The 144,179-nt window shown below is 40.4% G+C and overlaps 3 protein-coding genes and 2 long non-coding RNA genes across 7 annotated transcripts in view; 1 reads left to right on the forward strand and 4 right to left on the reverse strand.

Annotated features, from left to right (window-relative positions):
• Positions 1 to 3,238: 3,238 nt before the first annotated feature.
• LOC117248765 (uncharacterized) lies at positions 3,239 to 4,028 on the reverse strand. Its single transcript, XR_004500934.2, has 3 exons — positions 3,854 to 4,028; positions 3,552 to 3,672; positions 3,239 to 3,300 (listed from the first exon to the last, which is right to left on the reverse strand). It is a non-coding gene; the product is annotated as an uncharacterized LOC117248765 (long non-coding RNA).
• A 38,260-nt stretch (positions 4,029 to 42,288) lies between these two features.
• LOC117248027 (uncharacterized) lies at positions 42,289 to 104,873 on the reverse strand. 2 transcript variants are annotated; one of them, XM_078160826.1, is made up of 2 exons: positions 104,006 to 104,873; positions 42,289 to 42,829 (listed from the first exon to the last, which is right to left on the reverse strand). In XM_078160826.1, the coding sequence occupies exons 1-2, from the start codon at positions 104,583 to 104,585 to the stop codon at positions 42,735 to 42,737; spliced, it is 675 nt and encodes a 224-aa protein (XP_078016952.1). In that variant the 5' UTR covers positions 104,586 to 104,873; the 3' UTR covers positions 42,289 to 42,734. The 2 variants fall into 2 exon arrangements, with proteins under 2 accessions (XP_078016952.1, XP_078016953.1); XM_078160827.1 differs by lacking the exon at positions 42,289 to 42,829 and adding an exon at positions 98,270 to 98,833 and having other exon boundaries at positions 104,006 to 104,871.
• An 8,080-nt stretch (positions 104,874 to 112,953) lies between these two features.
• Positions 112,954 to 115,326, reverse strand: LOC144458388 (uncharacterized). Its single transcript, XR_013487880.1, has 2 exons — positions 114,963 to 115,326; positions 112,954 to 114,078 (listed from the first exon to the last, which is right to left on the reverse strand). It is a non-coding gene; the product is annotated as an uncharacterized LOC144458388 (long non-coding RNA).
• A 623-nt stretch (positions 115,327 to 115,949) lies between these two features.
• The window catches only part of zswim8 (zinc finger, SWIM-type containing 8), a 133,665-nt gene continuing 105,435 nt past the window's right edge, over positions 115,950 to 144,179 (forward strand). The window contains exon 1 of one of the 2 annotated variants that reach the window (XM_078160824.1): positions 115,950 to 117,889. In XM_078160824.1, the coding sequence (XP_078016950.1) occupies positions 117,712 to 117,889 (178 nt within the window). In that variant the 5' untranslated portion in view covers positions 115,950 to 117,711. The remainder of the gene's footprint in view (positions 117,890 to 144,179) is intronic. The other variant, XM_078160825.1, reaches the window with a different exon arrangement.
• The window catches only part of LOC144458351 (E3 SUMO-protein ligase ZBED1), an 11,056-nt gene continuing 9,745 nt past the window's right edge, over positions 142,869 to 144,179 (reverse strand). The window contains exon 2 of the mRNA XM_078160634.1: positions 142,869 to 144,179. This exon is cut by the window's right edge and continues 307 nt beyond it. Coding sequence (XP_078016760.1) covers positions 143,986 to 144,179 — 194 coding nt within the window. The 3' untranslated portion in view covers positions 142,869 to 143,985.

Genomic DNA, 144,179 nt, shown 5'->3' on the forward strand with positions numbered 1-144,179 from the left:
AATTGATCCAGCTGTATAAACCTTTAGGCATGGACATACCACTACTCTTCCAGTGGCATAAGCCTTTACTTCCAGCGGCAAAAGCCTTCACTTCCAGCGGCATAAGCCTTTACTTCCAGCGGCATAAGCCAGCGGCATAAGCCTTTACTTCCAGCGGCATAAGCCTTTACTTCCAGCGGCATAAGCCTTTAGGCATGGACATACCACTGATGAGCCACAGGAATATGTCGTTTATATGACGCCAGTGGCTACCAACTGGGATGCAAATGTTAATTTGAAGATGCGGTTATAAAATGAATGTGTCACAAGTCACCATTAAATTTGTTTACTCATTTTGATCATTTCTTTCGGCTGAGATGTGATATTGATAAGTGACTGTGTGCAGCCGGCAACACATTTCCCAGAGATCACGGTAGTGTAACCGAGCGGGTGTAATTGCGCCTATAGGCTACTAGGGATAATAAAATAAAGATACGGGAAACTCTATTCACTGAACGGGTCGCACTTCAGTCTTCAGCGCTTTTGCCTTGAACAACCAAAAAACACTGAGACCACACACATTTCCGTTATGTCCCTTCAAAATAAAAGTACTCGACCGGAAATGGTTTACAGTATTATGTTCATACATTAATGTAAAACAACAAATTACGCTTTACAGCTGGAAAGCGCATGCGCAGACACTGTAAACATGGACACTTATTGCCAGAGACCGTACTACTATTTAGAAAATAAAAAATTATTTCACCCTATAATGTTTGTTATGTATATCACCCCTGTCAAATACCACTTAGCCTAAAATACTCATAGACACACATTTCATATACGAGTAAAGGAAATACTGCCTATGTCTATGTAACTATAGCTTCACTCTCAAGCAAAAATTGGAATTTATAGTAAAACTATATGTGGTGTAATCAATAAACATTTATTTTTATATAGCGCTTTTCAGGTACACAAAGACAATTTACAAGTTAAAAACAGAAATATAAAAACACACTGAAAATATAAAGAAAGAGATAAATTATACATTAAAATTTTTGTTTTAAAAAGGTGAGTTTTGGTGAGTGTTTTATATGTGGATTGTCATTTCAGACTATCCAAAGATGGACCATAAAAAAAATACCCCAATATATTAATATAACAGTTGTTTGACACAATAATTCGGACTGGAAATTTTATATGAAGTAATGTATTATTGTGTTCTCCTAATAATGAAAACCTGTCACTAAGTATCGTTTTGTTGGTTGACTCAAAGTTTCTGCTATCGATTAGTCAGACTGGCTACGGTGGCTGGGCTAACATTAGCCATGTTAGCTAAGGCTAGCGCTTTCATTAGCTTTAAGTAGTTTATAGGCAGACATTTAGACATATTACTTTACTATCATATCGTAAGAGTCCCACGTGTAATTACTGTCTATATGCGTACATCCCAACAACATAACATACATATATTCCTTTACTTGCGGTAAAGTGTTAAGTTAGCATTGTCAATAAAGACAAAAAAAAATGTATACATTTACGGTAGTACTTGTCATCAAACCAGCCCAATGGCATTAAATTTGCATATTCATCAGGGGGCGGTACCCATCCAACTGTCTCTCAGTGCCATAACAATCTCAAGCGGCACATACCGTCGTGTGTCTGTGGAATAACAGCGGCATAAAAGCAGCATACCACTCCGAGAATCTGTATGCCAGTCTGGGGATCGGTATATACCAGTCTAGGGATCTTTATGCCAGTCTGGGGATTGGTATATACCAGTCTAGGGATCTTTATGCCAGTCTGGGGATCGGTATATGCCGCTGAGCAGCAATCGACATACCTTCAGCCACTTTTCGATCTCGGCCGTCACTCCTGATATGAGTGCTGACGTGATGATAATGAATATGACACTGATTTAGTTTCAAGGCAGCAAGATGAATTTTGGTTGTGGTTGTGGACTGGATGTACTTTGTTGTTTGCTATAGTTTCATCTGTGCGTTTATGTGTAAATAGGCTTGGCCTGTTGTGTGTGAATGTTAGAGTGGGATCAGAGGGGTTAATCTGAGCAAGCATGTGTTCGTGTTCAAGCGTGTACTGTAGATGTGACTGTGTGGCGTCGGAATAAAAAAAGTGCTTCGCAACGTTATTTAATACAATAGTAATATTGTCTGTTTCAATGTATGTGCCCCCCCACCCCCTCCGCGTGACTTGAAATTATGCCCCCCCCTTGATGCGTTCTGCGGTCCATGCTACAAACTGATACGCTTGTAACGAATGTACCACGCGTCTTTTATTTTGTTGCTTTTATCTTTTATTAAATTTTACACTGATCACTTCCATAAAATAAAACGAGAAATTGGAAAAGAGGAAAAGAGTTTAAAAAATTGTTAAAATTAAATTAGGGAACTGATCACAGATGTATTGTCTCTGTGTGTTTTTACATCTACTGTATTGTTGCTTTAATTTGCAGCTATGCTTTTAATGAAGCTGACATGGCATGACAGTGAAGCACCAACTTAACTACAACATCTACCGTCCATGGCCAACTACCACTGTCCTTTACAGCAGACAAGATGAGGGCGGAGCTCATGAGACTGTACAGGAAAGGCTGCAGGCCTTGGAGGGGGTCCACTGTGGACCCCCTCCAGTTTGCCTATCAGGAGCACATTGGAGTGGAAGATGTGGGTCTCTACATGCTGTATCAGGCCTACACCCACTTGGAGGAGCCAGGATGTTGTTTGAGGATCATTTTGCTTGACTTTTCAAGTGCTTTTAATACTATCCTGTCCCCCATACTGAGAGACCAGTTGGAAGGGGATGGGAGTAGATCACTTCCTGACCTCCTGCATAACAGCAGGCTAACAACCAGGCTTAGTTTAGCCTGGTGCCTTATCTGTCCAGCCAGCTGTCAATGCGATCGGAAATCAATGGGTTTTACCGTCATTTCATGTTCTTATGTACGTATTTGCCTCATTTTTGAACAAAATACATTAAGCCTACAATAATAAAAAAAAAGTTTAACATTTAAAACATTTTTGTCATGGCCCAAACATACTTTGACATGCACATATCCTAACCAATAAAAGGATTAATTGTTGGAATAAACATACAAGTAGGTGTATTTGGCATTAACACAATTAGTGGTTATTAGGTTTCATAACTGTATGACCTTCCCAAATTATATTCCCAGTTAACTGGACCAATAACTCCAGTGTACTTTACATCAGTGAATGAAAACATGAAGATGAAACCACAATATTCTTTGACCTCATTTTATTTAAATGAAAAATACTGTAATCAGTTACTGTCTGCTTTGAGCTGTGGAGAGAAAGAGAGAAATAACATTGATTAATACATTGTGTCATGCTTACAATGTGCATTAAAATCACTTACGTCTTTTTCTAGTTTCTTAATTTCTAAGTCCAATTTAGTCCAGTTTTTCTTTTAATTTGTCAATTTGTATTACACTGCAAGACAATCCAAAGTCAGACAGTCTACATAACACCAGTGGTTGATTAACGAATGAATAAAATGATTGATTCCATGTACAGTATACTGGAATAATGTACCTTGTATGAAGAGGGCGGTTTCCCCCCCTCCGTCCTCCATCATCGGCCTGCCTCGGTTCTGATCCAGGGCGAGCTCTTCTGCTGGTGTGAAATCAGCAGTTGCTGAACTTCCACTGCTCACCTTTAGGGTGAAGTGTACAACTGTTAATTTGTGGAAGGAACCCTAATTATGACAGATTCATTTGCGCCGCAAGTGTATATTTTTAGATTACGCATTCAGTCGGTCCGCAATTGTTTGCCACGCGCTCTCTCTCTGCTTTAATATTGCTTCAGTGTTTCCTTTCTTCGTGACTATGTTTTACCTCTTCATAAGTGTCCATGGTAAGACGCTGTTCACTGGGTGAGAAGTATGCGGCACGTGCCCTCTCCATTGCTGCATCGGTGAATCTGTGATCGATCTCGGGGTCTGTTTAAGAAAGCCGTGGACGCGCACTCACCTGAATAAGTTACACCTGGCTTGACAAAGCCGCGCCCCCTCAGCCTGGCTTGGTGTTCGAGCAACCAATTAAGCCAGGATGGATTTAGGGGAATTTGTCCAGCCTCACTTTTCCACTTATCCTGGATTGTTTAATTCTACTTTCGAACAACAGGCCCCTGGTTAAAAAAGCTGGCTCCATGCTCAGCAGGAGACTGGACCCACTAAGAACTGGTGGAGAGGAGCACACTGAACAAACTGAAAGCTATAATGGACAATAGCAGACACCCTCTCCACAGCCTCCTGGAGCAATAGAGGAACAACTGCAGCAGTTGGCTCATCTCACTGCGTTGGCAGCATTGCAGAACTGAGCGTTTCAGGAGATCCTTCATCCCCACGGCAATAAGACTGCTAAACACCTCCTGAATCCGGTCACACACACTTACACAGATGACATTATCCACAACTGGACTGGACTGTGGAATGGGCAATTTTAGTTTAATTAAATTCTTATTTATGCATTTATTTTGACTTATTTTATTTTATGTATATTTTAATACCACTGTATTGTTGATGAGGGGAAGTGTGGTTGTTGTTTTTTGTCTTTTATGAGCTGCTGGATAATTTTCCCTTCAGGAATGAATAAAATTATTTCTATTCTATTCTAATCTATTCTATTCTATTTGAAAGCAATAAGATACTTTGCAGTGTTAAAGTGTGTAAAGTAATGCGTTTACTGATTACACTACTTTTTTGTCACTTTAGATACTTAAGCAACATTCAATTTAAAACATTTATTTCAAGTGTCCCTCTCAGGCATTAGAATATGATGTAACCCTTATACAGCTTTAGGGTGAATACACATGAGAGATGGGGGACTTTTCCAAAAGCACTTAAGAGATGTTATCTTTTGCACTTCCGCTCCATCCTTCCCACAGAAAGACAGAGGGATGTGGGTGCAGAAGACAGACTGGTCAGTTTACAGAGGCCACCACTTAGCCAGTAAAAAAATGGTCAGTGTGGAATGGAGAGTGTGAGAGACAAGACAGGAGGAGGACTGAAATGAGGGGGCAGTGAAGTAGGGGCAGGAGTAGGAGGAAGGCAGCAAGCGGTGTCACATTACATTGTTAGTTTGTTGAGTTTCAAGAGTGAGTGATTCACTTCCTCATGTGTGACTATGGGTGTAATCACACCAGTCTGTGTATAGAGACTGATGGCTTGTCACAGCTTGTTTTGGGGTTGATTAAAGTTCATACGACACATTTCACACCAAGTGGAAACCCACTGAGCATCTTGTAACTGTCATGTCCCCATGTGTTTATCAGGATATGATTAAACCATGAGCTATCTGGAATCAGATTATTACACAGGGGCAGCGTATTATTGGTGAGACAGGTAAACAGGAATAATTGGGCCTAGCCCTTCCGTTTACTTGAGCAATTTTTTTTCTTGCGCAATGCAGTACACTTAAAATGTGAAAGTAGCTTTATCCACTATAAGAATACTTAAGCAAAAAATATCTGTACTGTTCCTGCAGTGTTCAGTTGAGTGGGGATGAAATGTTGGTTGGTCTGTCAGTCAAACTCTTTGGTTCAGACTAAATTATCTCAGCAACTGAAATTTTGAACAGTTATTATCTATACAACCTAGCTAAAAGATGATGTACATCAATAAACCACAATAATTGATTTAAGTATTGAAATGTGTCGTCAAAAAAAAAAGGATCAAACATTTCATTTAAAGGAGAAAGTATTTAAAGAGAACATTTCTTACACTCCAACGTTGTACATTGTTCATTTTTTGAGATATGCTTATTTTAATGACCAGAGTGAAAAGCCATTCACTGTTGCATGTTACACACAATCTGGTGCAATGACATCATAGGAGTGCACAACATGATGACACAGAAGACAGAAGCCTTAGCTCACTGATGGCAAAAAGTATGAATTCTCTAGCTATTATCATTTTTATTTTAGATTGATATATCCAGGATCATGCAAACAACGGTCTCCCTCGGCCGTAATGGGGAAATTCCAGTGTATTTCCAGTGAAATACTACATTTGCACGGCACATAAAGAAAGGTAACATAAGATAATGATGTGATGATGAGGAAGACAGACACCTTAGCTTTCTGCTGCTAAAATAATGAGTGTTTAAGCTGTTGTGGTTTTTATTCTAGATCGATCTATACATACAGGATTATGTAAACAGCAAGTATCTTTCCCTGTCATCCGTGGGAGGTCCATTTTTAAAAGGCTAATTTGCTGATTCTAACATTAGCAAATGTTTAAATGCTAACATTTGCTAATTAATGCTACAACTGTAAATATAGTTAAAATATTAGACCTGCTACATATCAGCATATTGGCATGTCATAAGCCCCTTTTCCGCCAACATTTCAGGAACTTTTATTTCCAGGAATTTATTTACCTGGGTAAAAGAATTCCTGGTAATCTGTGTGGTTTGCGTTTCCAGCGCACCTCAAAGTTCTGGAAAATTTATTCAAATCAGGCTGATGACGTAGATGATTCAGCATGTGCCCTGTATTTGGCTCCACCAGCTTGGCTGGTTACATGCTGGTGTAGAGAGTTGGGGCTGTTTGTCTCAGCCAGCAGCTAAGTTTAAAAGTATTTTAAGATAGTGTCAAACTACGTTAGTCTACATACAGACAGCCGTCATTTGAGCTTATTAGTAACAATTCGCTATCAGCCGAACTAGCATGCTGTCCTTGTGTAAAACATAACGTTAGTGACGGTGGATGAGAGCAGAGCATATTGAATATCGCTGTCTGCATATTTACATGTTCATGCCTGCTGAACACATGTATTGATAAAGTATTGGCTTCTTATTCGCCAAGGTTTAATTTCACTTACAGTAACATAGTAATTTAGTAATTTTCGAGTTATCTTCACCACGTTTCCACCGAGGCCACTCAGCTGTTCACTGGTTACTGTGTCTTGTACACGTTTGTGTGTAGATGTTTGTGTATGTGGAGGAGTTCAGTGCTGGCACAAAAGAACCGATACTGTTAGCGCTTATCAATGCTACGGTCTTTGATAATTTAGCCCCGGGGCTAATTTAGTACTGGGTTTCGGTACCAAACGAAGTGAAGCTTGTAGAAATTAACTGAGAATTGCACTGAACTGAATTGCACTGAACTGTCTGCACGAGTTGCACTTTTAATCTCTTTTATTGCTATGAATGTATGTATGATGTTTGCTGCTGCAATACTGGAGTTGCCAAACTGTTTTTCATTGTTTTTTTTGGAGCAATGACAATAAATTTCTATTCTATTCTAAATAAAGTTTGCAGCGGCTGCCCGTGCCAGGAAGTGCGGAACATTGCAAGTGTGTTCCACCAATCAGCATTCTTCAGCACACAGCCCCGCCCCCCAAGAATTCCTGGTAATCTGAAAAGTCCTACCCTTCTTATAGGTACTTTTTTCAGGGAAAGTTTGGGGTTGAGGGAAAGTTTTTTCCCTGAGTAATTTTGGTGGAAACGCGCCGAGGTTTTTCAAAATCCTGGGTTAATGATAAATGGTCCTACGGTGGAAAAGGGACTTTAGTCACCAGCAACTGTAGTATACAGAAACATGTGCATGTCTGCCTTCAAGTTTGCAGCTGTATACACCCACATCTGTACCGAAGTGTGATCAAGACTTATGTCTTTTTATAGGGTGCATAAGAAATGGGGTGGGGGTGGACAAAATTATATAAAATTGGAGGTGGGAAGCTTTTATTTAGGATTCCACGGCATGCTGAGTCTGAAAAATTGCTCAGTGAAAATGTTGATTTTCTCCTTGTCCTCCAGGCACGTGGATAGAAACATTACTTAGTTTGTACTGGCGGGAGTATTTTCCTCTGCACCCATGATTCTCAGTAAGAACGACAAATTATGTGGTTATTTTCAGATTAATAAATGTTGGTTAGTTACGCTGGAGGGGAAAACAGATGGAAAAACAACACTGACAAATCAGCAAGAATTTTTTTCTATGTACTGTATATATTTCATAAGTACCAGCCACGTCAGTTGGTAAGTAACAAAGTGATCTTACTGTCCTCTAACAAAAGAAGACCACCCCTTATCAAGCACAACAGTTCCAGAGCCAACACTCTGCCCCCTCCCCCACAGAGAAGTGATGTTTCACATTCCAGGTGCCTTTTTATACTGCCAAGGTCCCAGTAATCTCTCAAGACAGATTCTGCAATTTACATTGTAGAATCTGTCGGCACCGTTTGTTCAGTCATTACCTTATTTTTATATAGTCTATGGTTATTACAGACACCGCTAATGGCTAACGTTAACAGCTAACGGTTAGCCCAGCTAATCTATGATAACCATGTTATTAATTAGCCTACAAAACGTGCACACAGAAATAGTAATGTTTGTTCAATCATTGTGTTTATAGACTTAACAAACATCAGATTAGTCTAAACGGTGATATAGTGATGTGAAAAATGTGATATATAGCTAAACTCTGCTGGTTTTCTACCCGAAGTATTTGTAAACAACACGGCGATTCCCTGGGGGCACCGCCGGAAGTGAAGGGTGTGAGCAAGCGCCGAGGCCCCTGCACTTCCGTTAGTCGAAAAACTCTGGGCTGTGCCTCCATAAGTAAAGGAAGGAACAAAAAAAAGTTTTTTTTTAACCGATGGATTTCCAGATTGAGGTCCCAGTGACTAAGTCAGCTCCAACTCTGCTCCTTGCCCTTGCAGGTGCAGAGCATTAAATGAAATGGCTCCTTGTTGATATTTCAGATTTCCCAGCCACCAGGCAGTCCTTGTGAGCAGCATCTGAAGGCAAGCTTGCTGAAGCAGCATTCTAGCGGAAGGAGGTTTTGACTCTCCAGCTACAAGTAGTTTACCTTTGATTCCAAATAGGCTGCTAGTAACTGAGAATTCTACTTACCCTTTTAAAGGCATACTATGCAGGATTTTTTTTGCATACTGTTTATGAAAGTACAGCACCTCAAAATGGTGAAAAAAACACTAAAATGGCACAGCTGGCTGACTTTCTGTTGGGTACCGTCACGACCTGGCTCAAAGGTATGACAAAATATGGAGACCACACATGACTTTAAATATCATGGATATTCAGTTTTATTCAACAAACAATTATCTAATCCATTTTTCACAAATAACCAACGAGATTAGCACATCTCTACCTTAACCCTTTAACCACAAAAATTTCCCCATCCCCTCCCAATACCACCTCCCTCCCAATTCTCATGACCCAGCAACCTTGGATCCGGAGGAAGCACTTTTAAGAGTACATAAAAAATTGGGACCGAAGAAATACAAAAGAGGAATAGACAAATTTTACCCAAAGGTAAATCTTAAGTCCAAGGCGCACATGACAATGCATCCGCAACTACATTTTCCTTGTCTTTAATATGACGTATATCCAAATGATAGGGTTGCAAAAACAAGGCCCACCACATCAATCTTTGGTTCGGGTTTTGAAGCGAACGCAAAAAAGTTAATGGGTTATGGTCAGTATATACCACCAGAGTAGAACCTGACCCAACATAAACATCAAAATGTTGGAGGGCCCAAACAAGAGCAAGTGCTTCTTTTTCTATGACAGAGTAATGCCTTTGGTACCCTTTGAACTTCTTAGAGAAGTAACGAACGGGCCTTTCCTCCCCCTTTTCATCTGTCTGTAACAAAACTGCACCCGCCCCAACATCACTTGCATCTACTTGCAATTGGAAAGGCAAGTCCAGCTGGGGAGCTGTGAGCACAGGAGCGGAAGACAACAGACACTTCACTTGGTCAAATGCCTGCCGACAAAGGGGAGACCAAACATATTTAACGTCAGCCTTCAACAACTCAGTCAATGGGGCCACTACAGAGGCTAAAATTGGCACAAAACCCCTGATAATAACCGGCCATCCCCAAGAAACGCAACAACTCCCGCTTAGTGGACGGAACAGGAAATGCTTGTATTGCCAAAACTTTTGCATGAATGGGACAAACCTCCTACCTACAACCTGGCTTAAAGGTATGACAAAATATGGAGACCACACATGACTTTAAAGTAGAAAAAACTAATTTATTTAAATAAACTAAACTTGAATGTGTATGTCAGTTATCAGTAATGTCTGAAGTGTGTGAGTGTGTGAATGTGTTTAGATGTAAGATAACATAAAATGAAATAACCCAAGATCAAACAAACCCAGCAACTAAAAGAGGAGAGAGAGACTGAATTCTCAGGCCCCAATATAAATAGGTGAGCATTCTCACCAAATGAGGTATTAGCCATCTCTCCTAATGAGCCATTCCCCAGATCCCAGGCAACCAAACAAAGTAGTCAGAGGCCAAGGTGCCGTCACAGTACCAAGAATCTTTTTTAGAGTCTAGAGGTGAGACGTGTGTACCAAAATTTGTCCAACTAGGTAACTAAGTAGATGTGGGCCATTCAGTGTAGCCATTTTGCCACATCAATGTGCAACCATAAAACATAAACTTTCACCACTTCTGACTTCACCTCTGTGTGAAGTTTCAGAAATTTTTACACTTTACACCTAGTGTTGTTTTTGGCGGCCTGTTTTAATTTTAGTTTTAGTCTAGTCTTTGTGTCAAACTGTCATTTTAGTTTTTATTAGTTTTAGTCACGTTCATACTCTTTTTTGTCTAGTCAAGTTTCAGTCAACTAAAAGTCTGAGCATTTTAGTCTTATTTTAGTCAGAATAATCCATGACTATTTTCGTCTCGTTTTAGTCGACGAAAACTGATGACATTTTAGTCTAGTTTTAGTCAATGAAAATTGTATTTTAGTCTCTCTCTTTAGTAGGCTAATGCAATTCTATTATACCCAGTCAATATAGTATAAGTACCTAGTATAGTATAACCAAACCAAAATTTTCTTTTCTAAATTAGCTCCTAGTTAGAGCTAAATATATATTTATTTATACAACAGTTAGTTCCGACAGAGTAATTTGATTGGACGAGAGGCATTCCGTGAGTGCGTGAGTGAGTATAACATCACTGGGACTTGGAACAGTAAAATCGCTCCGCTCACAGGTGTTATAAGTAAGGGATAATGTATAATGAGCCGGTGAATACTGGGAAAATAACTCCCGACAGGGGAATAGAACCCTGACGCGCACCCTGCCCTGCCGGCAACGGTTGAATCTCCTTGTCAGGGAAGCGTCCCTAGCAATGCTGGGCTACATAGCAATGGTCATTACACAGTATTATCAGACCTCTGAATGCCGCGACTGACCAATCAGAATACAGCATTTAATAGAGCCGTGTAATAAAGCCTGACACAGTGTCTTAATTTATACTTGTTAATGTTGCACATTGATTAAACACTGATCTTGTTGTATTCTTCTCACAATGCCTCATAGGATGGAGCTTTTCTGCCACCAATTTAGGGTTGGCATGCAAAGGTTTCTGACCTTTTACATTCTACTGTGATATTCATGATAATATCTTGTCTTCAAAAGCCATCTAGCCTTCCTCGCCAATTTGTACCTACTAATTATTTGTACCAAATAATTGAAGCTAAACAAACCAAGTAATGATCTTAGCTTCTGTGCAGACCCTATCAAACTCCCTGGTCTGTTTGTATTGTATATGCAGCTGTAACATCCTCTTGAATTGGAGTGCAGCTTTAACATTTCACTAAGCAAAATCTAAAGAAACATAGCAGTCTACCAACTATTTGTCGTACTCAAGCTGAAAAAAAATAACCCACTGAACTTGACTGTCTTTCTGTGTGTCAACTAAGAGACAAAGTTTATTCTGACCAGATCACTTTCCTCCCTTTCTCTTTCTTTATCTCTGTCTCTTTCTCTCTCTCTAACACACACACACACACACACACACACACACACACACACACAAAACCTCTGTGTCCTTTCACTATCATACTGTAATGTATAACAAGCTCCCAAACTCCAATTGAACTTGAATCTTGTTATTTAGTAGAGAAAGCAGGTGGTTGGGAGTGAAAGAGATGGTGCCAGACAAGTAGCAAGTAAGCAAATGTTATTCATGTGGCCTATAAAGCTGTTTAAAACACAGTTGACATAGTGACCATACCTTACAAGGGGAGGAACACAAATACCAAAACACCAAACACTTTCAGTATAGTACCCTTACAACTCTACACCATAACCATAAACCATAGATGTGTTTTGCATTTCCGCCACACACAGTACTCTTCCTGTGTGGGGGGGTTCTTAGCAGATGGTAATAGCTGCGTCACTGCTTCATCCAGCTCTTGCTGTATTTCCTCTTCACCAACGCTGCAGAAAGACATCAGCACCTCACTGATGGTCCATAGTTCTGTGTCATGCAAGAGAGACAGTGAGAACAAATGGAGTGGTCAGAGTTATCATATTGACATTTAAGGTGTGTTGATTTTGTTGAAAGCTTTAACCCAAAAAGCAGAAAAAAATATTAATCTGTATTATTTTTATATCAGTTTTTGGAAGTGCACATTTTTGTCCTTAATGACTTAAGAGGGTCGTAAATATTAAATCTTTGACATATCCAAGACTGATTGACAGGAGCGCTGGAATTTGTTATTTACGTGACAACACGTGAATGCAACACAATAGGGGGTTGTCGCCCAGGGCGCCATTTAGGCTAGAACCGCCACTGTCCATGTCTTTGAAAACATGGATGCTTCACATCCACTGTCCCCCGGACAGCACAGGAGATCTATACAATCAGCACAATTTCAAGATGGACCCCCAAGATTAGTGTCACCAATTCAATATCTCCCCCTCTGTTTCTAAAATATGATGTACATGTGGACATAAAATGCCATCACTTCATTATTTTATCCTATTAAATATTTGTGTGAAATTATGTCATCATTAGCGTATGAATTCTTGAGATATGGCCAAAAATATATTTTGTGAGGTCACACTGACCTTGACCACAAAATTCTGTATATTCTTGTACTGTATATTGTTTTGTATTGTTGGGAATCTGATTTCATTCAGCCACACGACGTTTACTACATTTCCAAACCAAGTGGGTGGATGTGGTGGAGACAACCACACTATCTATGTGGTATCTAAAACATTTTGTGTCACTGGTACAGCTTGTAATGCGTTATTTTCTGTTACAGAGTATCTTTGATTATACCTGCTAATGATAAGCATGGTAACAATGTCCCTGATGACCCATTGCTATGCTAGCTTTAGCAGTCATCTGAAAGCATTGTTGAGAATAGGCAGGTGCCAGCCTCACAGAGCTGCTAATGTGACTGTAGACTCTTGTCTTGTTGTACAACAACCAGTCATGATCAATGAATCACTGCACCGACGTCAGATTAGGAAAGACAAGGGGATTGTTAGCTTTTGGTTCACTTTTGATCTTCAACAACAAAACACATGACAAAAAAGAGGAAAAAAATCCAAGCTTAACATTCTGTTAACTAGGTTTTTCCAGGGCCGTCAAGCATTTGCTCGGTTGCTATGGATGTTTTGATCGATGTGCCTGTTTATTATTGTTGCTGTTTTTGTCAAACGAGGCAACTATTTCACACTTAACAAAAAACAGACCACACAAAATGTAAACCTCTGCTTTAATTCAGAATAGTGTATGTTGTGATCTTATTTACTGAATAAAATACACAACTTATAATGATTTAACATAAAACATTCATTAATTCAACTGGGATCATTTGTCAGGAATACACACTCTGCTCCTTTGACTGTTTTTTTTTTTTTTTTTTTTTTACTACCCACAAGATTGTCTTCCTTTGTCCAGGCCATTAGTGGTGGCTGCTATCATGTCAATCATTAACCTGTCTGGTCAATGTTTAGGAGAATCCAGTATCTGGTGACAGCAATCGGAAAAGCAGTGGTAGATTTAACAACAGCACTGAGAACGTTTAATACTACAAACCTTCACTAAGTCTAAGTCATAAATAAACAGTAGTTTATGTAATCAGAATATGGGATTTCTTTCTTTGACAACGTACACGCTGTGGACATTATGTAATAGTCCTAGCTTTCTGTCTCTTTAGACAAGAGTTAGATACAGCAAGACAAACCACAGCATACTGTATACCTCTGCCAAGGCAGCACAAGTAATGTTCTCATTTTAATAATAGCAAATGTTTAAATGGTTTATAGGATGTATGATGAAATGATGAGTTGTGCAAAATGTCCAGTCAATCAGACTATTGACTACTCCTACATACACGGCCTGATATTGCAAGAAAACATCTGGTTACCCACTTTCTTAGCTACATCTCACTGAAACTAATGTGTCTGTATATCTAGGCCAACCATAACTGGACTGATACCATGAACAGGTAGCCCAAGCTGCCACTTGATGCCTTGATAACCTCCTGCTCAACATGTCTAAGATGCAAGAACTCATTACAGATTTCAGGCACAGCCCCCTCTCGAAAACCCCCATACCCACCTCAGGAGAACCCACAACCATCACTCACATGACTGATTTGTATGTGTTTTTGTAATTTCCAGTGCATTGAGCTCTCAGGACCACCATAGTTAAGAACGAAGACATAATGATATTTATGGGGTGCTTTCTAAATAGCTTGGAGGAGCTATCTGCACTACAACCACAACCTTTCTGCCCTGGCCCATGACCCTTCTTAATTAATTATAACAGTTAACTTTTGAGATATGTTGGTTACCATTGGTGGAGTTTATCTTTATCTTTACACAATAGTGCAGCCTTGGTGATGGTTTGTTCTCTCTGAGTGTCTCTCAGTCTTCTCTCATCATTTTTCGAGAAATATTTTCATGCTGTGTGTTGTACTAACATTTCTTTTCTGATTTCCAAGGTTTTTGAACAGTGGTTTCTTTGTTTGCCAAGTCATGTCAAAGTTATTTATATGGCACCAAATCATAACAAAGGTTATCTCAGGACACTGGGGTTAGGGTTAGGGTTTTGTCTTTTCTTTTTAATGACAAGTAACAATATTAACAGTAATATTATGAAACTGTCACAGTTCTGCATTACTTGATCACCTGTTCATTTCTGCCTGCCCAGTCACCCAGCTCCCAGTCAGCAAGTTCCCATTCACCCTGGTTTTCATGTGCCTCAGTTTCAGTCACGGCCACCTCATCAAGGCAGCACAGTTCACCCGTTCCTCATTACTCACAGGCAGTATATATACCCCAGACTTACAGACTCTTTGCCAGATTGTCCACCTCTGATCTACCTGTCTCGTCTGATTCCTGGTAAATGCACCGGCCTTCTGTCCCCGACCTTGGGATCTGCTTCTGGTCCTTGGTTCTTGGTTGCCTGTGTCTGCCTGGGATTTCCACCCAACAACGACACTACAGTGTGAATGTTCCTGTCTGCTTACCTATGGTTTCCTGTGGTCCAGACACTTTCACCATGTCACCACACTCGCCATTGTGTGTGTGTGTCCTGTGAGTACCTGTGAGTATTAGTTTGTCTACTTGGACTATGTACTTCCATGGTTCCAGATTTTCTGCCTCCACAACTACATTTCCTACCTGCCTGTACATGTCACCGTTGCCTGCTACTGAACTGAACTGTATCTGTGTTTGGCAAACGTCACCGCTCATTCGCCTGCTTTCCAGCCCAGTTCAGTTCGGATCAGCCAGGCTGTCAGAGACTTTGTAGAGAGACTATGCTGGAGTGTTACACAATATTGTGTGCTGTTTACCTGCTCTGTCCTGTACGTGCTGAGCCGTTAGATTAAATGTCATTACCAACTCTTCTTGGCTTCCTGTGTGCTGTAATTGGGTCCTATAATACAACCTGTCACAGTAACAAATGTCATTATATTACAGTCAAAGGTCCAGTTACAGTGTGTAAGCAATCGAGAAATCGGATGTATTACATCAAAAGATGTGGCCTAATATGAGGTAACAAATAAGTAAAATGAGAAAATGATTACTGACACAGTGAAATGATAAAAATAAGTTTTAAAAGAGGCAGTTTGCAAGTTTGTTATAATTTTCTTGGAAATTTCCTGGAAAGAAATATGATGTTTTTTTTTAGAACGATTTCAGGAAAAATATACATTCCCTGGAAAGCTTCATTTAAATCATCGTAAATATTAATTCATAAATCATTTTTCATTGAAAAATGAATTCTACATATATATATATATATGTGGAACCAAATATGCATACCTACAGACATATTTTACATTTTTTGCATGTACAGCTGACCCGTTACATGCCAGTGTAAATGAGTATATGACTCAACGACTGACTTACACCGGCTATAAATGCAAAATGATCAACTGGAAGGGTACTGTACCGACAAAACACTTTCACCATTTACCCTTTAATTAGTACACAATGATATATTTCTTGCACCACATGTTTTGGGAAACTATTATAAAATTCTGAACTTTCAAAATAAAGTTTTACCAAAATGGCATGTGAAGTGCCAGCGACATGCTCAGCTTTCAGTTCCTGATCAGTGATAATACACAGTGGGATTAAAAGCTCTTTGTGAAGCTTTGTCTCTGCTGGTGGGGCTGTAGAGGAGTCCACTGTTTATCTATATGCCTGGAGCTGACGACAGCACAAAAGCACTCCCATCATCCAGTAACACTACACTTCCTGGTAAAAGCCCATCATCAGGCCACTCATAAGCTTTTAGTTCCCATCAAGTCTTTATGACAATGAAGCTGTTCACTTTCTGATTAGAGCTTCACATGTACACATAGGCATGCACACACAGACACAGACAACTTCAGCTTTTAAGTAAAAAATCTACAAAGTCCAGGCATCTGAAACCATAAAAGACAAGAATTTACATCATATCAGTTCATAGTGTGTGTGTGTGTGTGTGTGTGTGTGTGTGTGTGTGTGTGTGCGTGTGTGCGTGCGTGTGTATGTGTGTCATGCCCGAGGCCATGTGAGTCATACTGTGATGAGTCTGTCGGTCATGCTGTGATAAGAGGAACTCAGACTGAAACTCTGTTGAAAGACTGCTCCCTCCTCCGCTCATGGTGGACGGGGATTTTTCTCATTTCGTCCTTAAAGACGTTTGCCATTGTAACAGTTGAAACCCCATATACCTTCGTTACCACCCTTAACCTCAAAATAGAATTTAAGTCTTGTTGTTGTGATTACCTGAGGATTAATATTCACAGATAAATTGGTTACCCAAACTATGTTTGAGGTATCTGGATGTACAATTTAACGGAGTCTCAGCCAGAAGCATTTTACATGGTATAATGGGTGAGAAACAAAATAGCCATCGAGTCTGAATACAACGCTAGCTCAATCAATCAATCAATTTTATTTATAAAGCCCAATATCACAAATCACAGTTTGCCTCACAGGGCTTTACAGCATATGACATCCCTCTGTCCTTAGGGCCCTCACAGCGGATAAGGAAAAAACTCCCCCCAAAAAAACCCTTTAACGGGGGAAAAAAACGGTAGAAACCTCAGGAAGAGCAACTGAGGAGGGATCCCTCTTCCAGGACGGACAGACGTGCAATAGATGTCGTACAGAACAGATCAACATGATAAATTAACAGTAATCTGTGTGACACAATGAGACAGAAAGAGAGACAAAGAGAGAAAGACAGAGAGAGATGCAGGACAGATGGTAATGACAGTAGCTTAAAACAACATTAATGAAAGCAATAATATTATAATTATAATTTTGGCTGTTGTGGTATAATATGTTGAAAGTATATATTAATATCTGATAGTGTACATATGTGACAATAATCATATGTGTATAATAACAGTAGAAGTATGACTAATGATAACAGCAGCAGCAGGAGGCATCTGGCAGGACCACGGCAGCAGCACAACGGCACACGTCACACCATCCCGGCACCGCTGCAATATAAGCTAACCTGAGAGACAGTGGAGCACAAAGGCTCCGGAGAAGAAGCCGAGTTAGTGACATGCAGTATGGCCGAGTTAGCAAGATGCAGTAACAGGACACGAGAGAGAGAGAAAAGGAGAAAAGGTGCCCGGTGTATTATAGGGGGTCCCCCGGCAGACTAGGCCTAAGTCAGCCTAACTAGGGGCTGGTACAAGCCAAGCCTGAACCAGCCCTAACTATAAGCCTTATCAAAGAGGAAAGTCTTAAGTCTAGTCTTAAATGTGGAGACGGTGTCTGCCTCCCGGACCGCAACAGGAAGATGATTCCACAGGAGAGGAGCCTGATAGCTGAAGGCTCTGGCTCCTGATCTACTTTTGGAGACTTTAGGGACCACGAGTAACCCTGCATGCTCAGAGCACAGTGTTCTGGTGGGATAATATGGCACTATGAGCTCTCTAAGATATGACGGAGCTTGACCATTTAGAGCTTTATAAGTTAACAGTAGGATTTTAAATTCAGTTCTGGATTTTACAGGGAGCCAGTGCAGAGAAGCAAAAACAGGAGAATTATGATCTTGTTTCTTAGTTCCTGTTAGTACACGTGCCGCGGCATTCTGAATTAGCTGGAGAATTTTTAAAGAGTTACTAGAGCTACCTGATAATAGAGAGTTACGGTAATCCAGCCAGGTGACAAAAGCGTGGACCAATTCTTCTGCATCTTTTTGGGTCAGGATAGGCCTAATTTTCGCAATATTACGCAGATGAAAAAATGCAGTCCATGAGATTTGTTTTAAATGAGGATTAAAAGACAGATCTTGATCAAATATTACTCCAAGGTTTCTTACGGTAGTGCTAGAGGCCAGAGCAATGCCATCTAGAGAAACTATGTCATCAGGTAAAGAGTCTCTGAGTTGTTTGGGGCCAAGAACAATAACTTCAGTTTTGTCTGAATTTAACATCAGGAAATTGGTGCTCATCCAGGTTTTTATGTCTTTAAGGCAATTATGAAGTTTAGTTAATTGATTACTTTCTTCTGGCTTCATCGATAAATACAGCTGTGTATCATCCGCATAACAACGGAAATTTACAGAGTGATTTCTGATGATGTTACCTAAAGGAAGCATGTATAGAGTAAATAGGATTGCTCCGAGCACAGAACCTTGCGGAACTCCAAAACAAACTTAAGTACGTAAGGATGATTCATTATGAACATGAACAAACTGAAAACAATCAGATAAATAAGATTTAAACCAGCTTAGTGCAGAACCTTTTAGGCCAATTAAATGTTCTAGTCTCTGTAGCAGAATTTGATGGTCAATAGTGTCAAACGCCGCACTAAGATCTAATAAAACAAGTACATAGACCAGTCCTTTGTCTGAAGGAATTAGAAGATCATTTGTAATTTTAACTAGTGCTGTCTCAGTGCTATGTTGCACTCTTAATCCTGACTGAAATTCCTCAAATAAATTATTATCATGGAGAAAATCACACAGCTGGTCTGCGACTACTTTCTCAAGGATCTTTGAAAGGAAGGGAAGATTAGATATTGGTCTATAGTTGGCTAACACCTCTGGATCCAGGGTGGGCTTTTTTAGGAGAGGTTTAATTACAGCTACCTTAAAAGACTGTGGTACATAGCCTGTTAATAAGGATATATTGATCATATCTAATATATGAGTGTTAACTTAAGGTAAGACTTCCTTAAGTAGCCTAGTTGGGATGGGGTCTAAGAGACACGATGATTTAGATGAAGAAATCACTGCAGTCAATTCTTGAAGAGAAATCGGGGAGAAGCAATCTAAATATATATTAGGTCTTACAGCTGTGTTTGAGGGCAGATAGGTACTATCTGATGACAGGAGGTCATGAATTTTGCCTCTAATAGTTAGAATTTTGTCATTAAAAAAGCTCATAAAATCATTACTGCTAAGGGCTAAAGGAATACAAGGCTCAATAGAGCTGTGACTCTCAGTCAGCCTGGCAAGAGTGCTGAAAAGAAACCTGGGGTTATTCTTGTTTTCTTCTATTAATACTGAATAATAGTTTGCTCTGGCATTGCGGAGGCCCCTCTTATACGTTTTGAGACTGTTTGCCCAGATTAAATGAGATTCTTCCAGTTTGGTTATCGCCAATTCCTTTCAAATTTTCGCGATATTTGTTTTAACTTATGGGTTTGAGAGTTACACCAAGGAGCGAACTTTCTTTGCTTTGTTAACTTCTTTTTAAGAGGAGCTACAGAGTTGAGTGTTGTTCGCAGCGAGCCTACAGCACTATCGACAAGATGATCAATTCGGGAGAGGTTTAAGTCGGTACGGGAAACCTCTGTTACTGAAGGACATGGTATTAAATTTAACGACAGAGGAATCATTTCCTTAAATTCTGCGACAGCACTATCTGATAAACATCTAGTATAGTAACTGTTGCTGGGTGGCGTGTAATCAAGTAAAAAGAAATCAGAAGTAATCAAATAATGATCCGATAGCGAGGGATTCTGTGCAAAGACTGTTAAGTTATCAATTTCAATTCCATACGTCAGAACTAGATCGAAGGTATGGTTAAAGCAGTGAGCGGGTTCATGTACACCCTGACTGAAGCCAATGGAATCTAATAATGAGATAAAGGATTTATTTATTTATTTATTTATTTTCTCTGTGTGTTTTGTTTTGTTTTGTCTTTTTTGTTCTCTTTATTTATTTGTAGTGACCTGGTTCTTCTGTGTGGTGTTATACTCATGCATATTTGTATGTATGTATATGTATATGCATTTAATTCTCCTGTTTTGTCTTTCTGTCACAGAAGAGGTTTTAATTTTTATGAGGTTGTTATGCACAACTCCTCTTTGTTTAAGTTTAGATTTAGATAATTTAGGTGGTCGGGGGACAGACACCGTTTGTATAAAACTATGGGTGGGTAACTGCACTAGAAGCTCAGAGAAGCGTATAGGACTGCGTCTCTGAGTCCTGATCTCAACTCTGGGTTGTCACGGTTTTGAATTACGAATAAAATTTGCCAGGTTCCTAGATGTGAGAGCAGCTCCATCCAAAGTGGGATGAATGCCATCTCTCCCAATAAGACCAGGTTTTCCCCAGAAAGTTTGCCAATGATTAACGAAACCCACATCGTTTGCTGGACACCACGTGGACAGCCAGCGATTAAATGATGACATGCGGCTTAATATGTCATCAGTGGTCAGATTTGGGAGGGGTCCAGAGAAAACTACGGAGTCCGACATTGTTTTTGCATATTCACACACCGAGGCAATATTAATTTTAGTGACCTCCGATTGGCGTAACCAGGTGTCATTGCTGCTGACGTGAATAACGATCTTACTAAATCTACGTTTAGCTTTAGCCAGCAGTTTTAAATTTGATTCAATGTCGCCCGCTCTGGCCCCAGGGATACATTTGACTATGGCTGGTATGACTGGTGTTGCTAACTTCACGTTCCTCAGAATAGGGCTGCCAATTACCAGAGTTTTGTCCTCAGCGGGTGTGTCACTGAGTGGGGAAAAGTGGTTGGAAACGTGAACAGGCTGGTGGTGAACCGTGGGCTTCGGCTTGGAGCTACGCTTCTCACGGACAGTTACCCAGCCTCCCAGCTGCACGGGGGTTACCGGAGGACAGCTAGCAGAAGCTATGCTATGTGGCTCCGCAGGGGGCTGGCTAACTACCGCAGCTACCGAGTGATTTTCCATGGTGCGGAGCCACGCTTCCAATTCACTGAGCCACGCCTCCAACGCAGCAAATAAGCTACACTTGTTACAATTACCACTGTCGCTAAAGGAGGCAGAGGCATAACTGAATATCTGGCACACCGAGCAAGAAAGAGCAGAGGAAGAAGCCATTGCTAACTATTAAGCTAATGTAGCTAATAGGGTTAGTAACGTGCAAACAACAGCTAAGAGATTACCAAGGAAGTCGTAAAAGGAGGAGAGCTATAAGTGCTTAAACATAACTAGTGTGGGTGAAGACTTGAATTAGATGTTAAGAAACTGAGGTGAGAAAAGCAGAAAGCAGGCTAGTAGAATTCACTAGAGCAGCACAGAGACGCTGTCACAGAAAACACCAGAAATGACACAACACGCTTACCACAATACATCAGCACGTCCAGCCAGCTGCATGTTTGTGTTTTCTTTGTTTCAATTTCCAGTTACAATGGTTTGGCAGACAATGGTATGGAGCCAAAAGTCAGATGACTCACAAGTTGATGCACTGGAAATGATTCAGCTGATGAAGATGGACTTGTCCGTTGTAGATGAGTGAAGGAGTGGCCAGATATGAGAATCTTTTTTTTTGCCTATTCCCAAACAAGCCATAAACCCCAAGAAATGCAGAGTTATTTCCTGTCAAATTGTTGAGACATTTTTAAAAATAAAACTATATGTTTGTGAGCTTGTTTTCAAAGATTTAAATCTTCATTGAGAGCCAATGGGCTGGGAAAGTCAGAAAGTATTGGAGATACTGTATTATCTATTGTCTTATCTTGTCATATGATTTTTTTTTAAATATGAGAAATATCAAATAAAGCCAGTCCCATTCTATTAAATCATATTACAGTTTTTCTCAGTTGCTTTAGTGCATTTCTCTGATCAGAATTAAAATTCTCATAACTGTTAGTTCAACCTCCACAACATTTAGTCATTTGTGCACATCATAATAGCAGTTTCTCATACCTTCCAACAAATTGCAAATGTTTTTGGACATGCATCAATTGCTTTCATACAATTCTCTGCTGTTTTATAACATTATCATTTACTTATGTCATGTCAGTCAAAATGAACTAGACTTTGAATGCTGAATAGTTATTCCCTATAAAACTAACAGTCCTCATTTCATTGCTTGAGTCATTACATACAAAAATGTTGAACTAATTGTCAAAATCTGTCAAGCAAATTTTATACATTTCTTTAGCATTTTTTCCTGAAAATGTCTCCTAAATTGAACAATTTCTCTCAGGTGAACCTCAGCTTTCACTGATGAGGAGGAGTGTGTGAAGCATTAGTCGTTTATTGTTTATTGGATCCCCATTAGCTTTTGCAGCATGCAGCATGCAAAAGCTAATCTTCCTGGGATCCGTCAAAAATAAAATATAAAAACAAACATACATTTAGTATCACACACATTCAGTGTACAATCATTTTTACCTTAGAGTACTAACATCCATATATACACATGTACCCATATACATATACATACATACAAATATGCATGAGTCTAACACCACACAGAAGAACCAGATTACAAAACAAAAAAGAACAAAAAAGACAAAACAAAACAAAACACACAGAGAAAATAAAAAAAAAAAAAAAAAAAAAATAATCCTAGTTTACCACACACACCATCATGATCACCTCACATACCAAACAGACATGTTGGACGGTGATCCCCGACTGAAGCCCTTTGGTCATTGCAGATATGTTTTCATTAAGTGTTTTTTTTTTTTGGGGGGGGGGGGGGGGCATTTTAGCCTTTACAGTTTTTCTCAGTCGCTTTGGTACATTTCTCGAATCATCCTCAACATTTGCAAAACAGTAAGTGCATTTCTCAAAACAATTCGTACAAATAGCAAAACACCATGGATTACCTGCAAAAGCCAGTCTCTCCCTCAAAATCCTTAGTACATCTCTCAAAAGTAAATATCTGTGTCAATGAACATGTCAGTGCCATCAGAATGACAAGTCCTTGTGTGATTGTGTACGGATAAGACAGTCAAATTGCTTAGTCATGTTGTCAATATAACAGTGTACTGGAGGGATGTTCTGATGTAAACTATAGCTAAAGTTTTGATGACAATTACTGTAAACTGTAAGTTACACCTTAGTGTATGTGGGAGATTGATTGCAAGAGACTGGACAAGATTCAAATTTACGCTTTTACTGTTTGTACTGTAATTTGTTGACAAACCATGTCATTGCGATACAGAAAGGAAAAGACAGCACTGCATAGCACAAAGAAAAAAACTCCTCTGCCACGCAGCCTCTCTCCTCTTCCTCTTCTTCTTCTCTCTGGCTGTTGACCCCGTCCAATTCCTTGTCCTTCCATTGTCAGACATTGTAACATTGTGTTGTGCTCTGGCTATATATATATACTTGCCAGTTGATGGTTCACGAGATGCACCTTTGAGCTATTTCAGAAAACTGGTTAATCATTGGTTGATCTAATGCTTCACAAATTTCTCTTCGTTAGAGAAAGTCAAGATTCACCTGGGAGCAATTTACCAATTCAGGACAGATTTAGAAAAAAAGTCTCATGGAAATGTATAGAAATATGCTTGACATATTATGACAACCTGTTCAACCATTTTGCATGTAAAGACTTACCCGATGAACTAATGCCTAAATGTTGTGGGGGGTGAGACTATTCAACAGAGACCCATTATAATACATTTTGATCAACATGACATAAGCAGCTGATAATGTAGGAAAGAGCAGAGAATTGTACATAATCATTTGCATGGATGTACCAAAGCATTTGCAACTTGTTCAAAGAAATGAGAAACTGCTTTTTTGATGTGCACAGTAGTTTTGAGAATTTCAATTCTGATCTGAGAAATGTACCAATGCAGGACAAGTGCTTGGATTACTTCTTTCAGGATGTTTGGTGTTATATATTTGGAGCATTTCCTGGTTACAGCGATGCGCCTTCCCATTTTACTTGCTAAATTATCAATATGTTTTGACCATTTTAGTTTAGAATCCAGAGTAATGCCTAGTAGTTTAGCCTCTTTTACTTGTTCAACTCTTTTCCCGGCCAGTGATAAGCTCAGTCGAGGATCAACGTCCAACATGTGTCTAAACCCCAACACCATGGATTTTGTTTTATCAATATTCAACACCAATTTATTCCTGTCTACCCAGTCTGCAACTACCTCAAGCTCAGTGATCAGTATATCATTTAATGTGCAATATGTAGGAGCTGTACTGTACATTGTAGAATCATCCGCATACATTACCAGTCTGGATTTATTTAGTACTAGTGGTAAGTCATTTGTAAATATAAAAAATAAGAGAGGACCCAAAGAGCTCCCTTGAGGCACCCCGCACTGCAGTACTTTACTATCAGACAAACTTCCATTAAAAAATACTCTCTGCCTTCTCTCTGACAGGTAGCTCTTCATCCAGGACAGAGCAGTAGAACTAAAACCATAGCATTTGAGTTTATCAAGCAATAACAAGTGATCAATGACATCAAAAGCAGCGCCAACATCATCACCCTACCAGCCTCTTGTCGTCCATGCTTTTTAACCACTCGTCCGTCATTTGTGCAAGTGCTGTGTTTGTGGAGTGTCCCTCTCTATATGCATGTTGGTAACTAGTAATCAGATCATTGCTTGAGAGATAGTCTTGGATTTGAACATATACAATTTTTTCTAGCAGTTTACTCAGGACTGGGAGAAGAGTTATTGGACGACTGTTTGGACCAGCAAAGGTGGATCTTTTGTCCTTAGGCAGCGGAATGACCTTAGCTTCTTTCCAGACATCTGGGCAAATACCATACTCTAGACATTTATTGAATATGTGACATAATGGCTTGGAGATATGTTTGGCTGTTATTCTGAGCTTTTTACCGTCAAGGTTGTCTATTCCAGGAGGTTTGTTGTAGATAGATGAAGCAGCAATTTTTCAACATTTCCTACATGAACCCTGTGGAATTCAAACATGCACTGCTTTCCCCCCATAATACAGTCATTAATAATGTTATTTGACACTGTGTTAGTTGTACACATGACATCCCTCAGTTTATCCACCTTTGTTGTAAAGTAATTGTTAAAATAATTTGCAATATCATATGGTTTAGTAATGAATAAACCTTCTGTCTCTATGAAGGAGGCATGCATGCTTGAATTCCTTCCCATTATATTATTCAGTGTTCTCCACAGCTTCTTTCCATCATTTTTGAAATCAATGATTTTGGACTTATAATATTCCCTTTTTCTATTTTTATTCAGTTTTGTCAGTATTTCTTAATTTGCAGTAATGTTGTCTGTCAGAGAGTAATCCTGATTTGTCTGCAGTTCTTTTTGCGTCATTACGCTGGGCAATTAAGCTTTTCATTTCCTCATCTAGCCAGGGTGCACTATTAAACCGAGCAGTCCATTTCCTCATTGGTGCATGTTTATCAGCAATCTCTATAAACAGTTTCATAAATATACTCAGAGCTTTTTCTGGATTTTCTTCACTGCATACATTCTCCCATTTCTCACTCTTGACTTCTTCCTCAAATATTGCCTGATTAAACCTTTTATAAGATCTTCTATAGTTTATTTTAGAGCCAGCTTTTGGTAATTTGGTTTTTCACACTATTGCAATCAAGTTGTGATCACTGCAACCCACTGTGAATGATATAGCTTTGGAACAATGCTCTGGTCTGTTAGTGTAGATGTGATCAATACAGGTTCTTATAGTAGTGCCAAACTTGTTAATAGATGGTTGGTGATGTCACTGTCTGACTCAGATTACATATTTTGGCCACAGATGATATTCTGTTCCACATGGGGCAGTTCTCACTAAATGCATCAATATTAAAATCTCCCAGAAAGTATATTTCATGGTCCCGATCAGCTGTCTTATCCAACATTTCACAGATGTCATCCAGATATTTTACATTGGCACTGGGTGGCCTATAGCAGCAGCCAACTAATATAGGTTTCAAGTGTGGTAGATGTATCTGTAACCAATGATAAGCCACTTCTCCACAGTCACTCAAAGCTGAATCCCATGAACCTTCACTTGGCAAACATATGAACCGAGCAGGACATAGTGTGTACCATTTCTACAATACTGTGACACAGAAATGGAAGGTCAGCATCATGGAAGAGGGGTGAGGAAGGGGAAGGAGACAAAACTGTGGACCATGTTGTCAATCACGGTTGAAGGGTGCAGCCAAATGTTGGGAGAACCACTGTAAATTCAATTATTCAAACATTTCATCGGGAGAACAGGTGTGTATATTGGACAGTAATTCAGCACTAAACAATCTGCACTACTGTCATTGTGTCATACGTAAGTAATAAGTGTGTATTTTTCTTTTGCACAATGCTGTGAACAAATTAGAATTGCAGTAAAAATGTGAAACATACGTATTCAGTGTCTTGTACTCTTTTACCTCACTAAATACAGTAATGTGTAACTTTACTGTAGTTTTCAAATGGCTGTGCAAATAGTGTATAGTGCTGTCTTGAGTATTTTCAGGTAGTGTCACCAAGATCTGACTTTTTCGCACTGGAAAACACTTACAGAGTAAACTGTCATAATGAAAACATGGAAAATCAAGGAAGATTAAATACAAGAATAATAAAAGTGTAGGCATACAAAATAGACCTCCTGACCTCCTGTCTATTTTTGTAAGCTGGAAACCATTTCCCTTAGTGGAAAAAAAGCTTTTATTTACTTTTATTTCACAGATAAGAAACAATAAATTGTGAAGACAATAAAGCCTCCACAAAATAGCATTTTAAGTCTTGTGTGTGATTTATCCTGGCCTCATATGAGTAGAGCAGATGTCCACTAGGCTAATTATACAATGTGAAATGCCATAGGCTTTACATTAGCATGTTTGTGGGGACAAAGTGTCCAGCAAAAGACAAATCTGTCTGCAAACTACTAAATTTACAGCACTTCATCCCACCACCGACTACTGTTTTGGAGGTGTAACTGCAGATTGACACAGACACACCACTGTACAAATATAAATGCTCACAAAGCACCACTTGCTAAGGCGTAGACTCTGCATAAAGCTGACACACAAGTATAAATCCGCCTTGAGGCTTCCTGTTAAAATAATTAGGGACGTGACAGCATACTGCTTTTTATTGTAACTGGATAAGTTTATCTGTGGTATATTTGCTAGCAACTAAAGGGGCTGAGAAAATATGCCTAGAGTGAAACATTCATAAAGGAATGCGGGACTTGTCAATGTTATATGTAGACTGTGATATTATGCTTCACTTAGGGCACCAGAGGTAAACAAATAGACCTGGATGTGATAAAACACTGGAATCCTGTACTGACAGGCGTGACATGCATGTGCCCCGAAGTCGTCATTAAAGGAGCTATATGTAAGAAATGTAAAGCAAATAGTCGTAAAATCCTCCTAATATTTCACAGAGACTAAGGAATAATGTTCATATAACATACTGATCTCACCGACAACAATAGTACAGCCAGAATATTTTCATCTAAAAATTTTTTTTGCAGTCTGCAAATCATGTTTATGATTTGAATTTGTGTTTTGGCCTGTTGCGCCACCCACCGCCGTCTACCAGTCACACAGTCAGTAGAGTCTCAGCATCAGTTACAGTTACGACTGAGCTACAGCAGCACGGCAAGCAGCATTAGCAGTGTCCCCAGTACATTTGGCCACATTCTTACATACAGCACCTTTAAGTGTTAGATTTGATTAACTAGAATGGTATTTGTGGGGTGTTGGTGGCTTAGTGGATAGAGCAGGTGCCTCATGTACAAGGCAGTTGCCGCAGCGGCCCAGGTTCGACTCCAGCCTGTGGCACCTTGCTGCATGTCATTCCCTCTCACTCTCTCCCCCCTTCGCACTTAGCTGTCCTATGAATTAAAGGCAAAAACATCCCAAAAAATATCTTTTGAAGAAAAAAAAAACTAGAATGGTATTTGTTGCATGAGACTGACAGTTGCCGTGAGCCAAAAACACCTCTGTAAGTACTCTCTGCATGGATTGCCAAAGGAAGCTGAGAACAGTCATGCCTACATTTCCAGATAATGAGATAACGAACCCATTTTCACGAGAAAACAAAAGTTTGTTTCCCCTGATTGGGCTAATTACAATGTTTATTAACAGAGATCAGGAATGTCATATCAACATGCATAGATCACGTCTTGACAACTGTAGCAACTGATTTTAAAGTCCAGTGTATAGGATTTAGAGGCATCTAGTGGTGAGGTAGAATAACTGAAAATTCTCCCGTGTGCCAAAGGTGTGGGAGAACTATGGTGGCCGACATGAAAACGCAAATGACCCTGTTTAAAACCAAGGTTTCATTTGTCCTTTCACTACTGTAGAAGTACATGACAGACTCCATGGAAGAAGATCTGCTCTGTATGTAGATATAAACAGCTCATTCTAAGGTAAGGAAAACACAACGATGTCCTATGTTCAGGTGATTATAAGCTAATGAAAACGTAGTCATGAACAATATATACCAATTCTGCCAATAGATGCCCGTGAATCCTACAGAGCGGACCTTAAAGCTTAAGATTTATAGTAAAGTAGAGTACCCACTGCAGATAGAACACATACCTGCTCCCTTCAGATGGCTGTAACAAGTTTCCAGTGTAAGGAAAGGCTTTCAGTATAGTACTATGATACAGCAGAGAACACAAGTGTTCATAATTACATGCTGAAAAGAGTCCTTTGCCGGACCTAATGGTCGGTTTGGTAAATGTACATGTGGTTAACTTCCTCAGTTCTGATAAAGAGCAGAGTACAGTCACTTCCCTAAGCTTTGTCTCCACACAGTGGATGAGACAGTCACAAATGGGGTCAGGGTTCCACTAGCTTTTAACAGTATATCACTTACCTGTGCTCTCATGTTTTCTTGAGCTATGAATGTCTAAAAAATATATCAGTCATATCCTCATCAGATTTCACATATTAATTTCCTCAAAAGACTCTTTCAATACTTGCTTCTGGATACAGACAACACATGTTGCATATGGTTATGAGGATAATATGAAAATCCATCAGTACAATCAGTCCTTTGGATAAAAAAAATGCCAAGCTGTAATTGAGTGGTATCACACCAGAAGAATTTTGGCATTCTTAACTCTCACACTGAAAAGTGACTGCTGCCCCAGGACAAGGCCTGCCTGCTGTTGTTCTGTGAGAAAGCTCCCGGCCACACCCTGAACCTTAACCTCTCTTTATCATTGTTGTGTGTGCTTAACTACCAGTCTATTGTCATAGCTGTGTGAGTGTAGGTGTGGTTCCTCTTTTGAATTACAGTCATTGACATTAGTAAACACAGGGAGCAAATCACCTTCAAAACAGAGAGAGCGGGGCAATCGTTACACTTTGCTCTCAATCTAATAACCCACAGTGATTCTGAATTAGATAATAAAAATAGTGCCCACTATTTTCATAAGGCTTAATAAGGTGTGAACATGTATGGCTAACACTTTCTGTTTTTCCCAAAGTTTCTGTCAGGCCCAGACACATCTCTGCCTGTCAGTAGAGCTCACTGTTAAGCTGGGTGGGGCATCCTTTATTCTAATGCAAATACAAATAAACACACACACACTCACATGCACACACGCAAACACACACGCATGCATGCACGCACGCACACACACACACACACACACACACAAACACACACACACACACACACACACACACAGTTGCAGGAAGATGTCTCATCATGTCCAGCATCGTGACTCAGGCTGCAGCAAACAGTCAGGCAGCCTGCAGGAGAAAGCATCATTAAAGTTTAAATGTTGTTCTATCCAAGACTGAGGTGGATCTGATCAACCTTCAAGAGGAGTAGCCTGCACCATAATCATGTTCTGGGTTATTAAATAATGAATTCACAGTCACAATATTAATAAATACAGATGCAAATAATGAAAAGGCCTAAATCATATAAACACACTCTGTGACTGAGCAGGATACAGTACATATTATAAATAGGTTGTTGTTCATGTGCAGGTGATTGTTAGACAGAGAGAAAACACTGCTGCTCTGCTACTGAGAACTGTATCTGTATATTTATCTTATTTATGTATATGAATATAACATTATGTGTGTGCAGACACAAACGCCATTAAAAATTTCTAAAGCTGTTAATAAAGCCTCCTGATGGCTGTTCCAGCCATAGACATATATACATAGACGCCGCATTGACTGCCGCTGCCTATCAGAGCCGATGTCCTCGCCGGCCGCCATCTTGGATGGGTCTCGCTTCGCCTCCACAGTGCATTCACTTCTATTGAGGAAGGAGCTGTATGCACAAGTAAAATAGAATAACTCACTGAATTTTCAACTGATTTTCACGCGGTTTGGTTTGTTACAAACGGCACACATGTAGTTATGATACAGGATGCTTTCGTACATTAAAAATGCGGGATTTCATGCTTTAATACTTTCTGCAGATAGCAACAGCATGTTATTTAGGTCATAACACAGTTCTTTTATTCACCTCAACCCCAGAGTGGGATATATATATATATATACACACAGTATTTATATACTGTATAAACATACTGTATAAACACAATATACACAATACAAAACACAGTATAGCATATTATGTATAGCACACCTTTGTGCACATATTCACTTTTCCACCAGCTGTGCTGCAAATATCCCCTGCTGCTCATCCTTCTGTATCTTTTTCAAATTATCTTGACCACAGTTCCATTTTCATAGTTATAATACCAATACCAAAATTAATTTCAGTGTTTATGTAAATACTGAAAATGTTTTTTACTACTTTTGAGGGATCACAGCAGTCAGCGTAATAAGAATAAGAAGAACTTTATTAGTCCCCGAAAAGAAAATTTCAAAGAAGTCTGTAAGATCATCTATTTAACAAAGAATTATTAAGTCTGATGGCTGTGGGTATAAAAGAGAGTGTGTGTGAGAAATAAACTCAATCAACAATCAAGCTTTTTCTTCATTAAAATATATTAATACATTTATTAATATGCTATACTATGTTTTGTATTGTGTATATTGTGTTTATACAGTACAGTATAGCCTATATATATGTGTGTGTGTGTATCAATCAATTCAATCAATTTTATTTATAAAGCCCAATATCACAAATCACAATTTGCCTCACAGGGCTCTGTCCCTTGGACCCTCACAGCGGATAAGGAAAAACTCCCCAAAAAACCCCTTTAACGGGGGAAAAAAAACGGTAGAAACCTCAGGAAGAGCAACTGAGGAGGGATCCCTCTTCCAGGACGGACAGACGTGCAATAGATGTCGTACAGAACAGATCAGCATAATAAATTAACAGTAATCCATATGACACAATGAGACAGAAAGAGAGACAGAGAGAGAGAGAGAGAGAGATGCAGGACAGATGGCAATGACAGTAACTTACAACAACATTAATGAAAGTAATAATATTATAGTTATAGTTCTGGCTACTGTGGTACAATATGTTGAAAGTATATATTAATATCTGGCAGTATACATGTGTGACAATAATCATATGTGTATAATAACAGTAGAAGTATGACTAATGACTAATGATGGCAGCAGCAGCAGGAGGCATCTGGCAGGACCACAGCAGCAGCCAGTGTCAGAAATTAGCAAGGGCCATGGGCCATTTGGCCCACAGTTTATCCAAGAATGCCCCCAAAAGCCATGTTCCAGGGGCCAAAATTGCCCTCAAGTTTTCAAAACAACTATATGTATTTATATTTTTAACAGTATTACAATCTGACATTAGAGTATAATTTTATTTTCATTAAATTAATTTACCGTCACATCTACAACTCATTTTCCAGACATAATCAACGAGATTGCACTGATTACGTGAGAGTAATGTAGCATAAGTATAAATTAACCATTCCTTGGGTGATCTGTGTCTACACAATGACAAATTAATGAAAATTAAGGTAGAATGAATGTTAAATTGCATCTAAGGAATTTATAGTAATTTGGCCTTTTTAACAGTAAAAGTAACTGTAATGTGGTGAAACATTAGTACTGCAATCAGTAGATTAATGGTTAAATCATCACATTTAAACTGGTTGAATTATAGGAAATCTGAGTGATATTTTGCAACCATAACTTTATGTAACCCATTATTTATTTCATTTATAGTGGTTTCTACTGAAGAGTGAAGACACTATCTTAGTTGGTTTTGCTTTTCATGTGCTTATTGTTAGAACATAATTACAATTTTTTGACGGCCCCCAAACATTTTGAAAATGCCCCCCTTTTTTAGACCGTGGGGGCCAAAATTGCCCCCAAAATATTTTGTTAATTTCGTACCCTGGCAGCAGCACAGTATATGTGTGTGTATATCTATATCTATATATCTATCTATCTATCTATCTATATATATATATATATATATATATATATATACATATATATATATGTGTGTGTGTATATATATATATATATATATATATATATATATATATATATATATACATATATAAATATATATATATATATACACATATATATATATCCCACTCTGGGGTTGAGGTGAATAAAATAACTGTGTTGTGACCTAAATAACATGCTGTTGCTATCTGCAGAAAGTATTAAAGCATGAAATCCTGCATTTTTAATGTACGAACGCATCCTGTATCATAACTACATGTGTGCCGTTTGTAACAAACCAAACCTCGTGAAAATCAGTTGAAAATTCAGTGAGTTATTCTATTTTACTTGTGCATACAGCTCCTTCCTCAATAGAAGTGAATGCACTGTGGAGGCGAAGCGAGACCCATCCAAGATGGCGGCCGACGAGGACGCGCTCAGGCAGTCGATGCGGCGTCTATGTATATATGTCTATGATACAAATAGTCAACAGCCAATCAGATGCCGAGTTCAGTCTATTGTGGGAAGTGACCTTGCGCACACTAGTTTTCTCTTTCCATTCTCAAGACTCAAGACTCAAGACAACTTTATTAATCCCCTAAAGGGCAATTTCATTTGACAGCTTGCACAACAACACACACACAACACATAGAACATAGAAAGAAAATAAAAAGCTGTGTGCAAATTTTGTTAGTCGCCATGATGAATTACATTAAAATGTGAAGAAAATACCAATAAATATGTTCATTAAAAAAGTAATCAACACCGGCAATACCTCGGACGTCGCAGCAAGAAGCCACGCACGCAGCGAGCAGAAGCTCCCAGCTATTGAAGATATTTCTCCTCATTAAACTAACTTAGTTGGAGGTATACAGCCTTGTGCCGTGTTTAATCCGACGCAGGAGGAGTCCGACGCTGATTTGAGGCTGCATAAAACGTTAATCACGTCGGTAAGATGAAAGCTTCCTTCACTGTTTAGTGGCTTGCTAATCGCACACTGCTAGCTCTGTGCTACGTGTTGCTAAAGGCTAGTGCTAATGTTTACACAGGCATACGCTCTCTCATCTGCAGAGAGCCTGAACCTTGACGTCACTCGGTAGTGGAGCACACGATAATTTGACTCCAAATATTACCTGTAGGTACATGAGACGGCCATGGGGAAGAAGTTCGCCCCAGCCTACGCTAATTTATACATGGCGGACTGGGAGCGGACCGTCTTCCCCAAGTGCCCCAAGTTACCAATGTTTTATTGCAGGTATCTGGATGATATTTTTGGAATATGGACTCCTACAGAGGCCGATTTTAAACAATTTATCAGCACCCTGAATGGTCACCATGATTCAATTCATGTCAAGTATAATTTACAAACTGAAAAAATTTAATTTTTGGACACACAGGTCTTCATCATTAAGGAAACTGCAGAAAAGTGGACACTGGGAACCAGGGTATATTTTAAACCAACAGATACAAACGCCTTGTTACATAAAAAAAGTTTCCATCCTAAACATACCTTCAAGGGGATCATTAAATCCCAATTGATAAGGTTTCGCAGGATATGTACAAGGTTGGACAATGTTGAAGTGGCAACTAAAATGCTCTTTAAAGCTCTCAGGTCCAGAGGCTATAGCAGGACTTTTCTGCGTTCTATTAAAGTGGAAGTACAACATAGTTTCTGTGAAGGACAGGTAATAAACAGAAAGGAACAAAATAAAAACCTGGTCCCTCTGGTATCGACCTTTTCTACTTCCTCACTGAAACTTAATTCGGTAGCAAAAACCCACTTTAAAGACCTACAGGGTGCTCTTCGACCTCTGTCGGAATTCAAACTTATTTCTGCTTTTAAACGCAACAGTAATTTAAAAGATCTTCTGGTACATGCCTCATTGGAAAATAAAAAATAACCACCTGAACATGCTCACTTTAAATCAACCAAATATGTCAAGAATAAGTACACAGACTTGAGTGCTCCAGTCTGGCAACAATTCCAACTGGTATCATCAAATCTCGTTTACTTGATTGAATGCAGAATGTGTGAAAAGCTGTATATTGGACAGACGAAAAACACATTGCTTCAACGCTTAAAACAACACATGTACCATATTGGTTGAGAAATAAAAAATACTGAACTTTATGTTCATTTTCGTGCACATGGCGTGGAAAATTTATTAATTGCAGGCCTCGAGTCGAGGATCGGCTGGTCAACAGCACAGAGACTGGCAGTGGAGAGACGTTGGATAGCAAAATTAAAAACTCTTGCACCCAACGGTCTCAATGAAGTTGATTAAAACATCTTTTATCTGCCTTCTCTGAACTGGAGACATATATGTTGTTGAAGGTCCCTTTTTTTTGGCCCAGTCTACCATCGATGGTATTCTGGGCCATAGTTTTTCGTAACTCTTGGCTGGTGGACTGTGTTGAAAATAGAAATGAAAATAAAAAGGACGGGGTGTTGAGGCCCTGTGTGTGCCTGTGCTTTCTGTACGTCCGATAGGACAGCAAGACATCATCAATCCCCTAACCCAACCCTGTCATCTTCATCAGGAGTGGAAAGGAAGATGAAAAAGAAGGACAAAATGAAGCAATGCAAGAAAAACTAAGAAATAAAGAATTAAATGCTATCAGTTTACTTATTTTGAAATAAGAAATATGTTAAGTAAAGGCTCTAAATTAAGGATGTAATATTTTATTTTTTATATGATATACAATGTACAATTTACATTTAATATTACAGCCCGCTATTAGCGCTTTAGAATACAGCCCGCATACCCTGTACTTACCCTGTAACTACATGTAACTATGGGGTAACGAGTAGCGCTTTAGAATACAGCCCGCATACCCTGTACTTACTCTGTAACTACATGTAACTATGGGGTAACGAGTAGCACTTTAGAATACAGCCCGCATACCCTGTACTTACCCTGTAACTGCATGTAATAAGAGGAAAACTACCACTGCATATATCACTTGTTCTGTAAATACAGAGAACAATGTGTGATGTTTGTTTTCAGATTCAGATTCAGAAAACTTTATTGTCTGTCAAAACAGAAAATCTTCTTCGACGTGGCTCCACATACAAAACAAGACAATACACTGATTGGAAACACAGATTTTGAAAGCACGCACAGTGTGTATAGATCTTAAAAACAAGTATAAAATTAAAACTGTAAAAATAGACAAGATAAAAGGTGTGGATATGTGTAAAGTGACATAGTGCATCAGGGTTATTTTTGTCCATTGTTCATTGTTTATTTAAGATGTTTATGGTATGAATGAGTTTTTGTGGATGTTTTTCCTAGATAGGGGGACTTTAATTTGATTTTACTTGCCTCAAAACATGAAAGAACAAACTAAATTAACTGCACAGTAAGCTGTCAGTAAAGCATATCAAGCATATGCGTTGTGTTTTATCTTGCTATATTTGTATGTATTTCCTGGGATGAAAGGAGAGTGAGCACAGAGCTGGAAAAAGGTAAGCTTGCATGCTGAGGAGCCGTAATGCCGGACGAACACAATTGCCAGGGAGAAGACCTTCAACATTTTAATGACTTCAAAATTGTCAACGTGTTTACCCCAAAACACAAGTGAGTCACATCTAGGGTGGGTGAACGCTGTCTGCCGACGGCAAGCAGAGTCATGAAGTCATAAACGAGCGTCCAGTAATGTAAAGCTGGTGAGGTGAGCGACAGCTGAGACGGCCTTCAGACGCCAACAGTATCCATGACAACATACTGTCACCTGGACCTTTGTTCAGGAACAATGTAGATTGACTATTTGTAATTAGGTCATTTTGAAATAAAATCACATCTGATTTATTACTTGCTGCAGAAGTCTTCCCTCCATCTTCCCTCCGATTTTTCATTTTTATTGTCATACTGTACCCTGTTATGATAGAATGGGTACCCAGTAGTTAAAAATACCTGTATAAGAAAAAAAGAAAAATCTTAGAATTCCAGGAATTCTAAGATTTTTCTTAGAATGACGTCACTAAGAGCTACTTTTAGTCTTAGGATTCTTTGTGAATACGGGCCCAGGTCTTTGGAGAACAGTTTATTCATTCGCAATAGTAAAGACAGTCAGAGGCTTCAGCAGAAAAAACAGGAATTATGCTCATTTCTACATGAGAGGGCTAAAGGGGCTTTGGTCAGACCACGTTTCGTCATTATCTGAGACATGGGGCTCTAGTTTCCCAGCGCAGCGCAGGTGGCGCAGGGTGGCAAACCCTGCGCAGAGCTAGTTTCGAGCAGTGCAACCCGAGGTGCGCTCAGTTTGGTAGTTTGGCAGACCGAGGTGCGCTGAGATGGGTGTGGTGGCGCAGCAGGGGGAGGTGTCGACAGATCCAGCTTGGCGCAGTGACAGTTTCGTGCCAAAAGGCTTCGCCGAAGGTGCGCTAAAAGCTCGCCATCTGAAACAAGGTCTACTGTCAGCACAGGGGGAGCGCAGCCGGTGTAAGCCCAAGTTTGGCTGACTGGTGGACAGTGCGCACACGTCACCAAAACCTCACAGGCAGGTTTCCAGAATATCAGGCACATTAACGATGCAATAAATAGCCACAAAACCACTATTCAATGCAACTATCTGCAATCAGCACATAAATGTAACTCTATATCGACTGTCCCGTCACATCTGATGTCAGATCAAAGGGGATTGGCACCGTTTGGCACGCGTAATGGGAACCGAACCTGATATGATTAACACAGCTGCAAACTAATGCGTTCACATCCCTCTCAGCCAACCACAAACAGCCACAGCATCAGATAGGGAGTATATATTCAGCATCTGTCATCTTAGAAAAGTCAACAGAAAAGAAACAGAGTGAGACTGCGAGAGAGAAAGAGCGCGTATAGTTCCGTATATTCTGACACTGCGAGCAGACCTCCCGGACCAAAACATAAGTTTCCTCCTGGGAGGAGTTTGGCTGTCTGACGCTGCTGCTCTCTTCTGCAATGGCGAATTGAGTAAACTCTCATTACGCCTTCACGCGGCGCATTTAAGGGCGAGGAGAGGGGCTCATTTGATTGGTGTTATGTGTGTAAAACCCACTCCACGCCTTCTCTCCTCCCTCTTTCCGACTTGCGCCAGTAGGAGGGACGGAGGTGGGACAGACGAGTAGCTGAGCCAGGCGCACGGTGTGCCAAACTTACAAAATCCGCCTGGCCACACCCAGTTGGCGAAGCGCAGGTGCGCTGTGCCCCCGCTGCGCCCGGTCTGCGAAACTAGAGCTGATGGACACATCCACATCCTTCTTCTTTAACGTGGAGAGGTCCGTCTCTCAGGCCAAACAGGTGGTCTGTCTCTGCCTTCCTGATGGTACTTTGACCACAGACCTGGTCCAGATCAGAGCGATAGATAAGAACAGAGTGGCGACAGCCTTTGATGTTGCCACCACTGCGGTCACATGGTTCATGTTAGCCTCAATAGTTCCAAACACAGCCTCCACTGTCATATTCTTCTATGGGACAGACAGCAGTGAGCTCACTTTTGAACGGTAAATCAATCAATCAATTTTATTTATAAAACCCAATATCACAAATCACAATTTGCCTCACAGGGCTTTACAGCATACGACATCCCTCTGTCCTTTGGACCCTCACAGCGGATAAGGAAGAACTCCCCAAAAAAAAACCTTTAACGGGGAAAAAAACAGTAGAAACCTCAGGAAGAGCAACTGAGGAGGGATCCCTCTTCCAGGACAGACAGACGTGCAATAGATGTCGTACAGAACAGATCAACATAATAAATTAACAGTAAACCGTATGACACAATGAGACAGAGAGAGAGAGACAGAGACAGAGACAGAGAGATGCAGGATAGACGGTAATGGCAGTAGCTTACAACAACATTAATGAAAGTAATAATATTATAATTAATAATAATATATTAATATCTGATAGTATACATGTGTGACAATAATCATATGTGTATGATAACAGTAGAAGTATGACTAATGATAACAGCAGCAGCAGGAGGCATCTGGCAGGACCACGGCAGCAGCACAACCACACACGTCACACTATCCAGGCACCGCTGCAATACGAGTTAACCTGAGAGACAGTGGAGCACAAAGGCTCCAGAGAAGAAGCCGAGTTAGTGACATCCAGAATGGTCGAGTTAGCAAGATGCAGTAATAGGACACGAGAGAGAGAGAGAAGGAGAGAAGGTGCCTGGTGTATTATAGGGGGTCCTCCGGCAGACTAGGCCTAAGTCAGCCTAACTAGGGGCTGGTACAAGGCAAGCCTGAGCCAGCCCTAACTATAAAGTTTATCAAAGAGGAAAGTCTTAAGTCTAGTCTTAAATGTGGAGACGGTGTCTGCCTCCCACACCGCAACAGGAAGATGATTCCACAGGAGAGGAGCCTGATAGCTGAAGGCTCTGGCTCCTGATCTACTTTTGGAGACTTTAGGGACCACGAGTAACCCTGCATTCTCATAGCGTAGAGTTCCGGTGGGATAATATGGCACTATGAGCTCTCTAAGATATGACGGAGCTTGACCATTTAGAGCTTTATAAGTTAACAGTAGGATTTTAAATTCAATTCTGGATTTTACAGGGAGCCAGCGCAGAGAAGCTAAAACAGGAGAAATATGATCTCGTTTCTTAGTTCCTGTTAGTACACGTGCTGCTGCATTCTGAATTAGCTGGAGAGTTTTTAAGGACTTACTAGAGCTACCAGATAATAGAGAGTTACAGTAATCCAGCCTTGAGGTAACAAAAGGGTGGACCAATTCTTCTGCATCTTTTCGGGTCAGGATAGGCCTAATTTTCGCAATATTACGCAGATGAAAAAAACGCAGTCCGTGAGGTTTCTTTTAAATGAGAATTAAAAGACAAATCTTGATCAAATGTTACTCCGAGGTTTCTTACGGTAGTGCTAGAGGCCAGAGCAATGCCATCTAGAGAAACTATGTCATCAGATAAAGAGTCTCTGAGTTGTTTGGGGCCAAGAACAATAACTTCAGTTTTGTCTGAATTTAACATCAGGAAATTGGTGCTCATCCAGGTTTTTATGTCTTTAAGGCATTTATGAAGTTTAGTTAATTGATTACTTTATTCTGGCTTCATAGATAAATACAACTTTGTATCATCCGCATAACAATGGAAATTTACAGAGTGATTTCTAATGATGTTACCTAAAGGAAGCATATATAGAGTACATAGGATTGGTCCGAGCACAGAACCTTGTGGAACTCCAAAACAAACTTAAGTACGTAAGGATGACTCATTATGAACGTGAACAAACTGAAAACGATCAGATAAATAAGATTTAAACCAGCTTAGTGCAGAACCTTTTAGGCCAATTAAGTGTTCCAGTCTCTGTAGCAGAATTTGATGGTCAATTGTGTCAAATGCCGCACTAAGATCTAATAAAACAAGTACATAGACCAGTCCTTTGTCTGAAGCAATCAGAAGGTCATTTGTAATTTTAACTAGTGCTGTCTCAGTGCTATGATGCACTCTTAATCCTGACTGAAATTCCTCAAATAAATTATTATCATGGAGAAAATCACACAGCTGGTCTGCGACTACTTTCTCAAGGATCTTTGAAAGAAAGGGAAGATTAGATATTGGTCTATAGTTGGCTAACACCTCTGGATCCAGGGTGGGCTTTTTTAGGAGAGGTTTAATTACAGCTACCTTAAAAGACTGTGGTACATAGCCTGTTAATAAGGATATATTGATCATATCTAATATATGAGTGTTAACTGAAGGTAAGACTTCCTTAAGTAGCCTAGTTGGGATGGGGTCTAAGAGACACGTTGATGATTTAGATGAAGAAATCACTGTGGTCAGTTCTTGAAGAGAAATCGGGAGAAGCAATCTAAATATATATTAGGTCTTACAGCTGTGTTTGAGGGCAGATAGGTACTATCTGAGGACAGGAGGTCATGAATTTTGCCTCTAATAGTTAGAATTTTGTCATTAAAAAAGCTCATAAAATCATTACTGCTAAGGGCTAAAGGAATACAAGGCTCAATAGAGCTTTGACTCTCAGTCAGCCTGGCTACAGTGCTGAAAAGAAACCTGGGGTTATTTTTGTTTTCTTCTATTAATACTGAGTAATAGTTTGCTCTGGAATTGTGGAGGCCCCTCTTATAAGTTTTGAGACTGTCTGCCCAGATTAAATGAGATTCTTCCAGTTTGGTTATCGCCAATTCCTTTCAAATTTTCGCGATATTTGTTTTAACTTATGGGTTTGAGAGTTACACCAAGGAGCGAACTTTCTTTGCTTTGTTAACTTCTTTTTAAGAGGAGCTACAGAGTCGAGTGTTGTTTGCAGCGAGCCTATGGCGCTATCGACAAGATGATCAATACGGGAGAGGTTAAAGTCGGCACGGGAAACCTCTGTTACTGAAGGACTTGGTATTGAATTTAACGACAGAGTAATCATTTCCTTAAATTTTGCGACAGCACTATCTGATAAACATCTAGTATAGTAACTGTTGCTGAGTGGCGAGTAATCGAGTAAAAAGAAATCAGAAGTAATCAAATAATGATCCGATAGCGAGGGATTCTGTGGAAAGACTGTTAGGTTATCAATTTCAAATCCATACGTCAGAACTAGATCGAGGGTATGGTTAAAACAGTGAGTGGGTTCATGTACACCCTGACTGAAGCCAATGGAATCTAATAATGAGATAAACACGGAAGCCAGGGAGTCATTATCAACGTCGACATGAATGTTAAAATCGCCTACAATAATAACTTTATCTGATTTAAGAACTAAACTGGATAAAAACAAATTCAGAATACGGGCCAGGAGCATGGTACACTATAACAAATAAAAGTGGCTGCAAGGTTTTCCAGGTCGGATGTAAAGGACTAAGAACAAGGCTTTCAAATGAATTATAATCTAGTTTAGGTTTAGGGCTGATTAACAGACTAGAGTTAAAAATGGCTGCAACTCCCCCTCCTCGGCCGCTGCCTCGAGGAATGTGGGTATTATTATGACTGGGAGGAGTGGATTCATTTAGACTAACACATTCATTTGGACATAGCCAGGTTTCGGTGAGACTGAGTAAATCAGTATGATTATCTGAAATTAATTTGTTTACTAACACTGCTTTAGACTATAGAGACCTGATATTTAACAGTCCGCATTTAATTCTCCTGTTTTGTCTTTCTGTCACAGAAGAGGTTTTAATTTTTATGAGGTTGTTATGCACAACTCCTCTTTGTTTAATTTTGGATTTAAATAATTTAGGTAGTCGGGGGACAGACACCGTTTGTATAAAACTATGAAAACTATGGCTGGGTAACTGAACTAGAAGCTCAGAGAAGCGTATAGGACTGCGACTCTGAGTACTGATCTCAACTCTGGGTTGTCAGGGATTTGAATTACGAATAAAATTTGCCAGGTTCCTAGAAATGAGAGCAGCTCCATCCAAAGTGGGATGAATGCCGTCTCTCCTAATAAGACCAGGTTTTCCCCAGAAAGTTTGCCAATGATTAACGAAACCCACATCGTTTGCTGGACACCACCTGGACAGCCAGCGATTAAATGATGACATGCGACTAAACATGTCATCAGTGGTCAGATTTGGGAGGGGTCCAGAGAAAACTATGGAGTCCGACATTGTTTTTGCATATTCACACACTGAGGCAATATTAATTTTAGTGACCTCCGATTGGTGTAACCGGGTGTCATTGCCGCCGACGTGAATAACAATCTTACTGAATCTACGTTTAGCTTTAGCCAGCAGTTTTAAATTTGATTCAATGTCGCCCGCTCTGGCCCCAGGGATATCGCTAACTGTAAAGCTAATGTAGCTACCAAGGCTAGTAGGTTCACATGCAAACAACAGCTAAGAGATTAGCAGGGAAGTCGTAAAAAGGAGGAGAGCTATAAGTGCTTAAACAGAACTAGTGTGGGTTAAGACTTGAAGTAGATGTTTAAGCAACTGAAGTGAGAAAGCAGAAAGCAGGCCAGTAGAATTCACTAGAGCAGTACAGAGACGCTGTCACAGAAACACCGGAAATGACACAACTCGCTTACTGCAATATGTCAGCACGTCAGCACGAATGAAAGATGGGAGAGGAAGGGAGGGAGGGAAGCCTGTGGGAGATGAGACGGAGAGGACAGAGGAAAAAAAAAATATTAAAAGAAACTGTACACAGGTACATTTACAACTCTTATTGAATTACTGTGTATACATCAATGTCAGTTACGTGTATTGAGTGGCTGGATGACAACTAAAAGCGTGATTAGACAAGTTTTTCTGTGTGTTTTTTTTTTTGGAGAGAAAGCTTTGTGTTAGCTTCATGGACTGCAGATAAATTAGCAGCTAAACTGTAATCTGGTGCAATGCATCTCTTATGTAGCTACATGAGATTAATGTAGGGTATTTGTGAATCCTCCCTGACATTGGACAATGATGATAAATGATAGTTTTCAGTTAAACATTTTATGTATTTAAACGATGAATGTGACAATAAGAGCAATTGTGTGTCTGTGAGAACAAGAAAAAATTAAAAGACAATGTAAGAAGGCTCTTACATCACAGAAAATGATAAATTTGGCATTAAGGAAAAACAATTTTATTTAACAGAGATCATATTCCAGCATTAGGACAGCAGAACAAAGGTGGGGCTATGAAATGGTTAAAAAAAGCCATATGAGATTTACTGCAGGCACAACTATGTACACAACTCTTCAAGTTGTGGTTGGACACACTGGAGGAGCTGGTGGAGAGATGCACACTGAAGATGCTCAAGGCTATCATAAATAACCCGGTTCATCCACTACATAACACCTTGATGGAACAAAAAAAACAGCGGTGGACGGCTCCTCTCTCTTCGATGCAGGACAGAGAGATACCGAAGATCCTACATACCTACAGCCATCACGCTTTTTAATTCTTTTGCAAATAATAAATGAGCTGACAGACAATTGAATAAAGTTATTCTTATTGTTATTATTCTTAGCTTATCTGTCATTCACATCTTTAGTGAAGGACCCAATGATGGTCTGAGATGCCTGGTTAAGGAATAGCAACAGTCAGCATTATAACAGCCCTGAGAGGTATTCCAGAGGTTCAACAAACTGAGGCCCTGTCCAAATACCCGCACTTGAGCCCTGAAGTCTTCCCTGAAGTGCACTTGCCGGCAGTGCACTTCATATTTTTTCCGATCTAAGGTCCCATGAGCTCTACCGGAAGGGGCGTGACCTTAGATCGGAAAAAATATGAATGACAGTGAATGAGGAGAGAAATATCATCTTTTGGTCCCGTCTGAGTTGTGACATGAAATCCAAATATGTCGCTAATGAATTTAAAACATAAATTTTAAGGTCAAGAAAGTCATACTTTGTGGTAAAACTGTTGAGATATAAGCTTTTGAAAAAAACATAATTAGAAAAACTACATAGGAGGCGGTCGCGTATGTGACGTCATAGCTTTCGCTCGCTTCCTGCAGCTTGGAGTGACTGCAACCTGGCACAAAACACACAGACATCTTCAGTCATAAATCGATTAATCATAAAACAGTGGAATTTCAGCGGGGAGGCCAAGCTGCAGGAAGCGAGCGAAAGCTATGACGTCACATACGCAACCTCTTCCTGTGTACTCTTGAGTCTTTCTAATTAAAACGCTTATATCTCAACAGTTTTACCACAAAGTATGACTTTCTTGACCTTAAAATGTATGTTTTAAATTCATTAACAACATATTTAGATTTCATGTCGCAACTCAAATGGGAACAAAAGATAATATTGTTCTCCCCATTCACTGCCATTCATATTTTTTCCGATCAAAGGCCCTGTCCAAATACCCGCACTTGCGCCCTTGTGCCCCTTAATTGCGCACTCCCGCTAAGGGGCACAAGTGCGTAGGGTGTCCAAATTGTCTTCTGTTGTTATCAAGGGGTGCAAACCTGCGCCCTTAATGCACCCCTTCCGAAAGTGCGCATCAGACCTCACTTCGCTTAAGGATTTTACCCAGAATCCTCTGTAGTGTCCTCTGTAGTGTCCAGCCCGCACCCAACCTGGGTGCGGGCTGGATGCCTGCGGCCTACAGCTGACCATCTGGATAACACCTCCACCGAGCCACCTACCGGCGGTAGCTTAGCAGCGGCAGATACAGCACCGCTCCAGTGGCCAGAGTTCACCTGCGGCGGGGCCGCGCTGAGGGACCAGATGGTTCCAGCAGCCCCATGTGTACCTCCAACACCAGCAGTCCTATCTTCGGTGCAGGATGCACGCACGCAGCCTACAGCTGACCATCTGGACGACGCCTCCACCAGCGCCTAAAGTCCCCGATCCAAAGCTTGTTGTCCAGCAAACAAAGTATCATTAAGACAAAAAAATACACAGTTCTTCCAAACAGTAAATCATGCTAAGGTCCTTTGGGACCCAAAAGTTAAACCAAAAGGGGTATTTGGGGGACATATTAATATTAGAAGCATGATGTCTAAAACTGAGCAACTGGAAAAACTTGTGGCAGACTCCAACTTGGACTTTCTGGGTCTATCTGAGACGTGGCTAACACCAGCTATTCCCCAAGGCATCATTAACATTGCAGGCTATAACACCTTCAGAAGAGACCGCTCCCATGGTAAAGGTGGAGGAGTGTTGTTATATGTCAAGAACAGCTTACAATGCAGACAACTCGATCTTCCGAAAAATGCCATAGAATGTGTTGGTGTTAAAATCATGCTCTCCTCTGAAATGAGTTTTAACGTTATAGTTCTATATAGACCACCCAAAGAGAAGGATATATTTTTTAACAACTTGGCGGAAATTCTCAAAACCTGTAACAACAAAGAACTCATCCTAATGGGAGACTTTAACCTTGATTGGCTTGATAAATCCAGACGTAAAAAACTAAAGGTCCTGGCAGACCCAGTTGACCCAGACTATTAAAAATCCAACAAGAATCACAAAGTCTTCCAAGACATTACTGGACTTAATTTTCACTAATAGTCCTGATTGTGTCTCTAAAAGCTATAATCTGATCACAGGTATCTCCGATCACAATCTGACTTTAGTGTCACGACGGTTAAATAAGCTAAGGTATAGAGCAGATAATGGAATAAGAGAAGATACACCAACATCATTTATCCACAAAAAGGATCTGGATCACTTAGAAAATGAATTAAAATCAATAAAATGGGACAGAGTAACTGAAAGTGTAAATTGTGAGCTGGCATGTAAGGAGTTACAAGTTATTCTCTCAGAGCTCCTGCTCAAATTCACTCAAACAAAAAATTTTAAGCGTAAACGAAGACAGCCTCTGCCATGGTTCACTGAAGAGCTAGGACAGCTAATGAAAAACAGGGACATGGCTCTGAAAAAATCCTTGAAATCTGGACTAGAAACCGATCGACTAGCTTTTAAAAGCCTCAGAAACAAAGTGACCAGACAGTTCAGAAAGGCCAAAGCAAATTTCTTTTTAAATATCATTCAACAAGCCAAGGGAAATAGCAAGATAATCCGGAACTGCATTGACAAACTATCTGGTAGGGAACAGAAAAAAAACAGCATCCTAGAGCTTAGAACGGCCGCTCACAGTACAGTTAGCAATAGCCATGAGGTGGCAAATATTTTTAATACTTATTTTATTACCTCTGTGACTGATTTGGGTAGATCTTTTCTAAAAAACACATCATGTACTGTACCTAGAGTACAAACGACGGAAGACCCGGTACTGTATTTTTCTCGTGTAAATGAATTATGTGTTACCAAAATTCTTGCCTCGATGTCAAACTCCAAAGCTAAAGACATCTGGGGACTTGATACGGCCTTTCTTAAAAAACATAAAGACATATTAGCCCCACCTCTTATGCACATCACTAATCTCTCATTGGACAAGTGTGTTTTTCCATCAGCCCTTAAGTCAGCCATCGTAACTCCAGTTTTTAAATCAGGTGACCGACAGGAAGCTACAAATTACAGACCTATTAGTATACTCCCCGCCATCTCCAAATTGCTTGAAAAAGTGGTTGCAGAACAATTGAAGTCTCATATTGATAAAGAAAAATTACTACATCCCATGCAGTTCGGTTTCTGTGCAAATCATTCTACTGAAACGGCCTGCTGTTACTTCCTTGAGGTCATCAGGAATAGGCTTGACAAAGGTGGGGTAGTAGGAGCTGTCTTTCTGGACCTACGTAAGGCATTTGATACTGTGAGTCATTCTGTTCTTCTCTCCAAACTAACCAAATTCAAACTCTCAGATAACATACTTAAATGGCTGCAGTCTTACCTGGCAGATCGCTCTCAGTGTGTTAAAATCAAAAACAAATTATCAGACATCCAACCATGTAGTATGGGGGTGCCTCAAGGATCGATTCTCGGCCCTCTTTTATTTTCTATTTACATCAATGACCTCCCCACAGTCTGTGACAAAGTAGAAACAATAATGTACGCAGATGACACAGTCTTACTTACCCATGGAAAAAATCATGCTGAAGTTGCTGCCAAATTATCTGAGGCTATGGACAGAGTAGCGGAATGGCTTGATCAATCTTGCCTAACGTTGAATACAGATAAGACTGTGACCATGTATTTTAATAAACAAAGTAAGAAAAGTGTGTATCCCAATGTATTTGTGAGAGGACAAATGATAAAAAATGCTGATGAAGTTAAATACCTAGGAGTTACTCTTGACTCAAATCTGAGCTTTAAATGACACATTAAAAAATGGCTCATGTTTTGAAATTTAACATCCTCAATTTCCGTCACATTAGGAGCTCTCTAACAACTGAAGCTGCCAAAATGTATCTGAATGCGATGATCATTCCTTACATGAGTTATTGTCTGCCATGCTGGACACAGGCCAACCAAACCGCATTAAAGCCGATCAAATCCTTGTATGGACAGGCCCTAAAAATACTGGATAGGAAACCAAGACAGTACCACCACTGTAACATTCTTTCCAAATACAACCTATTAAGTTTTGATAATCTAATTACCTCCTCATATATTTGTTTAATTCATAAAATAATTCACAATGTTGCCCCCCCTCCACTGAAAAAATATGTGATAGCCTGTTCTGAGCAGAGAACAAGGGCATTAAGATCTGCATCGAGAGGGGACTGCAAGGTTCCACAAAGAAACTCTGCTTTTGGTCAATCCTCCTTTTCTGTCAAGGCCATCAGAGAATGGAATAGGCTTCCCAGTGACATGAAAATTCAAATCATAAAAGCTTCTGCCTTGTCACAAAAAAATGGCTCCTAAGTAATCAGTGTTGCCAACACTAGGTGGTGCTGTCTGATTTCCTGCCAGTGTTGTTTGTTTTTTGTTCTTTCGCTCTGTACACATTTAGAATGTTACTACTGTTCACTGTTACCTCGGTCCTGCTTTACTACAACTCTTCTGTAACTCTTAATTACCATTGCTGGTATTTGATTCTTCTGTGCAACTCTGAACTACCATAGTTGGTACTTAAAATGAAACTGTAAGATGTCAATATTGTCTCTTCACTGTAAATTTAATTTTTATTTATATTTATAATAGGCTAAACAGCACTTTATATAAGCACAATAGGTGCATTTTACCTCATTGTATACTTAATACTTTTCATCAGCACTATACTGTTTAAAAAAATAAGAAATTTCATAGGCATTGCATTGGCACTTTATGTAGGCAACATAGAATATTTATAATAGGCTAAACAGCACTTTATATAAGCACAATAGGTGCACTTTACCTCATTGTATACTTAATACTATTCATCAGCATATACTGTGTAAAAATAAGAAATTTCATAGGCATTGCATTGGCACTTTATGTAGGCAACATTGAATATTTATAATAGGCTAAACAGCACTTTATATGGGCACACTAGGTGCATTTTGCCCTGCACCTTACATTAGGAATAATTCTTTAGACTGTGTATGTATGTATGTATGTATGACACTGTGTGGTATGCTGTGCATATTGTGTGGTATCATATGCTGTATAGCACTATGTGCCATGCAGCGTGCGGGGCATACATGTCCATGTCACATGGGACTCCTATATATGTATCTGATGTGTCTGTATCTGATGTTGTGAGCTCCTATTGTGTTAATTGTGGATTGTGTATTTTGTTGTGTTTTATGTTTATGTTAGAGGACTACAGATGGAAATTAGCCTTTAGCTAAATCTGGTGCAAACATCTTTTTGTTTTGTAAACAACTAATGTATGTGCATGCTGTCCTTTTTATAAACTAAATAAACTAAACTAAACTAAACTAAACTATCGGCTCCGCTGCCGTGCCGGAGCGCAGACGCAACCAACACGCATCTGGTGGAAATTGGCCGTCAGGCTGCCCCAGAGAGCAGCCTCTCTCGGGTAGTCCTTTTGAAATTCGTGGCTGATATCTCTGTAGTGGTTAAATATGAAATGTAATTCGTTTGGGGAATGTCTAATGGCCAACATTCAATCTCAGTATAAGATATATTCTTATATTATTAAATGTTATGTATTAAATGTATTAAATGTAACATGTTATTGTTCTTTGCATACTTTTACTTATTTAGGCCTATGTGTTTTTACCATTCAATAATGATTTTAAGAATTTATTGTAATTAATTTATTGTATTTAAAGATTAATTGTCTTTATTGTAGTATTTATTCAACAGCATTTTAAATATTGATTATCTGATATGAATTGTAAGCTATACCTGATGTCTAGAGTGTGGCTGAATAAAATTTTCCTCTGAACATCTGACCTGTTTGATCCCATTTATATTGGTGAAGACAGGCTAAATGAGAAACTGCTGTCAGTATAATCCAGTACAGTTCAACAGCACCACAATCTACAACTCAACACTTCAATAAAATGTTAGACTTAATATTAAACTGCTGTTGTTTTTTTCTAGGTGTACCAAGTAAACTGTCAAGTCTCCATAAAAATGTAGACAGAAAGCATAATGATGAGACAAATGCAATGATGGACAGTAACTAAGTATATTTACTCAAGTAGCTACTGTACTTAAGTACAAATTTGATGCACTTGTACTTTGGGTATTTCCATTTTGTTCTACTTTATACTTAGAGGGAAATACTGTACATTCTACTCAAGCTACATTTATTTGATAGCTATAGTTACTTTTCAGATAATTTGTTTTATATTTTGTTGTTTCATATTTACAAGTTGATGTGTGTTGTTATAGATTAGACTAGTACACCAGTGACAGGTGTTAAAATTAGTTCTACCATGACAACATTTAAATGCTGCTTACATGTTGGGCCACTCTGCATAATGAGTACTTTTAACTTTTCACGCATTCATTTAATTCGTCTCATCACGTCTCATCCTCATCCTCCACCTCATTCTCCGCTGTCTTTCTGGGATCTGCCTCCTCAGCTGGGCAGCCTCCTCCTCAGCCTGCAGGTACAACAATCCTGCTGCAATAACTGCACCAAGACGCCTTCTCCGATCCATGTCCGTTATTGATTTTTGATTTCCATCTCGCCAATGCTCACGATCACAATAACCACCAACTCTCCACAAACTTTCCCCCCACACCTGACTTTTGATAATAATCAGAGGCCAGTTGCGGGAATTGGATATAGATTAATATGATCAAAAGCCAGCTGCAGGGAAAAGGTTTTAACTTATAAAGCTCTAAATGGTCAAGCTCCGTCATAGTGCCATATTATCCCACCAGAACACTGCACGAGGAGAATGCAGGGTTACTCGTGGTCCCTAAAGTCTCCAAAAGTAGATCAGGAGCCAGAGCCTTCAGCTATCAGGCTCCTCTCCTGTGGAATCATCTTCCTGTTGCGGTCCGGGAGGCAGACACCGTCTCCACATTTAAGACTAGACTTAAGACTTTCCTCTTTGATAAGGCTTATAGTTAGGGCTGGCTCAGGCTTGGCTTGTACCAGCCCCTAGTTAGGCTGACTCAAGCCTAGTCTGCCAGAGGACCCCCTATAATACACCAGGCACCCTCTCTCTCTCTCTCTCTCTCTCTCTCTCTCTCTCGTCCTATTACTGCATCTTGCTAACTCTGCCATTCTGGATGTCACTGACTCAGCTTCTTCTCCGGAGCCTTTGTGCTCCACTGTTTTTCAGGTTAACTCGTATTGCAGCGGTGCCTGGATAGTGTGACGTGTGTGGTTGTGCTGCTGCCGTGGTCCTGCCAGATGCCTCCTGCTGCTACTGTTATCATTAGTCATACTTTTACTGTTATTATACACATATGATTATTGTCACACGTGTATACTATCAGATATTAATATATTATTATTAATTATAATATTATTACTTTCATTAATGTTGTTGTAAGCTACTGTCATAACCATCTGTCCTGCATCTCTCTCTGTCTCTCTCTTTTTCTGTCTCACTGTGTCATACGGATTACTGTTAATTTATTATGTTGATCTCAGTGCTTAATTTGTAAAATTAGAAGTAGGGGAACACTTTGGGCCTCTGAGAGAGCAGTGTTCCCCCACTCCCAAAAGTGGGGGAACACTTTTTTAAGCGGCACCCGAGCCGCCTCACTGCGCGACTCCGAATGGAATGGTTGTGACATCTAGTGTTGTCACCGTACCAAAATTGGGACCCACGGAACGATACCAGTGAAAGTATCACGGTTCTGAGTAGTATCAGGATACCACGGCAAAAATGAGGCAGATGTGCCTTTTTTCATTTATAAAAAGATAAATCACTTTTCTATAATACATCAATGATATTTCAATGGAATAAATTACTTATTGATTTATTCATACTTCAAAAACAGCATCAATAAGTGATTAACATAGGGGGGATCAAAATAAAATGAATAAATAAAATAAAAATCAACCAGCCACCCTCCTCCCCTGACAAGTAAAGAACAGTCCCTAAAGTGCGGTGAGGTTTGTGGACTGTTACCTGCCACAGAGAGAAATGTGAACAGCTCGTTTCTCCTCTGACACGCCACATACCTGTGTGCCGCCATCGCTCAGTTGTCCAGGTACTACTGGGCAGTCATGACACCAAGAAGAGGAAATTACTGGACCTGGAGTCGGACTCGCCGGTAAGCTGTTATGTTGCGGTGCGGAGCACTATGAGCCTCCGCCGTATTTGACCGCTGTATCCTGTTCAACCCACAACCAGTAGGATTTGATTTTCCTTTCTGCTGCTGGTTGAAATCTGTACAGCGAGCTGAATGATTTAATTTGCGCACACAAAACTATTTTTAGTTGCAAATGCGAGTAAAATGCTCGCACGTAGAGCACTGTGGAAAACAAATCACTGCCGACAAGTAAAAATAAATAAATAATAACTTTCACTGCTCAAAGATACTCACATGCCTGGAAAACAAACCACAACAGCAGCATATTGAGTGCCAGGTGGCCAGCGCGTGCCGTTATTGACCAGTGCGCGCCGGGACGGTGCATGGATACTCACCGTCTTGTGATTGGACTTTGAACTATCATATGTAGGCTACTGTGGAGTTTTAGTACCGCGGTCTACCATTACCAGTATACCCTGCAACACTAGTGACATCAGCCAATACTGTATGTAGTTTTTTAGATGCGAAAAGTTCTAGACCCATGCAAATAAGCTCCGGAACGCACCAGGGCCTTTTCTGAAAAGATCCTGGTATGCGTTCCAGTACGTTCCGGCTCAAATTAAGCACTGGTTGATCTGTTCTGTACAATATCTATTGCACGTCTGTCCATCCTGGAAGAGGGATCCCTCCTCAGTTGCTCTTCCTGAGGTTTCTGCTGTTTTTTTTCCCCATTAAAGGTTTTTTTTTTAGGGGGAGTTTTTCCTTATCCGCTGTGAGGGTCCAAAGGACAGAGGGATGTCGTATGCTGTAAAGCCCTGTGAGGCAAATTGTGTTTTGTGATATTGGGCTTTATAAATAAAACTGATTGATTGATTGATTGATTGATTAATTGATTAACTGATTGATTGATAGATAATAGAAGCTGATAAGGAAGGTTAAAATGCACACTGAGGTGATCGATTAAAATGTGCGGTTGCATCTTATTGAAGGCCGATGAGAAGTCGGCAAACAAGAGTCTAGCATGAGACTTTGGTTTCTCCAGATGCGTGTACATCTTATTTAGGATGAACAGTTTAGCATCCTCCACCCCCCTCCCAGCCTGACACCAAGCATCAGTTAATTCATCTGCACAGTGTTTTAACAAGAAGGAAGGCAAGCTGTCTGGGCCCATAGATTTCTTAATGCACACATTTCTAAAGAATAGACTGTACCTGTTGAGGGTCAATTTTTACACAGTCTGAAGAAACACCAAAGGAGTCAAATACTTGTACTCGTACTCGTCGTCCTCCGCTTATCCGGGTCCGGTTCACGGGGGCAGCAGCCTCAGCAAAGAAGCCCAGACAGTCCTCTCCCCAGCCACTTCCGTCAGCTCTTCCGCGGGAGCCCCGAGGTGTTCCCAGGCCAGCCGGGTGATGTAATCCCTCCAGCCTGTCCTGGGGTCGGCCCCGAGGTCTCCTCCCGTTTGGACATGCCCGAAACACCTCCCAAGGGAGGCGTCCGGAAGGCATCCTTACCAGATGCCCGAACCACCTCATCTGGCTCCTCTCGATGTGGAGGAGCAGCGGCTCTACTCCGAGTCCCTCCCGGATGTCCGAGCTCCTCACCCTATCCTTAAGGCTGAGCCCAGCCACCCTGTGGAGGAAACTCATTTCGGCTGCTTGTACTCGTGATCTCGTTCTTTCGGTCACTACCCAGAGCTCGTGACCACAGGTGAGGGTTGGAACATAGATCGACCGGTAAATCGAGAGCTTCGCTTTCTGGCTAAGCTCCCTTTTCACCACAACGGACCGGTTAAGCGCCTGCATCACTGCTGACGCCGCCCCAATCCGCCTGTCAATCTCCCGTTCCATCCTACCCTCACTCGTGAACAAGATCCCGAGATACTTAAATTCCTCCACCTGAGGAAGGACCTCCCCCCCCGACCTGGAGTGGGCAATCCACTCTTTTCCGGCTGAGGACCATGGCCTCAGACATGGAGGCGCTGATTCTCATCCCAGCCGCTTCACACTCGCCTGCGAACCGTCCCAGCAAGAGCTGGAGGTCACTGTTCGATGGAGCTAGGAGGACCATGTCATCCGCAAAAAACAGGGACGAGATCTTCCTGTCACCGAACCTGACACCCTCCACCACTCGGCTGTGCCTAGAAATTCTGTCCATGAAAGTTATGAACAACCGGTGACAAAGGGCAGCCCCGGTGGAGTCCAGCCCTCACTGGGAACAGGTCCGACTTACTGCCGGCCACGCAAACCAGACTCACGCTTCCTCGGTACAGGGACTCGATGGCCCTTAGCAAGGGGCCACCAACCCCATACTCCCGGAGCACCCCCCACAGGATGCCCCTGGGGATACGGTCGTAAGCCTTCTCCAAATCCACAAAACACATGTGGACTGGTTGGGCAAACTCCCACGCCCCCTCCAGCACCCCGGCGAGGGTAAAGAGCTGGTCCACGGTTCTGCGTCCGGGACGAAAACCACATTGCTCCTCCTCAATCTGTGGTTCAACTATCGACCAGACCCTCTTCTCCAGCACCCTGGAGTAGACCTTACCGGGTAGGCTGAGGAGTGTGATCCCCCTGTAGTTGGAACACACCCTCTGGTCCCCTTTCTTGAAAATGCGGACCACCACCCCGGTCTGCCACTCCAGAGGCACTGCCCCCGATGTCCACGCAATGTTGCAGAGGCGTGTCAGCCAGGACAGCCCTACTACATCCAGAGCCTTGAGATATCCAGGGTGAATCTTATCCACCCCCCCGGGCTCCGCCGCCTTGGAGTTGCTTCACTACTTCAGCGACTTCTGCCCCAGAAATTGGACGACCCGCCCCCGAGACCCCCAGCTCTGTTTCCTCACTGGAATATGTGTTGGTGGGATTGAGGAGCTCCTCAAAATATTCCTTCCTCCGCCTGACAATGTCCCCAGTTGACGTCAGAAGCTCCCTGCCCCCACTGTAAACAGTGTGAGCAAGTTGCCGCCTTCCCCCCCGAGGCACCGGATGGTTTGCCAGAACCTCTTTGGAGCCGATCGACAGTCTTTCTCCATGGCCTCACCGAACTCCTCCCACGCCCGAGTTTTTGCCTCTGTGACTGCCGCTGCTGCGCTCGACCCACAGACCAACCATTCGGACTCAATGCCCATTTGGACTCAATGTCCCCCTGTGCCCTCGGGACGCGGTCCAAGCTCTCCCGGAGGTGGGAGTTGAAGATCATCTGGACAGGTTCTTCCGCCAGGCGTTTCCAGCAGACCCTCACTGTTCGTTTGGGCCTGCCAGGTCTGCGTGGCGTCCTCCCCTGCCATCTGATCGAACTCACCACCAGGTGGTGATCAGTTGACAGCTCTGCTCCTCTCTTCACCCGAGTGTCCAGAACATATGGCCACAGGTCAAATGATACGACTACAAAGTCAATCACTGACCTGCGACCTAGGCTGTCCTGGTGTCACATGCACCGATGGACATCCTTATGCTTGAACATGGTGTTAGTTATGACCAAACTGCAACCCGCACAGAAGTCCAATAACTGAACACCACTCGGGTTCAGATCGGGCAGGCCATTCCTCCCAATCACGCCCCTCCAGGTCCTGCTGTCATTGCCCACGTGAGCGTTGAAGTCCCCCAGCAGAACAATGAAGTCCCCGGTCGGGGCACTGTCCAGCACCTGTCCCAAGGACTCCAAAAAGGGTGGGTACTCTGAACTGTTGTTCGGCGCATAAGGCACAGGGAAGCAACCCTTTCGTCAACTGGGGTGAACCCCAACGTATAGACAGAGAGTCTGGGGGCTATAAGAAAGCCCATCCCGGCCCTCCGCCTCTCACCCGGAGCAACTCCAGCAAAGGAGAGAGTCCAACCCCTCTCAAGGACTTGGGTTCCAGAACCAGAACTATGTGTCGAGGTGAGGCCGACTATATCTAGCCGGTAGCGCTCAACCTCTTCCACAAGCTCCGGCTCCTTCCCCGCCAGAGAGGTGACATTCCATGTCGCAAGAGCCAACTTCTGTAGCTGAGGATCGGACCGCCAAGGCCCCCGCCTTGGTCTGCTGCCCAATCCACATAGCACCGATCCCTTCTGGATCTCTCTGCGGGTGGTGGGCCTGCAGGGGGACGAGCCCGTGTAGCCGGTTCGGGCAGGGCCCGGCCGGACCCCATGGGCGAAGGCCCGGCCACCAGGCGCTCGCCCACGAGCCCCATCCCCAGGCCTGGCTCTAGGGCGTGGCCCCGGTAACCCTCCGGGCCGGGTACATGTGTCCTTGCTTTTGTCCATCATGAAGGGTTTTTTGAGTCTTTGGAGTCAAATACCTCAACCATCATAGGAGAAGTGCTTTGTGAGTCAAATCTTAAAAAGAAGTCATTGAGATCATTTGGTCTGTCTAAATCATTTAAGGTGACAAGCTGTTTTTTTTGCTTGAGTTCATGTTAGTGATCATTCTCATTGAGTCCCACAGAGCTTTATTGTCCATCGAGCTAAAGCTCTGTTCAATTTTGACCCGATGCTTTTCTCTGGCCGTCCTCAACATCCTGTTCATTTCTTTTTGAGCAGTAGCCACACCCACACGGTCTTTGTTTTTGAAGGCCAGCTTCTTTTTGTTGATGCAGGTCTTGACCTCTTTGGTGATGTGTGGCTTGTTGTTGGGGAAGTGTATGACCTCCTTTTTGGGAACAACATTATCAACACAAAATTTGATATAATCAGTTATTGTCTCTGTGGCTTCGTTAAGCTCCAGGTTATGGAAAATACTTCAATAAGTGCAGGAAACGCATCCCCTCAAGGCCTCCACGCTGTCCTCATTCCACTGCAACACTGTCTTATGCTGGGGCTTGCTGGATTTTAGCACCGATTTATATGTGGGCATAAGATGGACAGTCAGGTGGTCTGAGCTGGAGAGAGGGGGGAGAGCCTTGGCCCTGTAAGCATTATTTGTGTTGCCAAAGCATTTATCCAGGACTTTGTTGTTACGTGTGCTGCATTTGATGTACTGATAAAATCCAGGTAGGTCCCGCTCAAGGCGACAGTGGTTGAAATCCCCCAAAACGAAGATTGGGGCCCCTGGGGTACGTAGGAGTTGGTTATGTACACATTCAGCCAAGCGGTTTGCAGCACTGACTGCATTTCCACTAGGGGGAACATAGGCAGCACAGATGATAACATTACCAAACTCTCTAGGTAAGTAAAGGGGTCGCATAGATAAACAGAGCATTTCAAGGTTAGGGTCACATAAAGTTTCCCTAATAGTGAGCTTTTTGCACCATTTGTCTCTCACATACACACATATTCCTCCCCCTTTGGATTTCCCTGAAGAAGTTTCCCTGTCAACACATACACAGGAGAAACCCTCCAGCTGGATGAAAGTGTCAGGAATGTCTTTACGGAGCCATGACTCTGTTAAGACCATAATACACGATTCTCTATATTCATGGCAATGACGAGTGTTCAGTCTTAACTCGTCCATTTTACTGCTTAATGAGCGTACATTGCTCAAAATAATTGAAGGAAGTGGTGGCTTGTTACCCCTCCGTTGTAGCCACTGTCTGACTCCTCCACACCTTCCTCTCCTTCGCCACTGGGCACCACTGGCGGCCGGTTTTCTCCTTACCTCCCCCGGCAGGTGATCCGGCGGCTCGTTCCCAGTGTGGCGAAGAGTGAGCAGAGTCTCTCTTGAGTACACTCAGTGCAATTCATTGTCCGTGGAGGGTGTTAGGGGTGGGGGCAAACTCTTACACAGGAGTTCTCCTACCACCAAAAAGAGAAGCAGCAGGGGTATGAGAGACACCATGGCTTGTGGTCAGCTCACCTTCCACCATTAAAGAGCTGTGGGTTTTGACAGACAGAGCGTCGGCTAGTTAGCCATGCTAGTTAGCTTGCTTGGGGGTCATCCCTATGTGGTGTCGCAGTGCAGCTTGAGTCCAGTATCTTTCAGTCCAGTTCCCTTCACACACAGTAGAATCACATCCAGCTCACACACACCAAGTAAAACAATAAATTAAAAGATTTAAAACATGGCACAAGCACGGCACAAACGTGAATGCAGCAGCAGCATTGAGTCCGCGTTGCCGCTGAGCAGCGCCACCGTCGAAATACTAGATGACTTCCTATGTAAACAATACCTGAAGAACAAAGAGAGCCTTAATATGGCTACAAATTATCTGAATCATATATTTATGAAATTGGCAAATAAGTCCAAAATGAAGAGACCAAACCCCAAATCAAACAAAAAGCAAACAAAAGAAAATGGTTTGACAGTGAATGTTCCTTTTTCAGAAAGCATCTCATCTCAGAAACCTGTCAAACAAGAAACACAATGACCCTGAAAACCAAGAATTACACCATGAATACCACACAGCCCTTAAACAATACAAGCAAATTATCAATAAAAAAAAGGCTAAATACACAGATGATGAATTACTCAAAATCGAAAAGGCGATAGACCAAAACTCTCTTTGGAACCTGTGGAAAAAATTGAATTCAACCAAACATAAAGATACCATTGCAATACAGAATGGCAATGTTTGGAAAAACTATTTCTCAAATTTATATAAAAATCCATAACACTATGGTTTAAACACACATCAGATGTTCACAATTGACAAACTGAAATCATTAGAAAATATACTAAAGGACAACCAAAATGCTTTGGACAGTCCAATCACAATGGAAGAGCTTCAAGAAAAACTGGATGATCTTAAAAATGGAAATTTAATTTAATTTAATTTCATTTCATTTCATATACTTTATTGTCCCCGTAGAGGAAATTTGTTGTCAACACACATCAACAACACAAAGCAGACACAATGCACAATCCCGGAGTAAACAATTTAAAATCAAATACCTGTACCATTATAGTACACAGTGCTGTGGCTAACAGTACACACTTCACTCTTCCTGAGGTTTCTACCGTTTTTTTCCCCCGTTAAAGGGGTTTTTTTGGGGAGTTTTTTTTGAAACTGAATTGAAATTACAAATGTGTATTCAAAATCTTAACAGATGTTGGGATAAAAGAATGTTTGTACCGATTCAGCCTGCTCCGAGGGACTCTAAATCTCCTACCAGAAGGTAGCAGCTGGTACTCAGAGTGGAGAATGTGAGTTTGATCAGACAAAATTTTTCGTGCCTGTCTCATGATGGATTGTTCATAAATAGTTTGAAGAGAATGATGATCTTTAACGCCGATAATTTTCATGGCATGTTGTACCAGACGGTTAATCTGTGTCTTCAGCTGTACAGACAGGTTACCGTACCAGGCTGTAATTCCGTACCTTATAGTACTCTCCAGTACGGCATGATAAAACAACAACATGAACTTCTGCTCAACACCAAAAACCCTCAGTCTACGCAGAAAGTACAGTCTCTGTTGCAGTCTGGAGCAGAGACTCTCCACATGGGCCCTCCAGCTGAGTGTGCCATCAATATGAACTCCCAAGTACATGTATGAACAGACCTGAGTGATGGGTTCATTGTGGATGACCACCGGCCTCAAGTCATCCACAGCTTTAAGATTCAACACCATCTCTTCTGTTTTCTTTACATTTAGCATCAGATAGTTAGAGTCACACCAATGGACAAAATTACAGATCTCAGAATGGTAAGCTGCTGGACTGCCATCTTTGTGCAGCAAGCCCAGGATGGCAGTGCCATCTGAAAATTTGGTGATGTAGTTATCAGGGTGGATTTTTGTGCAGTCGTTTGTATACAATGTAAAGAGCACTGGGGAGCTGACACATCCCTGGTGGGCACCAGTACTAATGAACCTGGACTCAGAGAGGACATTGTTAATTCTGACATGCTGTGTACGATTAGTTAAAAAAGACATAAACCATTTCAAAATAAAAGGATTAATGTTCATGTTCTTCAGTTTCTTAATCAGTAGATGTGGCTGCAGCGTGTTAAACGCTGAGCTAAAATCGACAAACAATAACCGAACGTAAGCTTTGGGGTCTTCCAGATGTTTGGTGACCAGATGAGTGACGCTGTTAATTGCATCATCTGTGCCACACCCCTGCTTATATGCAAACTGAAAAGGATCAAGCAGTAAATCAATCTCCTTCTTGAGTAATGACACCATGATTCTCTCAAAACATTTAATTATATTCGATGTTAGCGCAACAGGACGAAAATCATTATTTTCCTTTGGACAGGGTTTTTTTGGTACAGGTGTTATAATTGATTTCTTCCAGAGGGTGGGGACAGTGGGCTGATCTACAGATTTTTGAAAGATGGGGCACAATGCTGGTGTCAGCTCCTCTGCAAAGGTTTTAAGAAGAAAGGCGAAGATGCTGTCTGGCCCTGTGGCTTTCTTAGCACAGCTGTGTTTTAAAAGTGAATGGACCTCGTAAGGGTCAATCAACACTCTGGTGTCCTGGTCGGTGACACATATAGATTGTAAGACATCATCACACTCAGAGGAGAAATCATGGGTCTCAAATCTCATAAAGAAGTCGTTTAATTCATTTGCTTTTTGCAAGTCATCAGGAGTACTAAGACATTTCTTGGCTGGGGTCATATTAGTGATGGCCTTCATAGTATCCCACAGCTTCTTGGAGTTCATTGCATGACAGTTTTGTTCAATGATTTCCTTATGTCTGTTCCTCGCTTCCCTGAGCCTGCAATTAAGTTCTTTTTGCACATTTTTCAGTTGCATTCTGTCCTGGTTCTTAAATGCCATTTTTTTATGGTTAATACATTCTTTCACCTCTTTAGTTATATAAAGTTTGTTGTTTGGGTATACAGTTATTTCTTTATGAGGTATGACATTATCCACACAGAACTGGATGTAATCAGTAACAGTCTCAGCAGCATCATTCACATCCATCCATAGGCGTAGGATTGGGTAGGGACTGTAGGGACACGTCCCTACCAATATTCAGCCCCTTCTATATTGTCCCTACCAATATAAACACTGGCTGTTGGCATCTGCTCAATATGGTACACAAAGGGTTAACAATCGTTGGTGTCTACCATACGTCCCGCCTCTAACCTCGTATTGCTCATCGATTGGCCCTTCCGTTATTTTGGTAACGTGTGATTGGTCCTCCCCAGCACCGCTCTCTCCACGGCAGTTCGTGAGGGAACTGCACATACATGCGCGTCACCACCCCACAGCGGCACACCGAGTGTGAACGGCATAGCTGTCAAATCTCCCATTTTGGCCGGGAAACTACCGTATTTTACCCCTCTTTCCCGCCGTCTTCCCGTATTAGTATTTTCCCGTAAATCTCCCATATTATAATATAATTAAAAAAAACAAAAACATTCCTCTGCCTCTCCAAACTGAACTCTGTCACTAGCCTCGCAAGAACTGCCACCTGTAGTAGCCTGGGTGGCAGTTGTCGCAAGGTTAGTGTTGACAGTGGGTCTGGTTGACAAGTGGTTATTTTAGATTTCCTGTACACCCAGGGACAGGTTTTGCTATGGGCAATGTGGGCAACCGCCCAGGGTGCAATCTATGTGAGGGCGCACGAGCGCCCTCCAAAAAAAAAAACAAAAAAAAAAAACTCGCCAGTTTTCTAGACTACCGCTCATTTCCACGTCAAGTTAGTGGAGTGGGCGCTGGGGTGCCCCTATTATCATGGGCGCTGAAAAATTTCCCTTATTTTCAAATCCACAGGTATGGTGAACGGTGAGTTGGTTGGTTCAGTAAATAAGCTAAAAAAAAACACCTGTTGATGTTAGGCTAACTGAATGGCATTCCTTGGCAACTCTTTGCTAGATAATGAGATGCTAACGAGCTAATACTAGCTGAGGCAAGTTTGGCAACTATTAGATCCATGGTGTGTGAAGGAGAGACTTAGGAGAATAGAGTTCCACTGCTCCCAGTAAAAACACCAACACTGAGTCATATATATGTAATAGATATTGGGTGTAAGTGCAACATTCAGATGTTGCTTAATGAATTACACAATTGTAAAACATACAGTATATTTTCTTCAGGTTACAACAATCAAAATCTATGAATGTTGCATCTCAAATTGTCCCACTGTTCACATGTCTTGCATCAATATATTTTTTGTCAGATGACAAGTAGTAGAGAGACTGGAGGAGATGGAGGAGATGGAGGAAGAGAGGCAGGAAGAGAGACAGAAGGAAATGGAAGAGAGACAGGGGGAGATAGAGGAGAGACAGGAGCCTCACAGGTGAGATTGAATCGTGAAGGATATATGTTGATAGTGAGATTCAGCATTGTGACTAGGGGTAAGTAAAAATATTGATTCATGCATAATATATGTTTTTACCCGATATCAATATCAATTCGGAACACTATTACCAACCCAACTGCAGACCGCAGGCTGGTACTGAAGTTAAGCCCCTTCGGAGTATACTGTTATTATTATTATTATTATAGTTTACCCTGAGGAGCACATACGGACAGATGTGGGGAAGTTATCAGTGTATTTTCATGTAACTGATAACATTAGAGAATACATTAACCAAGACATTCTTGTATTTAGTGTAGATATCTAAATATGCATTATAAAGCAGTAATCAGTTTCACATGATGTGAAATTCATTTATTCATTCATTTTCTAACCGCTTCATCCTTTTGAGGATGAAGCTGTTAGGCTGGAGTCTATCCCAGCTGACATCAGGCGAGAGGCAGGGTACACCCTGGACAGATCGCCAAACTATCGCAGGGCTGGCACATAGAAACAAACAACCATTCACGCTCACATTCACACCTACGGACAATTTAGAGTTATCAATTAACCTAGTCCCCAATCTGCATGTCTTTGGACTGTGGGAGAACGCTGACATGGGGAGAACATGCAAACGCCGCACAGAAGGGCTCCCACACCCGGGATCGAACCGGCAACCCTCTTGCTGTGAGGCAACAGTGCTAACCACCACACCATCGTGCCACCCTGATGTAAAATTGCATTAAAAAATCATCAAAGTACAGGGCGCCGCCATGGAGCACTTTTATGTCCCTACCAATGTGAAAATCAAACCTACGCCCTTGCATCCATCTCATGAAAGATGCTCCACTGAGTAGACAGGAAGCATCCTTTGAGAGCCTCAATGCTGTCATTGGTCCAGATCTTTACAGTTTTGGTTTGTGGTTCTCTGCTTTTAAGAGCAGTTAGGTAAGTCGGAATGAGATGCACCGTATTATGGTCCGAATTTGCCAGTGGGGGTTTGGCTCTGCTCACATAAGCATTGTTCACGTTGCCATAGCATTTGTCCAATATTTTGTCTTCTCGTGTACCACATTTAACATACTGTTGGAAACCCGGAAGTGATGGCTCGAGTTTGCAATGATTAAGATCTCCTAAAATAAAAGTAGGTGCCTCGGGGGTGCGTAGTAATTGTTCTTGAACACAGTCAGTGATCTGAGCGGCTGCACTTGCAGCGTTACCCATGGACCGCGGAACGCATCTGAAGAAGGGGGGGGCCATAATTTCAAGTCACACGGAGGGGGTGGGGGGGCACATGCATTGAAACAGACAATATTACTGATGTATTAAATAACGTTGCGGAGCACTTTTTTTATTCCGACGCCACACAGTCACATCTACAGTACACGCATGAACAAGAACACATGCTTGCTCAGATTAACCCCTCTGATCCCACTCTAACATTCACACACAACAGGCCAAGCCTATTTACACATAAACGCACAGATGAAACTATAGCAAACAACAAAGTAGGCCTACATCCAGTCCACAACCACAACCAAAACTCATCTTGCTGCCTTGAATCTAAATCAACATCATATTCATTATCATCACAAGTCAGCACTCATATCAGACTGATGTGCAGAGCCGCGCGCACACACACACACACACACACACACACACCCAACAACAAAACAAGCGCAGCTGCGCAGTTACTGAAAAGCAACCACAACGCTGAATTTCTGTCCACTCCCGCCCGCAACCACAATGTGTATGTCCACTCCCTCCCGCTCCCGCAAAACTCTGAGAATTTATGCCCGCACAATAATAGAGATGCATTGATTTTGTGTCTTCTCCCGTCCCGCAGGAGAAAACACGTCATTTTATAGGCTATTAATAAAGAGATTCATGGGGTTGTTTGTTTCGTTTCCCTGGTCTGCATGTCTTTTGATGCACTGGTCAGGAATAGCGCTCCTATATCGTTGTTTTCATTTAGTTTTTAATGAAATAAAGGCTGTTTCATATTCTATTCTCCTCCTCTGTATTTAATTATTTTTCTACCTTTATATAATCATGCAGTGATTGAGGTTAAGGCAAGCCCGACGCCCGGATGAAGTTACTGTGGGGGCGGTTAAAAATTACGAGGGGGCAAATCTTTATTATGCAACATAGGTTGACACAGTGAGTTATAAAGAGCGCGCAGACGTGCGTAATAGTCGCGCGTAATGACAGCTCGTTGCCGGTGAAACACAATAAACTGCACGTCTTCTTTCATGTTTGTCTCATGACAGATGGAGCTGACAGACAGACAGACAGGTGGAGCAAGCGGCAAATTGGTATGAAAGCTGGTTCAGGGCATATTCGTCCATTTATGAATGAATATGGAGTGGAAACGCTCATGCATGTGCACCAAGTTCCTGTGTTGACATCCTGTCGCTAGGCTACATCTTCTTCTTCTTCTTTTTCTTCTTCTTCTACTGTTTAATGGGGACCCGCGGGACACAATCCCAATGCAGCCCTCTATGTCAGAGTACAGAAGTTACCTGGGCCATGGCCCCCCTGGCCCCCCCGGTTCCGCGGTCTATGGCGTTACCGCTGGGTGGGACGTATACAGTGCAGAGGATGATGTTCCCGAACTCGCGGAGTAAATATATCGATCTCAGGCTCAAACATCAGGGTTACACAAAGTCTTGCGGAGTGTGTACTGTCTGCACCACCTGTCATTAATAAAAACACAGACTCCCCCACCTCTGCCTTTCCCCGAAGTTTCACTCCTGTCTGAGCGGATGAGAGAGAAGCCCCCCAGTTCACATACCGCATCAGGAATATTCCGGTGGAGCCAGGTCTCCGTAAAAACCAGCATAGATGACTCACGGTACTCATGGCAGACTCTGGCGTTGATGCGCAGCTTGTCCATTTTCCGCTGTAGTGACCTGACGTTGCCGAAGATCACGGAGGGCAAGTGAGGCCTGTTGCCTCTTCGTCGGAGGCGCTGACGGATTCCTCTTCTCCTTCGCTATGGCGGGTGGATAGTGCCAATGCAAGGATTACCAGGAGAAGGAGAAGGAGAAGGAGCAACCTCCCCTTTCGTCACCGCCTGACCGTGTGGATTTTTGAATGAGAGTGAATGGGACAGCAGATGAGAGACCGGCGGCGACCTCATGGTGAGTGCATTGAAAGAACGTGTATCGATGGCGACGTGACGACGGCGTATGTTAGAATTACTAACAAAAATATACGCCTACTATGTACGTCTGAAACACACGTCGTCACCAAAGTACATAGTCACCAAAGCACGTTGTCACCAAAGTACGTCCCCTTGTCTGAAGTTAATTACAAATAAGGCCTAAACACTCAGAAATTTTCAACCAATAATCTGTCACAGCAATTATAATTACAATTCTCATGGGATTACGAGGTCTGTCACCAAGAAATGTATTTATTTTTTTATTGTTAATTGGATTGTTCTCTCTTTTGTTTAACTCTTGTTATGCTGTCATATATGTGTAACTCTATTGTACGGAAACGTGAGCTGGAATGACTGAATTGTTTGTTGTTGTTCCAACTTTCAATAAAGTTGGAAGAAAAAAAAAAGTTCATCGATCCCCTTGTACGCCGTCGTCAGTGTGACTTTCCCCAACTTAATTGAGTGAATTCAAATCTTTCAATAGCTTACATGTTTTATATGTTAACATGTCTTTATTTTCGTGTATATTGGGAACTACAGAGTACAGTGCATAGCCTGTACTATGCTCATCCTTTGGATTCACTTTTTGTTTTTCTTTTGAGCAGTTGCAGCATTGAAATTGTGCTGAATAGACTAGGCCTAAGCTGTGTAAAAAGAACAAGAAGCCAGCAACACTCCTTCTGATATCTTTAATGCCTCACTGGTACAGGCTACTCACACAAACCGGTTTCGACGGTCAGTCTTCGACAGTGTGTCTAAACTGTGCCCTGCTTTCAAAATTGCAAAATTTAAAAGTCCATGTCCAAATTTAACAATGTTTCCGTGGGAACTTCTATTGCAGATCTTATCCACTAGATGGTGCCATTGTTCAATGATTGTTGTAGTTACAGTGTTGAGTGTTGGAAGAAGTAGGCTACTCAGATCAAAAGTATCAATACCACAATGCAAAAATACTTAATACTTAATATATATATAAGTATTTTATTTAAGATGACCAAGGACACACCTCCATTTTTAGAAATAAAACTGACCGCAACACTGTATTGCATGCAGATAGTTTTCACCCCCCGTTGCTCATTAAGAATATCCCTTATGGACAAATGCAAAGATTAAGACGTATATGTGATTCTGATCAGGATTTTTTAAATCAGTCCATGGACATGCAGCAGCATTTTAGACAGAGAGGGTATAAATCTGAACTTCTTACTCAGGCTCATAATAGAGCTTTATCACTGGAGAGGAGGGATTTGCTCAGCCCTAAACCTAAACAGGAACAAGTTCAGAAACCCTATTTTGTCACTTGCTACAGCAAAGAAGCTGTCCAGATCAAACACATTATAAAGAAAAACTGGGATATCATTGAGAGTGACCATTCTTTACAAGAGGTATTCCCTGAACTGCCGGGTATCAGTTTTAGAAGGGCCCCCACCATCAAGGATAAATTAGTAAGGAGTTATCTTCCTGCTCACAAACCAGACACAATTGTTGAATAAAAGGCAACAGAATTAAATTTTGTTATTTTGTGTGTGAAGGAGCTATGTCATTAGTTTGATTAGTTTATTATTTGTGTTTTGTGTTGTTTTATTTTTATTTATTTATTTTTGTGGGTAAACACTAGGGGCACCAGACAGTAGGGGATATAGGTAGCCAGGTGTTAGAGGCAGGTGATGCACTGGGAAGGGGAAATGGTTTTTTACCAGCAGGACAAAGCAGAGAGGCAGCATGGTTTTTGAACATGTTTGTTTGCTGTTGAAAGCTGAAAATAAACCTTCTGAATGGAGCTACCGGCATGGAAAATGAATTCTTTGACTGCCTGAGTAAGCCTAACTAACCTGGTGCATTTGTGGCCCTTTGTGAGTGGATTTTGAATTTTCTTAAATTTTGATCATTTTTGAAGGAACTCTTATTTTTGTCTTTTTTGCCCTTTGAACAAATGGCCACAACAGTGTGTTTTCATTTCCTATTTAATCAACACCTGATACCCACCTAATACTTTATTTTCATTATACCATGAAGAACACAGGTAGGTTAGTGCATTTTAAAATCCAGTTTTAACTTAGGGTGACCAAGAGTTCTCTTTTGGCCGGACATGTCCACTTTTCACGTCCTGTCTGGGTCCGGTTATGAATCGTTTTTCATCATTCACGGGACCGTTAAGCACATAAAGACTTGTCTATGCGCTGACGGTGCTTTGTGCAGCTGAAAACTGTATGGTACTTTTTACAAACTGCAAAATTGCAAGTTACTTCAATAGCTTACTTGGTAGGAGTTCTGCAACAAATACCCATTGCAATTTTTACTGGAGCGGCACGGGTTCGAGCCCTGCTGTGTTTTTTTTTTTTTTTTTCAGTCTGGTTTATTTTATTTTATTTGTGTACCATTAATAAGTATATCATATAAAAGAATCAGGTGGAAACATGCAATAGACAAAATAATGTAGACATATTTAATAAATGTTATAGGCTACATGAAATGCTGAGGCAACAAAAACAATCTTAGATTAATTATGTTAATATGTTGGTTGATGGTTTCAAATAACTACTCTTGCCCTCTACGTATGCTGAGATTAGCCTACTGTAAAGTTTACATAGGCTATGTATAAGCCTTTGAGCAGGTGCATCAGCTTTCTTGTGTTCAATTGTTCAAAAATATCTTATTTAGGTACATTAGGCCTACTGTTAAACTATTTAATGGTAAATATGAGAGGTGTTTTTTTTTGACAAAGACTGGAAAAGAGGCTCCAACTGTCCAATCAACAAGTTAAATATTTTACGACGGCGTAGGTGTGGCGACGTACTTATCAACGACGACTTGCACTGGCGACGGAGTAAGTCAGCCAGTTCAGACGTTGATGTCACACGAGAGTCTCCTGCGGTAGAATTACCGTGGCACTATCCACCCGCCATACATCCCCTCTTCCGAAGCCGTCTCCTCCTCGGCGCCGCTGGAGTGATGTCCTCGGGCAGGTCGGGGGGAGGCAAAACTCCCGTAGTTTGTAGAGCCAGCAGTGTTTCTCTGCTGTACAAGAGTACCAGATTGTTTCCCCCATGTGCTGGAATTGTTTGGCATGGCGAGAGGAGTCCGGTAATAATAAAATAGTGCCAGTAAAAGTTGTACAAGGGACGCTATTGCGTGCAAACATCCGCTTCAGCAATAAGTTAAAGAGACGTGGTATAAAACCAAACTCCAACAAACAAACGTAAAAAACTGCAGCACACAGCAGGAGTCCGGGTCGCCACTGCGCAGCGCCACCGGATTATGTCAAGGCTTGTGGTATTGATGGTCTCAGGACAGAAATGTTGAAACACAGTAGTAGTAAACTTAAAATGGCTGTTCTAAAATTATTAAATTTGGTATTAGAAAGTGGCATATATCCTGTAATTTGGAACAAGGGACTGATTACTCCTATTTTTAAAAACAGAGACAATCTAAAGCCCAATAATTATAGAGGTGTCTGCTGTGTAAATTCTAATTTGGGGAAACTATTTTGTAGCACATTAAATTCAAGAATACTGTCCTACCTAATTGAAAGCAACATACTAAGTAAATCCCAAATTGGCTTTATACCCATACATAGAACAACAGATCATATATTTACTCTGCATACACTTACACTTACACTACAAAACATGTACACCAAAAAAATAAAGGAAAAATGTATGCTTGCTTTGTTGATTTCAGGAAAGCTTTTGATTTGATTTGGCACAATGGTCTTTTCTACCATTTACTCCGAAATGGCATCGGCGGCAAAGTATATGACTTAATTAAATGCAAGTACTCAGAAAATGAGTGTGCTGTAAAAATTGGACAAAAAAGAACTGAATTTTTCAAACAATGCCTCGGAGTCCATCAAGGTTGTAATATATCACCGACACTTTTCAACATATACATTGACCAGTTATCAAAACTACTGGAGAACTCTCCAGCCCCAGGACTGGACTTAGAGGGAAAGGAAGTTAAGTGTCTTTTTTATGCTGCTATTACAAACAGAGCAAGGAATGCAAGAACATTTGAACATACTCCATGATTACTGTGAAAATTGGGCAATCAGAGTAAATCTAGATAAAACTAAAATGATATTTAAAAAGAAAAGCAAGATTATAAACTAAAAAATATCAATTTATTTTGGGAGATACAACATTGAGTCATACAGCAGAGTACACATACCTCGGCCTAACTATCACTGCTTTAGGACATTTTGTCAAGGCTGTAGTGCACTGGCAGATAAAGCTCGTCAAGCTTATTACAGTATAAGAAAAGTCCTATTCCAATTTAACCCCACCCATCAAAGATTTGGCTTAAAATTTTCTTTTTTCTAAACTCGCTATAGAAACTGGTCACCATAAGAGACAATGGCTAGAAAGAACTAAGAGGATTTGTACCCACTGCAGAACAGGAGAAGTTGAGACAGAAATTAATTTTCTCACAAGTTGTCAAAAATAGGCTACAAAGAAATTAGAGAAATTTCTTCCTCAAATTCAAGCAGAAAATCGCAGACTTTCGCACCCTTCCAAAAGACAGACTGATTCCAACCCTGCTGGGAGAAGACAGCAGCAGAGCTAGCAGGAGAATATGTCATTGCATGTAACAAAGAAAGACATGTTTCTATGTAAGATACCTTTGTTTTGTTTTCTTGTACTTTTCTTTTCTTGTTTCTTTTCTTTTATTTCATATTATTATTCACTGTTCATATTTTATTGTTTATATGTAAATTTTTGCTTTGGCAACATGTTTGATCCACAACATCATGCCAATAAAGCATATTGAATTGAACTGAATTAAGCTGAGAGAGAGAGACAGCGGCCCTCCCCCACTGATTTTGACATTCATTCATTCATTTAAACAATATTTAGCGCTCTGATTGTGCTACATTCTTTTGTACAGTCTTAATGGTAAAAATCACTTTTTTTTAATTATCAAAAACGACCCTATATAACTGCCCCCCAGTCAATTCATCCTGTGGCAGGTGAGTGGCAGCTGCCTCAAACAGCCTCAGCTGCCACCGGAAGTGCCACAGCTACCATAGACATATATACATAGACGCCGCATCGAGTGCTGAGCCAAGAATGCGAGGCCGAGAAGACGGAAGTAGTTGCTGTGTGGGAAATTCAAATTTCAAACAAACCCGAGATTGCTGTTGAAGCCTCTGTTTCAGAGGTTTTCGGAGAGATGGCTGCGTCCTCGGCTGGAAGAAAAGGAACAGTGGTGAGGCACAACTGCTCCGTGAATGAATCAGAGAAAGAGTTTGATTGGGGAGACTGTGACGGGAGTATGGAGGTAGGAAGTGAAGGAGAACGCGGAGGATCCTCAGGGCAAAGATGGAAAGAAGTAAGGAGCAATCGGGGGGAAAAGAGAAAGGAAAGGAGTAATTCGGAAGGATCTGGTAGGCAGAATCAGGAAAATATAAAATGCATTATAAGATTCGGTGACCAGTCGGGAATGAGCAGTGTTAATCTGCTAAAGTTAACCAAAATGCTGAATAGCGATATTGGAAATATTGATTTTGCTAAGGTACTTCTTGATGGTAACCTTTTAATTGGATGCAACAAGGAGGAGCAGGCAAGTAAGGCTCTCAAACTTAAAGAGATTGGGGGGATTAAAGTGGTGAGCACGAGCAGAGTAGGAGGGACAGGTAGGGCCAGGGGATGTAGAGGTGTCATTTCTGGAGTACCCCTTAACATAGGTGTGGAGGAGATTAAAAATAACTTGAAAGGGGGCATGATATTAAATGTTCAGAGGATGAGGTCTAATGTGAAGGGGACCAAGAAAGATACTGAAACTGTAATGACTGAGTTTCAAGGGGAAGTTATTCCAAAGCGAGTGATGTTGGGGCTGATGAGTTACATTGTGAGAGACTATGTTCCGAGACCAATGAGGTGTTTCAACTGCCAAATGTTTGGGCATGTAGCTTCCAGGTGCAGGGAGCAATGCAGATGTGCACACTGCGGAGAGAATCATGAGTATGGCAAGTGTGGTGAGGCAGTGCAGCTGAAGTGCTACAACTGTGGACAGGCCCACGGCGCTGCCTACAGGGGATGTGAAGTACTGAAAAAGGAAGTGGAGATACAGAAAGTCAGAGTGGAAAGTAAATTGTCTTATGCTGAAGCTGCAAAGCAAGTAAATAGACAGGATTTGGGTCAGAGGGTGCATCCATGGGGTCCAATTGGGGAAGCCAATGAGATTTTAAAGGAGAGTTTAGTGGTTGAGAAGAAAAAGCTGGTAATATTTATCGCATGTGTAATTAATAGCACAGCGGGAGTGGAGTCTAAAACGCAAAAGATTCAGTTGATAGTAAAAGCAGCAGTGCACCACCTTGGACTGGTAGGAGTGGCTTGGGAAGACGTTAGAGATGAGCTCCAGGCAAGATCCAGTCAGGAAGGATGTGGTTAATACCTTTTATGGTATTGATACTCCAGTGGAATGCAAGATCTCTTATTGCAAATGGGCAGGAGTTTAAGAGTTTTGTTGAAGGTTTAGAGATAAAGCCAGATGTAATATGTGTTCAAAAGACTTGGTTGAAGCAACGCTTAGATTTTGTATTACAAGGGTATGTTATCATGCGTCAAGATAGGGAAGTAGGGAATGGTGGTGGGTGGTGGGTGGTGAGTGTTTTTTGAATTCATTAGACGGACAGGTTTGCACAATAGTATCTAATCTCTGATTCACACTCCGGAGCAGAAGGTGGCGGTAATGCACCTAAAACGCTGGTTGCCAACCGCCGTTAAAAGACAAGAAGAAGAAGAAGAAGAAGAAGAAGAAGAAGAAGAAGCGTGCTGAGCTGTAGGCTACGTCAACGTCGCCGCCATATTGGATGTGGCAAGAATCGGAGCGGAGAAGATGCCTCATTCATGTGCTGCATGGAAGTGTACGAATCGTTTTACTGTCCAAACCAAATCCCAGGGAATAAACTTTCGCAGGTAAGACTTAACAATTACCTTTGATAGTATTTGGCCCATAGACTGCATGATTTGGCCATTATATCATCGTTTTGAGAGCATAATTTGCCGACGTTGTGGAAAACACTGTATTCCGGTGTCATGTCCCTACTGGTTTCCAATTTAACTGGTTTCCTTACCGAACAGCTGCAGATGTGCTGCGCCTCCGTCAGCAGATTCGTCACAAATTCACAAACATAAACAACATATTACTGGCGATTTTAAAGTCGCAGCCCACATCTACCACAGCGAATATGCTTATGTAAGTGAGCACTACGTACCAGTGACATTAAAAAAAGAAATTAAAGAAAATATGATATACACAAATTTGCGTCAAGCTGGACTCGATTTCACTCCAACAAAAGACAATATAACACAAACCGCATGTCTACCTGTGTGAGCCATTGAGACTCACAGAGCGCACAGCTTTCCTCAGGTAGTATTAGTAAATTACGTCAGCATCCAGGGGTACGTCCCAAGTCCCTTAAAATTACTGCTAACCACCTAACCTAGCCACCTGACCTAACTTTGGTCACACAGTTTTGCATGTATTACCATTGTTATTGAGTCATTTGCCTAAGTTTGTGGCGATTAAAGAACGGTCTGTAGCCCTGCCACTGTCACTGTGATGAGCATCATTATCATTATTCTTATCATCATTATTATCACTATTATTAAATCCACTCGCCATCATTCAACAAGTCAGCTGCTGAGTGAATAAGACATCAGACCTGTCAGTCTACCTTAATCAATTCAATCAATTTATTTATAAAGCCCAATATCACAAATCACAATTTGCCTCACAGAGCTTTACAGCATACATCATCCCTCTGTCCTTAGGACCCTCACAGCGGATAAGGAAAAACTCAGCAAAAACCCCTTTAACGGGGGAAAAAACAGTAGAAACCTCAGGAAGAGCACAAGGAGGGATCCCTCGTCCAGGACAGACAGACGTGCAATAGATGTCGTACAGAACAGATCAACATAATAAATTAACAGTAATCCGTATGAGACAGAAAGAGAGACAGAGAGAGATGCAGGACAGACGGTAATGACAGTAGCTTACAACAACATTAATGAAAGTAATAATAATAATTAATATTAATATTAATAATTAATATTACCTACAGCCTATTAAACATTATTCCACTCACATGACATGCAGGACAATTAATGATGGGCAAATGTGCTTGTGTAGCCTATGTGTTTGTGTATGTGTGTGCGTGGTGTTATATCACTCGAGCAGCTGCACATTTAACAGCCACGCATCACAGACAGTCCGCTGAACACCGCAACGGGTTGTGAATGAAATAAACTTAATTACAACATGACAGTCTTGCACGAAATATCATTAACGTTACTCTTTGTAGTCACGTAGGCATGTGAACTACAGCGTTTCATTGCAAAGAATGCATGTAACGGGTTATGGCAAGCCGTTTTAACATTTAATCACAAAGTCCGACTATCCGGAATTACCATTATAGATATCTATAACGTCATTTTGACTAGTAGTAATGTCATTGTGACTAGTATGAATTTTAATTTAAGATAAAAACTGAATTATTGAATTGAACCAATGAAACTGAATTACAGATATCTGTAATGTCATTTTGACTAGTCAAAACTGAATTACAGATATCTATAACGTCATTCTGACTAGTCAAAACTGAATTACAGATATCTATAACGTCATTCTGACTAGTCAACACTGAATTACAGATATCTATAATGTCATTCTGACTAGTCAAAACTACAGTTACAGATATCTGTAATTCAGTTGTGACTAGTAAGATTCAAACTATTTTTGCCATTCATGGTATGGGGTTTGTCATTATAGATATCTACAATTACATTATGACTATCTATAATTCCAGTTGTAGATATCTACAACGTCATTTTGACTAGTCATAATTCAGTTACAGATATCTACAACGTCATTCTGACTATCTGAAACTCAATTCAAGATATCTAGAAAGGACCATGTAGATATCTTCAATTGATGATAATTAAAGATATCTTGAACTTGAATTATGACTAGTCAAAATTAAATTGTAGATATCTCAAACTGGAATTACAGATATCCACAATTCAGTTGCAGATATCCGCAATAACAATTGCAGATATCCGCAACTACATTGTAGATATCTATAATGACTAACCCCATACACATGAATGGCAAAAATAGTTTGAATCTTACTAGTCAAAACTGAATTACAGATATCTGTAATTAGAGTTTTGACTAGGCAAAATCTAATTAGGGATATCTTGAATAAGAGTTTTGACTAGGCAAAATTATGTTGCAGATATCAGTAATGAATATCCAGTCTAGCGATTAAATGTTAAAACGGCTTGCCATAAACGGGTACACTTGCGCTATTTCTCCGCCATCTCGTTCAAATGAGACAGACGAAGGGGGTGGGTATTTATACGTCATGGCCTCAAGCTGAGAAAGACTTCCTGTTAGGAACCTCTCGTGTTACCTTACTCATCGCACCTAACAGATCCCTCCTAACGCCTAACGCTAACTCCTTACTGGCAGGAATCATAGATATATATACGTAGATGCCGCATTCAGCGGCGCTCGTCATTGGAGCGTTTCGTCAACGCGGCCGCCATCTTGCCCAGGTGGAGCCGCGCTGCCTAATGCATGTATGTCTATTGAGGCAGGAGACTATTTATGATTAAAATCATCATTACTCGCTGAATTCTCAACCGATTTTCATGCGGACTGGTTTGTTACAATCGTCAGACATGTAGTTAGGATACAGGATAATTGGTTAAATAAAAAATGCAGCTTTTCATACCAAAATATTTGATCTTATGTAGATAAAGTATCAGTAATAGTTCTACAACACATTTAAACTATACTTTCCCCATGTAATGAATATTCTTTTTTCTTACTAGATGTACAATGCCCACCATGATGTCATTTAATTATTAATTTTGATTATAAATGTTTATTCACATTTTAAGTCACACAATGTGCAAAAATACTGTATCAGCAGGGTTGTGCCGAGCTGCAGTGTAGTTACACATTCTGATTAACAAATGTTGGTTTTGTACAAGTGAAAATAAATGACTTAGAGCTGCATGTTTACACAGAATTTTGCTTTAATCTCATATGTATAACACCACAGTGCTCATGGGAGCCTGGACACAGAACTGTTTACATTATTAGGTCATATTTACAAAAAATATATACAGTGTACGGTAGTATTATTTTCAGTAATCCTGGAGAAGGTTTTAGGGGACCTGGAGGAAGCTTTAGAGGTCCTGAAGGAGGTTTTAGAGGACGTGAGAGAGTTTTAGGGTTCCTAAAAGATGTTTAGGGGTCCTAGAGGACAATTTAGAGGTCCTGGAGAAGGTTTTAGAGGTCCTGGAGGAAGTGTTAGAGGTCCTGTAGGAAGTTTTCGAGGTCCTGTAGGAAATTTTATGGGTCCTGGAAGAAGTTTTCGAGGTCCTGGAGAAAGTTGTATGGGCCCTAGAGGAGGTTTTATGGGTCCTGGAGGAAGTTTTAGGGGTCCTAGAGGAGCTTTGAGAGCTCCTAGAATAAGTTTTAGAGGTCCTAGAGCAAGTTTTAGAGGTCCTAAAAGAAGTTTTAGAGGTCCTAGAGCAGCGGAGTCAAACTCATTTTAGTTCAGGGGCCATATACAACCAAATTTGATCTCAAGTGGGCCGGACCAGTAAAATCATAGCATAATAGCCTATGTATAATGTCAACTCCAAAATTTTCCCTTTGTTTTAGTCCAAAAAAGTAAAGGTACATTCTGAAAATGTTCACATTTAATGAACTATCTTTTCACAAAACATTATGAACCTGAAATTTCAATTAAGTGCAATTTCAACAATATTATGCCTCAATTTATCATTTATTATGCATGTGCATTACAACTTACAGACCACAGTGTCTACAAAGGCACACAACATTTAGACTAGAATAAAGTATTTTAATTTATGATCAAAACAATTTGTAAAGATCTAGAAATTGTTTTAAATTTACATGTATTTCCACATAGTAATCCTGACCATCTGAACTGACACACCACACCATACAAACTAAAGTGGGAACTATTGAGGAACAAGGTTAAGTTATTACCTTGTAAATAAAAAAATAAAGATACATAAAAGTTGTGCAGTACATGAACAATAGGTTTCCACCAAACCAAACTCTTTTGTACTGAAGCTGACTGACATTATATTGCACAATGTTCAGTGTCTTAAATATTTCCACAGTAAGCATTCATTTTCACAGAACTATATTCTTAATTTTTACACTTTGCAAAGTCATCCCGCGGACCGGACTGGACCGTCTGGTGGGCCGGATTTGGCCTGCGGGCCGCATGTTTTCTCTAATAGCCCTGTAACAACACTACTTTACACAGCTTCTTTCTCAGGTTGCCACTCTGCAATTGTAGAGTGTGGATTTTTGCCACATGGTGTTGCCTCAACTTATGAAAGCTGCTCACGACTAAAGATATGAGGCTATAGTGATGGTTGTCGATACCATCCTGGGTTTCAACAATGTGGTCACCAAGATCAAACACATCTTCAGAACCTATGTCTGCTTTGACAGCACGGTTGACCAGGGACACAGTGCACTGATGTGCTGCAGACGATATGTTTGAGGCACGTCGGATGCAGTGCTCTGCTGCGCGGATCACCTTGACTGCACCTTTGCTTGGAATCATCAGGCCTCCTTTGTTTTTCAAAGTTAGCAGGTGGTAGCTCTCACAAAATGATGCTGGCACAGCTTCACAAACCAGACTGTTACGACATACAGTACAGGCCAAAAGTTTGGACACACCTTCTCATTCAATGCGTTTTCTTTATTTTCATGACTATTTACATTGTAGATTCTCACTGAAGGCATCAAAACTATGAATGAACACATGTGGAGTTATGTACTTAACAAAAAAAGGTGAAATAACTGAAAACATATTTTATATTCTAGTTTCTTCAAAATAGCCACCCTTTGCTCTGATTACTGCTTTGCACACTCTTGGCATTCTCTCGATGAGCTTCAAGAGGTAGTCACCTGAAATGGTTTCCACTTCACAGGTGTGCCTTATCAGGGTTAATTAGTGGAATTTCTTGCTTTATCAACGGGGTTGGGACCATCAGTTGTGTTGTGCAGAAGTCAGGTTAATACACAGCCGACAGCCCTATTGGACAACTGTTAAAATTCATATTATGGCAAGAACCAATCAGCTAACTAAAGAAAAACGAGTGGCCATCATTACTTTAAGAAATGAAGGTCAGTCAGTCCGGAAAATTGCAAAAACTTTAAATGTGTCCCCAAGTGGAGTCGCAAAAACCATCAAGCGCTACAACGAAACTGGCACACATGAGGACCGACCCAGGAAAGGAAGACCAAGAGTCACCTCTGCTTCTGAGGATAAGTTCATCCGAGTCACCAGCCTCAGAAATCGCAAGTTAACAGCAGCTCAGATCAGAGACCAGATGAATGCCACACAGAGTTCTAGCAGCAGACCCATCTCTAGAACAACTGTTAAGAGGAGACTGCGCGAATCAGGCCTTGATGGTCAAATAGCTGCTAGGAAACCACTGCTAAGGAGAGGCAACAAGCAGAAGAGATTTGTTTGGGCCAAGAAACACAAGGAATGGACATTAGACCAGTGGAAATCTGTGCTTTGGTCTGATGAGTCCAAATTTGAGATCTTTGGTTCCAACCGCCGTGTCTTTGTGAGACGCAGAAAAGGTGAACGGATGGATTCCACATGCCTGGTTCCCACTGTGAAGCATGGAGGAGGAGGTGTGATGGTGTGGGGGTGTTTTGCTGGTGACACTGTTGGGGATTTATTCAAAATTGAAGGCACACTGAACCAGCATGGCTACCACAGCATCCTGCAGCGACATGCCATCCCATCCGGTTTGCGTTTAGTTGGACGATCATTTATTTTTCAACAGGACAATGACCCCAAACACACCTCCAGGCTGTGTAAAGGCTATTTGACCAAGAAGGAGAGTGATGGAGTGCTGCGGCAGATGACCTGGACCGCAGAGTGAAGGCAAAGGGGCCAACAAGTGCTAAACACCTCTGGGAACTCCTTCAAGACTGTTGGAAAACCATTTCAGGTGACTACCGCTTGAAGCTCATCGAGAGAATGCCAAGAGTGTGCAAAGCAGTAATCAGAGCAAAGGGTGGCTATTTTGAAGAAACTAGAATATAAAACATGTTTTCAGTTATTTCACCTTTTTTTGTTAAGTACATAACTCCACATGTGTTCATTCATAGTTTTGATGCCTTCAGTGAGAATCTACAATGTAAATAGTCATGAAAATAAAGAAAACGCATTGAATGAGAAGGTGTGTCCAAACTTTTGGCCTGTACTGTATAAACACACAGAGGGATTAATAAATAACGGACCGTCTATAATGTATTTTGTTTCAAATGAAGCTGGGAGCCTCTGCAGTTGTGGTGAGTAAAAGCCCCGCCGCTATTTGTTAATGTTATTACTTTATGTCCAACCGTGAGGATGTACATTGTTTGCTAGCTTGATGCTAATGACAGTAACGTTAACTCAGCGGGTTGACAAAGTGCCTCTGCTGTTTCACACCATCATTTCCCCCTTTTGTAAATATACAAAAGGGGGACAGGGGAATTGGATTTTTTTCTTCCTCATTAATAAAACCCTTCATTTAAAAACTGCATTTTGTGATTACTTGTGTTATCTTTGACTAATGTTTAAATTTGTTTGATGATCTGAAACATTTAAGTGTGGAAAACATGCAAAAAAAGTAAGAAATCAGGAAGGGGGCAAACACTTTTTCACACCACTGTATATATATATATATATATATATATATATATATATATACACATATATATGTATATATATGTATATATATATATATATATATATATATATATATATATATATATATATATATATATACACATATATATATAATAGAGTGTGGATTAAAACATCCCCCCTCACAAAAATAAGAAAAATAAAGAAAAATATCTTAACATTTTTTATTTTTTGCCATTTTTCAGGTAACAAAATGGCACATTTGAGATTTTCCTCTGAGATCCTCCAGAAGACTGCACACAGTGTTCTTTGCAAGAAAAGGGACCTGCATGTAGTATTTTTAGATCTTGCAAATGCGTTTGGTTCAGTACCTCATAGCCTCATTTGGAGTGCGTTTGACTACTTCAGAGTGCCACAGGTAGTTGTTAACTTAGTGAAAGCATATTTTCAGGATATTAGGTTGTGTCTAAGTACAACAGGTTTCACAACAGGTTGGCAGAGGCTAGAAATAGGCATCATGGCAGGGTGTACAATTTCTCCATTAGCATTTACTATGGCAATGGAAGTAATCATCAGGGCTTCTAAGTGGGTGGTAGGTGGAGAGAGACAACAGAACGGGTTGCATTTTCCACCAGTTAGGGCTTACATGGATGACATGACACTGGTGACCACAACAATGCCATGTACAAAGAGGCTACTAGAGAAGGTAAATAAGAACCTCAAGTGGGCCAGCATGAAGATCAAGCCTAGTAAATCTAGAAGCATCTCGATACGTAGAGGGAAGTTAAGTGATAGGAAGTTTGTCATAGATGATGAGGAAATCCCAACAATTAGGGAAAAGTCAGTAAAGACCTTAGGTAGGTGGTACAATGTGGAGTTGAATGATGAGGAACAGGTGGTGAAATTTAGGAAAGATGTGGCAGAAGGATTGGATAGAATAGATAAATCAGAACTTCCAGGAAAGTTGAGTCTCAACTCTGGGTTGTCAGGGATTTGATTTACTAATAAAGTTCGCCAGGTTTCTAGAAATGAGAGCAGCTCCATCCAAAGTGGGATGAATGCCGTCTCTCCTAATAAGACCAGGTTTTCCCCAGAAAGTTTGCCAATTATTAACGAAACCCACATCGTTTGCTGGACACCACCTGGACAGCCAGCGATTAAATGATGACATGCGGCTAAACATGTCATCACTGGTCAGATTTGGGAGGGGTCCAGAGAAAACTACGGAGTCCGACATCGTTTTTGCATATTCACACACCGAGGCAATATTAATTTTAGTGACCTCCGATTGGCGTAACCGGGTGTCATTGCCGCCGACGTGAATAACAATCTTACTAAATCTACGTTTAGCTTTAGCCAGCAGTTTTAAATTTGACTCAATGTCGCCCGCTCTGGCCCCAGGGATACATTTGACTATGGCCGCTGGTGTTGCTAACTTCACGTTCCTCAGAATAGAGCTGCCAATAACCAGAGTTTTATCCTCAGCGGGTCTGTCGCTGAGTGGGGAAAAGCGGTTGGAAACGTGAACAGGCTGGTGGTGAGCCGTGGGCTTCGGCTTGGAGCTGCGCCTCTCACGAACAGTTACCCAGCCTCCCGGCTGCACGGGAGTTGCCGGAGGACAGTTAGCAGAGGCTAAGGCTATGCTATGTGGCTCCGCACCGGCTACAGGGGGCTGGCTAACTACCGCAGCTACTGAATGGTTTTCCATGGTGTGGAGCCGCGCTTCTAATTCACTAAGCCTCGCCTCCAACGCAGCCAATAAGCTACACTTATTACAATTACCACTGTCGCTAAAGGAAGCAGAGGCATAACTGAACATTTGGCACACCGAGCAAGAAAGAGCAGAAGGAGAAGCCATCGCTAACTGTAAAGCTAATGTAGCTACCAAGGCTAGTAACGTGCAAACAACAGCTAAGAGATTAGCGAGAAAGTCGTAGAAAGGAGGAGAGCTATAAGTGCTTAAACAGAACCACTGTGGGTTAAGACGTGAAGTAGACATTAAAGCAACTGAAGTGAGAAAGCAGGCTAGCAGAATTCACCAGAGCAGTACAGAGACGCTGTCACAGAAACACCGGAAATGACACAACTCGCTTACCGCAATACGTCAGCAAGTGCTAAAATGTGACAAAAACGAAAGTTAAATGCACATTGTGCACAATTAGCAAAAATACAACATGAACATCAAAATAAACTATTTACAATAGAACAACCAAAGTTCAAAGTCAAACATTACTTTTCAATAGCACCAGGGGAGCTGTGATAGGTCTTGTGACAGTTCCTGTCCACAATGAGCAATATTTTTGCTGCATTTTTATTGGTGTTGGCACACAGTGTTTTGATGGCAGCCCGGTGAAAGTAAATTCCTGAACAGCTCAGATGGAGAGGTATTGTCCACATACTGTGATAGAGGTGGCTGCACACCTGGCCTCCTTTTGGGCAGAAAATGTGGTAGGGGATGTGGCAAGATGTCAGGCTCCTTTTCGGTTCTCCAGCCAGCTGCATCACCAGGGAGTGTCTCTGACCTGGAGCCTCTGTTTGCTGGAGACCAACTCCTTCCTCCCCCTCTGCCTCCCTCCGGGGTGCAGGGCAAGGAGAACCCCCACTTCCTCCTCCTCAGCATTGTCAACTCTGCATACAGATGTTACACAGTGTGTTAGATGTGTTCAACATGAGAGTAATACAATAATGGTGCGTGTTTAGTGCAAAATGCTTTCAGTTGTGTTACATGTATATTTTCTTTACTTTACTCTAACTCATAAACAAACAATATTTCATGAATATATGCATAAACAATATTTCATGAATATATACATACATGTCATAGGAGGGATCTCTCCCTTGGATGAGGTCGGCGTCATCTCCACTGTCGGCAGAATCCGGACCAGATGAGTGGAGTGAATCTTCATCCGACGCTGTAATTAGCTTGAAAGCTTCGCGCCGGGAGAAAAGTCGTTTCGCGGGTCCGGGTTGTTGCGGTTCCATAAATATATGTGTGCGAGTGTGTGGTGAGTGTCTGGTGTGTGTGTGTGTGTGTGTGTGTGTGTGTGTGTGTGTGTGTGTGTCTCTAAGTGTTGTTGTGAAAGAGTAAAATACAAAACGAGAGTGAGTGTGTGACTGCAAGCTGAGAGAAATATTTACCGCGGAAGACAGAGAGGAATTTCCGGGGAAATGACGTCACTCCTTGTTGCCGCGGGTAGTGTCGTGAGAAAGACACGCAAGAAAATAAAGTGACAGTTCATGCTCACAACGTGATGACGTTTAGTCCAACATAGGAAGTGCTGTGAATACCCGCGATCAGGATTATAATGTTTTTGTTCTTAGCGCTTTTTACTGTTTTTCTACAAACCTGTCAGTGCAAGGAAACAGCACTCTGGGACATGATGAATGCATGGTAAGTTAGAGTAACTCCTCAAGTTGTGGTGTTTGCAATTTGGGCTATATCCTAGGTTAATGTGGCCATTGTCAATTTATGAAATTCCAATATCCGTAGTGGAGAGAATTGAAAGGTCGGTTAGCTCCTGTATTAGGAAGTGGTTGGGTGCTCTTAGGTGTCTAAGTAGTGTTGCATTGTATGGAAAAGGGATACTTCAGCTGCCAGTATCTGGTGTAACAGAGGAATTTAAATGTACCAAGGTCAGGACAGAGCTCTTGTTATCTGGGAGTAAGGACGTGGTAGTTAGGAGTGTGGTTCCAAATCCAACCAAGGGGAGGAAGTGGAACCCAAGATCGGCAGTTCAGGAGGCAGAGGCAGCTCTTAGGCATGCAGAGATTGTAGGTAATGTTCAGTTTGGCCGGGGAGGCCTGGGGCTTGGCTCAGGCAAACCGGTATGGAATAAAGCAGGTCTCAAAGATAAAAGAAAGCTGGCTGTAGAACAGATACGTAGACAGGAAGAAATGTTAAGGGGTGCAAAGGTAGTGGCCCAGGCTAAACAGGGACAGTGGCTGAATTGGGAAAGTGTAGAGAAGAGGAAGCTTAGTTGGAGGGACCTGTGGAGTATGGAGGAGAATCGTATTAGATTCCTGGTAGGGGCTACATACGATGTGTTACCAACCCCCCAGAACCTAAAACTGTGGGTAAATGAGGACCCATCATGCCCATTGTGTTCAGGTACCGCAACCTTAAAGCATATTTTGTCAGGCTGTAAAGTTAGCTTGTCACAAGGCCGATATACATGGCGACATAACCAGGTGTTGAAATGTTTAGCTGCAGGCATCGAAGGAAAACGAAGACAGGTGAATTCAGAAGGTGTTAAGGATAGGAGTTTAGCAATTCAGTTTGTCCGTGAGGGAGAGAAATACAGAAGGGATAAGTTAGTGAGGAGGCAAGGGTGTGGCCACCTAGAAGGTGCTTGTGATTGGGAAATGCAAGTAGATTTAGGCGGAAAGCTTGTTGTTCCCCAGGAAATAGTTTGTACCAGGCAGAGGCCTGACTTAGTGTTGTGGTCAGTGAGTCAACGGATAGTTTATTTCATTGAGCTGACAGTTCCTTGGGAAGACTCAGTGGAAGAAGCCTATGAAAGAAAAAAGCTTAGATATGCAGACTTAGGAGCAGAAGCTGAGCAGCGAGGATGGAAGACTAAGATTTGTCCAGTGGGAGTGGGGTGTAGGGGATTCATAGCAAGATCAGCTGTCTCGCTCCTGGGGGAACTCGGAGTGCGGGGACAGAGTTTAAGGAAGACAGTGAGGGAAATGTCAGATGAAGCAGCAAGAACCAGCCAGTTTATCTATTACCGAAGAAATAATGTCAGTTGGGGGCCAGCAGGGGGAACTACTAAGCAGGGCACATAACTCCTTGAGATCAGGTGGAGATCAGGTGGAGACTTCCTCTCAGGAGGAAATCCAGGAAGAGGAAGTATTTAAGTGTGGGAGTGGCCTATTTGAATCCATTTTGTTTGAGGCCATGTGGCAAGGTGAGTGTGCTTGCTGATCCTGTAAGTTCATTTAGCTCCTTTAACTTTAGCTTATATTGGAGTTATGCTATGTAGCATGTGAAATAGAGTATGGTGAATGTACTAGGAAAGGTAGTAGCAGCCCTGTTTCTACCTGAAGCTCGCATGTATGGAGCCTGGGTTTGGTTGAAGATGGCAATGCTGTTTGGGCTGAGAAGGCCATGTGTAAGTAAGGAGGAAGTCCAGGAAGAGGAAGGTTATTTAAGTGTGGGAGTGGCCTATTTGAATCCATTTTATTTGAGGCCATGCAGCAAGGTAAGTGTGTTTGCTGATCCTGTAAGTTTATTTAGCTCCTTTAACTTCAGCTTATATTGTAGTTATACTATGTAGCGTGTGAAACAGAGTATGGTGAATGTGCTAGGAAAGGTAATATCAGCCCTGTTTCTACCTGGAGCTCACATGTACGGAGCCTGGGTTTAGTTGAAGGTGGCAGTGCTGTTTGGGCTGAGAAAGCCATGTGTAAGTAAGGTAAAGGAGGTTATTGGGTTGGTGCGGGGAGGGGAGCAGTGAGACCTGGCATTAGGGGAGTGTCTCTGGGACGCCAGAGATCACTGTCTAGCCTCCTGGAGGTGTCGTGGGACCAACTAGACGAAACACTGGTGAAACGAGGTTCCCACCCGATGACCCCAAAGACATGCTAGTTATCACTGCTCGCTGGTTTGTATAGTTAAGCATTGCCATATTAGCTTATCATCGGGCTTAGGTTATTCACTGAGTCTTGATCCTTTCTCTAGAGCACAAACTTCTTGTGTTTATTTGAACTGCCCTCCTTTCTCTATCCTTTGCATTCCTCTTCTCTCTTTCCAGACTCTCCACCCTAGCCAAGGCATCACTTAGTCTGGCCCTCAGATCATCAGGTGATGAAGGCAGGACATAGGAGTGGTCCTAGTAGAAACAAAGGATGAAAATATTATAACTTTATATTACACTTACTCAATCACCCAGTCACAGTCAGTCACATCTTCACTAGTACAACTGTCCCACATTCTTAATCTCATCACTCCACATTTGTTCTGCCAGCACTGTGTGTGTATGTGTGTGTATGTGTGTGTGTGTGTCAGGGATACACATTCATCACTGACATGTTTCATGTATGTGCATATGTGTATGTGAGTATGTCTGAAAATAGTGACAGAGTGGGAGATGACAAGAGATTTGAACATAACAAGGATCATGATGCTCACAACTATTTGAGGCATGTCTGTTTGGTACTCACAACATTGGGTACAGGCAGGGGTTCATCAGTGTCTTGGACAAGCTGGGAACAGTCCACTGCCAGAGTCTCTTGAGCCTTCTTTGAGGTCTCAGTTGTCCTGGTAGCAACAGGCTTAAGTGAAGGATACAATATTTTAATTTTATCACAGTGTATTATTACAAAATACATAACTGATTCCTTGACACTCAGAAAAGAAAAAAAATTAGTATGGTATGGCATTCATTTATTTAAACCTTACAGCCTATGGTGATATACATACCCTCTGGAGGTGAGCTGGGAAACTGAAGACAGAAGGGACAGCTCCATCTCTGATCCTGACTGTCTGACCTGTTCTGTCAAAGTCCTCCGAATTGAAATACTCACTGCAGAGCATGGAAGACGAGCTAGCAGAAAAACCCTTCCCTCCGGAGAGCTACTTCCCACTGTTTCCTCCGAGCAGTATCTTTGGGAAACCTACATAGTATGACAAAAGTTAGTCAAGCAAATAACAACAATCTTACTAAAATGTTCGGAGCAATTGAATTAAATAAGAATGACGACTTCATTGTTTGAAGGCGGGTTTGACCGCGCTAATTCATTGTTTATGTTCTGGTAATGTAAGATTGTTCTTCCTCCTGTTCCTTTCCGACTATGGATGTGTAAACTGAGTTGTTAAATTAGCTGTATATGTTTTGATGAAAATATATACTACCATGAGCAGAATAAATTAAAATAAATGAATGAATGAATTGTGCGCCAGTGTCATGTCTCTACTGGTTTTCAATTTAACTGGTTTCCTTACCGAACAGCTGCAGATGTGCTGAGACAATAAAAAAAAAAGACAATATAACACAAACTGCATGTCTACCTGTGTGAGCCACTGAGACTCACAGAGTGCACGGCTTTCCTCAGGTATTAGTAAACTACGTCAGCATCCAGGTAACATTTTGATTTGGGCTGACCTGAGACAACTGCCTTGAAAATACCCAAACATATTTATCAATGTTTCTTGTCCTTTTTCCAAGAGTCTACAGACATATTCAGTGCCACGTCACAGTCTGCACAACACTGCACACTATGACAAAGTCTGTCATGTTTAAAAAGTGACGATCTAACTCGCTCACTGCGTACCTGTAGAGACAGAGATAACAGCATGACGTCACCTCTCTCAGACCATGGCGACATTTCTTTTAGTGTGCGTCCCATAAATGTGAGTTTGTTCTTAGAGCTCATATGTCTCCATCAGAGCTAGCTGCCAGGTTGTCATAGAGTGTAATACTATTATTATTGTGTCATGGTAGTTAATGCATGTACAATTCCGTTTGCTTTTTTAAAATTTCGGCCTTTCGACTTTTTTTTTTTTTTTTTTAACTCGGTCACAGAAGTCATTTAAAATGCAGCGAAGCATAATACTTAGGCTAATGATGTAACACTCAAATTAGATTTTAAAAAGTGCAAGTAGCCTACACAAAAAACTATTCAGTTACAGTGACGTGAGTAAATGTCAGTCCTTGCTTTTCACCTCTGTAATTATCCAGTGGCTATAAGTGCTTGGTTTTTATTTACATATTATTTAGCGTATTTTGAGAGCATTTTCCGAGTTAGATCGTCACTTTTTAAACATGACAGGCTTTGTCATAGTGTGCAGTGTTGTGCAGACTGTAATGTGGCACTGAATATGTTTGTAGACATGTGGCCATGGCCATGTGGAAAAAGAACAAGAAACATTGATAAATATGTTTGGGTATTTTCAAGACAAGCCGAGGGTAACCAGTTGTCTCAGGTCAGCCCAAATCAAAATGTTACTTGGGGTACGTCCCAAGTCTCTTATTTTATACTGCTAACTCCTAACTCCTTACTTGAACCGGAAGTCGTTCGAGCTCTGCCATCTTTAAGGCCGTCTCATGTCTCTTATTCCTGCCCATAGATATATACACATAGATGCCGCACCCTGGCTTGTGGGATGCGTCAATACCGCTGCCATCTTGCCTAGGTGCTCTGACCGGTTCAGACCCATGTCAGACTCGGCAAAAATGCCACATTTTTGCTCTGCAATTGGGTGTACTAACGAAAGAAGTATTAAAACCAAGCAGAAGGGAATAACATTCCACAGGTAAGGAGTTGTTTTACAATATTTTACTGTTACGAACATGTTTAATAAGATATATATCTCAAAAAGTGATCCTTCTTTTAAGCTAATCAAGTAAAGTAACTGTCCTGATCTGGTCCTAATGCCAAATTAAGCTAACGCTATGTCACACAACTTAAAGAAAAAAGGTTAACATTTATATAATATTACTTATAAAACTATGATGCTTTGTCAAAGAGCTATGTTGGTGTATGTGTTATTCCAAATTGTCAACTATCTGTTTCATGGCACCAACGTGACATAACGCAGTATAATATTAGTAGTTAACTTGTGGCCTGAATTGTAACTACAAATTATGTGGAACTGCGTTTTTCTGACACACTTATTTAGTGTGTAGTTTCCCAAAAAACACAGCGAGGAGACAGGCATGGGTAACAGCAGTGAGGAGAAAGGACTTTGTCCCAAGTGACTCCTCAGTCATCTGCAGCTGTCACTTCAGACCACAGGACTTTGACAGGACTGGGCAGACTGTCCGTTTAAGGGACGGGGTGACTCCCTCTGAATTCAGTTTTCCGGAGCATCTCTGCAAAGTTAGTATTGAAATGGTTTATGTATAAATAATGACATAATCTAACACGTGTAATGCCCACTAAACTTAGTAGAAACACACTGTTTGATATTGTTCCTCTTGACTTACTGGTAAATAATTAACTTTATCTCCAGGTGCCCAGTACATCCAGGTCAACCAGGACATCCCAAGCTGCTCTACAAAGTCCTGATGTTCAGGTTCAGCCACCAGACGACCAGGAGGAGTCAACGTCAGTGAGTGAAACAATTTGTAGTTAAACACCTTTGCGGGAAGCTGGGCTTCTGTTACAGTGACATTTATGAAATGAGGACAATACATTTAAATTAATTATTTAAATATATGATTATATAATTACATTCATATTTTTCAGGATCATCAGTATGCCCTTGACCTGATTGATGTTAAACAGAAGTTAACTGAGGCACAGGAGAGGGTGGATGAATTGCAGAGAAAATTGCGAAATTCCAGGGATCGAGAAAGAAGGCACACTAAAACAGTGAAATCCCTGCTCCAGGATTTAAAAGAGAAAAACCTGCTTACAGAGGAACTTCAGCACAAGCTGGATTCGTACTCAGGTTGGTTGAATTGCCCAGCTCCTTCATTTAACAGATGCATGTGTAACATTAATAATTTTGTATTAGTTTAAATTCATGTCTCAATACACACCTTTTGATTGCAGTCTCACCAATGTTCTCAAATATTTACTGAAATACTACAGTTGATCAAATTAGATTATTGGACTAAAAAAAACACTATTTAGAAAACAACCTAATTGAGCTTCCAAGTATTTAATACTTTGTAATTAAAGTATCCAACATTCTATTTGTTAAAAAAATTTAAATACTGTGATTTGTAAAGAATACACACATTCTTGGTTATCCCACAATTTTAATGTATGATGTTTTGTGCTGGTTTCATCATTAATGTATAGCTTGTTTTCCCATTTCAGATCTTCCAGTTGAACTCTTCAAGAAGGACTGTGTCTTCACCCAGGCTCAAAGGGAATTTTCTCTCACGCTGCATTTGCATGGACCCGAAGCCTACAAATACCTGAGAGAAACAATGAAGATACCACTCCCACATCCTCACACTCTACAAAGGCAAATGTTTCCATTTCCACATTTTCATCCCATACAAGTGCTGAGTAAGTGCATTGAACAAATCAGTGATTGGATGTGTCAGAGTTTTCTACAATTAAACAAAGATAAAACTGAAGTAATTGTTTTTGGAGCCAAAGAAAGGATTAAAAGTCAGTGCTGTGCTACAATCAGTAATGTTAAAAAACACAAACCAAGCCAGGAATTTGGGTGTAATCATGGACTCAGACCTGAACTTCAACAGCCACATTAAGACAATTACAAAGTCAGCCTACTATAACCTGAAAAATATATCAAGGATGAAAGGACTTATGTCTCAGCAGGATTTGGAAAAATTTGTCCATGCATTTATCTTCAGTAGACTGGACTACTGTAACGGTGTCTTTACAGGTCTCCCTAAAAAATACATTAAACAGCTGCAGCTGACTCAGAACGCTGCTGCTCCAGTCCTCACTAAGACCAGAAAAGTGGATCATAGAGTCCTCTCTAAGACCAGAAAAGTAGATCATAGAGTCCTCTCTAAGACCAGAAAAGTAGATAATAGAGTCCTCACTAAGACCAGAAAAGTGGATCATATCACTCCAGTTCTGAGGTCTTTACGCTGGCTTCCTGTCTGTCAAAGAATTGATTTCAAAGTACTGCTGTTGGTTTATAAAGCACTGAATGGTTTAGGACCAAAATACATTTCTGATCTGCTGCTACGTTATGAACCATCCAGACCTCTCAGGTGATCAATATCTTACACTGCACTGTAACTTTTATTCTACTGTTTTATTTATTGTGTCTGTTTGTGTTGCTTTTACATATTGTCTTATGGTCTTTTTAATTTGAGCTTTAAAATTTGTTTACATTGCCTTGTGTTGCTTTTACATTTTGTCTTTTTATTTTCATTTTATCTTGTTTTTAATGTAAAGCACTTTGTGTTGCATTGTGTCTGAAATGTGCTATACAAATAAACTTGCCTTCATCCTTGTCAAAAGTAAATATAACAGGTTATATGTCAGCATGTGTTGTGGTGTTTACACATTATCTATTGTTTTACCTGAAACAGGTGGTTGCAGACTGTGGACGCCAAGCCTGGCTTAAACACTTCACTTTTAGATATGCTGCAACAACTAAAAAATGACGATCCGGCAAGATTCGGTGAAGTGTGCCTTATGATGGATGGCATGGCCATCAGGAGGCAGGTTCAGTATGACTCTCACACCCAAAAAATGACAGGCTTTGTCAATCTTGGAGACGGAATGGATGAGACCAGTGTGGTAAGTGAAGCCCTTGTTTTTATGGTTGTTGGACTGCAAGGCCACTGGAAAATGCCCATTGCGTACTTCTTTATCCAGACATTGACACCAGACACCCAAAAGGTTTTGCTGTAGCATGCCTTGGAGGCACTACATGAAAGAGGGATTAAAGTGGTGTGTATAACTATGGATGGACATTTGGCCAACATCAACATGTGCACCATGCTGGGATGCCAGCTCAAGCTGAACCCTCTAGAGCCTCTCAAAACATATTTTCCCCACCCATCTACAGGGGAAAATGTGTTCGTCATGATGGACCCATGTCACATGTTGAAACTGGCGAGGAACATGTTACAAGCATACAGTTCCATCATCAGTCCTGCTGGTATTGTGAGATGGAGCCACATATCTGAGCTAAATGATGTACAGGAAAAAGAGGGTCTTCATGCTGCCAACAAAATAACAAGAAAACACATCAACTTCAGCAGTCAGAAAATGAAGGTGTCTCTGGCAGTGCAGACATTGAGCCGGTCAGTGGGGAAAGCTCTGCAAATGGTGAAAGAAGCTGGGTATCCACAGTTCAAGGACTGTTCTCCAACAGTCGAATTCATTGAGGTAATTCTTGAAAAGTTCCTCAGTACTCGTACTATTCAGCATTGTGTAAATGTTATGTATAGGAAAATAGGGCTGCAACAATTAGTCAATTCACATAAGATTATCAGGATTCCCAAGGTCAACTAATATCTGGAAAAGTCATGGAATTTTTAAAAGTAATTTTCCAGGTCTGGAAAAGTCATGGAATTAAGTAAAATCATCGAATATTTTGGAAAAGTTATGGAATTTTTTTGTCTAATGTAATTAATTGTGCTATCTTACAGTAATCATGGGCACAAGAGCTCCATCTCTCCTAAAATTTCCTCTAGGACCCCTAAAACCTTCTCCAGGACCTACAGTAACCTAATATTTGTGTTTCAGGTGATTGACAGATTGTTTGATGTGATGAACAGTAGGAACCCACATGCCAAAGGCTTTAAAGCTCCACTAGGTCTCCTCAACTGGAAAGAGACATTAGAGTTCATGACTAAAGCCCAGCTTTACTTGACAAAGTTAATGATGAATGATGGCACTCCACTTCATCGCTCAAAGAGGTTTTTTAGTATTATGATTATTTCTTTTCTCTTATATCCATAAGTAAGGTAGATGCCACTATCAGGCCAGAAATTTTTATATATATTGCAAAGATTTTCCTAAACAGTAACATCAATTGGTGCCAGGGAAAATATTTGCAGTGTTGATTTTTACATGTTGGTGAATGTTTCTTGTTTCCTAACATCAATCATCTCACTGGACTAAGTAAACAGCTAAAGTAAAATAAATTATAATCGAAATCAGTATTACAAACAAACATGACAAACAAGAACAAGTAAGCATACCTATACCTAGAATGGTTTGTTAGAGGTGTTTACTTTCACTAAGGTTTTAAAGAGTAAATTGTTCTTTTGCAGGGCCTTTAAACATGAACAATTAATAACCAGAGGAATATAAACCTAAAGAAAAACATAATTAATTGTTTGAAAAAGATTTACTCTTTAAAACTTCTGTTGTGTTGAGTTCTACGTTCATTTCATTTTCTTTGACGCTGTGTTCAAAAAACGTCTGCTTGCTGTTCCAGTTTGGTGTTCTTTTTGGTACCTTTGTCCAGTTCATTACTTGAAAAATGTTGGGCACTTCATATCAGAGGTAAGTTTTGGTAATATATTAAATGTATAGATCAACATCATTACTACATTATATCTTTGAGTATTTGCATGCACTGTTTTTTGCTACTTACTACAAAAAAAAGCTCTCAGCAGTCTTCAATGTTCTTATTCTGTTTTGCATGTGTTCAAGTTCAATTATAATTACTTTGAAATTATTTGATATGATAGGACAGAGTTGATGGTTTTATACAGCAAGTGTTTGCATACTGATGTTCTTCTATATTTCAAAAGGTACCTGTCTGTGACTGGTTTCTTGATCAACATCGAGACACTGACCCTGATGATACCAGAGCTGCTTCAGTCCCAACGGTATGTGTGCACATACCGCTTCAGCCAGGATCATTTGGAGCTCCTCTTTAATGCCATCAGGGCCTCAGGTAAGAGCTGATGTTTAAGAGCTGATGTTTAAGAGCACAATCCTATAAGGACAGAGGGTTTTGTTTTGTTTGGTTAAAAAAACACGTGACTATGTTATCTCTTGTATAAATTCCAGGTGGATGGAACAACAATCCAAGTGTGGTCCACTTCCAGAGTGTCTTCAGGCGTCTCATGGTGCCCTGCGGCATTTCTCCAGGAAACACAGGCAACGTCAGAGCACAGGATGACACAGTGTCTCTGTCAGCTGTGGACATGTCATCTGTAGTGCCAGCTGCAGAGGCTGACACTGCATCCTCTCTATTTGAGTGTGGTGTTAGTGTGTTGTTGGACCACACCTACCTGCCAACTGGCTTTGGGTGCCTAACTGAGAATGCTCTGGTTTATATTGCAGGTTTTGTTGACAGACAGGTCATGAAGCAGCTTTCATGTGATGTACAGTACAGGCCAAAAGTTTGGACACACCTTCTCATTCAATGCGTTTTCTTTATTTTCATGACTATTTACATTGTAGATTCTCACTGAAGGCATTGTAGTGTAAAAGTTTGTGCCAACAGATCAAACAGTAAGGTTAAGATGTATAAATTGATTAAGAAACTCATATAATCATGTTTTTATGTATAAGGCATTATAAAGTTCTTTGATCTACATTTAAATATGATAACACATTACTGTATGTGTCAAAGTACTCATAGCACCATAGCACCAGACTATGTAATCATGTTGTATGCACCTACTGAAAGAACACACTGTATCTTGTTGAACGATGAAACACATACTCAAATGCCGTAATACATATACACATTCACAGATTGCACTCTAAAGGTTCACCTTGCATAAGACTGAGAGCACTGAGGACTGTATAGAAAGTCCCCAAAATACACATGTTTTTTAAAAATAGAGTGAAAGCGAAACCAGACCTAAGAGAAGAAAACTTGGGAAATTCCAGGCTGCATTACACCATTAAAAATGGGCCCAATCAGAATTGGACACAAAGAAAGGTTTTCCACCAATAGAATTGGTTTTAAGAGGGAAAGATTAGCAAAAAGAGGTGGAGACTCATTTGAATCTCCACCAGCATATAAGCCAGGGTCCTGAGAGCAGGTTTTCAGTCACACTCCGGAGTCTGACTCGCTAAGTTGTATGTGTTAAAGCCTGTCGACACATTAAACTTGATTGCATCGGACTTTGCCTGTTTCCAGTGTTTCTTTAAGTATTTGCCAGCTGAGCCTAAGGTACCAATACGACATCTGAGGACACCTGATAAGAGACAAGAGGTTCAAGGTCGGGAGCCTACAGGCCCACTTCCAGGCACCGATTTTTGACACTTCAGCATCAAAACTATGAATGAACACATGTGGAGTTATGTACTTAACAAAAAAAGGTGAAATAACTGAAAACATGTTTTATATTCTAGTTTCTTCAAAATAGCCACCCTTTGCTCTGATTACTGCTTTGCACACTCTTGGCATTCTCTCCATGAGCTTCAAGAGGTAGTCACCTGAAATGGTTTTCCAACAGTCTTGAAGGAGTTCCCAGAGGTGTTTAGCACTTGTTGGCCCCTTTGCCTTCACTCTGCGGTCCAGCTCACCCCAAACCATCTGGATTGGGTTCAGGTCCGGTGACTGTGGAGGCCAGGTCATCTGCCGCAGCACTCCATCACTCTCCTTCTTGGTCAAATAGCCCTTACACAGCCTGGAGGTGTGTTTGGGGTCATTGTCCTGTTGAAAAATAAATGATGGTCCAACTAAACGCAAACCGGATGGGATGGCATGTCGCTGCAGGATGCTGTGGTAGCCATGCTGGTTCAGTGTGCCTTCAATTTTGAATAAATCCCCAACAGTGTCACCAGCAAAACACCCCCACACCATCACACCTCCTCCTCCATGCTTCACAGTGGGAACCAGGCATGTGGAATCCATCCGTTCACCTTTTCTGCGTCTCACAAAGACACGGCGGTTGGAACCAAAGATCTCAAATTTGGACTCATCAGACCAAAGCACAGATTTCCACTGGTCTAATGTCCATTCCTTGTGTTTCTTGGCCCAAACAAATCTCTTCTGCTTGTTGCCTCTCTTTAGCAGTGGTTTCCTAGCAGCTATTTGACCATGAAGGCCTGATTCGCGCAGTCTCCTCTTAACAGTTGTTCTAGAGATGGGTCTGCTGCTAGAACTCTGTGTGGCATTCATCTGGTCTCTGATCTGAGCTGCTGTTAACTTGCGATTTCTGAGGCTGGTGACTCGGATGAACTTATCCTCAGAAGCAGAGGTGACTCTTGGTCTTCCTTTCCTGGGTCGGTCCTCATGTGTGCCAGTTTCGTTGTAGCGCTTGATGGTTTTTGCGACTCCACTTGGGGACACATTTAAAGTTTTTGCAATTTTCCGGACTGACTGACCTTCATTTCTTACAGTAATGATGGCCACTCGTTTTTCTTTAATTAGCTGATTGGTTCTTGCCATAATATGAATTTTAACAGTTGTCCAATAGGGCTGTCGGCTGTGTATTAACCTGACTTCTGCACAACACAACTGATGGTCCCAACCCCATTGATAAAGCAAGAAATTCCACTAATTAACCCTGATAAGGCACACCTGTGAAGTGGAAACCATTTCAGGTGACTACCTCTTGAAGCTGAACTTGGTATCACCAAACATCACCCCGTCTGCAAGGAGCTCAACATCCGCTTTGCAGAAGATCTCACCAAAGAAGACAGAGAGGCACGAAAAGCTGTATGGCCAAAAATTGAGCAAGCGAGGAAGGCAGGACTTAAGACTATGTTCCGAGGGCCCCATGCCTTCATTAATGGACAGAGAGTCACACCATAGTCAAAATAACCTGGGATATCTGATCCTACAAGCAAGTGAGTTTTGATAAGCAATTAATATGCTCAGGGTTTTGCTACCATAAAGGTACAGTATCTTTAGATAACATCTTATTCTTGTTCTAAAACAGTTCAAGTAATTCATCTCAGTCTTTCTTTGTTTTGTGTTATATGTTCCATTTAAAAAAAGACATTTCTCTCATGTCTATTAATGCAAGGGGTCTAAGAGACATAACCAAAAGGAAAAGCTTTTTTTTTTGTTTTGTAAAGGGAAAAATGTTAATATTATTTTTCTCCAAGAAATGCATTCCAAGATTGAAGATGTCACATTCTGGTCTAAACAATGGGGCGATGAAGTTTATTTCAGCCATGGCACTTCAAGATCAGCAGGGGTCGCCATCCTACTGAAAAACTTCAAAAGTCAAGTTATCTCTCATGTGGCAGATGTTAATGGTCACTGGTTGATGCTTATCCTGACCCTTGATGATTTCAAATTAATTTTAATCAACATTTATGGTTACAACGGGAGCACTGAAAACAAAAACCTATTTGAACAAATTGGCCTACAATTAGATAATATTAAATCAACGCACTCAACTGATAATGTTATAATTGGCGGTGACCTTAATTTAGTCCATGATGAATTTTATGATAAATTTCCTTCCAGATTCTCTGCAAGTCATCCAAACAACACTTTTAGGCAAGGCAAGGCAAGTTTATTTGTATAGCACAATTCAGCACAAGGTAATTCAAAGTGCTTTACAGAGACATTAAAAGCAACAAGACAATTTAAAACAATAAAAACAGTCGATTAAAAAGGGAAATAGAAATTGAGAATGATAGTGATAATAATAAAATACAGTAACATAAAATAAAAACAGGCTCAATACATTGAACAGTCAGGATAAAAAAAGAAGTAGAATAATAAAAGGCATAAATCAGCAGTGTGTAGTTAAAAAGTACGGGCAGTAGAATACAGCAGGTAAGTATTTAATCTAAGAGTATGCTTCAGTAAACAATAGTGTTTTTAGCCCTGATTTAAAGGAGCTGACAGTTTGAGCAGACCTCAGATCTACAGGAAGTTTGTTCCACAGGTGAGGAGCATAATAACTGAATGTTGCCTCACCTTGCTTGGTTCTTGTTCTTGGAACACACAACAAACCTGTTCCAGATGACCTAAGGGGTCTGGATGCTTCGTAGGGAACCAGCAGATCAAGCATGTATTTTGGTCCGAGACCATTTAGGGCTTTGTAGACCAGCAGTAAGATTTTAAAATCTAATCTTTGACTCACAGGAAGCCAGTGTAGCGATTTAATGACCAGTGTAATATGGTCCAGTTTCCTGGTGTTTGTAAGGACTCTGGCGGCAGCGTTCTCAATCAGCTGCAGCTGTCTGATTGATTTTTTGTTAAGGCCTGTAAATAAGCCATTGCAATAATCCAACCTACCAAAAATGAATGCATGAATAAGTTTTTCCATGTCTTGTTTAGACAGAAACCCCTTAATTTTAGCTATATTTTTCAGGTGGTAATAGGCAGATTTAGTAATAAACTTTAAATGGCTGTTGAAGTTCAGGTATGAGTCAATAATAACACCAAGATTTCTAGCTTGATTTGTAGCTGTCAATGACATAGAGCCAAGGTGGGCGCTGATCTTTGCCGTTTCATTTCTAGGTAGGGTGGCCATTTCCACAACACCAAAAAGGAGGACACTTTGCGGCATTTAGTGAGGAAAGAAAAATCGCAACATACAACTCTAGTGTACTCCCCACGACAATACAATTTTGTACATGATAACAATGGTATCATGATACAGTGATTCTGAGATACTCTGTTCATCATAAGACAATTTATCTATGATATATCATGATGTACAGTACAGGCCAAAAGTTTGGACACACCTTCTCATTCAATGCGTTTTCTTTATTTTCATGACTATTTACATTGTAGATTCTCACTGAAGGCATCAAAACTATGAATGAACACATGTGGACTTATGTACTTAACAAAAAAAGGTGAAATAACTGAAAACATGTTTTATATTCTAGTTTCTTCAAAATAGCCACCCTTTGCTCTGATTACTGCTTTGCACACTCTTGGCATTCTCTCGATGAGCTTCAAGAGGTAGTCACCTGAAATGGTTTCCACTTCACAGGTGTGCCTTATCAGGGTTAATTAGTGGAATTTCTTGCTTTATCAATGGGGTTGGGACCATCAGTTGTGTTGTGCAGAAGCCGACAGCCCTATTGGACAACTGTTAAAATTCATATTATGGCAAGAACCAATCAGCTAACTAAAGAAAAACGAGTGGCCATCATTACTTTAAGAAATGAAGGTCAGTCAGTCCGGAAAATTGTAAAAACTTTAAATGTGTCCCCAAGTGGAGTTGCAAAAACCATCAAGCGCTACAACGAAACTGGCACACATGAGGACCGACCCAGGAAAGGAAGACCAAGAGTCACCTCTGCTTCTGAGGATAAGTTCATCCGAGTCACCAGCCTCAGAAATCGCAAGTTAACAGCAGCTCAGATCAGAGACCAGATGAATGCCACACAGAGTTCTAGCAGCAGACCCATCTCTAGAACAACTGTTAAGAGGAGACTGCGCGAATCAGGCCTTGATGGTCAAATAGCTGCTAGGAAACCACTGCTAAGGAGAGGCAACAAGCAGAAGAGATTTATTTGGGCCAAGAAACACAAGGAATGGACATTAGACCAGTGGAAATCTGTGCTTTGGTCTGATGAGCCCAAATTTGAGATCTTTGGTTCCAACCGCCGTGTCTTTGTGAGACGCAGAAAAGGTGAACGGATGGATTCCACATGCCTGGTTCCCACTGTGAAGCATGGAGGAGGAGGTGTGATGGTGTGGGGGTGTTTTGCTGGTGACACTGTTGGGGATTTATTCAAAATTGAAGGCACACTGAACCAGCATGGCTACCACAGCATCCTGCAGCGACATGCCATCCCATCCGGTTTGCGTTTAGTTGGACCATCATTTATTTTTCAACAGGACAATGACCCCAAACACACCTCCAGGCTGTGTAAGGGCTATTTGACCAAGAAGGAGAGTGATGGAGTGCTGCGGCAGATGACCTGGCCTCCACAGTCACCGGACCTGAACCCAATCCAGATGGTTTGGGGTGAGCTGGACCGCAGAGTGAAGGCAAAGGGGCCAACAAGTGCTAAACACCTCTGGGAACTCCTTCAAGACTGTTGGAAAACCATTTCAGGTGACTACCTCTTGAAGCTCATGGAGAGAATGCCAAGAGTGTGCAAAGCAGTAATCAGAGCAAAGGGTGGCTATTTTGAAGAAACTAGAATATAAAACATGTTTTCAGTTATTTCACCTTTTTTTGTTAAGTACATAAGTCCACATGTGTTCATTCATAGTTTTGATGCCTTCAGTGAGAATCTACAATGTAAATAGTCATGAAAATAAAGAAAACGCATTGAATGAGAAGGTGTGTCCAAACTTTTGGCCTGTACTGTATGTGTAACAGAAGAGGAAAAAATATTCCTGAGAAGGCGAAAAGTATTTGTTCACAGTATTTGTATTTATTCAATACATCTGTCTTGCAAAGTGCAGTGCCACAAAGCAGAACATTTACAGTATGGCCTTAAATGTGCAAATTAAATTTACATAAAAATAAATAAATAAATGCAAAAAATATACATTCCAGTTCTTAATAAGCATATAGAACTTTTTTTATGTAAACAACAAAAGACAGTAAGAAGAAAAAACACCATGTAACGGGTAAATATTGAACTGAAAAGTCCACAGTGTATTCCACAGTGATTCAGTCCTTTGGGGACATGTCTGCAGTGTATTTGTGTTTATGTATGTGTGTGTGCAGCTGCAGTCCACCTGTATTTTAACTGATTTAAGTCCCTGTCCTCAGTATCCTGTTCTTCAATATGGCCTCAGCCCTCAGCAAAATCCACCTTCACCTGCTGCAGCAGCTCAGGAGACAACAGCACCTCCAGGGTCCTCATAGGCAAGCCTCCACTGCCTGTGGGTCTTTCCATCTCCTGCAGAGGGTAGTCCACATAAAACATAGCCAAAATACTGTTATCAACCTTCAAAAGTCTGTATTGTTTTAAACCTAGTACATACTCATTTCATAAAGCCCATGCATAAAATCAGAATGTTGCATTACAATCAATTTGGCAGAAGTGTTAAGTGTATATTTGTTTAATTAAATATAGTATACAACAAACAAACAAAAAGATGATAATATTGTACTCACCAAATAATTGACTCTCTACCTGCAATACTTCTGCCCTTTTCTGGCTGCATCCAAGAGTTTTTTGTTTCCAAGGAACTTCTGGTACATGCTTGTGCAGGGAAAGGTGAAGTTTACACAAACTTGGAGCTCTGCCTTTACGCTGTCCACATCCATACGGTTCCTCTCATTTCTCCATGCAGATGTCATCATTGAGAAGACTCGTTCTGTGTATGCGTTGCTGCATTGGATGGAGAAAATGTAGGCACTGACCTTCCTGAGATTCACAAGTGGTACATCTACTTTGGAAAACAGTTTCAGATACCGCTCCACACTGTGGCAACCTTCCATTTCCGGAGAGCTGAGGGAAGCTTCCACTATGGCATATTCCTCATAAAGTCCATCCATATCAATGTCTTTCAGATTGCAGGTCTGGACAACATCACTGTATTCTTCATATGACACAGCAGTTGTGAGGCCAAGCTTTCCCACTTTGCAATGAAAGCTGTTCTCAGAGAAGTCATATCTTTCACTTATGTATTTCTTGGCTCTTTCATAGAAACCAAGGAAATCCATTTCACATTTCTTTGCCTGGTTTGGGGATAGCTGCTTGAGCTTGCTGTTCACAATGAAGCCAAAGAACCTGTCCTTCAATCTTCTCTCAAGTTTCTGTTTCAGTTCAGTCATTACCTTAAACACAGATGTTATGCTGAACGATTTGGCCTCAAGTGCTTCGATGGTGTCTGAGAACAGTTTCAGGATGTGACTGAGGAAAAGGAAATATGTCTCAGATACTTCGGTGTTTTCCTCTCCAAAGCATTTCCACAAAATCTTGCCGCATTCCTCCTCACCTTGACTCTGAAAGTAGCTGGTCAGGGGCTTCCAGAACTTCAGCATTCTATCAATAGATGGAAGCAGGGACAACCATCTTGTCACAATGTGCCGCAGCAGATTGCATTCTTCTGCTTCCACAAACTCACAGAATTCCTTCAGTTGTGCTGTTCTGCTTGCTGACACACTAAAGTGGCTGTAAACCTTGAGTACAGCATTTTCAACATCAAAATCCTGTCTGCCTGCTGCATATCGTGTTGCATTGTGGAGAATATGGGCTAAACAGTTTGCAGGTAACACATCCTTTTGTGTCAGTTTCAGCTTCTGATAAACACTGTTGTGTTTTCCGTAGTTCACGCTGGCGTTGTCTGCTGCATAAGCAGACATGTTTTGCACATTTAGACCAGACTTCTCCAGTTTAGCAAGCAGCTGGTTTGTTATAGCCTCTGACGTTTCGTTGCTGTCACTGTAAAAATCCAACAGTACATGTTGCACGCCTTCCTCAAAGTGCAAGTATCTTAGTACAACTGGAAAACACTTGGTCGTACCTTTGTTTGATGCGTCGGTTGCCACAGAAAAATACAGATTGATTTCTTTGACGTAATCTGTATGTGTTTGTACAGAGTACGGCGATAGGACATTCTCACACAAAGCCTTAGCTTTTGTTTTTCCACAAGTCATCCCCTTAGCTGTAGATGAGTCACTGAAGGTCTCTCGGTCAACTTTAATTCCACAGTCTACACTCCTGTATGACTGGTGATGCTTGACTGCATGATAAACTTTACAAAGTTCTGCAGCGGATATCTTGTCATCTTCAGGCGATGACGTTGCTTCCCGAAAAAACAACCGGAGGGAGGAGGTGCCCGCGGCCCGTCTGTTGTATTTATGTTTCTCCTTGCTAGCATGCCTTTCAATGGCCGCCTTTCCTTGTGTGCTAACGTCCACATCACAGCGACAAAGTGTGCAATACGCATGCAAATCGTCTTTGCTACTTTTGCTGACAAACGTGTGCTCTTTTGACCATTCGGCATTAAATGAGGTCCGTCTTTTCGGCATGTTAACATTCAGTTAACGAGATGAGTGACACAGCTAGCGCCTGGGAACAGGGGGCGGCTTGTTTACATTTTCAACCAATGAGAAATCGGAGAATTGAGTGACACCGCTTTTAACCAATCATTTTTAATCAATTTTTTTTAACCGAAAGTCTTACACCATTGGACGATATGCAGCGTTGCGTTCAGGTGCAACTCCAAAAAGGAGGACAAATAAGCGTCTGGCTTGAGGCTGCGCCGGACGCCGGACAAGGCATTTAAATTCCGGACTGCCCGGCCTAAATCCGGACGTATGGCCACCCTATTTCTAGGGCCAAAAATTAATACCTCTGTCTTTTCTGGATTTAGCTGGAGAAAATTCTGGCACATCCAGTCATTGTTTTGATGAATACAGTTACTCAATGAGAGTAAGGGATTGTGGTCGTGTGATGACACTGAGATATAGAGTTGTGTGTCGTCGGCATACGTATGATAGGAGATGTTGTGATGTTCCATAATCTGGGCTAGGGGTAGCATATAGATGTTGAATAGAAGTGGTCCGAGAATGGACCCTTGAGGAACCCCACATGTGATCATAGTTCACTCAGATTCATGGTTACCAATTGACACAAAAAAAGTCCCTATCTTGTAAGTAAGATTTGAACCATTGTAGCACAGTGCCAGTGAGTCCCACCCACTTTTCCAGTCTGCTAAGTAGTATATTATGATCAACTGTATCAAATGCAGCACTGAGATCTAGTAATACCAGGACAGAGGATTTGCATGCATCATTATTCTGATGAATATCATTTAAGACTTTGATAAGTACAGTCTCAGTGCTGTGATGTGGCCGAAATCCAGACTGAAATGTGTTAAAAAGATTGTTTTGCATCATAAAAGTATGGATTTGCTGAAAGACAACCCTTTCAATGATTTTCCCCAAAAATGGCAGATTTGATATTGGCCTATAGTTACTAATTGTTGTGGCGTCCAGATTTGATTTTTTTAGGAGAGGTTTTATTACTGCAGTTTTCAAGGCCTGGGGAAACTGGCCTGCTTTAAGAGAAGCATTTATTATCTGCAGTACATCTGGAGCTATGCAGTTAAAAATGGTTTTAAAAAAGTGTGAAGGCAGAATATCAAGGCAGCATGTGGTGGACTTTAATTTTGAAACCGTTTCTGTTAGAGTTGTGTAATCTAGGAGGCTAAAATGTCCTAGATTAACTGGAAGACAGGAAGGCACAAGTGTTATCATTCCTGAGCTGGAGCTGCACACTGCCTGTCTTATCTGTAATATTTTGTTTGTGAAGAAGGCTGCAGAGTCATTACATGACTTGTTAGACAGTAGTTCAGGAGGGAGTGATGCTGTGGGGTTGGTCAGTCTGTCCACTACAGAAAAAAGTGTGCGGGCATTATTACTGTTTCTATTGATAATCTCTGAAAAATATGATTGCCTTGCATTCTTCAGTTCCTGGTTATAGTTGTGAAGACTCTCTTTATAAATGTCGTAATATACCTGGAGTTTGTTTTTTCGCCACCTGCGTTCAGCTTGTCTACACACTCTTTTGTATTCTTTAACCAGTGTGGCGTTTCTCCAGGGTGCCTTTTTCCTGCCTGACATAACTTTGGTCTTAACTGGGGAGATAGAATCAATAACAGTCATAACATTGGAACTAAAACTGCTTACAAGGTCATCAACTAGAGCTGAGGGCAGGGTTTGTGATGGTGTAAAACACAGGGTAAATAATGCACAGGTGTTATCATTTATATAACACTTTCTGATCACCTCTGCTTCACTTTTCATAGGATTAGCAAGGGTGGTCATTTTGAATGAAACACAGTAATGGTCAGATAAAGCGACATCGTTCACCACAACCTCAGAGATATTAAGACCTTTGGAAATAATTAGATCTAATATGTGTCCTCTGTTATGTGTTGGTTCTGTGACATGCTGAGAAAGCCCAAAGTTATCCAGAATATTTAACAGTTCCTTAGCACACCCATCTGAAAGATTATCAACATGAATGTTAAAATCTCCCACTAAAACAACACAGTCAAATTCCATGCACACAATAGACAGCAATTTGGCAAACTCATCAAAAAACCTTGCATCATATTTGGGGGGTCTGTAGATGGTCACTAAAATTGCTCGACAGGGGGATTTTAACTGAGTGGCAACATATTCAAAGGAGTCAAATTGACCATAAAACATTTGCTTACACTGGAAGCTGTCCTTGAACAGAGTGGCAACTCCGCCTCCTCTCTTATGTATTCTTGCTTCACTAAAGAAACTAAAATTTGGAGGGGCTATCTCAATTAAAACTGCTGCACTATTTTCCTGACCTAGCCAAGTTTCAGTTAAAAACATAAAATCAAGTTTGTGCTTGTTAATAAAATCATTGATTAAGAAGGATTTGCCAGCCAGAGACCTGATATTTAGAAGTGCTAGTTGTGAAACGTTATCTGGCATAAGTTTAGAGACAGACTGTGTTTGACATGAGATACATATCAGATTTGATGGGTTGACTGTCCTTGATTTTCTGCAGTTGTTTTTATTTTCGCCATGCCGCCGGCTGAGTGACATTGCCGGCATAAGGGGGAAAGCGGCATGGTGACTGTCCTATCTCTTCTTTTCTTGACATTCTTTCTGGGACAGAGACAATCTCTGCAGGTTTCTTGTAATGTGGAGGACAGAGTCACAGACCATGACGTCATCATCATGGGAGGCGGTTGTTGTTTTTGGAGCAGTAACTGTCTGTCTGTCTGCTCCCTGTGTGCTGACCTTCCTGCTTATCAGTGCACATATGTTCTGATAAGATGACTCGATGGTGTGACGTATGTTGCAGCCAAGATATCTGGAGCCAAGGTTGTTTGGGTGAATCCCGTCTGACATGAAGCGGCTTTTTATGTCCCAAAAAATATTAAAATTGTCAATATATCCAACCTGTTGCTTAGATTTTCAGTCCTGGCTATTTCCACCTGCCTCGTTATAAAATACCTAATCAGAATAGTGTCTATCCTCTTAGCTTTGTTTTTGGCAGAATGCTCTCTGGCTCTTGGCCTGGCACTGGCTTGTGACCCGTTAACTTTGTTATTGCTCAGTTTCATAGTCTCACCTTTATGAGTTAAGCGACTCTGTTTCCTCTGTTGCCGCTCTGTTTCCGTGGTGTGTGCGAGGGGGGACACAGAGCTGTCAGCGCGGGGAGGCTGCCAGCTGTTAGCCGGGAGGGGAGCTGCCGAGATGGGAGCTGCCGGCACAGGATGACTCCAGGACTGGGGAGACGTGGGACGGGCTGCATCATCCTTGAGCTCATCGGAGTCCGGCGCTTCGACCCGTGATGACAGAGGCTCAAATCTGCTGGAAAGGCTGAGGTGGGATGAGAGACCGACGCCGAGCGAGGTCCTTTTTTTTCTCCGTAACATCACCTCCGACCATTGCAGCTTACGACGGGGCGTTGAACTGCTGGGCTGCGGAGGAGAGGAGGTAGGATCCCAGGCTACTGTGTCCTGAAGAGCAGCTTTTAACGAGGCGATCTGTAGAGACTGCTCGTGAGCCACGTCCAGGGTGTTTGTCAGCAGCTCAGATTGGGACTTGAGTTCCGCTGACAGCCTTCGGATGTCTTCCTTGAGGTTGGCAATGATCCTGTCTTTCTTAACAAGTTGCTGGTTTTCATCGGGAGGGCTGGATGTAGCCATTAGCTTAGCAAACCAAGCTAAGTTGCTACAGGTTGCTTCACAAGTCGGCTCCACTCAGGCTTGCACTGTGCCTCAGCCCTGCTCACACAGTACTAAAGTTGTGAAAAAGTGGTGAAAATATGGCAGTAGTCCTCTGTATCTCTCACAAATTGAGATCCCAATGATTTATAAGTATCCAGGATCTATTTCTGTAGCTTTAAGCAGGAAAAAACAAGTATATCCACAAAAGAATGTAAGCAAAGCGAAACGCAAGCAGCAGAGCGTCTGCACTGTAAGAAAGCCGGAAGCAGAAACTACTAACTTTTGCAATGACCAAAGCCTAACTGATGCTTGGAGACATTTAAATCCAGAAATAATTAAATTCTCATGGTCCAACTCCAATTATAAATCTAGAATTGACCACTGGTTAATTGCAAACCACTTGCTATGTTATGACTTCAGCTCTGATGTCTCTGCCGCTCCACTGACTGATCACAATGTTATCTATCTATATGTGAAGCCTAACAACAGGAGAACTTATTCAAACAAATATTGGAAGATTAACTCTAGTCTAATTAAGAATAATTATTACTGTCAAAAGATTAAATCACTAATTACAGAAATTATAAACTCGGAAGAATTAACAACACCTGTCAAAAAATGGGAATTTCTAAAATATAAAATACGCCAATTCACCATTTCATTCAGTAAAAAAATTAAAAAAGATTTCGAGAAAAAGGAACTAGACATTATCAAACAGTTAAAGGTTTACTGCAATAAACTCAACCCTACTGAAGACGATAATAAGAAAATACTAAATCTTCAACCTAAATTGGATGAAATGTATATTCAAAGAGCACAAAGGGCCTTTATTAGATCTAGAGCTAAATGGATAGAGGAGGGGGAAAAAAACTCAGCATATTTTTGCGGTCTTGAAAAAAGAAGACAAAGGAAAAATAACATCAGTTCCTTGATAGTTGATAATATAGAAACCACAGATCCAAAATTAATCTCCTCAGAAATCCTTAAATTCTATAAATAGCTTTACAGTTCTAAATTTTCTAATGAAGACTGCCATAAATTTTTAAAGGATATAGAAAAACATATTCCCAAAGTTGAAGATAGCTTCAAACAAACATGTGATAATCAAATAACAATTGCTGAACTGGACAGAGTAATTGGCCGCCTCTCTCTTAACATGGCACCTGGCTCAGACGGCCTCACAGGAGACTTTTATAGACATTTCTGGGAAGATAGAAAAGAACTGCTACATCAAGTTTTTCTGGAAATATTTGAAACTTGTATACTTCCACCCACAATGAGACATGGGCTTATCATCTCAATTCCTAAACCTGGCAAAGACCCCAGATTTATTGAAAACAGAAGGCCTATTACTCTTAGAAATTCTGATTATAAACTACTTACCTACATTTTCACCACTCGTCTTCAGACAGGGATTTCAAATATTATTGCAGAAACACAGTCTGGTTTCTTAAAAGGAAGATCAATCCACAATAATATAAGGCTGGTAATGGACATTATTAAATATAGAAACCAAACTGAAGATGATGGTTTTCTTTTCTTTTTAGATTTCTATAAAGCGTTTGACTCCGTAGAGCACCCATTTATTTTCCAAGTTCTTTAACAATTAGGTTTTGGAATCAAATTTTGGAATTTAGTTGGTGGACTATATCAGAATATCAGCAGCTGTGTCATACTACCTCATGGCACCACCCCCAGCTTCAGTGTTAATGTAGGAATTCCTAATACCAAAACTGATAATGACCTCCTATTTGACACTCTGGGTTCACATTTTATATCCTGGTTATCTAAATATCCTAACCTGCTGTTTGTTGTTGGTGGTGATTTCAATGTTGCGGTAGACGACTCTGTAGATAGATGGCCCCCCAAAAATAGAGCAAATTCTCTCTCCAATGTCATCTTATTTATGCAGAAATTTCAATTAGTAGATATCTGGAGAAAAAAGAATCCAAATACTAAATCCTATACATGGGCTAACAAAACTGGTACCTGCAGGTCACGAATCGACTACTGGTTAATCTCAAGTAGTCTAGATGAAAATAATATCCATGTTAACATCTTGACTACCCCGCTCACAGATCATAAAACTATAAATCTTCAAATTAATTTTAGACTCAATGCCAGTACCCACCGGAATTCATATTGGAAACTCAACAACTCGGTCTTAAAACATAAAGTTGTTACAGAAAAGATTGACTTTCTAATAAAATGTTACTGGCAAAGGGCCTTGAATGATAAATGTTTCCAAAAAAAATGGGAACTACTGAAGTTCGAGATAGCAAAATACCTAAGACAGTATGGATCCTCTCTGGCCAAACTAAGAAAGGAGGAAGAAACAAAAGTAATTACCAAAATTGCCACTCTTACTCAGTGTATGCCTGAAGATTTAACAGAAGATGACAAACAAGAACTAACTGAACTGAGCAGCAGCTCAAGCTAGATGAAATATACAGAGTTAAAGCAGAAGGAGCTTATGTGAGATCCAGAAAGCAATGGTTGGAAGAAGGGGAGCAAAACACAGCATATTTTTTTAGGCTGGAAAAGTCACGCAGCAGAGCGGACTGCATTCAAAAACTCAATATAGATGGAGCTGTCACAGATGATCCACAAAAGGTATCCAATCACTGTTTAATGTTTTATAGGAACCTGTATAAATCACAATATGATGAAAATGCAACAAAATATTTTTTTGGACATCTCTCTCAGTTAAAATCTATTAGTTTTGACCAAAGGGACCTCTGTGACAAGCAAGTAACCTTAGAAGAAGTCAGATTGGCCATTCAGCAACTTAAATTAAATAAATCTCCTGGAACTGATGGCTTGACATCTGAATTCTACATAACATTTTGTGATAAACTTGCCCCCTTCCTCCATAGTGTATTCACCGAAAGTATCCATAACCAGACTCTTCCTCCTACCTTATATCAAGGGCTTCTAACACTTATCCCTAAACCTAATAAGGACTCACTCCGCATTGATAATTGGAGACCAATCTGTCTCCTCAATAATGATTATAAAATCTTAGCTGGAATCTTTGCCAAAAGACTTAAAACAGTACTGGATCACATTATTGATGAAACTCAAACAGGATTCATGAAGGGCAGACATATATCCAACAACATAAGACTTGTTCTGGATCTCATTGATTATGCTGAATACTGCCCTGATGACAGCTTTATTTTATTTTTGGACTTTTGCAAAGCGTTTGATACCATTGAACACAAATTCATGTTCCAGGCACTACAGAAATTTGGCCTTGGTAAATACTTTTGTTCAGCAATAGAAACCATGTATAAGAAAGCGAATTGTTCAATTAAAATGCACACAGGTACTTCTCCACATTTTGATTTAGGTTGTGGAATCAGGCAGGGTTGTCCTGTGTCACCATATTTATTTCTGATATGTGCCCAATTGCTCTCTGGCTTTATTAAGCAGAGCCCCATCAAAGGGATATCTATAGCAGACAGGGAAATCGTCATCAGCCAACTGGCAGATGACACTTCCTTATTTCTAAAAAATGCCTCACAAATTTCAGTTGCTGTTAACCGAATTTCAGTTTTTTCCAGAGCATCTGGACTTCACCTGAATTTTAGTAAGTGTGAACTGCTCCCACTCAAAACCTGTAATAGTACATCCATCTCCAACATACCTGTAAAAGAGTCTGTCACCTATTTGGGAATCACCATCAACAAAAACACAAGCAACAGGTGCCCTATGAACTTTAACCACATCATAGAAAAAACACAGAAAAAATTCAACTCTTGGCTCCAGAGAGATCTGTCCCTTCAGGGCAGAATTCTTTTATCTAAAGCAGAGGGCTTATCTCGGCTCACCTATACAGCAATACCTTTGGATGTAAATAAACAGACCACTGCAGCAATTGACAAAATTCTATATAACTTTGTGTGGAAAAACAAAATTCATTATATAAAAAAATCAACTTTAATGAATTCCCATGAAAATGGAGGATTTAACTTTCTTGATTTTTCCACCCTGAATAATACATTCAAAATCAACTGGATCAGACAATTAATTAGAAACCCAACATCAATCTGGAACTTCATTCCCAACTACATATTTTCCAAAGTTAGTGGCCTTAATTTTTTGTTACTCTGCTCCTACAATATTGGAAAACTCCCCACAAAACTAGCCAACTTTCATAAACAGATACTTCTTTCCTGGTCTCTGGTTTATAAACATAACTTCACCCCCCACAGATATTATATTTGGAACAACAGGGACATACTGTACAAACACAGATCACTTTTTATAGAGAACTGGTTCACCCATGGCATGACTTTAGTCAGTCAGCTTCTCAGACCAAACGGCACATTGTTATCATACTCAGAATTCTTAAATAAATACACATTTCCTATTCCTCTGAAAGAATACGCAATAGTATTTGATGCAATACCCTCTGGTGTAATTATGTTGGTGTAAATATATTCACAAACCTGATTTGGAAAAACATATGGTCCCTTCCTTGTAAATATTTCATCACAAATAAAACCAAAGAAGTATCCCTCAAACTCATCCACCGAATCTATCCCTCCAATCTATTTATGCAAAGATATAAAAAAGATATAAACAAATTCTGCTCCTTCTGTAAACAGGCTCCAGAAGATCTTTACCACCTCTTTTGGTCATGTCCCCACCTGCAGATTTTTTGGAACAATGTCACTACCTTCATCCGTCAGCATATTGACTACAATTTTGCTTTGGAGTATTGAAATGTATTGTTTGGTTTCTTTTCAGTCCCATCCCCCCAAATAGACCAATATTACATAATTAATTTAATATAATTTTTAGCCAAAGCTCATATCCATAACCAGAAATTCAGTAATCAAATACCATGTACTTACCGTCTTGAAAAGGAAATCAAACAATACATTAATACAGTGACTCAATCTGAAAACAAGAAAGCCATAAAGACTCTAGAATTATTTTCTTTGTTTCCATGTTTTTGAAATGATTTTGTGTTGGCCTACCAGAAACATATTGTATATTTTGTTTTCTCTCCTGCACTTTATGATTTCATGTAATCTTTAATTGGGATTATTTTATTTGCGCATGTAACCCCCCCACCCTCCGTTTATCTCTGGCAATGTGAGTATGATCAATAAAGAAAAAAAAAAAAAAAAAAAAGCTTGAGTCTTTAGCATAGACTGTATAAAATAATGGACGTAGTCACCGTGACGTCACCCGTCCGTTTCTGAAGAGTGGATTTGAAGCTCAAAAGATTTTGCTACTCTTAATAATACATTTAAAATAAACTGGGCTCGACACTTTCTTAAAAATCCCGCCTCAATCTGGAATTTCATTCCTCGCTACATCTTCTCTCGCTTTGGTGGTTTAAACTTTATTTTCAGTTGTAATTATAATGTAGACAAACTCCCTGTAAAATTGTCAGCTTTTCATAGGCAAGTTCTCCTATCCTGGTCCCTAATTTACAAACATAACTTCTTACCTCACAGGTACTTAATATGGAATAACAGAGACATTCTTTTCAAGAATAAATCACTTTTTATGGAAAGATGGGTTCAGAACAAAATTCTTCTGCTAAGTCAGCTGTTTAATGAAGAGGGACTTTTGCTTTCCTATAGAGAATTTTTATCTAAATATGATTTTCCTGTTACTCCTAAGGAATTTGCTATAGTGTTTGACGCTATCCCCTCAGGTACTCTAATACTTTTTAGAAATCTTCCTAACCCTCTCCCCTCAGTCTCCGTACCTAATCCAATTGATTCTCATATAGGAAAAATCTGTTTTTCGACCCTTTCTCGTAATAACAATAGACATATACGTGCTTTATTCCAGAAAGATGTTGTCTCTGTTCCGCATGTTATCTCATATTGGAATCGTTTTGTGAATGATATTGATTGGAACAAGGTTTGGATGATTCCACACAAATATCTCATCACCAATAAGGTGAAGGACGTTTCCTTCAGAATTATTCATAAATACTAACCTGCAAACCACTACATGGCAAAATTCAAAAGGGACATAAATGCAGACTGTTCTTTCTGTGAGGACCACCCAGAGACTTTGTTGCACCTATTTTGGCATTGCCCTCATACAAAAAAACTTTGGAAAGATTTCAGCAGATTCATTATAGACTATGTCTCCAAAGACCTTATCTTGGGAAAATGTTGTTTTCTGTTTTTACAAATGCTCTAAGAAAGAGGAAAAGGTTTTTTTTCTTATAAACTTGTTAATAATTTTGGCTAAATTTTTTATTCACAAATGTAAATACAGCAGCAAAAAATCTAATTTTATTCATTTTCTCAAAGATGTCGAACATTACATACAGCTTATTGATAGCTCTGACAACAAAAAAGCTGTCAAGACCTTAAACATATGCTCTGATCTAGATGTTTTTGTGTAATGTAAGGACATATGGACATATCCCCTGGCTACTCTGTTCTTGTTCACTGCTTGTATACTGTTCTTGTATACTTTACTGTGTTTTTCAATAAATCTTTGGGGGAAAAAAAAGAGAGCAGGAAGACAGAGAGCCTCCAACATTTGGACTTTATTTACACTTCACAGAAACAGGTAAATAATGTATTTATATGCTATTTTAAAGAAAGTGTAATTGAGATGGCTGTTGTGTGTAGTATCTGGTGGAAAATTTAAAATTCAGTGTATGTGGATGTATTACACTAAGTACTGGAAACCATGCAGTGGAGCTTAAATCCTCAAATTCTTCTTAATATTGTTAATTTGTTCATTTCATTCCCTTAAATCTTTCAGAAAACTTGTTGCAACACAATTTACCATTTACATAAAATTAATTTACTGACAAAAAAAAAAAAAAAAAAAAATTGAAGCTCAAAATACTTCTTAGTCTAGCTTGTTAGCTAAGGCTAGCAAGCTAGGCTAAGAAGCTACGAGGCTAACAAGCTATGCTACTTTGGCTAGCCCTGTGGTGTTGGCTGCTCCCTTGATGCCAACTCCCTCACGAAACTTGAGGTAAGTTGAGTTTAGCTGAAACTAACATTATACAACAAACCTTGAAACAATGATTCAGCTGTTATCTTAAAAAAAACCCAATTCAACTTTTTTTTAAATATATAACGCTAATAATTTATTACACTCATTTTACTTTCATATGCAGTGTGGAGCATTGGTGACAGCTATGTCCGGCGTGGTGTCCAAGGAGCTGCAGAGACCTTGGGAATCACCCTTAGTATGCCGGGCGTCCGTGTCTGCTGGTTTGGCTGGGGTGGACTGCAGTGGGGAGGCCTTTTCTCCTTCTTTTCCCACTCCCTGCGAGGAAGAGCAGCACCAGATGTTCTCATCATCCACTGTGGTTGCAATGACATGGGGAAGGTCAGCAGTGCCAAGCTGGTCAGCATGATGAAGGAGGACCTGCACCAGCTTCACCTCCAGCATCCTGGCATTAAGATAATATTTTCTTCATTGGCCCAAAGGTGCAGGTGGGAGGCTGGTGGCAATCCAGCAAAGATTGATAAGGCCAGGAAATGTGTTTACAGTTAGAAATTATATATTTTTAAGTAAATTAGTTAATTGTCTTAAAGTCCACCTCCAAACGCAGTGAACTGCTTACAGTTGGCAGTGTCACTGCTTTTGAATTTGGCCTGTAGGACACATTTTGTTAGGCCTGATCATAGCCCAGGCTGTCAAGGCTAATGTTGAGTTTTTGATATTCATCTATAACTTGTTTAAAATTTCAATAAATTCTATTTATATTTGCACTCCTTTTGTCTTTGTTAGTGACTGAATGTTGTATTTCACAATCAAATCTGACTGTCAATTGAAAGACTGGATAAAAGGGCTCAAAGTGAAAAACAAAGAATTAGCTGGACACAATAGTTTTGAAGCCCCCAAGGAGGTATCACTTGTTCGCTATGTTGCCAACTCTGAGAGGGTCTTCCTCAGGCAAAGGTATTGTGACGTTTTTATAGTGAGGCAAACAGAAAGATAATCAACCAATTATGTGTTGTTTTTTTTAGCCTCACTATATAAGCCTCAATACTGAGCAATACCCACAGAACCTTCTCATATGTCACGTCACAAATAAATAATACCTCCTACGGGACTTAAAACTATTCAGTGTGCAGATATTTCCTTGTTTTTCACAAAAGGAGAATAGTTCCTCAGTGAATTTTCTTCATTTGTCTTAAAGAATTGTCCAAACAAAACCAGCACATAACATCAGCTTTTCATTTTTTTTTTTTACATTCTGCTAAGATAAATGCAAACTTGGGTAAATGTTAAGACATAAATGAAAACATTAAGATGCCATTAATAACAATTATATTTTGTTAAAGGTTTAAATCACCACTGTATTTCCAATCATCACAGGAAACTGATGAAAGACAGCTTTCAAAAAAATTGCTTTTACTCTAAAGTAAATTTTGTCTGATCCACTTTATATAGCAAAAATTATAACCATTACACAAACAGTTTAACAAAATTAAGTCAAAGCTTGCATTCATGAAAACATCCATTTTAAAATGTTACAAAAAGTACACATGAAATAAATTAAAAGATTTATAACAGACCCAGTGTCATAATTTGCAAAATCTTAATTTCTTGTTAAACAACCTCTTTACTGTGGAGTAAATATCACATTGGTCAAGGCGTTGTAACTTTCCACAAGTGTCTGACAAGAGAGAAAGATGACAGGTTAGAAACACAGGTAGAAAACATTGACTACAGCCTGTCTTGGTTAAAAGCCCACTCACCACCAAAATGATCTTATTGCTGAGTAAGTGGCTGTCATTCATAAAAGAGTTTTGTGTTTAAGTTCTGTAGATATTCAACTTTATATTTGAATGTGATTTTAAATTTAACTGTACTATCAAGACAAGTGGAGTATGAATGTACAGTATGCAATTCATCCACATTAAAATAATTGTTGCTATCAAAAGGAAACTGAACTGTTACCAAAGCTCACTGCCACTGTGGAATCATGCTATGTTCAGCTGTCTCATTATGAGAATATTTTTTCCATTGGTTCTTCACAGACTGTGTGTGGGGGAAAAGGTAGTAATTCTCACTTTGATAAAGGGTCTTTGCATAAAATGCACTAAAATGTTAAAGTTGGTAAATACATGTCATGTTCCTTGATTGATAAAATCTTCATTTGGCCTTTTGCATCAGGGGAACACTAAACTGCACTGGTGTGTCAGTAATTTCACCTTATCAGGAATAGTACAGAGCAAGCTGTGCCCTAATCGAGTACTTAGTAATGTATGACAATTAGTAATTTATGTAATGCATTTAAATGTATTATGGACAATAATTCATCATTTCAAACTAATAAGTTTCTTGACTCTTTGTGAGGTACTGTATGAAAAAAAGGTGTCTTTATCCTGGAGTCAGTGCTGAAGTGATGACTCTCAAAGTGTTCACTGCACAGATGGGAAGTCTTGTTTGGAGTCCATTCTGTCTCCTCGTGTTGAGTGTCCACTGGTCCGGTCTGTCTGGTTCACCTAGAGGAAAACTTTACACAGACAAATAGATATTAAAAGTAATATATGTGTTAGGCTACCTACTTCAGACTCCTTCACATGCAAACAATACAACTTAACTTACTTCAATGTTCAACAGATCATAATCAATTTATTTTAGCAAAACAAAAAGGTGGTGGCCATCACAGTCCTCATATTCTGTCTGTGCATTATCTATTTTTGTGTAAGCACAGGCCTTTATCATACACTAATCTTATTAACATTTTATATTGTGACAGTCAAATGTCACATTAGTTGTTTTTTTTAATTGCGTTACACACCTTATTGTAATTTCACACAGTTCGCCACTTTTTAATTCACATACACAAGTATAGCCTTAATGTTACGTTAACGTTACACTGCTCATATGACAACGTTAACATTGCAACACGTTAGCTAACTAACGTGGTGGACCTTTATTTTCAAACCTCACACAGTCTCAGCCTTTTGTTCAAAATATTCTCTCCCTAAATGCCTACATCCTAACACTTCTCTGTCAGGCTCTAACTTCGATGCATCCCCGGACTGGCGTCTTGCTCGAAGGCTAACCGTTAGCTGGCTGGTTAGCTAGTTAACGAGCTAAGCTTGTGTTGTATCGTGTTGTCTGTGGCTCTGTAACTTGATGTGGATGTTGCTGCTGTGATACAGGTCGCATTTGAAAATGAGACCTCTGGTATCAACGTGATTTTACATGTATTAAATAAAGACTTAATAATATAATAATAAGCTGACACGCTAGGTGGTAACCGCAGACACCGATACACGCTGCTGACAAGCTAGGTGGTGGCCGTAGTGACCGCAGACACCGATACCCGCTAATTAGTGCTAACATATAAACATAAATAAAATAATACTAGAATTTCCGAATTGCACTTACCGAAAAACCTGGAGCACAGACTTCTTGGACGGTCTGCTGGTATAATTAGTCGAACAGCAAGCCATATTACTCCAATATTTGCCTGAGAAATTATCCGAAAGGCACAAACACGGCTGAGAGGACAGGTTCAATGCCTTGAACATGGGCACGAATTGGCTGAGATGACGCCGAGCAGACGGCCGAGTCGAGGCTCAGCTCCGCAGCGGAGCCAGCGGCTAATTAGCATGCTAGTTAGCCACCCGTGATGTGCGACCTGTCACTCAAAGTGACCACGCCCTTAATTATGCGCAATTTCAAACCTTAATAACATTTAAACGGAAGAGTTAGAAAAAAATCCCCCCCCAGAGTTGTCATGAAAGGGGAACTTAACTATAGAGACCAAAACCATTTTTTGTACCAGGCTGTAAACATGTTTATTTCTGCTCTAAAGTTGGGTATTTTAACATGGGGGTCTATGGGAATTGACTCACTTCCGGAGCCAGCCTCAAGTGGACAGTCAGTGAACTGCAGTTTTTGGCACTTCCGCATTGGTTTCACTCGTCTCCCCCGGAGGTTGGGGCTTGGTCTTTAGGGGCCGGATTGGAATTGGGCCCAACTGCAGCGCCTGGCTCTAAAAACTGTGGCCGCCTCGCTCTCGCGGTTTTATCGAAGTCCACTTTTGTAATACGTCAGAGCAAGTCGGGCTGAAGTCGGGCACAAAACTAACCGGCATGCATTGTGCGACGATCGCCGGTGATCGAATCTGCGCAGGACTGACTCATCTGGAACGAACCTAATATCTCCGCTTGCCCCTACTGATTACAGTATGGTATAGCTACTTTTAATTTAGTTAAGGATTTACAAAGTTCTTTCACCACTGCTGAAATAACTATGGTCCATACTCACCATAATTACAACAACAGGACACGTTCATGCAGTGTGCCCCTGGTAAAGTGGCCAGAGGCTGTTGAGGTCACGTTCGGGGATTACGAGTTATTTATGGAGTAATGAAGAGTCAAGAATCTAAACGCGCGGTATCATATTTCAACTGTCAGTGAGCTCTACATGGCACTATACTTGAGTATATTCGATTTGTTGACACCTCACCTGACGGCACTCTTTCCCATTCGAATTGAGCTACTGCCTGTGTAGAGTTGGCAGCCGGAAGCTGTGATCAGCTGATGGTGGAGGAGCTGCTAGAGAGGTGAGCCATCTTCCCCCGGCAGGCAGACTGATCCACACTAACAGAGCCTGGACGAGAGGGATACGAGAAATCATCTGGGAATCCCGTTGTCATTTGGAGGCAGAGACGATTATAAGACGCCAGCACAACCGGTGTCAGTCGGGAGGAACCCTAACTTATCTGAAGGACTCACCGGGATTTCTGCACCAGAGCTGACTGAGGAATATACCAGCCTTACCGAGAGAGGAGGCTCTTAAACTAATACAAAGAAAGGAAAACATTGAGCTGGGGGGGGGGGGGGGGGTATTTTCGAGATGTGAACCGTATGTAACGTAGGAAAATGCAAAAGTCCTGAAAAGGTGCGATCGAAATAAGCATGTAACGTTAGTCCTTACAGAACGATAAATGTAAATCATCAATAGTAAATGTAAACAAACAGCTAAGTTATTCAAGCTAGCTGAAGTTAGCCGTTTGGGGGTTAGCTTGCTAGTGCTAATACATATAACGTTAGCTAATGAAAGGTAGTTGTACCGAAACAGAACGAAGGTAAACAGACCTGAACAAACCTGTCGTTGGGTTCAAAACCAAATTTAACCTCAATATAGTCGTCGGCAGCAGATGACAGCTGTTTGTGTTATCTCACTATGTAGTTATTTGCGTAATTAGCCTTTCAGCTAACGTTGCTAAATGTTACTTGCATTAGCAATACAACATGACTACATTTAACTAGCACACTAAATACAGAACAAATAAGACACTTGGCAGTACCAACGCTAACGTAACGTATGTTTTTGGACATCGACTCGTTTAAAATATTTTGCGATGAAAGTGATCGAGCACTTTCGGGACTGTTATAACAGTTAACGTTACAATTGATGGCTCAGATATCCATTGTAGTCCAGTTTATTGGCAGAAAAGACGAGGACGCCGGGATGAAGGAAAACAACTTGGTGACTTCTTAAAGATTATATCACATTGCGAGCCTCTTGCCAGCGTTGTTGTAACTCCATATGGCGTATTATCGTACTTAGCCTCATAGTGGGCTTTGCATTTTCAGCTTTGCATTGAAAACTCCTAGTTCTGCTAGACAGTAACGATACTTTTGGCTCGTTTGTCCTCTCAGCGGCAGCAGTCGACAATAGTACACTCAAATAGAGACAGGGCCTTCTGTTAAAAGAGAGCCAACTTTCAGCCAGGCAGCATGGAGTGAATTATTTCATCGATCTAAATGACTAATAGTTTAATTTGAATATATAGCCTGAGTGACCAGCTCTAAATATGGGAGAAGCGACGTAAAGATACTTTTTAATTGTAGTTTTGCCGTGTATATATATGTTGCAACAGGCTATTTAAAGGAGCCCACTGCATTGTCAGCTAGTATTATGTAGCTGTATGTGAGGGCCCAGCGGTAAGCCTCTCAGCTGTGTTTTGGTTACTAGTGGCCTCCCCTCCCCCAGTCTTGAGTCTTGATTCTCCCCGAGTGTTGGACTCTGTCCGCAGAGTTTCCCCTTGATTTTTAGACTGTAGAAAGGCCGTGGCCCCAAGTTGCAGTCGCCTGGACTTCAAGGCATTTAAAAAGTGGATGTAATGGAACTGATGTTTGCCGAGTGGGAGGATGGGGAGAGGTTCTCCTTCGAAGACTCGGACCGGTTCGAGGAAGACTCTCTGTGCTCCTTCATTTCAGAGGCCGAGAGCCTCTGTCAAAACTGGAGGGGATGGAGGAAGCAGTCCGCTGGACCCAACTCCCCTACGGTCAAGATTAAAGGTTGGAGAAGGACATACTTCTACACACATACATTTCTATTCATTTTGAATACTTTTATTATTAATACTAATGAATTTCCATAATGAGTATGATAGGCTTTACTCGTGTTAATCATGATCAGAATCAGTTTTATTGGTCAAGTATGTGGACATATACAAAGAATTTGACATAAGGAATTTGAATTTGACTGTTGCTCGCATAACAGTTAAACACAAGAACAGCAAAGTTGAACAAGGCAAACATAAACATTTGACTACAATCTACCCCCACACACACACACACACAGACACAGGTGTATATAGATTGGATAAAATAGTCAGTGACATTCTATATATCTATTTCTACACACACACACACACACATATATATGAATAATTTCTTAATCTCTTGATATTTTTGTCATATACAGATATGCAGTGGTGATTGTTGGGTAACATATATGTTGATGTCGACTAATGTCAAGTCTCTATTTTATCATGTGACAAGACGATATGATATCGTAAATTAGTTTAGGCAAGCTGAGCATATCTGCAAACCCAGCAAGCAGTAATGCTTTTTAAACAGAAAAGCGGCAGTAAGAAAGGACAAGAGAGAAACAAACAGGAGGGAAAGTCGCAAAGCTCCTTAAATTATATTCCTTTAGATTTTGTATAGTTGCCAGTAGTGTGTGTGTGTGTGTGCGCCTATAACTAGTAACTAGTGTGCATTTGGGCCCATCACAACAGTGTGCACTGGAGCCCGTCCTAACCACCTTACGCCACTGTACAACACACTTATTTTATATAAACCAGTACAGAAAACAATTGATGTGATGCATCAGAGGAACTGACCGGTCAGTGTGGTAATATTCCAGTCACTGTGACTGTAGCTAATATTATTCCAGCTCAGTAAAAAACTAGGTCCAGCACTTCATCTGCACCTCTTGGCTTTGTTCATTTATTGCTTTGCATATTTTTTAAATAGTGATGTGAGGTGAAGCTTCATGAAGCATTGAAGCTTTCCAGCAAATTGGTTTGCAGAAGGGGATCATTTTGGGGGACAGCACACACAAAACTACTTTGTTGTCAAAGAGGGTAAAACAGACAGATAAATATTACAGATGATCTCAACCATGTGATCTGTGAAATACTGTAGCTTGTGCCACTAAAGACTTGGGAATAATGACTGTCAATTGTAAAACGAAAAAGTAATGCATCAAATGTGTGTCAGTCCTTTGGTAAATAGATGTATCATAATACAATAATGGCAGGGGGGGGAAATATTAGTGTTCTAAAACTAGAAAGTGACAGTTTAATCAGACAGAGGACAATGACTGCTTGTGTAACTAGGAAAATGATGTAGAGGCAAGATTTGATTTGCTTTTAGTTAGAAACAACAATTTGTCAACTGGTCAATGGCTGTGGGCATCATCAGTGATGTCACAAGACCAGCCCTGATCTGTACCTCACAGAAAACTGGAATTCAAGACACATGTCTGAAGCCTTGGCACTGCATGTAATATAACTAATTTCAAAGCAGAACTTTTTAAGATTTAAGCAAAAGCACAGGGGCAGTTTTTTTTTAACAAATTAGTCAGCAAAACACCTCTCAAGTCACAGTCTGAAAGTGTTTTGGAAGAGCACTTGTACTGTTAATTTTGATCATTATGTGGTTACAGGTACAGTAGATGTGTTTCCTGACCGGTCAGTCAGTCAGTCAGCCTACAGTCTTCAGCCTGTCTGTGTGTTGGACATGCTCATGCTTCACAGCAACCTCATGCTCAGTTTATTTTGCAGTGAGTTCTCCATGTTCTTGTTTACTTAACCTGTCAACAGGCAGAAAGCTGTGTGCTAGGGGAAGAGCAACTGGTGCATGTCAATGAATCTAGTTGCTTTTACAGTGCATATGGCTGTTTACTCTTAATTTTCAGAAGAAGAACTCAGTCAGAATAACAAACTGAATTAAACCTCTCACAATTTTCAAAGATGGAAATTTGTCTTGTTAACGCTTCTCCAAATTATGCTTTGTATATGCTCACTACATGATTTTTAATATCCAAGAGCTTCTAAAACATGATGTGTGCTGTGAATGGCTTGCCTTCAGTTGTTATATAACAAAGACTAATAATAGAGTTTCTTTTATAGACACAATAGTATTTTAACAACAATAGTGCCAAATGCTCAAAGCAGCTCCATCTTTAGCCCTACTCACGCAGAGCTAGTATTTCCTACGGACCTCTTGTACTTTGTGATAATTACTGGTGCCTTCTGTGATCTTAATCCCATGCAAATCTGCCATGTCCATAACTTTTTAAGTAAAAAATCCACCGCAACGTTCCTACGTTTTTTTGGGCAAATTCATAGGTTATGTGATAAAATTAGTCCACTGCAAATCGGCATCTCTGTCAGTATGTTTCCATGACATTAGAGATATTGATTCATTGTAGGGATCCAAACAATTAATCGATTATCGATTAATTGTCGATAAAAAATTACTCGATTAAAATAAATTAATTGCAATTAATTGCGTTTTTAAACCCGTAATTCCCCGCCAGTCCACGTGAGGGCACTCTTGACGCCAGATGTACTTGACGCACACGCGAGAACACACGAGAAGCAGGGCTCTGACGAGAACAACATAATCACGAAGCGGCATGATGAAGCGGACAAGACATAGTGCAGTGTGGAGTCATTTTAAGTTGTTTAATGACGACAAAGACGCCAAATGCACAATATGTGGTAGTATTTTAAACTACAACAATTCCACAATTTCGTTTTAATGATTGTAAAAGTGAAAAAAGGCCGACCCTGCTGTACAGGAACCAGTGAAGGGAAGCAGGGAAACTTTGCTGATATTCAACCAGCTGTGTGTCTGTGCTGGGAACGGCATGGGGGTGTCTGATATCCTGAATATATCCTTCAAATGCATGTTGTAGAAATTTGAGAGTATTTCTCCATGGAGTGCAGTTAGCGACAGTGGGAGTGCCATGCCAGTCTAGCTCCGAAACCGAACGTTTGTTGGACTTAGCAACAGTAACTAAGGGGGGTGGGCCTTAGCGAAGGGTGAATTCAATATTATCATTAGGCTGCCGTTGCCATGTACAGACACATTTCTTTTTGCTAATTTTGAATCAATAAAATGTGCTTTAATCATTATTTTGTGTCACATCACTGAATGTTTTAGTACTAAGCCATGTTCTAAGTGGGGATAATGTATAGTGAGCCTGTGACAGTTGAAAAATAACTCCCTTCAGGGAGTTGGGAGTTATTTTTCAACAGTCACCGGCTCACTATACATTATCCCTTACTTAATGTTTCCCATGTCACAGATGAGAGAATGCTCAATTTATTTTCATGTTAAGTAGCCTGCATAATATTTTGATATTTACCGTTCAGAATATCTTTGATATGCTACCAAAATGCTATTGCCTGCCCTCAAGTGTATCCCAAATATATCCCAAAATAAATCTTTGATTAAGGAATATTTGCATTTGATTTGCATTTTTTCTGTATATCATAAGGAAGATATAGCTTTTTATGTAGATAGAGCCTATTGATTCAGACGGAAATTCAGCTTCTCAGGAAAATCGCCGCTTATCAATTAATCGATCATCGATCAATAAGATGAAACAACTATCGATTAATGAATTAATCTATAATTTGCATCCCTAATTCATTGTGGTAGTTAGACTAAAACAGAACTTTTTGAAATACAGGTATACAAGTTAGTCGGACTAAAGTGCAACACACAGTGCCGCCGGCGCGGTGCTGTGGCCGTCAAGTGCCGCCCCCAACACACATTGGCAGTGGCGCGCAGCGCACCGAAGCACCGTCGACACTAAAGTGTATTTCCCACCCCAGCCCACTAGGTGGCTGTACCAACACAAGTTGCCAGTGGTTGACAGCTGCTAGTAACGGAAGAAGAAGAGGAAAAACTTTGAGGCAACAACAACTTGGCTTTCATGGGTGAGTTTCTTATCAAAAAAATTTGAAAAACGTTAAGCATCCAGATACCCCTTTGAAAAGCTGCAAATGAAACTACGGCAGCCGACACATGAAAGGCTTTTCTCGCAGCGCCGGCCGAGCTGGAAATAGAGCAGTGGGCTGAAGCAGAGCCGTGCGGCGTGTCGGCCAGTGTTCTGTCGATTTCCCCTACCTGTCGAAGTGCTGCTTTGTGGTTCTGCGCATGCGCAGAGCCGATTTTCCAAGTTTCGTTTCCACGCCCATAAATTTTTGCTACTCGTCAGTCCACGCTGTTGTTAACGGTGAGTAACATCCTCAAAATCCATTTTCTTTGCGCTTTTGGCCTATTTAAGAAGTTAAGTTAGCATGTAATATGCTGCCATTAATCCTACAGTGGCAGTGAGGTGATTCGTAGTTTTACATGAATGCATTGAGTAGTGGGAGCATTATTTGATAGGGTGGTATTGGACTATCAAAATATGCTACCCCTGAAATATTGATTAAAAATGTTAAAATGGTATGTCTAAATATGCTGCCATTAATCCTACAGTGGCAGTGAGGTAATTAGTAGTCTTACATGAATGCATTGATTAGTGGGAGCATTATTTGATGCCAAGTGTTTCATCCATCAAAATACACTACCCGTGAAATATTAATTTCATGACACTTTTTGTACATTAGACAAATGAGAAAAGAAAATACTTATTTTATGCCTTTATTGTATATACAGATAGAAAACCATAAAGTAGCATTTTTTGATAGAGTAGCGTGAATCGATAGACAGACCCATCGGTTTATGCAGCGGTAGCAATTTTCGACAAAGCAGCAGAAATCGTCAGAACACCGGCGCCGGTGTGGGTTTGTTCATAGAATATAATGGAGGCGGGCGTTTTGACGCACGGCGTATGGCGTCGGTATGTGTTGCACTTAACACACCCAGCTAATGTGATTGGGAGTCCCATTACTCCTGCCTGTAGTCAATCAGAGCTAAACTGGCCGAGGCGCTCTGTGCATGCTCCACAGTTTGATGGATGATGCAGATGGATGATGTGACAATGTGAGGCAGAATCAGTTCTGTTTTTTCAACCCACATCTTAAAAAAAGCAAAGAAAAAGGTTAAAACTGTGAACTAGTGCCGGGCGGTATACCAGTTCATCCTTAGTTTTAGTTTAGTTAAGTTTTTTTTGCACAGTTTAAAAATACACAAGAATAACAGATAAATAGTACATGGTGCAGGAAGAGGTGAAAAACCCAGTAGGCTTATTTGAAGCCTCCACCTATATTTTAAAATTTCAATCAATCAATTTTATTTATAAAGCCCAATATCACAAATCACAATTTGCCTCACAGGGCTTTACAGCATACGACATCCCTCTGTCCTTTTGACCCTCCCAGCGGATAAGGAAAAACTCCCCCCAAAAACCCTTTTAACGGGGAAAAAAAACGGTAGAAACCTCAGGAAGAGCAACTGAGGAGGGATCCCTCTTCCAGGATGGACTAACGTGCAATAGATGTCGTACAGAACAGATCAGCATAATAAATTAACAGTAATTGAGAGAGAGAGAGAGAGAGAGAGAGAGAGAGAGAGAGTAATGACAGTAGCTTACAACAATATTATTGAAAGTAATAATATTGTAGTTATAGTTCTGGCTACTGTGGTACAATATGTTGAAAGTATGTATTAATATCTGGCAGTATACATGTGTGACAATAGTCATATGTGTATAATAACAGTAGAAGTATGACTAATGACTAATGATGGCAGCAGCAGCAGGAGGCATCTGGCAGGACCACGGCAGCAGCACAACCACACACGTCACGCTGTCCAGGCACCGCTGCGATATGAGTTAATCTGAGAGACAGTGGAGCACAAAGGCTCCGGAGAAGAAGCTGAGTTAGTGACATCCAGAATGGCCAAGTTAGCAAAATGCAGTAATAGAATACGAGAGAGAGAGAGAGAGAGAGAGAGAGAGAGAGAGAGAGAGAGAGAGAGAGAGAGAAGGTGCCCGGTGTATTATAGGGGGGTCCTCCGGCAGACTAGGCCTAAGTCAGCCTAACTAGGGGCTGGTACAGGGCAAGCCTGAGCCAGCCCTAACTATAAGCTTTATCAAAGAGAAAAAGTCTTAAGTCTAATCTTAAATGTGGAGACGGTGTCTGCCTCCCGGACCGTAACAGGAAGATGATTCCACAGGAGAGGAGCCTGATAGCTGAAGGCTCTGGCTCCTGATCTACTTTTGGAGACTTTAGGGACCACGAGTAACCCTGCGTTCTCAGAGCGCAGTGTTCTGGTGGGATAATATGGCACTATGAGCTCTCTAAGATGTGACGGAGCTTGACCATTTAGAGCTTTATAAGTTAACAGTAGAATTTTAAATTCAATTCTGGATTTTACAGGGAGCCAGTGCAGAGAAGCTAAAACAGGAGAAATGTCAATGTTATGTAGAGCACAAAATTAACATACAAAAAATGATGATGGCAAACTAAATATACAAAATATATATAGTCATAAAAATAATAAAAATCAAAATAAATACATATGAATGTGAATGTGTGATGTGTGTGTGTGTGTGTATATGAGTGTTTTGAATGGACTCATGAGCAAACAATAATGGTACATGTGAGTGACACAAAAACAAACAAATTAAATAAATAAAGTAAAATAAGACCCATACAAGATACAGGAACAATAATACATTAGGGAAAATAGTTACAACACAGCAGTTAAATGGTCTTTTAAACATCTTTTGTAACATTTTAAAGAGGAAGATTTTTTTACCAGGTGGAAAAAAAACATTCCATAATTTAATGCCCCTAAATCTTATCGAAAATTGACCCCTACGAGTGAGAAATTTAGGAGGATGAAGATCTGAGGAGTGGCGGGTTGAGTAAGAGTGAATCTGTGAATTTGATTTAAAGTCTTAAACTGCTCAGGAATATTCCCTTCCCTTAACTGAATTTTATAAACAAAAACACATATTTGAAAAATATTAATATCATAAACAGTAAGAATCTGGAGTTTCTGAAATAGAGGAGCAGATGAGATGTGAGACTGTGATCGAGTTGCAATCCTAACAAAACATTTCTGGAGAACCAAAATTTTGTGGAGAGTAGTAGTAGTAGTAGCCCAAACTATATTACAATATGAAAGATAGGGATAAATTAAACTGTAATAAAGAGTAAGGAGACAGCTTGTTGTAACCAGATGACTAACGCGCCTTAATATACCAATAGATTTATTTATTTTTCTGGTGACCCAGTCAGTTTGTTCTCTCCAATTCAATTTCTCATCAACAATAATTCCCAAGAATCTTGTGGTTAACACCTGGGACAACTCAACAGACTCAATTTTAATTTTAGATAACTCCTTAGGATATGATTTTTTTGCCACTGAAAATCATAAAGTTGGACTTTTTTATATTCAAAGATAGTTTATTTAATCTGAACCATGTAGCATAAGCAGCTAAGCCAATATTAACATCGTTAATCATTGAATTGAAATTTGAATGAGAGAGAACTAGGTTTGTGTCATCTGCAAACATTATTGGAGAAAGACTATTTGAAACATTTGATAAATCATTAATATAAATAAGGAATAACAATGGTCCAAGAATGGACCCCTGTGGAACCCCACAGAGAAGATTGGCTTTGTTGGAATAGCAACCTTTAACACAAACAAACTGTCTTCTATTAGAGACATAATTTTTTATCCATTTATACGTAGTACCATGAAAACCATATTTATACAACTTTTCCAATAAAATATCATGGTTGACTGTATCAAAAGCTTTTGAAAAGTCTATGAAAATACTACAAGTAAATTCCTTATTTTCAAATGCAGAGGTAACTTTATCAACCAGGTGAAGCAGAGCCATATAAGTGGAATGATTTTTACGGAAACCATACTGGTGTTTGTAGAGAATTGAATTCGAATCTAGATGAAACAGAATCCTTTTGTGTACATTTTTTTCTAATATTTTTGAAAAACATGGCAAAATTTATATGGGTCTATAATTATTAAAACAACATGGATCACCTGCTTTAAACAAAGGAATAACTTTAGCAACTTTTAAATCATCTGGCACAACTCCTGTTTTCAAAGACAAGGAAAATATATAAGTAAGTGGCTGCAATATTGACTGCTTCACTTGTTTGACAAGAAATGTAGAAATATTGTCGTGACCAGCCGAAGATATTTTTAGTTCATCAATTATGTCACTTATTTCTTGGATATCCGGGAGCTGGAATGAAGAGATAATAGGAAATTTTCTTGAAATAAAGTCCAGTGGATTACCATGACAAGGAGAAATTTGGCTAGCCGATTTAAAACCAATATTAACAAAAAAAATTATTAAATTTTTGAGCTATATCAAATGGATTGTTTAGAGAATTTTCACCATCCAAAAAAACTGAAGGTAGCTCAGGGGTAGTCTTTTCTCTTTGCAACAGCTGATTTATTACCTTCCATGTGGTTTTAATATCTTTTGAACACCTCTTGAATTTTTCACTGAAATATTTCCTTTTTTCAGATCTAATAGAATGAATATATTTATTTCTGAATGATTTATAAACACCATGGATAAGAGGAGTAGGATTTGAGCCATATTTTCTGTAAAGTTTATTCTTTGTCCTCAACAGCTTTAGTAACTTAGTGGTAAACCTTGGCTGTATTTCTTGGTGGAACTGCCAATTGGAAAACATTTGTTGAAACTGCAGCTCACAACTTCCATAAAATTTTGATATGCACAATCAGTATTATTTTGCTCATATACATCATCCGATGAAATACTGGCAAGCATATCTTTAAATTTAGAAATATTTGACTTACTCATAATTCTTTTGTTCATTATTTTCTGGGTATGTTTAGCTTTATTCACCTTGATTAAAGAGTACTGGAATATGGGAAAATGATCTGACAAGTCTGAATACAAACCCCCTGATTTCATTCCTTCACTCAAAGAGTTTGTTAAGATGTTATCAATCAAAGTTGCAGAATTTTCTTTAACTCGAGTAGATTTGTAGATAATAGGGAAAAAATAACTAGAATATTGATAAAATCCCCAGTGGGGCTATCTGATTTATTTTTAAAAAGGTTTATATTAAAGTCCCCTAAGATGTCACAGATTTTATCCTCATTGCTTATCCGGTCAAGAGAACTGGACAGACTTTCATTAAACTCTTTGATGACAGAGTCAGGTGGGCGATAAACAACACCAACAATAACGTTCTTTCCACCAGAGACACCAGAGAGCTCTACAAAAACAGATTCCACCTCAGCCCTATCGGACTTCAGAGAGAGATCATCCCTAATTTTAAATTCATAGTCACCATGAATAAACAGGGATACTCCACCACCAGGTCGATTCTCCCTTATGTGATGAACTGAATTGTATTTAGGTAATTTAAACATTTCTCTGGTGTTTTCTGTAAGCCCTGTTTCTGATAAAGCAATAACAGAAAAATCATGAGTGAGTGAGGATAAATAATGAATAAATTTGTCATAGTTGCTGGAAAGACTTCTAATATTCAGATGAAAAGTAGAAAATATATTAGGAGGCAAAGAAACACATAAGTCATTAAACTTAGTTTCATTATAAAAACTACAAAGGTTAGAAACATCAAATGATGAAAAAAAATTCAGGTCAGGGTCAACATCAAAATTGTAATCATCAGTTGTTGAAGGATCAAAAGGCTCAAAGGTCTGGCCTTCAAAATCAGATTTGTTGTAGTCCATAGTGTGTGTAGAGAATAATGTGCTGTAAATGTGTGATTATGTCATCAAAATACAATACAAATGCCAAATGATGAAGACTAATGAGCCAAACTCTGAGCATTGGCCTTGCTTTGTTGTGATGGGTTTTGGGTGGGTGGATTAACAATAAGTTTGTCGTATCTCAAATATGCAATGTCACCTCTCTCATGGGCTGCCTTCATAGCTGGGAGTAGTTCTTTCCTTCTTTGCCGGACAGCTTCAGGGAAGTCCTCATTGATGAAAATGCCTGAGCCTTTCAAGTTTTTAGCTTTACCCAGAACAGCAAGTTTGTCCTGCAACCGCAGAAATCTGACCACAATGGGTCGGGGCTTTTCCAATGATGCAACTGGCTTCCCAGTCCTATGAGCCCAGTCCATCTCAATTTTCAAATGATCCAGATGTAGTTTTTCACTGAGTAGCTTTCTCACCTTTTCTTCAGATTCAGACACCTTTTCTTTCTCAGACTCTTTGATGCCATCAACGACAATATTATGGCGTCTTGACTGACCATCCAGATAGTCTGTCTTGTCTGAGGTTGAGATCAAACTTTTGCAAATTGTGTCTAAATCTGTCCTGATTTCATTACAGTTCTTGGACCAAATTTTAGACGAGTTTTTAAAATCATCAAACTCCTTTTGAGTCATTTCTAGACTCACCTTGAGATCGTAGACTTGCTTTGACAGATCATTGGTCCTCTCCTCCTGTATACTGGTTGTAATTTCCTGAACCATATGAATTTTTCATATACTGCCATACTGGTGTGTAGATAAAACAGTTGTTGCAGCTCCTCAAAAGGCAGCAAAATACTTTATGGTGTTTGCTGGAAGGGCACTTAAGTTAGGGCAAGCTGTGTACCCTTCTTAGTAATTGTTAACTTTATAACACAACAATAATTGTTATGTTATAAAGTTAACAATTAATTATTAATAACCCACAACTAACTCACCAACAGGTAGGGATGTCCCGATCCAGCTTTTTCACTTCCGATCCGATACCAGTATCACAGCCTTGAGTTTTGGCCGATACCGATCCGATCCAAGTGCGTATTATACATATTCACTTATTTTGTTGTCAGTCATGTTAGAAAAGGTTTGATCAAGCGATATTACTCTAACAAGAACAACTTAATCGGGTTAGTTAGAATGATCCACAACAGCTGGTATGAGAAACTGACCTGTTTATTGTTAACAGGGTTAAATAAACAAACTTTCAACTTGAACATTAACATTAAATAAAAAATATAGCTGGTTTGCTTTGGCTGCTTTGGCCCCTTAATAAATAGAAAATAAATCAACACAAGAAATCTTTAAAATGTCTAACATTGAAATTAAAATAGCAGCAAGACTCCCCACACTTGTGCTTTGGCCCCCTAATAAATAAAAAATAGATTAACACCACAAGACATTGTTGACATTTAACAAACAATGCAGCCTTTCCTTTTCAGTTATTTTAGTAGTGTCAGTGCCAGCCTGGTGCTGCTGTTTCTTGTGTGTCTGCATGCTGGCCTGGTGGATCGATAGTAAGTGCTGGAGCAGATCACTGGAATGGACTGCTTGAATCGTGGAGCGCTGGGCTGGCCAGAAAACCTGGATCGGACTTCGATCCAAAAAACTGGATCGGAGTTCTTGGATCTGCATTTTTCCATGCAGTCCGATCCGATGCCGATGCACATTTTTTGCTAATATCAGCGGCTGATAGCGATCCGAATATCGGATCGGGACATCCCTACCAACAGGATAAAACACTAGGAGTGTAACAATACATGGATTCCCATTGAACTGTTCAGTACACGTTAAGAACCAAACAATATGTTGAATTGTCCTCATACATTTGGAAAATCAAATATGCTGCTTAAACTGTGTTTGATTTTATATGCTCAGTATCACTGCACTCAACAAGGCAGCCTCACAGGACTGAACAGACAACAGCTGTCTGCCCGTCCCACCCCCAAACCAGAACATTCTATGCTACGCTAAGCTAGCTTGTTGCAAGATGGTTAGTAATGCCTTTACCAGACCAGAAATAGAAGATCCTCTGATAACCTACACGTATGGTGTTTGGAGCCACTTCAGTTTTGCTGTGAATTCTGAGGACGATGGAGAGAGAGAGTCGTGGATAAAAACACACAGAACCAAAGAACAAGGCTCTGCACAGCTACAAACTCCTTAGCCGCTAACCCAGTAGCACAGTAACATACATGACCCCTGAGCTGAAGCACAAGCCGCTGCAAAGCAACACGCTCTTGTCAGAGGCCAAGCCACACATACATGGTTGCACTGCACAAAGCCCCAGAACCAGGCCACGAGAGCTGCCGCTTGGCTATAGCCTCTTGTTCAGCAGAAAGCACACATCCACAGCAGGGATCAGTAACTGCTGGAGGGCCAGGTAGCCTTTTGGCCAGTAAGACTGAAAGGTATGTTTGTGATAGCTGTTTAGCTTGTGTTTATATTAGGGATGCACCGAAATTAAAATTTGTGGCCGAAGCCGAATAAAATTAAACACTTGGCTGAATACTGAGTACCGAATACCGTTGTTTAGTTTTTCATTAGTTTTTGCAGATGAACACCCTCCAGATCAGTGTTCTCACGGTACAAAAATTGGGACCCACGGTGCGATACCAGTGAAAATATCATGGTTCTGGGTAGTATCACGATACCACAGCAAAAATGAGGCAGATGTGCCTTTTGTCATTTATAAAAAGATAAATCACTTTTCTATAATACATCAATGATATTTCAATGGAATAAATTACTTATTGACTTATTCATACTTCAAAAACAGCATCAATAAGTGATTAACATAGGGGAGATCAAAATAAAATAAATAAATAAAATAAAAATCAACCAGCCACCCTCCTCCCCTGACAAGTAAAGAACAGTCCCTTCATAAGTAAAGAACAGTCCCTAAAGTGAGGTTTGTGGACCATTACCTGCCACAAAGAGAGAAATGTGAACGACTCGTTTCTCCTCTGACACGTCACATACCTGTGTGCTGCCACGGCTTGGCTGTTCAGGTACTCTTGGGCAGTCACGACGCCAAGAAGAGGACATTATTGGAGCCGGAGTTCTCCGTCGCCGGTAACCCTTATCTTGTGCCGCGGAGCACTATGGCAGCTGTATTTGACAGGAATACATTCCTGTCTGTGTCTGTGACCCCCGTTCAACCCACAACCGGTGGGATTCGCCTTTCGTTTCTGCTGCTGGTTGAAATCTGTACTCGCACAGCGTGCTGAATGATTTATTTTGCTCGCACAAAACTATTTTTAGTCGCAAATGCGAGTGCGGTGACGGACAGAGTAAAATATCGCCACACTGCCGACATTTTACTCCGTCAGTCACCGCATGTGGTTTGATTGCGTTATCAAAACATGCTGCTATTATTCTGCCTTGCTTTTCACTTATTCCACCGAATACCGAATGTGTGTTTTTTTTTGCAATATTCGACCGAATATATTCGGTGCATCTCTAAATAGGAGCCTTCGGCAGCGTGCCGCTGCTGCTAAATGAATGTAGCAGAAACACTGCATTACATCAACTTAAACATTACATCAACTTAAACATTACTTCATAAAAGCCTTCCTGTAAAAGTGTGTCTTGAGGAGCAATGTAAAACGAGGAACAGACTGAAAACCTGATTTCCTCAGGCAAATCGTTCCAGAGACTAGGGGCCCTGATTACAAAGGCCCTGTCGCCTTTTGTTTTCAGCCTAGACCTTGGAACAGCTAGCAGGGCCTTATCAGCGGATCTCAGACTGCGAGCTGGTTTGTGTGAGGATAAAAGGTCTGAAATATAGGCAGGGGCTAGCCCAAGTCTGGCCTTAAAAACAAATAAAAGAATTTTAAATTCAGTCCTAAAACGAACAGGCAGGTGGTGCAAGGATGCTAAAACAGGGGTGATGTGGTCACATTTTTTAGACCTAGTTAAAAGCTGAGCTGCAGCATTTTGTATATAGGTATATAAGCTATTACAATAGTCGAGGCGTGAAGAAATAAAAGCATGGATGAATTTCTCCAAATCTGTGGCTGAGATTAAAGACCTGACTTTGGCTATGTTTCTCAAATGATAAAAACATGTCTGGATCACTTTTTTTTTTTACATTAAGTTCAAAGTTCAAGTCCTGGTCAAAAATGACGCTGAGGTTTCTGGCTGAGGGTTTTACAAGAGGTGTTAAATTGCCAAGGCTTTCCAAAATTAGTTTTCTTGTTGTGGATGGACCTATAACAATGACATCAGATTTTGACTGATTGAGTTGGAGAAAATTGTCTGACATCCAGTATTTTATTTCTGTGATACAGTTGTGGAGGGCTGCTATATTAGACTGATCACCAGGCTTGATTGGGATGTACAACTGTGTGTCGTCTGCATAACAGTGAAAATGGACGTTGTATTTACGGATGATGTCACCTAGAGGGAGCATGTAAATGGAAAACATAATAGGGCCCAGGATCGACCCCTGGGGGACACCATAGGAGACATTAGTGGGGCAAGAAACAGAGCCAGCTATAGATATCGAAGAGTATCTGTTAAAAAGGTAAGACCTGAACCAATTCAGGGACACATCAGTGATTCCTGCCCACTTCTCTAACCTGTCAATTAAAATGTCACGGTCTACCGTCAAATGCGGCGCTACAGTCCAAGAGAACTAGAATGGAACACTCGCCGGCATCTTGAGTCAACAGGAGATCATTACAAACTTTAAGGAGAGCTGATTCTGTGCTATGAAGTGATCGAAAGCCGGACTGGAATTTTTCGAATAAGTTATTGACTGATAGAGGATTTATTAATTGTTTGAATACAGTTTTTTCTAGGATCTTTGATAAAAAAGGGAGCTTTGAGACTGGTCTGTAGTTGTTCAGAATGGATGGGTCTAGATTGGGTTTTTGGAGCAGAGGTTCAATTAGAGCATTAAGTACTAAGTAGTAAGTACCCAAAAGCCATACTTGAGTAAAATTATAGTTATCTTACTGGAAAATGACTCAAGTAATAGTCAAAGTTACCTATTAGAATATTACTTGAGTGAAAGTCATAAAGTATCTGATATTTACTGTACTTAAGTATCAAAAGTATTTGATATTAAACCTCTTGTACTCCACCCCCATTTTGTAGCAAAAACGCCTAAAATGACATACCCAAATTAAAATGACTGTAGCTTCTGAACCGCTCTGACTACATGCATGCATGAGGTCTTGCCAGAAAGAAAACCCTCTGAAGTTTCTTGTGAAAGTGTCAGAAACACTCTAGGTCAGTGGCTTAGTGGTAGAGCAGGCACCCCATGTACAAGGCTGTTGCCGCAGCGGCCCTGGTTCGATTCCAGCCTGTGGCCCTTTGCTGCATGTCCTTCCCTCTCTCTCTCCCCCCTTCACACTTAAGCTGTCCTATCAATTAAAGGCTAAAACGCCCAAAAAATATCAAAAAAAAAGAAACACTCTAGGTGATACAGAGACAGAGTAATGGGCCTTTGAAGTCAGTAAAGAATTGAAGATTTTGCCTAAAATAAAATAAAAAATGTGTTTCAGGATGAATAACTGTCTGTGGCTTCATCTGAGCAGGTAGATGACACTATGAGGCTGTAGGCACACTATCAATGAACACTTATTTCAAATTTGAAGAAGATTGCTCAAAGTATGACCATTCTACCGTGTTTTTTCCCATGAAAAGATCCAGGTGGAGCTCCAAATGACAAGTTGGTCACTCGGCTTCAAAACAGTACTGTCTTTGATCAAACAACACTCAACCAGCTTCTAACATTGTAATGATTGAAATCAGGTGTGATTGTGATAGCTGACACAGAAACACCAAATAAAGCCATATGAAACGTGACAGTTATGATCCCACTTTCTAGACGGTGTGTCTCAGCCAAAAATAGTGGTAGGAGTGAGACTCTTACCTTTTATAAAAGAGCTAAGTCCCCGCTAAGAGCTCCACATAGGATTGCGAGTAATCCTTCAACTTTTCCTGTCCAGAAACGGCATGACATGACTTGTCACTACTCATCGCGATTTTTGGACTATGTGTGTTTAGGCTGCTCTGGTGCGAAATACATAAGAAATAAAAGAAAACAATGTTATTTTTGAAAAGTCGAGAGCTTCCTGAATCTGGCAATACCAAACATCACATGGTTTGATGACGTTGTGCACGTGGGAGATACCATTTAACAGAGGAGGGGAGCGAGGACGTCGGCGACCTGGCGGAGTTAGAGAGGTTAAAAATATTAAAAGTTAAAGTATTAAGTATTTTTAAAAGTAAATTTAGTCAATAAAAGGATTTTCAAAAAACATGTTAAAACTTTGCATCCTTTGCAATCTTTGAACATTGTTCACAGGATACTTTAGAGAACAAAGGTTGGTACATTTAAACCAGAACAGACTGGTGAGACCAGAGGCCTCTCTACAGCATTTTTTTTTCCGTGGTGTGACCGAAAATACAAACATTTAGTTGAAAAACATCACTGCCATCATTGAATCCTGAGATTCCTAGTGTAAACTCAATCTCAGTCAACAAAACAACCTGGACACATTTCGGTCCATCCATGAGCATGATAAGCAACCATTCAGATTGCCTATTGCTTTACATGTTTTTGTTCAGGAACAGCAACTGATCAACATGCTCAGAGGTGAGTGCACTTCTCTGACAGTTGATTATGTCACCAGCTGTGGAAAAGATACGTTCTGTGGGTACACTAGTCCCCAGAACACACAGATACTTTTGTGCCAGCCTGGCAAGGAGTGGGTACACTTGTGCCTGAGATTTCCACCACTCCAGTGGGTCATCTGTCAGTGGTAGAGGTGAGGCAGCTTGGTATCGTTTGACCTCTTCTTCAGCTATGGCAGTGGTCGTAACAGCTGTGGTGGGGCTCTTGAAGGTCTGCCCGAGGACGTCAAAAAGTGCACATTTCTTGGGTGGTGGTGAAACATTGCCACTTGTGTTGAGACACCCTCCTCGTTGGCGCTTCCCTCCTCGACGTCATCTGTACAGTGCAGCATTGCCGAGTTGGAGCTAGTTTGCCCCGAGTACACTAACTCACACTCATTCACTAACACACACACACACACACACACAATCTCATTCACTAACTCACACTCACTCTCTCATACATACACTCACTCAGCGAGAAATCTGCGGTTTATCTTCAAAAGAAGTTGGTTCTCAAAATTATGAGAATTCAGTCTCGCTCTTCTTGGGCTGAACATAATTCCTGTGATGCTAAATAGCCTTTCATGGGCTGCGGAGGCAGGTAGAGGTGTGTTCAGCTTCTTTTCAAACATGTCATGACCCCAACACAAGGTTTTGAAAAAAATATTTTGTTTTAATTTCAGGTTTATAAATTTACTTTCATGCACTTATCCATGCATCCACACTGGGCTATATGCACAGCTCCACTACTTCCTAAAATGAGGACAGCTTCTTTATTTCCTGTCATCACTATTGGATGAACTGATTAATGCCAGGTGTGTCTGAGTCATAACAACAATGATCAGGCACAACTAATTACCAATACCAATTGCATATACCATACCAATTTCACAAGTGAAATTGGCAGTATTACAAAATGTACACCCATACACGTTTTCCCCACTACCTCCATGTTGTCTTACCCTTTCTGATCGTGGCTTCATTCTTAGTCCACATGGTTCAGAATTTTGGAAGAAGAATTGCAGCTGAGATCAACTCAACGTCTTCTGACATGTAGCCAAAGTGATGCTTTATCCGACCTGTAGGGATGCAAATTGTAGGCACTTTCCTGAATCGATCCTCGGCAACATATTACAATTGATGTATACTCTCTACATGTTATATAGAATAGTTATATTATTGCGCCCTCTAGCTGTTAATTTAAACTTGATTTGAAAATACAGAATCCTACCATGTTGTTTGAGTAATGTAGATTAAATGGATAGTGCACCCAAAAATGAAAATTCAGCCATTATCTACTCACCCTCATGCCGAGGGAGGCTCTGGTGAAGTTTTAGAGTCCTCCCAACACTTGCGAAGATCCGAGGGGGGGATGGTGAGTTCTTGAAGGCTAGGATTTTGGTTTCTTTCGGCAAGCATAAGAGACATTTCATTCGATAAGAATCTTTGGCTCCAACATAAGAAAACATTTCTTTTAGATATGGCCACAGTTCGACTTCGTCAGCTTCTAGCACCTCGTTTTCATCAGTTTCGGTCTTGGTTGGAATAGCAGCAGGTGCTGTCACTTCTTCCATGATGAATGAATCAATTGACATTTGACTGATGATGATGCGTGCTGCTTTGAGTGTTTGCACATGATGTGATAAACCAATGACATGCACTTAGCCTAAGACAAACCACCCTGATTCACCACACTGGCTACCGCACGAGTAATGAAGATGTGCATGGGAAATTTAGTGGGGTAAAAGTATACATTTTATTTCGGGAATGTAGCGAAGTAAAAGTGAAAGTCGCCAGAAATAAAACAACTCAAGTAAAGTACAGATACTCCCAAAAAATACTTAAGTACTGTAACGAAGTATTATTACTTTGTTACAATACACCACTGGTAATAATAAATAAAACTCATCCGGGTTCATGGACTCCCACCCTCCAGGGCTTTATTAAATGTACCTCCCTTGCTTTTATTTTGTCTTGTGGCATAAAAGGACAGTGAATAAACATACCAACGCACCTACTTTTTGCTATAATGGCTAGCTACATTCAGTATATTATCATATGTATAGCACATCGGCCTACTAAGACAGGATTGGCTTGGATACGCTCACACATCAACTTCATGATTCTTGAGTTCACACAGGATTGATCATCTTCAGTAAATGCCACAGTATTGTTACAATGCAAATTTCTGCTTAAGCCACTTTTTTATTCTGTAACAAATGAATATGCCAAGTTTTGAACATTGAAGGCATCATTTAAGCTTATCATTTTCATCATGAGGTAACTGACTAAATTAGTGGAGCCAGTTTTTTTTTTTTTTACTTAAGGAGACCTACATCAAGGATGGCATTGTATGATTGTGAACAGAGTGCTTTCCTCCATTTAAGGTAAACCACAGCACAACTAGCAGCTCAGAAATGTGGTCTGTAATGTGAGACCCATCACTTTTTCTTCTCTCAGCGGCAGACCACTGAGCTATATATAAGACTTATTTTGTTTATTAACTGGTTACAGTGTTTGTGTATCAATATTTTTATACCTTAACAAAACTATAAGTCAAAGTTCAATATTCAGTACAACCCACCATAGTGGAATTTGGATAGAAAGAACAACATACTGATGATTTTGCTGTTCTCACGGCCTTGCCAGTATGGAACTAGTTTGTCAGACCCAGATGTGATTCTGTCAGTTTGTGAAGAAAAAAAAAAAGAGATCTTGCTTATATCTGTCATTAGTCTTGCTCACCAGACCTTTCTCAAGAAAAGAAAGGTCTGGCTGGGCCGACTCTCACTGTGAGATTGGAGAAAAAAACATCCCGGCTGCTTGTACTTCTTTCAACCAATCACAATCGTTCTGGGCCGTGCCACAGCAACGGTGCGCTTGCAAAAATATTGCCGGGGGGAAACAGGTTTTGGTGTAACACGCCCACAAAAATATCACCTACAGGACGCGAACCATGGCAGAAAAATGGCTACATCCCCGCAAGATCACCGCAAAAGTTAGTAAAGGACGTGTTGAAAATGGTTGAAAACTGCTACACAACTTGAGGTGGTAGGGCGGGACTTCAGCGGGTGGCTCGTTCCGCCCAATGAGAGGCTGATCTCTGCAGCAAACTTCCGCCCACTCAGACTAATCTCATTGGCAAAGCTATACCCACAGGCTTTCATTTTAGTTTTTTTGAAGTAACTGCTAGAGCTGTAGTGATTCATCACTTAGTTGTCAAATATTAAATTACCGTAAAACTTCAATTAAAAGCCCAAGCTTTTATTTGCTTCAGTCACTGAAAGCAATGAGCACGTATTTGGCACAGGCGTCTATATGGGACAGGCTTTTAATTCCTTTCACACACAACTTTTGCCAGGCAAAGATGGAGAACACTATCAAACTGTTTATTGAAACCAGTATGAATATTACTTGTTAGGCATGTAACGATATATGGAATTTCGCGGTGTCGCGATAAAATAAATTCTCGATACCGTCGTGGGAATGCCACGGTAGTTATATAGCTGTGTTCTCCTACAGAGCCGGTAAGATGACTGTGCGACTACATTCCCCATAATCCTTTGCATGCAACTGCATGCGCAGGTGAGAGCAGACTCGTGCAGCTCAGCCACTCAGCCTCCGACTCTGACCTGTGCGTGACCGGAGGAAACAGCGAATAAAAGTAAGGAGATTGATTGTTCTTCTCTGTGGATTTTCTCCGCGACCGTTTGTCATAGCGAGAAGCCACACATATCACGTGAAACAGCGGAATCGAGGCTTTCCGACAAGACAACTTGTTGGTAGTCCAATGTTTTCACAGCGAAAAAAAATGATAAAGTTACACTAAAATAACCTATAACAAAGCTTTCATACAGCTTTGCACACACATTACTTTTGGAAGGATTACTCGCGAATGCAGGGTCGCACAGAAATGCCACGCATATCACATGAAAGCGCAGGACCAGAGCTTTCCTCTCCTCATCTCCTGTTCTGAGAAAGTTTTAGGGTCTCCTTGATGTCAAGATTGTCAACCTGGCGTGAACAAACTGAGTGAATGTGTTTTTGAGTTTTTCTATGACTTCCAGTGAAATGGCTGGGCTTTATTTATTTTGGTTTTCTTTTACACACATCTCTACCCACCTCTCTCTCTCTCTGCCTCTCTGTGTATCTATGAATGAGGGATTGTGTGTTATTGAGTTTACATTATTTCTAATTTGTTAATTTTGTTGTTGTTGCAGGGTCTGATTGTTCTAAGTTCTGTATATTTCATGAATATTAAGACTACTCTATCCTCATAATTTGATGTCATTCAGATGACTTTCTAGTAATAGTACTACACTACTTTTGTTCAGAGTAGGTTAAAAAATACTGAATGTTTCCATTTTCATATTCTGTCACTATAGTTTTAATTGACATGACTTTTTTAAGGCACTTTAATGTCTGCCTGCCTAGTAGTAATAGGGGGGAAATGAAAGCACATGTTCAACTGTGTGTTGATTTGTTTATGATACGCTTCCAAGTTAAAAACAACATGCTGTACAGTGTACATGCACTATTTTTGAAAAAAAAATAGCTATTTTTAACAATAAATGTTGTCTTTTTTCCCCTTGTATAAATATCGTGATATATATCGTATCGTGGACTCTTTATCGTGATAATATTGTATCGTGAGTTTCTGGTATCGTTACATCCCTATTACTTGTATAACAATTAGGCTGTCAAATAACACATCAATTATGAATTATTAATGTATTTTTGCTATGAGAGAGAGAGAGAGAGAGGCGCCACAGGGGGTGGCCAAGGAACCTGCTAGTGGAAGAGTGTGTGTATGTGTGTGTGAATGCGAGACTCTTTATTCTCTTTTAACAGTATACACAACTTGGATTCAATTTTATGAAAAACCATTTTGATTCTTTTGATCAGTTGACCCTTGTGAACTAAAGTGTTAGGACTTCATGACTGCTTAAGAGGTAGGGAGTCCCCACCCTTTTTTCATCTCTCTTGTTTACCTTGCAGCTAAATCTAAATGAATTAAATAAATTATGGTCTTCTTTGGTGGTCATTGTTTCAGTAAAATGAATGAAATGAACTGAACAGTTGAATTATGGAGAATCTAACTAATTATGTGTAGCGTCTCTATATTGCCAAAAGTTTAAATATTAATGTTTGTATGTGCGGTCTAAACAGGCAACTAACATTAGCTTAAGTGGGTAGCCAGAAACCTGGTTTTACATACCCAAAGTAGTTCTATTAAAATGTGTAGCCATACCGGGTTAGTAAAAGGAGCTGGGCGTTGAATTGGGACTAGGCTTTTAATTAAAGTTTTATGGTATTTATATGCGTGATCAAAGCAGCTAACTAATGTTAGCTCAAGCTGGTAGCTGACAACTTGTTGGGCTTTAAGAGGTTTCAAACATCCATATAACTTCTATTAATTATGGCAGAAATGCATACAACCTGTTGAAGATCGGCATGACACAGTCAGTCCCAGTGAAGCCCAGATCAGATCCGATAAAGTTAGCACTTTTTGCTATTAGATCTCTCTCTAGCAAGACATTTTATATCAATGATTTTATTTCCTTTTTTTTTTTTTAAATGCATATCTTTATTGATTTTTGAACTTGGTACATCATTTGTCCAAAAACAACTTCCCTCCCTCCACCCAACCCTGAACTCAGAGCCATCAGTATAAGATATATCCCTATGGCTACAATATGTACAGCATGCCTGCATGTCATCTGGTAAAAGTACATATATAAATAATTAACTGCAAAAAAAAAAAAAAAAAGATATGTATATAAAAATAAGAAAAAGAAAATATTTATGTACATAAAATTAATAAACAAACAGAAAAAAAATGAATACCTAAATAAAACTGAAATAAAATTAAAAGGGTACAGTCTTACTTGGTAGATGTTAGATTTAAGGAGTTAGGATATCAGGTCTTGATTCCAAAAATATGATAAATGAATCCCATATTTTATGAAAAATATGACTTTTTTGTTTGATTGTAAGCAGGGTCCAAAACTAACACTCGCCACTCGCCAATTACGGGTAGGTTTTTGTCTCTGGCTGGTAAATTTTTAAGACCACTCGCCACTCTGGTGAGTTATTTTTTTAACAGCAAAAAATGCATTTTTTGTTACTGGAGGACAATGCTGGTATCGGCTGGTTTCCTGGCAGAGTAATGTGTATTTCAGGCAGAGACGATCTTTGGTCACGTCAGTGCGTCAGTCATGACATCATCACAGTGCGCTGAGGTGGATAGCTGTTGTTGTTAATGGGCTCGTTCAAGATGAACTGTGCCTCGCCTGGAAAATAGACGAGAGCAGGCGGCCGCAGCGGGGGCGGTGACAAAAAGCCGCAGTGAAGTCAAACAGTTTCCCGACAGTTTCCAGCAGCCTTCAGTCCGTACAGGAAGTCACAGACACACTTACATCCTATCTGATATGATGTCAATTCATTAGAAAAGTGATCAGACCCATATATCAGTTTGTTTTCAGTCTCCAGTTGTTTTAATTGTGATAGATTAATTTATTAAAATGCTTTACAGGTGATCTGTAGTTTATGTTCATGGTTTATCCTCCATTTGACGTGAAGTCTCCTGTAAATCAGCATCATATCAGTTTGACCTGTCCCCTCAACTACACAGGCTAAATAAACTGTTTTGACTATAAGGTTCATATTTTCAGAGGAAATAAAATGCTACAGCTATTATTTTTAGTTATTTTAAGAATCCTCACATCCCACTGACCACAAGTCTCTGTGTTGCTAAATACTTCAATAATTAAAAAATCCAGTGTTAATATACAGTAGACTCTGTATAGTTTATGATGAATGTACCCTATTTAGTCTCTGACAACTAAACTTCATCATCAGTCACACAACATGTTTTCTGTTCACAGAATAAACCTTCAAATCGGACAAATACAATCTTAATCTCTAAAATTCAACAAAAATGAAAAGCTTATCTAAAACGTTATATTGTTGAGTCAACATCTGATCCAATCAGCTGTTAGATCAGGTGAGAGCCAGGCAGTGCAGTCGGTGGAGAGCAACTGCAGCGCCTGGCTCTAAAAACTGTGGCCACCTCGCTCTCACGGTTTTATCGCCGTCCACTTTTGTAATACGTCAGAGCAAAGTAGAGCTGGGTTGAAAAAATCGATTTAATCGATTCGAATCTATTTTCCTTTAAATGGCACAAAATCGATTCATTAATTAAAAAATCGATCTTTTACTATAATACTATAACTATTTTCCTCCGTGGATGTGTTGTACAGCCGGTAGCAGCCTGCAGCAGCCTGCACTACTATCAACCCAGGTAGTTTTGCGAGATCAGCATTTAGCACCTGACCTAAGTCTTTCAATCGATAAGCAAGAAGAAAGTTCATTAATCCACATGTTCAAAGAACAATTAACAATTTCCAATGTCTGGCAACCAGACGTTTTGCGTTAAGCATAGGTTAAGCAGCTTACTCTCATGTGTTCTCAGGGCCAGTGTTTCTGGTATCAGTCCAAGGATGCAGATCTCTGGGCATACAGGGATTTTTTTTATGGATTATGGTGGAGATTGTGTCAGTTATTTTTTTCCCAAAATTCTTGTAAATATTTGGATTTTCAATTACAGTGAAATAGGGTTGCCTTCTCCATTCTACATTTTATACAACTATCAGGGATATTAGGATTGAATTTATTGAGTTTTTCAGGAGTTATGTATCATATTCAGTGATATGATATTTGAAGATCCTCTATCCATGCCATTCTTTTGTGATCCAAAGATTCCAAAGATGTCTCTACCAGTTTCTTGTATAATGCTGAGATCTTACCTTTAGCATATGGGTCTGATGATGCCAGCTTTTCAGTAGTACTTAGGGGAGGACATTGATATAATTGGATCCTTGAGCAGATGAAACTCCGTATTTGAAAATATTTAAACATATGAGTTTGAGGGATCCCAAATTTTTCTTTAAGATTGTCAACGGACATGAGGATATTATCTGAATAAAGATTTGCTTCTTCTGTAGTAGCCCAGAGTTTGAATCCACGATCTGATTTACCTGGTATGAATAATGAATTGCCCCTAATAGGAGCAAATTGTGATAGCCTAGTCGGCACCTTAAACATTTCCTGTGATTCATGCCAGGCCATAATTGTGGTTTTAACAAATGGGTTAGCTGTGTTCTGCTTAAGTCTTTTGAGAGAGTCAGAGTATAGATATGTATCCAAAGTTAGCCCTTTGGCACATTTTTCCTCTATCTGGACCCATGGTAAATTGGGAGGGTTAGAAAACCAAAAAAGGCTGATCTGGTTAGAAAACCAAAAAAAGGCTGAGCTGAGCTGAGCTGCCCTAAAATACCATAAAAGGTTGGGTAACTGGAGCCCTCCCCCCCTCTTTCATATGAAAGATAAAGCAATGTTAAGTGAAGTCTAGATCACCTTTTGTTCCAAATAAATTTTGTGAACACTTTTCTTGTATTGGAGAAAAATGTTGGTGGGGGTGTAAGAGGAATTGATTGAAATAAATATAAAAATTTTCGGAGAATGTTTATTTTAATAATATTGATTCTGCCAATTATTGTACGGGGAGGGTCATCCATCTATCTAAGCTGTCATTTATCTGAGCATCAATGGGGTCATAATTACATGGAATCATATTTTTAATTTGAGATGTAATAATAGTCCCTAAATATTTGAACCCATCTCTATACTGTGAATGGGTGCTGGAGTGTTGGATTAATCCTTTCTTGCTTATTAAGAAAAAGTATTGATGATTTTAACTGGTTGACCTTATAGCCAGAGAATGTTCAGAATTAATCGATCAGATTAAGCAAGGTAGGTATTGTGTCTTTTAGGTCTGAAAGATATAATAATATGTCATCCGCAAATAAAGAAATCTGATGTTCTATTTCTGAAATATGAATTACTTTTATCTCCAAGTGATCGATGATTGCTATTGTTAGGGGATCAAGAGTCATCACAAAAAGCAAAGGGGACAGCGGGCAACCCTGACGAGTGCCTCTTGACAGACCAAAGGATTTTGAAGTTACATTATTTGTAATAACTTCAGCTGATGGTTCACGATAGAGTATTTTAATCCATTGACAAAATTTAGGACGGCATCCAAATCGGCAGAGTACATCAAATAAATAAGGCCATTCGACTTTGTCGAATACCTTTTCGGCATCTAGCGACAGAACACAAGTGTCTTTAGCATCTTTCTTTTCGTGGATAATATTTAATACTCCCCTTTCATGGATAATATTTAGTACTCACCTTATGTAATGAAACGCCTGTTTTTCACAGATCCATTTTGGTCATTATGAATAATCGATGGTAGGTGAGCTTCTAATCTTAATGCTAGTATCTTTGCCAGAATTTCAGCATCAGTGTTATTTAGGGACACCGGTCTATATGATTCACATTTAGTATATGGTTTGCCTGGTTTAGGTATAAGTGTAATCAGTGCCTTTCTTAGTGATGGGGGGAGAATGCCAGTTTCCAGGGATTCCTCATACATATTCATAAGGGAATGTACTAGGGATGGGACGATACACTTAAACTCACGATACGATGCACCTCGATATGCCAGGGTCACAATCCGATACGTCACGATACGATATCAAAAAAGATGAAAAAATATTACTGCGTAATTACAACTTATTTATTTTTGTTTCAGTTGCACACAAACAGGGAAACACAAGGCCTAACAGTTCAAACACAATTAAGAACACTCCCTTAGTGCTCTATCCCTAGGTTAACTCATCTCAGCCTCTCTTAGGTCATGGCCCTGGCCTACGACTGGTTCTTCTTCAGAAAAACTAACATATCAACATGTTCTGGTGTAATCAGTGATCTTTGAGCAGACACAATGTCTCCTGCGGTGGAAAAGACATGCTCACTCAGGACTGAAGTAGCAGGAATGCAAAGATAGGCTTTGGCAAGGGGGGCAAGTATGGGGTAAGCATATGCATTCACTTTCCACCACT

This window comes from Epinephelus lanceolatus, chromosome 17 (genome assembly GCF_041903045.1).
Source record: "Epinephelus lanceolatus isolate andai-2023 chromosome 17, ASM4190304v1, whole genome shotgun sequence".
NCBI classification, from domain to species: Eukaryota; Metazoa; Chordata; class Actinopteri; order Perciformes; family Serranidae; genus Epinephelus; species Epinephelus lanceolatus.

Coding starts and splice junctions, on each gene's coding strand:
- LOC117248027 (XM_078160826.1), bottom strand. CDS start 104,585: ATGGCTACATCCAGCCCTCCCGATGAAAACCAGCAACTTGTTAAGAAA. Junction 42,830..104,005: donor GAGTCGCTTAACTCATAAAG/GTGAGACTATGA, acceptor CATCTCCCACAG/GCTTCCCTCCCTCCCTTCCT.